This window comes from Artemia franciscana, chromosome 3 (assembly GCF_032884065.1).
Source record: "Artemia franciscana chromosome 3, ASM3288406v1, whole genome shotgun sequence".
Classification (NCBI taxonomy): Eukaryota; Metazoa; Arthropoda; class Branchiopoda; order Anostraca; family Artemiidae; genus Artemia; species Artemia franciscana.
In genome coordinates, this window is record NC_088865.1 from 49444461 (window position 1) to 49580848 (window position 136388).

The 136388-nt window shown below is 34.9% G+C and overlaps 2 protein-coding genes across 7 annotated transcripts in view; both read left to right on the plus strand.

The window, feature by feature from the left end:
* LOC136025364 (E3 ubiquitin-protein ligase SH3RF1-like) overlaps positions 1–18146 on the plus strand; it is a 126598-nt gene extending 108452 nt beyond the window's left edge. For 4 of the 6 annotated variants that reach the window (XM_065701313.1, XM_065701315.1, XM_065701316.1 and 1 more), the window contains 3 exons: positions 5817–5921; positions 10904–11035; positions 14872–18146. In XM_065701313.1, the coding sequence (XP_065557385.1) occupies positions 5817–5921; positions 10904–11035; positions 14872–15040 (406 nt within the window). In that variant the 3' untranslated portion in view covers positions 15041–18146. The remainder of the gene's footprint in view (positions 1–5816; positions 5922–10903; positions 11036–14871) is intronic. The other 2 variants (XM_065701319.1, XM_065701318.1) reach the window with 1 other exon arrangement.
* Positions 18147–28968: 10822 nt separating this feature from the next.
* On the plus strand, positions 28969–121368 carry LOC136025365 (anoctamin-5-like). Its single transcript, XM_065701320.1, has 16 exons — positions 28969–29157; positions 33890–34054; positions 42430–42528; positions 47074–47198; positions 59935–60040; positions 65677–65805; positions 67862–67945; positions 72775–72896; positions 86749–86909; positions 93559–93782; positions 96622–96786; positions 105617–105760; positions 109975–110144; positions 115575–115720; positions 118653–118858; positions 121245–121368. The coding sequence occupies exons 1-16, from the start codon at positions 29002–29004 to the stop codon at positions 121350–121352; spliced, it is 2310 nt and encodes a 769-aa protein (XP_065557392.1). The 5' UTR covers positions 28969–29001; the 3' UTR covers positions 121353–121368.
* The last annotated feature ends 15020 nt before the right edge of the window (positions 121369–136388 follow it).

Consider the following 136388-nt stretch of genomic DNA (forward strand, 5'->3'; position numbering starts at 1 on the left):
TTTTTTCACAGTTTAAAATTTGGAAGAATAGGGGATAATCCTGCGAACCAAGTTTACAATATTGAAGTTACAGTGGTGACAGCGGTCAAGCATGGCTCTGAAAAGTGGGTGCTTTGGAAGAGGGAGGAGAATTATTAGATCTTTTTAGAGGAATTTTCTACGAATTGTTTTGTGTACCTACTTGGCTGACCATATTTCAAAAAGCAAGCCTTTACGAAAATTTCTTTTTATATCTTGCTTTCTAGCTCTATAATAAGAGGAAGTTTGAGTATGGCTAGGACACGTTTTGCGGATGAAAGATGACATATTGCCAGAGATTGACCATTTTGATCATACATTTAGCGCCAAACGAAAAGCAGTACGTCACCAAATAGGGTACTTGATTAGAGTACTACCCGAATAGGGTAGATGAGGCTGCAAGAAAAGATTGAAAGAATTTTGGAACTTCTTGGGAAAGTGTAGGGAGGGAAACTTTAAATAGATTAGAATGGAAGAGGCGAAAGCGTGGCTTTATGGCTTGGTGCTGCAGTTAGATGTTAGCATGAGAAGTAGTTGAAAAAGGCATGAAGGAGAAAAAAGAATTAAGTCGACTGAAACGTTTAAAAGACAAAATGACTGAAAGGCAAATACGGTCAGAACTTATATTGACTGATTTCTGTAATAATAATAAAGAAATTATTTGGAAAGCTTTTAAAAAGTCATATATAGAAAATGATCAAATGGGTCAAAATTTAAAATGAAAAAATAAATGTAGACTGAAAGTAAAACACGGCCAGAAAACATAAAATAGATGGCAGTATGGCTCAAGCTTTTTATAAACATGACATTCTTGTCACCAGAATGGGTTTTCGAATCTCAACCAAAATAGGTCGACAGTAAGCCACTGATTGTTACGGTTGTCTCCCCCTTATGGGGCCCGTTCCAGGTCGATTTTTATTTTTTAGGGGGAGGGGGGTACTACAGTCTTGGAAACGATGGATTAGTTTCCCACTTGTACTTTTTTAAGGTTCATTACCAATCCTGCCTCTCTGGGTAGAAGAGTGGGGGATAACAAATTTATTTAAATTGGGCCGCCTATCAGAAGTGATTGGGTTCCATTTTATATATCCCCAGTACTATAGAAATACACAAACTTCATTTTCCGTGTAGACTACAGAACTACCGCATCTAATGGGCTTTCATTTGAAAGCCTGAAGTTTACACCCCTAAAAGTGCCTCCTGTATAGCATACGCACCCCAACAAATCATATAATGATCTTTTCCGGTAAGACCAGCTGACATTAAACTACGCTAAATGTTTGGTCTTTGCATCGTTTGCGAAATAAGGATTTTTGCGGAACCCCGTAGTTCTACATAATGTTCTTTGTTAAAAATAAAAAGTTTCAATTTTTGATCCTTTTTCCTCTACCATGAGCAAGTGCTCCTCATTTCCTGTCCTCCATGGCAAATTATACCTTGCTTACCCGCCATGAACCCGTAAGTCATCGAGGTGACGCTGAAACCATAATGTTTTGTATTTTACTGGTCAACCTAATTTAAAGCAATTTTGTTCATTTTGCTATACATGGCAACTTGGATCATTAAAAAAAAAAAAAAAAAAAAAAAAAAAAAAAAAAAAAAAAAAAAAAAATCATTAAGAGAACCGATCCCTCAATCGTTTATTTCAATCCTGGTCCATTGACAATTAGGTCTAAGCGAGACAATCAAAGGGGAGGGCAAAGAGGCAGCTTCCACGTAAGAGCCGTAAGAACCGTCGCAGGGGGGGGGGGGAGCAAAAAGAAATGATTTGATATTGAGCAGTTACTCTCCGCTGCCAGACTAACCTCAAAATTTGTTTAACATAACAGGTTTTGTTACAGATAGAAATTCCTGGTAATAAGTTTTGTCAAAACTTATAGACCAAGTAAATAAATGAACTAGTCTTCGGTATTGGTCTGTTTACTCCCAGACAGTAACGATTTTCTTTATGGTTTGTGCTCCGTGTGAGATATCCGATAATGCGACAAGCATACAGCTTGAACTCGCACTGAAAGGACAAGAAATTTGTATAATTAAATGTATTAGTTTCAAATCGATTCATCGACCCAAGATTATAATATTATATTCATACTTATTTCAGAGGACGATCTATGTATGTTTAAAGAATAATACATATTTCTTATTTTTTTATGTTTTCCGCAAATTGTCATCGCAATTTTCAATCTAAAAAAATGTACTGCAAATTAAGGGTATTCTGTCGTCGTGTGGTATTCATGGCGCGGTGTTTTTGCTTATGTTGTAAGCAATCTTGCTTAGTTCTCTTTTTTCTTAGAAGAGATTCTTTTTTTCCAAAATTGTATTGCTTATTCTAAATAGGATACACGGCAAATGGACATAAAAAAGGTCTATATTGATAACTGGAGCAATGAGGTTTCCAGATTGAAGGAACACCCCATAGATTGAGGGAACACCGTCAAGGTGAAGGGAGGAAATAGTCAAATCTACTTACGGTCCAGCGTGAGCGACATCAGGGGTGGTGGATATGCAGTTCACCTTTTCCGACTCCTCTGCCATGGATAAATAGTCACCATAGTATAGATATATAGTATATAGTCGACCTTTTTATCATAGATATATAGTCCAGTAAAAATGCGGTTTTGATCTGTAATTGAGTAATAGAAATGTTTTTAGTACTAAAATGTTCAGAAAAAATTGTTCCTCATTCTGATGTCATTTTCGGTCTCCCTGGACTTGAATTAATAGCAAAGACCTTTTAATCCAGAAAATTTTGTAGAAATTTAAATTTGAGACTTTTTACTCTTTTCCCTGAAAAAAGGGCATTTTTGCTCAGCCGAATTTTGATATGTTATTAAGTGAATTTTTCTGAACATTTTGGTGCTCAAATACCGAGGCTTGGCCTTTTTTCGTATTTTTACTGGGCTAATAGTGAAAGTAGGCCTTAAGAAGGTGAAAGCATTCGTAATCTTAAATTTATTAGTCGAAGAAAAGTCAATTCGGGTGCCCGAATTTAATCGACGCTAATTAGTAGCGAAACCCGCGGATTGACGTAGGCATAACTACTTATATATATATATATATATATATATATATATATATATATATATATATATATATATATATATATATATATATATATATATATATATATATATATATATATATATATATATAAGAAAATCACGGTAAATGCATGGGCCGTCACAATAGGATTATAGACCTGTTGATCTCCAATCAGAGAGAGATCTTGACCTTAATCCGCCCGAATAAATATACTTAAAGAAGTGCAGACTGTTCCTGCTCAAGCTCTAACAGTAAAATAGGAAGTTCCAATATTTTAGTGGTTTGTTGAGTAAAATCAATTTCGGTGATAACAGGTCGAAATGGCCGATAGTAGGCCGTATGATTTAAAAATAAATATATTGTAAACTGTATTTATTGTTCAATTCTATATCTTAGCGTAGGCTATTATACGGCAAACATGCTTTTTGGGTGTATGTTAGTAAGCCAGCTTTGGTTATTTCCTAACCAGTTTAGGCTAAGGAAAGGGAGTTTTAGGTGAGTTCTTAGTGCATGTTGAGGTGTCGCGCCAGTATTAACTAATCTTAGTTGATACCCCTCCTTACACCCATTTACTAATTTTCGTTGTTACCCCTCCCCATAGCCCTCAAAACCTGCCTTTTTGGTATATCGCAGTAAATGCGTTAACGTAAAAGTAAATAGTGGTCTTTTCGTTCCGTTTCCTTGTGAGTGGTGCAGATTAGGTAATTTACATATGAATACAAGAGTTATAGCTACTTTTTTGGTTGAATTTTAATTCTTATTTGAATGTATTTTCTTGGAATTGTCCATGGGAACTTGTTTTGGAGTAACATTTCTTACTAATAAGTATCCCTCTTGAACCAAAATATCGAAACCGTGGTCAATTGTAATTGATATAGATCACTATCTATATTATCAGTATACATAACAGATAAAATAATATACTATACAAGTAAAATAATATCGATAGTTATCTATTTAGATAATTATGTGTATTGTGATGTGTTTTGAGAGAATATGGGCAAGACACAACGAATTAATTTAAATCGGTTTAGCAGGGTGATTCTTTGTTTTGTGTTTTTTGGTGGGTTTGACTGTTCTTGTTAGGGCGGTTAGAAGTTTTTTTTTATCGCTTTTGCTTTAATAATCAACCATTCATTTTATTCATACGAGAAAACTGTTTTACAAGCACTGGTAAAGGTTGCTTGCACTCAATGCTTAGGGGCCTAACAACACAATGATAACGTATCAAATATAAAACAGACACTATACCTAAAGAAAAGTGGATGGTAAAAAAGCGGAACAGTAAAAAAAAAGTAGATAGGATAATATACTCTAGAATTCACTGAAATACAGAAAATTATAAATGAAGAAACAGCAACAAAGAAGAAATGACAAATAAAAAATAACGAACACAGGAACATAAATAACGACCGATATAATAAACAAATAACAAAGGAAAAAAAAACATAGAAGACTGCTCAATATCATACCAGGGGGAAAAAAAAAATGCTTGAGCATACAACAGGAGAGAAAGATATCAATTGAGGCTGAATTACAAGACCTAATTGACTGAAAACGAAGGATTTATGAGTGGCCGTAGATGAACGACTTCCGATTTTTGCCTTACGAGTCTTTTTCTTTATTTCTTCTTTTTTTTATTGCTATTATTTATAATATTCCAGTGAGGATAGCGTTGCAGAGTGTATTCCTGGAATGGTTGCTATTCTTTTTCTCTATGCTGATCGAAAACTTTCTATGCTGATCTTTCTGATCTTTTTTTGCTGATCTCTTCTTTTCTGTGCTGATCGAAAACTTTTTTTTCGTCTGGCTTTATCGTTCTTATTCTGACCCGAAGTTTAAATTGGCTGAAGAACGCAAAATTTGTGTTTTGATGCCCTTTTAATCCCCAAAACACGGGCTTGATTACTCTCCGTTTCCAAATATGTGTAAGTGGAAGCGTAATGATGATGATGAACCCCACCTAGAGCGGGGCCAAGAAAGTGGGGTCAAGTTCTTTCAAAAGGTGCCAAAAAAGGCAGATTCGCTACTTAAGTTTTAATAAACATAAAAAGATTAAGTCTCGCTCGGTTTCGTTACCTTTGTTTTATAAAACGCCCCTGGGTTACAATTACAGGCAAACCTACATAGGAGAAAAACACGGAGTATCTGTCATTCACCTCAATAAAAATTTCAGTGAGAACATACTAAAATATGTGCCGAGGAAGTTTTTTCTATTATGTTTTTACTTTTCAAATATTTTTCCCTGTACGCTTTTAAGGAAGTATTTGTAGGTAGCTCGGAATATTTTTCTTATATATTTAATTGGTTGTGCGGGGTTTGTCCTCATTGGCGCCCTCTCAATTCTGCCTAAATATTTCCTTCTCAAATTTTATTACAGGAAGGTGACAAGTTCTTCAACTCCCCTGCCCCCTTTTCCCCCAAAGTAAAAGCAAATTATGCGGAAGATATTAAAATATATTAAATCATAAAGATTTAGACGTTTCGGGGGTGAAATGGGCAGAATTAGAGGAATTTGATGGCAAACATATTAAAGTGGGCTTGAGGCGCAATATACCCATTTCAGCTTGCCTTAGTTTTTTTGAAAGAAAAAGTGAATGCAGCAAATTTTCAATTTTGCTCTTTTTTTGTCTGTTTGTTATGTATATTTTTCCTGTTTTGCTTGTTTTTCAATGTTGCATGTTTGTGAAATTGTTTGATGGTTCAATTTTGTCATATAAGTATATTGTATGTTTGTGAAACTGTTTGTTCGTTAGATCTGGCTCCTGTCCTACACAGCTTATAAATGCCACTGTGTTTGAAGTCCCTCCACCAAGATCACGGGAGCTGCCTGCCCTACTGCCACAATCTATGTTTGAGAGGTGCGGAATTAGCTGAAACCCGATTTATTTTTTGCTTTCATAGTATCAGCATATAATTAGCATTGTTGATTTAGGCTTAGCTTTTTTATTCTCAGATTTTAATACGAGGATTTTAATAATGGTAAGTTGCATCATTTGGACTTGGAAAGATTTTTTTGTCTCGATTAATTCTTTTTTATAAAATTTTCCAAAGTTGCTCCTAGCTGAAGCACTTCATCCGCTAGCTCAAAGAATACCCAGAAAAGTATTGTTTTCCTATATCCCTGGAGTTCTAATTTTTAAGAGGGGCGAATTTGTTTGAGAGGTGCGGAATTAGCTAAATCCGATTTATTTTTTGCTTTCGTAGTATCAGCATCTAATAGGCATTGTTGATTTAGGCTTAGCCTTTTATTCTCAGATTTTAATACGAAAATTTTTAATAACGGTAAGCTGTATCATTTGGACTTAGAAAGATTGTTTTGTCTCGATTAATTCTTTTTTATAAAATTTTCTAAAGTTGCTCCTAGCTGAAGCACTTCATCGACTAGCTCAAAGAGTACAAAGAAGGGTAGTGTTCTCCGATTTCCCTAGAGTTCTAATTTTTGATAGGTGCGAATTTGTTTCAGAGGTGCGGATTTAGCTGAAACCGATTTATTTTTTGCTTTCATAGTATCAGCATATAATTAGCATTGTTAATTTAGGCTTAGTTTTTTTATTCTCAGATTTTAATATGAGCATTTCTAATGATGGTAAATTGTATCATTTTAACTTAAAAGATTGTTTTGTCTCAAGTTGTTCCTAGCTGAAGCACTTCATCGACTAGCTCAAAGACTAGAAAAAAAGTAATGTTTTCCCATTTCCGTGAGTACTGCTTCTGTACAACATTGAATGACTTTCTTAATTAAGGAGATATTTTGTTGCATCGCTTTTTGGTGGAGGCTTGTTTAGTAGCAAAATTTATATTATAAGCCACATCTTTTATTTCTTCGAATTTTGTAGTTGATTTTTGTTGTCGTTTATTTTGCTTAAAAAAAAGTCGAAAAAAGCATAAAGTTTACTTACGCTCTCTCTCTCTCTCTCTCTCTCTCTCTCTCTCTCTCTCTCTCTCTCTCTCTCTCTCTCTCTCTCTCTCTCTCTCTCTCTCTCTCTCTCTCTCTCTCTCTCTCTCTCTCTCTCTCTCTCTCTCTCTCTCCTCTCTCTTTCACTTTCTCTCGCTTTTTAACTTTTCATTAAAACTTGATTTATTACCTTTTCAAACAGTTCGTGGTAACGAATATGCATCGGCACTGTTTCTGTTTTCTGTTTCTGTTTTTTCTTGCCTGTTTCTGCCTGTTTCTGTTTCTGTTTTTACAAAAAACAGAACAGAAAACAGAAACAGGCTACCTGTTTTTGTTTTACCTGTTTCTGTTTCTGTTCTGTTTTTTTTTCATCTGTTTTTTTCCGTTTCTGTTTTTTTTTTTTATCTATTTTCTGTTTTTTTTTCTGTTTTTTTTTTTTTCAAATGCCGCGCTATCTAGCGGGCATGATACCGAAACGCATGATACCTACCCGTACCTACCGTACCGAAACGCACATCTAGCGGGCATGATACCATGATACCGTTGATTTTTGAATTTAAACAAAAAGGGAATAGTTGTAGGAAAAGTCAAAGTCATGGCCAGTTGTAGAAAAAAGCTAAGACCGATTGTCCAATTAAGTGGGCAACCCAGTCAAGGTTAATTTTACCCCTTTGATTGCCGTTGTGACTGTCTCCCATTTATGCTACACCTCTCCGTGCATGCATGTCCCTTGACAATGCCGAAATAGTCAACCCGTTGACTACGGGTTGACTACTTGAAAATTTTCCTCTCATGCATGTCACTCCACAATGCTCAACTAGAGTCAACCTCTCATGCTAATTCACGGCGGGGTAAATCTGAGCGAAAGAGAGAGATAGAGAAAGAGAGAGAAGCTTGAACGCTATACAGTGGACATGGGCTAGATGGGAACCCCATATGACAATGTCTCTACTGTTGGTATATGTGTAGCGGATGGCTATTACCGCTTGAGCAACGGTCTAACCATTGACGGCTTTAAGGATTCGTGCTTTAAGCGGCAAACATGGGCTCAATGAAACCCCATATAAAAGAGGAATATAGCGTTGGTATTTACTTAGAGCAATGGGTTACCGCTAGAACAGCGGTCCAACAAGCCACGGCTTGAAGGCATCCGTACTTTAAGCGGTGAACCTAGACACCTTTGTATGTGTGTAGCGGAGGGTTATTACCACTTGAGCAATGGTCTAACCATTGAGCGTTATAGAGCGTTGGTATTTGCTTAGAGCAATGGGTTACCGCTATAGCGACGGTTTAAATAGCCTCTAACTTAAGCGGTGGACATAAGCTAGATGGGATGACTCTGTGTCTGTCTGGTATATATTAGCAAGCAGCGGTCTAAGTAGCCTCGGCTTGAAAGCATCCGTGCTTTAAGCGGTGAATATAGTGTTGGTATATGCTTTGAGCAATGGTTTACCGCTAAAGCAACGGTCTAAGAGCAACTAGGGTAAATTGTCAATTATAAATGACATTTAAGCTTGAAAGGAATATAGCATTGGTATCACCCGATTGGACACATTTTATGACAAATTTCGCCCCCCCCCCCTAAAAATACGCTAGTGTGTTGAATTACACGAAGTTGCTCATCTTTTGTATGTGACTACAAGGATTTTCTTTCCTATTAGAAATAGAAGAAGTAAGGAAAAAACAGGAAAAACAGCTGTTAAAACAGCTGTTTTTTTTTAAAAAACAGCTGTTTTCTGTTTTTTCAAAAAACAGAATAGATTACAGAAACAGGTCACCTGTTTTTGTTTGACCTGTTTCTGTTTATGTTCTGTTTTTTTTCTAACTGTTTTTTTTCTGTTTCTGTTTTTCTCAAAAACAGAAACAGTGCCGATGCTTAGTAACGAACTGTAGTAAGGAGCGACCCGGCTCAATACTAAACGAAACTCTAAATAACGGAATTTTGATACTAAAAGATACATCAAACGAATTGGATTTTTATGTTGAATTTAAATATATAAGTTTAATCAAATTTAGTCGTACCCATCAAAAGTTACGAGACTGATAAAATTTGCCTTATTTTGAAAAATAGGGGGAGACACCCCCGAAAAATTTTAGGATCTTAATGGAAATTGCACCACCGCATTCAGCCTATTAGAGAATCCTACTGTAGAAGTTTCAAGCTCCTATTTACAAAAATTTGGAATTTCGTATTTTTTGCCAGAAGACCGATCACGGGTGCGTGTTTTTATTTATTTTATTTTTTTTTATAGGGGTGATCATATCGACCCAGTGGTGATAGAATGTTGCGAGAGGGCTCAACCTAACGGAAATTAAAAGTTCTAGTTCCCTTTTTAGGTGACCGAAAAAATTGGAGGGAACCTAGGCCCCCTCACACGCTCTTTTTTTCCCAAAGTCAACGGATCAAAATTTTGAGATAGCCCTTTTTTCAGCATAGTCAAAAAATTTAATAACAATATTTTTGGGGACGACTTACTCCCTCACTGTCCAAGGGGGAGGGGCTGCAAGTTACAAAATTTAATCAGTATTTGGGTATAGTAATAGTTATTGGGAAGTGTACAGACGGTTTCAGGGGGATTTTTTTGGTTGGGGTTGGGGGAAGGGGGTTACGTGGAAGGATCTTTCCATGTAGGAATTTATCATGGGGGAAGTGAATTTGCACGAAGGGGGCGCAGGATTTTCTAGCATATTTTAAACAAAAAAATAAGAAAATAAATATAGAAGTTTTTTCAACTGGAAGTATGGAGCAGCATTAAAACTTAAAACGAACAGAAATTACTCAATGTCTGCTCAATATTCAATGTCTGCTCAATACTCAATGTCTGCTCCGAAGGAAAAATCATGGTGGATCAAATAATATTCTGAATTAAAAAATCTATATAATCTAAATAAATAGAAAAAATTCAAGAGACCTTTTTTGGCGGTTTTTGCAGATATAATTCGATAGTGCTAGTGCCATATAACCAGAATTTCGAAATTAATGAATTCTACTGGAATAAGCCACATACGGACTTACAACTAAATTGCTCCTAAAATAGTCAAAAGTGGTATGTATATATACATGGTAAAATGAACGACTCTCAGGTCCTCTATCATCCTACCACGGCTGATGCTAACCAGATACTCTGCATATAAAGTCAGTATTACTGCTTTACTAAAATTAAACTTGATATTTTTGGGGCAGAAAAGAGCTGTCGAACGAAATAAAGTATTGCTTTCGATCCACAGTTTTTGGGTAGATAAAATTCATTAGAATTTGACTGGATACTTTTGGACCAAAAACCCCGTTTCCTGGACTTGGAACAGTTCTATATCTATAGATGGCACTATGTACAAAAATTTTGTTCGAATAAAATGTCGGATGTTGAAAACTTAGTTTTTCGAGAAACTAGCGAAGCTTCCTAAGTCCATTATATATTGCTCCATAATCATATAAAGTCCTTAATCTATCACTACAGTTATCAGCCATCCTATGTTTTCGCACGCCTCACCTGTTTGTCTACTCCATATTTCTCCATGTACCCACTTAGAGCTGGGCTTACAGAGTCACGGCACTTACCTTCGTTCTAAACCAATTAACCAGCGTTACCTTACACTACCGTTACCAGCAAAACCAAATAAACTTGCATTACTCCTTTGTCTTATTCAAAATAAACCTAATTCCATATTTACAAGTTCCACAGACAAGCAAAAAAAAAGATGTAAATTCAACTGCAATTCAACGTTTTCTAAGTTTATCATATTCAAAAGCTAATCACGATGACTGAAATTAGCAAAATTAGCTGGTTTGGGGTCAATTTTCCTTCCCTTGGAATTATGCCAAATGGACTGTTGTCCATTTGGCATAATGCTGTTCTCCTAATTACACATCTTGTTATTATTCTTATATTCCGCTTCCATGACGTTGTACCTAGGAAATATAATTGTGTATTCTCCTTCTTCTAGATTACGTGGGAGTGATGGAACCCCTGGTTCAACCAAGCAATGCCGGGAAGAAAATCCCACCTCAATTGGAAGTGGACATTTCGTACCGGGTAGTAAAAGATCAAAACAACCAATGCCGCCTGCGAGAGAACGGTTTGTTTTTTTGTTGTTATTTTTTAGAGAGAGATATTTTATCTAAGCCCTCTTTTGTTGAGCTCTCTTATTTTTAAGAACATCAGTTTCGGGATGGTTTAAAGATTCTCCTATTCAAAGATTGTACAAACCCATGGAACCGTTGCTTCTAATTTTGCTGAATTTTTCTGGGTTTCCACAAATTTTACCAAAAGAGGGTTCTGAAAGTTTGTCTTTCGAGTTGATGTTCGTGTATTTCCCAACGTTTATTTTACGTAAGATCTTGAAGAACCCAAATTCCGTTCGGAGAAATCCGAGTAAATCCCTGAAAAATCATGGAAGTGGAGGCACTGAAAGAAAAGCCCCCTATTTTCGTAAAAGAAAAAAAAATTGCATCTAAAAAGTGACCAATTTCATTCTTAACTCTTGAAACACTTCTTCTGGATATGACGGTGTACAATTACAAATGTGTCAATTATAATAGAGATAGCTTTTTTTCCGGAATGTAAATTTTCAAAGTTGATAATCTTCACTTTCTAACTGATATGTGGTCGGAACCTAACATAAATAAACCTTCAATTGTTTCTTTTTTTGGAAGGGGGGGGAGGTCAAGTTCGATTATAAAAAGGAATACGCCGGGGCATGCACACAAGCATTTTTATTAGGGGGAGGGGACAATAATAAAAAAAAATAATCATAGTTTGAATAAGAAGTAAGAAGTACCCAGGAATTTGGGCGGAAGTTGGAATTTTGGGGAGATGAAAACTTTTTAAAATTAGTTTGAATTCGGCTTTAGGTTTTAAAAATATACACAATAAACCTCACATATCGGTCTTTGTCTAACTTCGGTGAAGAAATTAAAAGAATCCATATTTGTTTTTTTTTTTTTAATGCAGCGTTAATTATTGGCTCATACCTCTCTTAAACTTTTTTTTTTTAATCTGCAATTTTCTCACATAAAGAGTCCAAGAAATAAATTACTCTTGGTATTTTCGAAGAATAAGATATTGTCTTGTCTGAAATATGTAGATTTTGGAAAACTGAAGGGCATAGAAAGAATTTGAAATGTGTAGTTTATATACTTTACGAGAACTTGTGTTATTTTTATCTGCTGGATGCAATTTTTCTGCTGGGGAAGGGGAGCAGTACCTACAACCCCCCTCCCTACCCCATATCCCCGAAATGACTACTCCCAAATTGGGTGTCACGTTAAAAGCAGTGACCAAGTCATGACCTCCTTTACGGGTTGGGAGAGGTAAAAACCCTAATTGTGAAAACTTCTTATTATTATACTAACTCTACTATGATGTCCCACTGCCCCGCTAGCGCTGAAGAAAAAGGCACACTAGGGTTTTTTGAAATTACGGAAAATGGGCTTTAGTATTTTACCTTCATTGCTAGGATAGAAATTAAAAAAAAGATATTTATGCTTTTTCCTGAATAAGTTCTGAATTCAAGCGAAATACTGTTTTCAATATGTAGTGTTTTTCTCAAAACTTTTTTTCCTTTTCACTTACTAATAGGACGCTGAGGAGGAGCCTTCAACAGGATGGTTCTAAGCATAGGCTAAAGATTGTTGGCAATGAGATTTCATTCAGCCTTTCCACTCGAGAAATGGCACCGAAAAGTCCCAATTTTACTATTATACGGCACTTTATGATTGTGTTACCATGCCGAACTTGTAAAAAAAAACATGTAGGTTTAAAAATTAGCTTTCAAATGAGCCCTCAAAGAGCTCTCTATGATATCGCAGTGCCCAACTAGCTGCGAAAAAAGAAAAAAGGTGACGCATCAGCGTTTCATATGCAAAAAAAGTGATTTTCCTTGTTACAGCTTGGGGACTGTAATTCTCCTATATTGTGTTTTCAACTATGGTAATTTCAACGGAACATTTCATTTCGATGCTACGCGATTTGTGAGGGTTTTCTGGCTTTTTCCGAAACTACCGGGAATTTTTTTTGTAATAAATTTTTCCTATTAAAATTAAAATAGCGACGAAGACCACACTGCCTTTCCATAACAAACAAATACAAAGTAGATACAATAGAGAAAATCTTTTTAAAACAGTGGAAATTAGTTCTGTGGATATTTTGGCCCTATGTCCAAGGGCCGTCTTCAGCACAATACAAGAATAAGAGAGAAACTATATATATATATATATATATATATATATATATATATATATATATATATATATATATATATATATATATATATATATATATATATAATTAACTTACACCAAATTGTGAGAATTAAAACTAAATAATTAAAAACACTTTTTTAAAAACTTTTAAAAAACAAGTATTTTTTAAAAACACTTTTTTAAAAACTGGGGTCTTATCTTTACCCGAATTTAAGAAATTGATGATTTTAAAATTATTAGTAAAAGCTACGTACAGATTATTTTTTGTGCAAATACTTTTTTAATTTTGTTGTGATCTTTGGGATATACGAAAGGAATTTCTTAAATTCGTGTAAAGATAGGACCCTAGTTGCTCGCCAAAGAGGGGTCTATCAAATACCTTGTGATTGTGGAAATTACTATGTCGGCAGGGCCCATCAGAATCTAGACAAAGGGTTACAACAGCATAAAAATGACATAGACAAGGCCTTAATTTCAAATAGTTCCAACAACTCCTTTGATTCTGCTTTAGGTTGGCATATATTTAATAATCCGTCCCACATGATATTTTTGAAACTCTTCACTCATCAGTAATGATTTGGGAATGAAGCAGGTGGTTCGAGAATCAATCGAAATTAATCTCAAAATAAATAATAATATTTCTTTGAACAGGGACTTGGGGGAATGCTCACTAAATTATTTATACTCAAATTTAATTAAAAATGATCTAACAAAATATTTTACTAAACCGATTTATAATAGTACTGAACCAACTACGAAAAGGCCTTTGAGACAGGCTGCTAAAGAAGCAAGATTAGCTTTTAGAAATTGCATCTAATCATTTTGTTCTCTTTAGTTTGAAAGACCTTATATTCTCATTTAATTCTTTTCGCCAGTCCTGGTTGAACATCGTTGAAGTAAGGATGCTAGGGCTATTTTAAAAAAAAAGTTTTTAAAAAAGTGTTTTTAATTATTTAGTTTTAATTCTCACAATTTGATGTAAGTTTATTTATATATATATATATATATATATATATATATATATATATATAAATATATATATATATATATATATATATATATATATATATATATATATATATATATATATATATATATATATATATATAGTTTCTCTCTTATTCTTGTATTGTGCTGAAGACGGCCCTTGGACATAGGGCCGAAATAGGGCAGAACTAATTTCCACTGTCTTGAAAATATTTTCCCTATTGTCTCTACTTTGTATTTGTTTACTATTAAAATTAATCGAAATAATAATTACCATTCTTGAATCAGCTCTAATTGCAATTTTTCCTCGTTAGGAAGTTTTCATCAAAATGTTTTTTAAATGTCGGGGTACTGTAGGCCACGATTTGCTCTTTATTTCACTGCAACTTTCATTTTGATTGTTGGTATAAAATAAAGATATTTGTTTCTCCGATGCTAGTAAATGAAATCTTGTTTATTTCTATATATTTTTATTACTTAAGAATTAACGACGCTTCTTGACTACTAAGTCCCTGCGTCGGCCCTGCAGTGCATTCCTGCTGCGTGATTCGATCTCTGGGTCCCGTATTACCAAGCTAAGGTCAAATCCACTGCGCCACCACAGGACTTTATTTTTATATATTTTCTTCTACTTCGGTCATAAGATCCAAACGTAGTGCACTCTTCACAACGTTTAATTTTTGCCCTATCCATCCTTTTTTTTTTTAATTTCATCTTATTTCAGATACCGCTGTGTCACTGCCTATCCACCCAATTCAGATCATGAGCTGGAACTCTATGTTGGTGATATTGTCTATGTTCATAAAAAACGAGACGATGGTTGGCTTAAAGGAACGTCGCAACGTACTGGACGTTCTGGTCTCTTTCCTAGTATTTTTGTTGAGCCAATATAACCAAATTGTATAATACTCCTGTAAGTAAGAGTCCTGTTTGTGCAAAATTTATAATGGTAAGGTATTTCTGGGTTCTGCTTCAGTCAGCAGTGTAAAGGTTGTAGTTCCTGCCAACAAAACTTGTGAGTTTTCTTTTCAAAATTCTAAATGTTTAAATAAGTGAATAACTAAAATAATTTGAGTGGGACAAAGCAAGTCTTAGGTTTTAACCTTATCAAGGCTCATGAAAATAGTTTTAGACCCAATTTTCATAGCGAAATTTGCGAAATCATATGTTTACCGTCTGACGTAACCATTTCAGGTCTAAGTCTGACATTTTCAAAATTCTGTTTTTATTACCAAGAGCTGCTTGCTAGGGTCAGGAAGTCAATGTATATTCGATCACACTTCGATCGTCTTGATCTACATTGCCCTATTGAACAGAGCAGCTTAGCAGCCAGTTTTGGCAATTAATTTACACTTTTAAAGGTTAATTTTGAAGGTCAGATACAGCTCAAGAATCTTAAGTTGATTTTTCCAGCTTGTGATGAGGGGGACATTCAAGTGAACAAAAGGCAATTTGTGCATACTACTACTACTACTAATACTACAAATCTTCTTTTTTTGTGAAAAGTCAAAAGTTTTAAAAGTCAGATATGACTTCTAATTGCGAGAGTGACGAAATGGCTTTAATTAAGTACTAAAGAAAGTATGGTTTAAAAAGTGACCGTCTACCCAAGTTTTAGCACAACTGTAAGGATACCTATTATGCCCATTAGGAGACATTTCGCCAATTGGGGAAATCATGGCAGTATCGAAGAGGGGCGGGGTACTGGGTTACCCCCTCCCCCTAAAAAAATAACTTTCGTCTGACTTGTAAAAAGGTAACAAAAATGTATATAAACAAATTTTTGATGCGTTTTGTAAAGGTCTTTTTGTATTCCCCCCCCCCATCTGAAAAAAAGTCCGGGATATGCCTTCGGGTCCAATATAAATTAAAGGTAAACGAGGAGCAAAAGGTAAACAACTAGAAACATATTTAGGCATTCTAAAGTAACTATTACTTTACTTGGTTGCTGTAGATGGCGTTGGTTTTTTTTAGAAACAAAATTAAGGACTGAACTTTGTAAGAGGTAGAAGAGACCGGCCAAGGTAAGGTAAAAATAAGAATGGATTACAACGTCTAGTCAGATGAATAAATATTTATTTCATTTACCGAAATAAAGCCACATTATTCAGCTATGCAACTTCAGTTTCTCTAGATTTTGATACAAAATTTCTGAAAAGGTTTTTCGCAAGGAAACTCGAAAACTATATTTTTTCCTCTCTTCTAAAATTGTAAGAATTTTAAATATGCTCATTTATTTCGGAGATAATCTCATATAGATAAAAAGAAAAAAAAATGTACTTGCAGTATTCTTTTAAAGCGTTAGGTTATATGTTAATTCTTTCTGTGTGCTATGAAATGCTACAGTTTCAAGGTTGTTGACTTTAATCACTAGTGTTTAATCAGGATTGTCGACGGTTTAATTAGTCAGTGTTTATATCTCATTTTTGAATATAAAAATTTATTTAATTACAACATTATATATCTTGAAATATTTCTGTATTTTAACCTATTGTAATTTTGTAAGGTGTGGAAATAAAATCGGTTAATACACAGTTTTAAAACTAAATTAACACCTGAAGTGCTCAGCAATGTATTAAGTAACTTGAATGGTTTACAACCTCACAGAATTAGTTGCGTAATCGTGTTAAATACATAAAAGAGAAAACAGAATGAGGAAATACTTAAAAAAAATTAACATCGAAACAGAATAAAAAATCCTAGAAAAAAGGAAATAAAATATTTTTTCATAATCACCAGAGTATGTGTAACACCTATTTTTCTGTCTTTTAGACTAATTGTTGAAGCCTGTAATTTTTTTTCTCTTTTCAGTTGTTCCTTTTTTTTAACTCAATTATTTTTTGTTCTTGACATGTTTTAAGACCATATTAAGGTATAAAAAATAAAAAGGAAAAAATGAAGAACTAAAAAACAAAACACCAGTTAGGATGATCTTCAGTCAGCAAATAATGAATTCAGAGTTGATATTTCAGCAAACACCCCCCCCCCCCGTTTGGTGCCAAAAATGAGATAATATTGAAGAAAAAATCAAACTTGAACTGGAAAAAAAACTACTTTATGGTAATGAAAGTGAGAAGGTACCTCTTTTTGCTGAGAACTGAACGCTCCATTTTTGGAATTGAAGACGCCTTAGTAGAGGTCTCTGCCAAAACACCTGACAACACAAAAATTAGACTAATTTTCAGCCAGATACCTCAGCAAACACCTCCGTTAATCAATCTTCAGTATTAAAAAAATGGAGTGCTCGGTGAAAACAGTCACCTTTTTACTTTCCTTACCATGAAATGACTCCTTTTTTCTGTTCAGGTTAATTTTTATACCAGAGGAGCTCCAGAGGTTAGATGTTCTGTTATATCATCTATATATATGTTTTTGATATATGTTTTGTATCTGTTATTCATTGGCTGAAAATTTTCCTCTTTGTTGTTTTTTCGCTTTTTTACGTACGTATTTTTTCGGCTTACGCTGCAACACTAAAATTTGTCGTTATCCTATTGAACTATTGTCTGTCGCTCATCTACTTTTTTAGCCCTCTTTCACCAAGCTCATTAATTCAAACGAATTAATTTTCCAAGAAAAGAAACAAAAAACTGTAAGTCTATATTGTACTTCTTTATCTCATTCGGCTGTATTAAAAGAGTATTTTATGACCGTTATATCGTTCTGATGTGAAGGAACAAAAATAATTTAATTAACGTACAAAATTATTAATTAGTCCTGGCTAGTGATAATTTTTTTGGTATTAAATGTTTTTTTTGCAAGATTGTTGTTTTCTTCTTCAGCTTCTGTACTGAAAATGAGTTTTAGAAACTGTATTAGTCACTAGTAGTTTACTATCGAATGCCATTGTTAGAATGTTATTATAACTGTATTATGATTAGAATATTGTTATTATATTCTTGTGCAATTTATTAAGCGCAATATAGTGTGTGTGTTTTTATTGTCAAATAGCGTTGTTGGTTTTTCTTTCTTTTTTTTCTAATAAATATTTTCACTGCATATTTTGTTTTGTGAAGAGCCTATTATTGCATTCTTGATCATGTCGTTCTGTTACAGATGTTAAATTTGAAGATTCAATCAACTAAAAGTTACGAAGAAAATGTAATAAAGAGAAATCATTACATTTTGAAAAATGATTCTAGATATCGGTTGCAAAATTTTCCGACTTTGGCCTTTTATTTGTTCCGGAACTCCGACTCCTTGTTTGGTTGTCGAATTCTAATTATTGAAAAAAAATGGTTGATTTACATTTCAAAACTTGCACTGCCTTATCCACTTATTTATTGAATTTAGATTTTTATTTTTCAGAAAGCGAAGGCTACATAAAAAAAGAAGATATTTAATCAATGTTAGCAATCCCACGTATATCGAAAATTGGATACTGACTATGTCATTAAAAATTAATTTCGAAGAGTTTTTTTTTTCAGAACCTTATCAATATTTAAAAACTCAACACTATTTTAAAGCTTCATGTGGTAAGAGCCAAAACATGTAGATCACAGTTTCTCAACGTCACTTAAAACGTGTTTCTTGTCTTTTTTATTTCAAAAGTTCCCTTTGAAATCAGAAGATTTCCTTTTGAAAATTACGGTTACTTCGTGTCACATTTGAAGTTTCTTGTCAGTTTTATTTATTTACGGTCATTTTGGTTTACCGAATTTCATTTATTTTAATGTAAATTATTTTTTCGTTTCATGATTTTACTTATGGATATTAACAACATCTAAAAATTTATCTCTATCTTAAAGCTTCAAGAAGTAAAACCAAGATCATGATTACAGTTTTTCAAACACCACCTAAAGCATGTCTTCCCTTTCAAAAGGTCCCCCTCTATTTGAGGGGGGCTGCCCCCTTCTCGATACCTCGCTCTTTACGCTAGAGTTTTTTTTAACTTTGATAATGCCAAAAGAAAGCGTGCAGAGGAATCACAAGAACAACGTGAAAACAGGCTTGAGACTCAAAGAGATAATGCCAAAAGAAAGCGTGCCGAGGAATCACAAGAGCAACCTGAAAATTATCGCCTGGCATTCAGGTACAGCCCAGTCGATGATTATAGCCTGAGTAGATGTGTTCGAACCGGGACTATGTCTAAAATTTGTCCCTGTTGCAAGGCCTTGAAATTTAATGGTGAAACAATGGGAATGTGTTGCGCCTCAGGAAAAGTTAAACTTCCTCAACTGACTGCATTACCAGAGCCATTGAAGACTTTATGACGTTACAGACCGGGACACAAGGAATATAAATGACGACCGGGACACTCAAAGAGAAATTACAGACCGGGACACAAATGACGACCGGGACACAGGGAGTATAAATGACGACCGGGACACTCAAAGAGAAATTACAGACCTAGACATCGGGACACAAATGACGACCGGGACACTCAAAGAGAAATCACAGACCGAGACACCGGGACACAACTACAACTGGGCCACCGGAAGGGCACAGGAGAGATATATAAATGACGACAGGGAATATTCGATTAGCAATCATCATTAACAAAGCTCAAGGGCAATCATTAAAAAAATGCGGTATAGATCTGAATACGGATTGTTTTCCCATGGACAATTATATATTGCATGTTCAAGAGTCGGTAAACCTGACAATCTATTTATATGCACAGACAATGGGACAGCGAAGAATGTTGTATATTTGCAAGTTTTACGTAGCATATATATATATATAATATATATATATATATATATATATTCACAGGTGGGACACAACTACAATGGCGCGTAACGACTTACGTGCGCGGGGGGGGGGGGGCATGAAGCGCCCCCACCAACTAGGTGTTTGTGTGGCGCGAAGCTAGTATATGTATATATATACAGCTAGTATATATATATATATATATATATATATATATATATATATATATATATATATATATATATATATATATATATATATTCACAGGTGGGACACAACTACAATGGCGCGTAACGACTTACGTGCGCGGGGGGGGGGCATGAAGCATATGTATATATATACAGCTAGTATATATATATATATATATATATATATATATATTATATATATATATATATATATATATATATATATATATATATATATATATATATATATATATATATATATATATATATATATATATATACTGTTCGTTCTAAGTTTTGATGTAGCTCCTTACTTTCAGATGAAAAAACTTTTTTATTTAATACCCTTAGGTGTTGCTGGAATACTGCTAATAGCCCTTTTTTCACCCACATGTAATGCGTCTTAGCCTTCTGACTGCAACCTCCCTGGTCTTCTCAGAATGGCACAAAACAGAGAGCAGTATAGGCGACATATACATTCGCTCGTGAAGAGAGAGGCTCCTAGACGACCAAAAAGGCCAGATGACACTTGAAGTCAAGTAGTGCGTTTAAAATTAGTTCACCATCCCCCTGGTAATGCCCTGAAAGCTTCACCTAAATACCCTATGGTGTTCCTTAGGTATTTTTTATATGTCCTTTCGACTGCTGCATGCATGTTGTGTGTTTTGATTTAGTTCAACATCGCCCTTACATTCCCTGAAAGTCTTACCTAATACCCTTAGCAATAGCAATAGTAGTCGCTGTAGTAGCAGAAATAACAGTAGGAGCTTTGGGAGTAGTAGTAGCGATAGCATTAGTAGTACTAGTGGTGGTAGCAGTAATAGTGTTCACACAGTGCCTTTTAGGTCTGCTTCAAATTAATTCAAAAACTTTCAGAAATTAAATAAAAAAACAAGTTTTTTTAAATGAAAGTAAGGAGCGACATTAAAACTTAAAACGAACAGAAATTACTCCGTATATGAAAGGGGCTTTTCCTCCTCGACACCCCGCTCCTTGCGCTAAAGTTTGATTCTTTCTCGCAACTCTACTTTTTAAAACAATAAAAAACTTTAGCGTAAGGAGCGGGGTGTCGAGGAGGAAAAGCCCCTTTCATAAACGGAGTAATTTCTGTTCGTTTTAAGTTTTAATGTCGCTCCTTACTTTCATTTAAAAAAACTTGTTTTTTTTTATTTAATTTCTGAAAGTTTTTGAATTAATGCATGTCTGATTTTGGCTCTCCGTACATAAATTACTAAAATGAAATTTGCATATTAATTCTTTTTTTGGCTAAATGGCTTTCTCTTAGTTTTGATCAGACGATTTTGAGAAATAAGGGGTGGGGAAGGAGGTCTAGTTGCCTTCCAATTTTTCGGTTACTCAAAAAGGCAACTAGATCTTTTAATTTTTAACGAACGTTTTTATTAGTAAAAAAAACGTAACTTAAGAATTAACTTGCGTAACAAACGTACATAACTTACGTTACGTTTTATCCCAATTCTTTAAGAATGGCCCCTGAATCAGAAAGGCCGTAGAATAAATAGTTGAAATTATTTATAAAATTTTTAGCATAAAGAGCGAAGTATTTATCTCCTCCTAAATACCTCGCTCTTTATGCTAGAGTAGTTTTAGAACCCTTCATATGCGTAATAATCTCTGTTCGTTTTAAGTTTTAATACTTCTCCTTACTTTCAATTGAAAAAACTTTTTCATGTTTATATTTTCATTGTTTTTTTTATAGTAATGCTAGAAAGTCCTGCGCCCTTTTCATTGAATTTCTCTTCCCCCATGAAATACTCCTCCAAGGAAAGATCCTCCCATATAGCCCCCTCCCCTGAACCCCACACCCAAACCAAAAAAATCCCCCTGATAACATCGGTACACTTCCCAGTAACCATTACTGTATGTAAACATTGGTCAAAGTTTGTAACTTGCAGCCCCTCCCCCAGGGACTGTGGGGGGGTAAGTCATCCCCAAAGACATAGTTATTATGGTTTTCGACTATGCGGAACAAAATGGCTATCTCAAAATTTTGATCCGTTGACCTTGGGAAAAAAATGAGCGTGGGAGGGGGCCTAGGTGCCCTCCAATTTTTTTGGTCACTTAAAAAGGGCACTAGAACTTTTCATTTCCGTTAGAATGAGCCCTCTTGCAACACTCTAGGACCACTTGGTCGATACGATGACCTCTGGGGGAAAAAAAACAAAGAAAAACAAATAAACACGCACCCGTGATTTGTCTTCTGGCAAAAAATACGAAATTCCACATTTTTGTAGATTGGACCTTGGAATTTTGTGTAAAGGGTTCTCTGATACGCTGAATGCGATGGTGTAATTTTCGTTAAGATCCTATGACTTTTAGGGGGTGTTACCCCCTATTTTCCAAAATAGGCAAATTTTCTCAGGCTCGTAACTTTTGATGACAAAGACTAAATTTGATGAAACTTATATATTTAAAATCAGCATAAAAATCCGATTCTTTTGATATATCTTTTAGTATCGAAATTCCGTTTTTTAGAGTTTCGTTTACTATTGAGCCGGGTCGCTCCTTACTACAGTTCGTTACCACGAACTGTTTGATATCTCCTCCTCATGCCCTGATAATTTCAGCTCAGTACTTTAAGCTGTTTCTGAGGTATTGCTGATACGCGTTTTTTGATAATCTTCATGCACATAGTGTGTTTGGTTTTGCCCAAAATCCCCCTCAACAATCCCTGAAAGTTTCTACTTAATGCCATTAGCCTTACTATTAGTAGTACTGGTAGTAGTAGTAGCACTACTACTACTACCACCAGTGGTATTAGTATGCACATAGTGCCTTTTAGTTGAACATACTCCTCAATATGCCCTGAAAGTTTAAACCGTTTAAAAGTTTAAACCTAATACTTTAAACCGTTCCTGAGATGTTGTTGATACGCCCTTTTGATAGCCTATATACACATAACGTGTTTCAATCTATTTAAGTATCCCTCTCACATTTCTTGAAAATTTCTCCTTACTACTCTTAGCAGTAGTATTAGTAGTACTAATAAAAGTAGTAGCATGCATTTTGTGCCTTTCCGTCGGCTCAACATGCACCAAAAGCTTTAACCTGTTACTCTAAGCTATTCCTCGGATATAACTGATCACCCCCTTTTGATAGTTGGAGTATGCGTAGCCGTAGTAGTAGTAGTAGTAGTAGCCATGGCAGCCGTAGTAGTATGCACATATTGCTTTTTGTTCGGTTGGACATCCCCCTCGTCATACCCTGAAAATGAAAAGATGAAAAAAACCTACAAAAAGCTTTCGTATAATCTAATACGAAAGCTAAAAACACACTAGTGCAAACACGAATAAGAACGAGTTGAAGTGTTTGAACGAAAAAGGAAAGATTACACCTCAACTATATTATAAGTGCTTGATGTGCAGTTCCTCGTGTTCTGTATTATATGGACTTCCAAAGATCAATAAGCCGAATTTGTCATTACGACCAATTGTTTCTAGTAAAAGGTCACCGACAAGTATTCTGAGTAAGTGGTTATTGTCGTTCTGTAAACCACTTTGTCGACGTAAATTTCTTATATTAAAATTCTTCCAAATTATTTCAAAAACTAAAAGAAGTGGAAATTTCTTCAAGTTCTTTGATACCAAGGTTCAGCATCGTATCAATGCACACAAATATGCGGAGGCAGCTGAAATTCTACTTGATAGAAAGTTTTTAAGAGATTTGGACTTGATTAGTGGCAAAACAGAATTGAAAGTCTGCGTAATTATGAATTTTGTAAGGTAGGGCAATAAGTTCTCTTATTATTTTTTTTTTTTTTTTTTTTTTTTTTTTTTTTTTTTTTTTTTTTTTTTAAAATAAAATGGCTTACCTTTGAGGGCCCCTTTAAGTCCATTATTAGCAAACATTTTTGTGGAATTGAAACAATTGCGTTAGATATGTATTTCTTAAAACGTAGCTTCTGGGGTTTTTATATGGATGACAGAATTTCAGAATGGAATAATGTGGAGGAGGAATTAAAAGATTTCTGGAACATCTTATTTATTTCGCGTCCGCATATCCGTTTGTAGGTAATGCGAGTAGACATCGCCTGTCTTTTCATTAAAAATATTTTTTGAGAGATGGATGCTTTCACAATGTCTACCCCTCCCGCCTCCCGAATCTATTTTCAAAGAAGTGCCCGAATCTTGCTAACAGAGGACTGTGCTATCTCTACTGGATCCTTGATATTACTATCACTTGTAAAAGAATTGAAAGGGTCTCCAAACTCAGCTCTAAGAACATTAATATTGCGCGAAGTGGTATCGGACAGATAAAAATCGAGTAAAACAGGGTGTGAGTCGGCCCTTTTTTGTCTTGGTTCCCCCATATGACTCTCACTGCGAGGGGCGGGTACTTGATCTCTTATTCGCCTCTCGACCTCGCCAGATGGCGCATGATTTAATGGATTGTCTAAGAATTCTGCGTCGAGGCAAAGATCCCTGACTACAGGGTCTAGATCAAAGTTGGGAGAAAGTATACTAATGCGGCTCACTATTGCGCTATAACCCCCCTCACGTTCACTCTCCACTGGGGTTGTACACGATTTTTCAGGAAATTCTGAAGGGTACGATATATTCTCCATGTACGCTTCTTATGTACCTGGTAATGCCGCTATGTGAACCTAAAAAATAATAAGAGCTTATTAGCCCATTTAAACACTTTTGATATTGTCCTGTGAAAGAATTTATATTAGACTAAAAACAGGATATATCATACTTAAGAGTAAGCTTTCAGAGCTAGTAGGACCACACTCCTACCTAATGCTTTATTGACCAAAAATGTTTCCATAAATGAACCCCCAAAAGTGACCCTTCAGATATATTGAAACCACACTACTAGTTTAGAATTTAATGACCATACATGTACTCCCAAAGCTACTTTTTGGAACCATAGCTCCCAACACTACCAGTTAAGAATTTAGTACCGGAAATTACCACATAAATGTTGAGTGGAGTGCGCCCTCTTTACGTTCTGAGTATTATAGTGTTCTAAAGACTCTTAGAAACTCACTGATGCGGAGGTTGTGTCCATTGTTGGAGCTCCAAAGATATCAGCGAGCAGATAGTTAATCGATGCTGGGACATTATCATGAATTTAAGCTGTGAAAATAGTATGTTATTAATCTAAGGGCCAGTGGCTCCTCAGACCCTTTAAAGCTAACGAGCCAGGGGGTCCTTTATTAAACTAAAGAGGACTGTGTTATCTTAGCTATTTCTTTTAGGACTGGCAAGAGCATATCTATTTTCTCTCTATTAACCCCGAAAAGAATAGATTATTTTAGGATGGGGATAATATTACTAAATCCTCTCAGAGGTGGGGGACAAGACCCCCTAAATCCTAGTTATATCTCCATTTGTTAGTCTGAACAGAAATTTACATTAGCCAGAAAAAGCGGTACGTTTTTACAGCTTCAATAAATAAGCTTTATGAAAAAATATATAAAAAATTTACATGGGAGTAGAAGGCTCCACATCATGGGTCTACAAGGAGAGCGTAGGTCCCTATGGGCTAGCAGATTTACTGTCATTTGGCACATGTCTTGAAGCTCCGGCGATTATCTTCGTTGCAGAGGGGAGAAGCACCGGTATACATAATGACTTCAGTCTGAAAGCCTCATAGAATCTTGAGGGGCCGTGTTTTCATCGCTTTGCCAGGTTGGATCAGCTCCTACTCTCGGTTTCTTAGGGAGAGGAAGCTCGGAATTTTCCTTAAAAAGAAATAAAATCTTAGATTTTCATGTAGTGAAGAAATACATCTTATGGATATTAGTTTTTTTTTTAAATAAATTTGGCTATTATTCAGCTGCCCCTTGGATTTTATTGCAGGTAAACCACCTCAATTCATAATTAATTTCATTAAAGAGCGATAAAATAAGGCTGGTACATGCCTTAAAATAGCTTCCAAGGACAAGTCCGTAGACCCGTCTCATTTTCCAAACCTAATCCCCTTTTTTAAGATAGCAAAAGTAGAATTTTCGGAGAATTAGGTAGTAAAGGTTCAAATAATTTTACATTATTCAGCTGCCCCTTGGATTTTCGTGGATCTTCTACTCATCCCAGGGGAGCGGGCTCCCCTGGGATGAGTAAGCGATTACTTCATCCCAGGGGAGCGGGCTCTCAAATAATTCTATATAATTGTCAAAAAAAGGACGTTTGTTTGTCATTTTTGATTACTATAAAGAATTAATATTATCTGCGCCCACATTTAATGCCTAAATAATAGATATTTGTGTAAGCGTTTTGCACAGAGAATCCATTTTGTTTAGGCTGATATTTTCCAGACGAAAGCAGTTGTTATAATAGCGTCCCTTTTTCAGTAATTATTTAATGGTTTGTTTGATATGTGTCTTGCAGTAATTATGGTCTGACCCCAATAGAAGGCAGGTGATTACCCAATTGGGAGCTGTCAGGATATGTAACCGTTTAAAGGATATGTCCGTTTAAAACTGAAGGGAGCTGTCATCCTCAAAGACATAATTTCCAGACTTTTCATCTACATCAAACAAAATGGTTATCTCAAAATTTTGTTTGGATGTGTTTGTGGAAATGATGGGCGAGGGAGGGGTTATTCGTCCTCCAATCACTTTCTACTATTTAAAAGGACACTAGCCTTTTCAATTTCCGATCGAATGAGCCCTTTTTGAAGTTTCCACGACAACTCCTTCGATATGAAATGTCCTAGTCTAAAACAATCCAAAAAATAAATAAATAGTACATTGTGCCTATACCGTTCTTTACTTAGGAAGCGCTATTGCGCTGCCTATGATGATCTTCTCCTTTAAGTATTGTCGGGAAGTTTTAATTTAATACCCAAATCAATTCTGGAGATTGGACACTATTTTGATCATTTGGATGCACAGTTCAAATTTCCGCTTAATACTGTAAGCGGAGTAGTGTAGTAGTAGTAGTGGGAGTAGTTGTATTGGTAGCATACAAATATTGCCTTTTTGATCATATTTCATGAATTCTACAAATTAATATACTCAGTTATTATTGTGTTTCACCCTTTTGATGATCCGTATGCGCATAACGTGTTTTGATTTATTTCAACACTCCCCTCATCATTCTATGAAAGGCTCACCTGAATACCCTTGCTTTTCTTGGGAAATAAAGTTCGAACATACATAGCATTCTCAATAACATATACTATGTGTAAATAATGAACGAATTGCCTAACTTAGCCTACAGCATTTGTCCTGAAGACTCTGGGGAGGTTGACATTCCCAAATACAAAATTACGTGGCCTTTCAACAATGCTGAACAAAATAGCTCTCTTAAAATTTCGATCGAGTATGTTTTGGGGAACGATAGGCTTGGGGGAGGGGACTGATTGCCCTCCATTCAATTTTGTGTCTTAAAAAGGGCACTAAAGCTTCCGGCTTCCAATCAAATGAGCTCCATCCGATCCCAAGTTTAAATGACTACTGGTTTCATAAAAACCTTATATGCCCCGGGCATAACTTATAACCCTTGCCCATGGGCTCTCGGTGATTGTGTTCACACTAAATACACTGTTATGTGATTTTTGGACTATTGGAAACAAATGTCTATCTCACAAAGTCAATTGAATGCGTTTTGGGAAAAGAGGACGTCAGGGAGGGGGTCTTGTTGCTCTCCATCATGTTTGACTCTTAAAAGGGAACTATAACTATACAATTCCAATCAAATGAGCCTCTTTTAAAGTTCGCAAGACCACCTCTTCCATAAAAACCTTATATTCCCCTGATACATAGCTTGCAACCCTTTTCCCCAGAATCTGGAGGATTCTGTCCACCCCAAATGCCTTATTATATGACTTTTTGGCTATTTTTGAACAAATAGCAATCTCAAAATTTTTATCGGATGATTTTGTGGAAAATAAGACTTAGGAGGGTGGGTGGTTGTCCTCGATCACTTTGACTCTTAAGAAGGGAAGTAAAACATCTGATTTCCAATCCAGTGAGCCCCCTCTCGAGTTTATATACCACCCTTTCCGTGGAAACCTTATATGGTCTTGGGGCATAACTTTCAACCCTTGCACTGAGGGCTGTGGGGGGGGGTGGTTATCCTCAAAATTTTCAGACCCTTCAACTACGCTGAACAAATGGCAATCTCAATATTTTGATTAGATGTGTTTTCGGAATTGACGGGCGTGGAAGGGGGGCTCGTTGCCCTCCAATCACTTTTGACGATTAAAAAAGTTCGCTTCAATATCCAATCAAATGAGCTTTTTTGAAGTTTCTAAGACAACAAATGGTCATCTAAAAATTTCTATCAGATGAATTTCGAGAAAATACGAGTTGGAGGGGTTATCCTCCCTCCCTCACTTTGAATCTTAAAAGTGTACTAGAACTTCAGATTTCCAATCTTATGAGCCCCTTCCGAAGTTTATACAGCCACCCTTTCAAAAAAACCTTATATGCCCCCAAGGCATAACTTACAACCCTTGCCCTGGGGGCTATGGGGAGAGGGTTATAATCCTGAAAGACATAATTTTCGGGCATTTTAACTACGCTGAACAAAATGGCTAACTCAGAATTTTGATTGAATGTGTTTGGTTAAATGGTTGGCGAAATGGTTAGCTTTGATACGAAGTGCCTTGGTTAAAAAAAAATAATAAATAGATAAATAAATAATACATTGTGGCCACATTGCTCTTTTCTTAGGCAGTGCTATTGTGCTGCCCATGATGTTCCTTACTATGAACTGTTTGAAATGGGGATCTCCGATCTTTCCTAACTTTTAAAAGATTTGTCGTTGTATAAATTTCCACTTAATTAACTCACATATAAGAACGAATTAATCAGATTTCATTTTCGCTGTCCTTGGTACATTAAATAGAGCCATCATAACTGCTGCAACAGCTCAAGGATAATTATAAAGCATTATGTTATTTGCTTATGAATACAAATGACAAAAATTTTCTGTTTAGCTCTGTTGATATGGTGACGACGAACATTTTTCGTAGATAAAGCCAATCAGGTGATAAGACTAAACTCAAAGATCTATATTAAAAATGGCAAAAATTTTCCTACCATGGGCAGTGACTTTCAAGTTGATGAGTGGTTGGAAGAAACCCTGAAAATGTTGGAGGATAGTGATTCAATACCAGGAATAATTGTGGATAAAGGAGTTTTTAATACGCTGGAAGATGTTATGACGAGAAGTAGTCGAAATAGCTCGATAAATCAAGTAAGTTTTGTTGGTGTAATTTCTTAGATCACACCACCGTTACTGTCAATTTATAAACAAAATTAAAGGTACTTGTGTGTTTTCCCGACCACACTCAAGAAGTGGAGTTAGGTTAATCATAATGAAGTATACCATAATATGATGAAAATACAATACTTTTGTAACAAGAATATGGAAACTACAAGAGAGGACTATGAAAAACAGGCCGGCCAAGACGCATCAGAGGCAACGCTATAACGTTGTCTATAGTAAAGGCCATACTGCTCGAATATTTTATTATTATTTATTATTTTTTCCAGAGGCTCTTCACATGGAAGGGATGGTCATATAAACTTTGGAGGGGGCTCATTCGATTGGAAATCGGAAGTTCTGGTGCCTTTTTAAGAGTCAAAAGTGATCGGAGGGCAGCTAACCCACCACGCCCTTTTCCCCCCCAAATACAATAGATACAAATTTGGAGATAGCCATTTTGTTAAAAATAATTCAAAGGACAGATAACAAAACTCCGGTACCAACACAGCCCCCCAGGGCCTGAACGTAGGCTTGTAAGTTATGCCCTGGGGGGTATATATGGTTCTTATGGAAGGGATGATGGTATAAACTTCAGAGAGGGGCTCATTTGAGTGGAAAACATAAGTTCTAGTTCACTTTTTAAAAGTGAACGGAGGGCATCTACCCACCCTCCCTCACAACGCACAATCTCTTTCCCCCAAATGCATCCTATGAACATTTCGGGATTGCCCGTTTGTTTGAAGTAGTCCAACGATCAGATAACAAAAACTTCGTTGTCAACATACCCTCCCCGAAGCCCGGAGAAGGGTTGTAACTTATGCCACGGGGCCATATAAGGTTTTTATGGAAGAGGTGGTCGTGTAAACTTTGAAGGGGACTCAAATGATTGGAAACTGCAAATTTTAATTCCCCTTTTAAGAGTCAAAAGCGATCCGATGGTGACTAGCTCCCCCTTCCAACCTTGTTTTTTATCAAATGCGTCCAATCTAATTTTTTATATAGCCATTTTGTTCAAAATAGACCAAAGACAATATAAAAAAGCTCCAGGGATAAAACAGCTCCCCAGAATCTGGAGCAAGTGTTGTACAATGGTCCCTCAGGACATATAAGCTTTTTGTGGGAAAGATTGTCGAATAAACTTCGACGGAGGCTCATTCGATTGTAAATCCGAATTTCTTGACCCCTTTTACGAGTCAAAAGTGATCGTAGGGCAACCAGCTGCATCTAATCAAAATATTGACATAGCTGTTTTGTTCAAATAGTTTGAAGATCGAATAATAAAACTCTGGGGTCGACAAAACCCCCCAATCCCGGGGGCAAGTTTTATAGGCTATGCTTTGGGTGCATATAAGGCTTTACGTAAGGGAGGGGGATGGCTCATTTGATTTAAAATTGAAATTTCTAGTTACCTTTTTAAGAGTCATCAAAAGTGATTAAAGAGCATATACATCCCCGTCATGCTTTTTCCCCAAATCCATCCGATAAAAATTTTTAAATAGCTATTTTGTTCAAACAGTTCAAATTACTATAACTTAAGGGTTGAGAGATCCTCCATAGAACCCAGGAGAAGAATTGTTACTTATGTAAGTTATAAGTTTTTAAAATCGAAAGTGATCAAAAATTAACAAGCCCCCCCCCCCTTCCCCTTGTCCCTTTTTTCCACAAATGTGTCTTATGAACATTTTGAAATAGCGATTTTGTTCAAAATAGTCCTAAATTCAAATTACTGTAACTTAGGGGCTAAGAAAATTCTCCCTAGCCCCCAGGGCAAGGATTTTGACTTATGTAAGTTGCCATTAGAATATAAGGTTTTTGCAGAAGGGGTGGTCGAATTAACTTTGATGGGGGCTCATTCGATCGGAAATTGAAACTTTTAGCTCTTTTTAAGAGTCAAAAGTGATCAATGAGCAATTAGCCCACGCCCCACTTTTACAAAGGGAATCTGGTCAGAATTTTAAGAAGGCCATTTTGTTTAAAATAGTTTAAAGGCCAAATAGCTATGCTTCCAGGGTTACCCCCCCCCCAACCCCAACCCCGGGGAAAATGACGTGGTAACTTCGATTGACGGTACAAGGGCTGTTAGTTATGCAAGTTGCTTATTGTTACTTTGATACCTTGTTTACTTTTATGCTTATTGTTACTTTGATACTTTGTTTACTTTTATGTTTTTTTTACTTTGATTCTTTGGTACTTTGATATTGTTACTTTGACATTAGTTTTGATACTTTGATGAAAGTTTGATGTTGAAAAAAAAAATCCTATTTTGAAATAAGAAATCATTATAAAACTTGAAATTTTCTTGTAATCAAAAAACTAACAAAACCAACACGAAAAAACTTTCCGAAAAAGAAGTTTTCTAAAGAAAAGTAAGAAAAAAATGAACAAAGATATTCTGCTACTGAAGCTTAATGAAAACCAAAGCGACATAAATTAAATAAACAATCATAGCAAACAAGCATACAATAGGTACCTATATAAATGAGTAAATAAATCTTAAAATGAGTGAAACTTAAGTTGAATATGCAAATCAAGCTTGGAAAAACAAAAAATCTCTACTAACAGGAGCTTGGGTTTTGCCTCCTTCTCTCACTATAGAAGTCTAAAACTACTGTGTCATAGGCGCTTTACTGAAAACTATGTGTGTCTTGAACAGTCTTGAAAAGTACAAATAATATGAAACTGAATATGTAATATACAATCCTATTCATTGTTGAAAGATCATCAGTTCAATATTTTACTTCACTGTAATTTTATTTTCATTTTCAATGCTGCAATAACTGGAAAATGAAATGTTTGTAATATAGCTCGTTTTCAGTGAAGCACCAATTATGTAGTAGGATTTAGACTTTTAAAGTTAAGTAAGGGGGCAGTATTCTAACTCTTGTTTATAGTGAAGCTATATTTGTCTTGAATAGTCTTGGAAAGAACTACGTTAATAGAGCTCTTTACGCTAAAGTTTTTTTTTATTGTTTTAAAAGGTAGAATTGTGACAAAAAGTCAAACTTTAGCGTAAAGAGCGAGGCGTTTCTCTTTTGTTTTTTTATTTAATTACAGTAAGGCAAGCCAGTATTATGTAGCAACTGACTGCAGAGAAGGCAACTGAGATATGCCCTTTGGAATCTAGCGGGCAAAACCTTACACCCTTTTCTGTGTATTTGTTTCCATTTTAGACTTGCTCAATGGTTCTCTATCGCTCATAAGTCCTCCTAGAAGCTAAAAATCTGCATAAAAAGTGTATTTTTTTTTATAACGTATAATGTGTATACAATATGTGTATATTGTGTATAACGTACACATAGATATGTGTGACGATTTAAAGATTCATCCAAAGTATTCTGAAAATTTGTAAAGAGTTACAGGCAGGGGCGTAATTTGCTATGGGTCAGAGGAGCACCCCTCCCCCCAACCTGAATTTGGCCCCCCGTCTGAAGTATTGTTTCTTCAAAAACTTTGTCAAAACTAATATAAGCCTCATAATACAAGAATCAACAGAAACTGATCAGTATTCTTTAGTATATATTTACTTTTATAGCAGTATAAAGTTTCTTTATAGTACTATAAAGTTTCTTTATAATACTTTTATAGTACTATATAGTACTTCCATGTTACCAAATAGCTCATTTTTCAGTTTTTACTGTCATATTCACTTGTTTTGGGAAAATTGGTTCCAAATTTGCCCCCTCCCCCCAAGATTTTGAAAAAATTACGCTACTGGTTTCAGGAGTTGATTTGTAAACGTTTAGTTTACATAGCTCATCTACTTTCTTTGAAACATTAAAGAAAGCTGGTCTAGAAAGCAGTAATTGAAGTATGGAATATCTAGATGTAATAAATTGATCCCAAACTTTAGGAGTCCTAGTATAGACATTTCCTTTCTGAACCACTTCTCTTTAATATTTCATAGAAAATAGTTGAGTAGTAGGTTAATGGTTGCGTAGTGGGTCAATGTTGAAAGTTATAGGTCAAAGGCAGAAGCGTTTTGTATGAGTCTTGAAGATCAATAGTTGAGCCGAGGAAAATGAATACCACTTTTGTTTGAGGGTTAAAGGCTTGAAGCAAGCAAGCTCCAATTTTCTAGGGCTAAAGGGCCGAATTCCATCTGAGTAAAACAATAACCATTTTCTGTGGCAGAGCTTCCAAGCGAAGTGAGGCTTTCAAGAAAAAAACAGCTGTGCTTAAAAAATACCTTGAAATGGGATTTTGCTCTCTGTTGTTTTTCAACCCTTTAATATTGTGCCTTTATCTACTAGAAGATAGTCCTCGAATGTACAGTCAGTACTTGCACTATCTTCGAATTCTTAAGAGGTCCCCTTAATCCCCCCCCCAAAAAATGGGTTTTCCAATATTTCCCCAAAACAAACGTCCTTAGGTACATGAACGTCAACAAAAAACTTAACTGTCAACTTGAACTTTCTCGGAAGTTTTGGAGAAGTCATTTTTCTCCACGCTATTTTATCGGACAAAATAGCCCCGTTTTTTTTTCCAGGATTAGCCAACTGAATTTTAAAAGTGGCAAAAAAAAGAAAAAAAAATCGTTCTCGACTCCTTCCAATCTGTGCACGAATATTTTTTTTTTTTAACCTAGTGGATCGACAATTAATTGTCAGGGAAGCATGTAAAGCTTATTATTTGCCTTTCATTGAAAGTTTGTAAATAGTTAACACGTTGAATTAAAAAGAAAACATTCAATTATTCCATTTATCACTTTGAATATTTTCAGTGCCATATTGATGGCTGTTGCTTCCGTGATGGAAAACGTCGCATTGACATGGTCCTAGCGTACACGGACAAAAGTGTTACAGACGAAATGCATCTCCAAAGAAGATCTGTTTTCGAATCAGAACTGCAAAAACAAGGTCTAGAGCTGGAGCTGGAAGATTGTGTCGTAAGAATACTGAGCCATACATCGTTAGAATAACAGTTCTTTCACACTATGCTGCAGAGCCTCTCGCACCATTATAACTTAAGACCTTGAGTTACATTAGTTCCCATGCAACCGAGCCCCGTTTAACTCAACCTTATTCTACTCAAATCCATGAATCGCAAATTAATTCAACTTAGCTCCCGTTCAATTCAACACCCATTGAACTTAACTCCATTTAACTCAACCCCATGCAGCCCAGCCTCACATCAACCCGACCACTATTCAGTTGAATAGTAAAAAATAGTAGAAAAAAGAAAAAAAAACAGCGAATTGTGGATGGAACTGGTGATTTTGTTTTTCCGATACCAGTGCCAGTTTCCACTCTCGGTAGTTCCCTGTGCTCTTTGACCTGGCCCTGTAAAAATAACTGATAATTTGAAAGGTTGAAAGTAACATGTTGATAGTCTACGCACTATCAATTGTTGTTGAAGATCTTTAAGTTCTTTTTTTTTTTACTTCAAGATTTTGAGCTAATGGCCATTACACTGGATTATTTGTAATTCCCTCTCCTTGCACTGATTTCCTTTCTCATTTTATAACTCTCTCGCATCATCATAACTTAAGACCTTGAGTTACATTGGTTCCCATGCAACCGAATCCAGTTTAACTCAGCCTTATTCTACTCAATTCCATGAATCTCAAATTAATCCAACTTAGCTCCCGTGCAGTTCAACACCCATTGAACTTAACTCCATTTAACAGTTGAATTTAGTTGTTGTTTTTTTCAGTTTAACCCTGTGCAACCCATTCCCCTTTGACACAAAAACCATCTAACTCAACCCTCATTCAATTCAATCCTGTGCAACTCAACCCGCTTTGGGGGTGTAACTGGTTACACGTTAGTTTAGGTCGTTTTGAATATTGGCTGAGTTGAATAAGGGTTGAATCGAATGGAGTTACATTATGTGGAGTCGATTTTCAGGGCGATCCGGTTAAATGGGGTCAAGTTAAATGATGACTGAGTTTCACTGGGGTTGAGCTGAATTGCAAGGGGATTGAGTTAAACGGGGGTTGAATTACATGGGGCAGGGATGCACGATGTTTGAGTTGAATAGACTGGGTATTATGGGAGCTAATTTGCAAGGGAGCTGAGCTACATGAGCGTTAATTGGAAGTTGGATTAAACGAGAGTAAAGTTGAATGGGGGGTTGAGTTGAACAAGGGCTGAGTTAAAGGGGTAGAGTCAAATGGGGTTGATTTAGGTAGGGATTGAGTTACACACGCACCGTTACATTGCATTCTCTTTTGGAGCAAATTTTGTCCAGTAGCGAAATGGAGTGCCAAGTAGACCTGAGGTCTACTTAGAGTTTACGTTATTTAAGATTTATGTTATGGAAAAGTCAATGTATTAGCAAAAAGCCTAGTTTCTGAAAAAAATAATAAATTTTGAAAATATATTCCTGAAACTTTCCTATAAAGCTTTTCTTGCTGAATCATAGCTTAAATGTCTATCTCCAACCCACACTCGAATTTTTGAATGGCTCACTTACGATGGTTTTGACGATTTAAAATGATTATTAAAGGTTATATTTATGCGTTGCCCTAGCGTGAAAACTTTAAGTGGAAAGTCTGTACTTAGCATAGCGTAACTTAGCCATTTAGCATAAAAAAAAGTTACACACACAGTATGAAAGCCATTTAATGATGTTTTCGACTTCTTGCAAAATGCAGAAAAACATTAAAATATTTACGACATTCGAATATCGTAATTCGAATTTCGAATATCGAATATCATGCAGGATCAGTTCCTCATTGCGTTAGAATTTAGATCAAAGAGTAAGGGAATTTGAAAAGAAAAAACGAAAAGGAAAGAAAGAAGAAACAAGCAAAGGGGAAAAGGAAACAAAGCTTGTCTCGGACAAGAAAGAGTTAGCACTATTAAGTGTTTAACTACAAATTAATGCATTTATCTATAAAAATTATATGTAATTTTTTTGCTTTTAAGATACAACTTCTATCAAAGGGTACAATAAATATATTTTTTCAACTAACCTTAACCCAACTATTTGATATTGAAGAACAAAAGCTAAAAAATGAGAAAGTCTTCTTTTAAAAATCTTAAGGTTAGACCAGTGGTTTACAACTGATTTTAGGCCATGCCCCACCTAGGCATTTTTGAAACCCTTCGTAATATTGAAATATTGTTAATAAAATTATTACGCGTATTCACCTGAAGGAAGCTTAAAAGGCAATCTTTTTTTGGGTCGTCTTCAAGCCACATTTTATACTAATGAAAAATATAGCCTGAATACAATACCCTATATACAATGTATAACGTCATTACAATACTATCACGCTAGCACTATCGATACTATCAGTCCTAGTACAAATGTTTATGCTCTTTTATTAGCCCTAACCTAAGCACATAAATAACTTTTTTCTAGAAAGCTTCAGGACTTCGGAAGCTTTTCTGTTGATAAAGACAATGACGGTTCAGTACCCCCGGTCAAAACGAAAAAAAAAAGAAATCCCATTCAAACTGGTTTGGAATTGTGGAGATTTTAGCACTTAACGAAATCTTCAATTATTTATCAAATCATTACTTTTTAAAGTTTCTAGTCTTTTGGCATATGTTTTGTCCTTTCTTATTAGTCCTAGTTTAAGCAATTAAAAGCTTCATAAAATAATGAGTGCTGCCAGGGAATTTCCTAGGGGATGGGGTAGATAAGTGCAACCCAGAGCTTTGTTTTTTCTTTTTCTTTTGGTTCTTTTTAAATGCATTTAAATGTGACTTCATTCACATGACATATTTTTTCTTTTTTCAAAATTAAGGCTCTAGAGTATAGTCAGCCGAAGGGTGCACGTCCTGTTCATGACCCACAAAAAAAATGTTATGGACAACCGGTGGGGCCTACAAACTACATTGGGAATTTCGGGGTTAGACCCAATAAAGTTAGAACTTTCAGTAAAGGGTAAATTTTTTCAGATTTAACTTGATTTTGACTTTTTTTTATTATTATTATTCTGTTCAGTAATACTACATCGATAGTGGTGCTATATATGTTCGATTTTATTGCCTTTACTAAAAAAGGGTAAATAAAGACCTTTGGAGTAGATGTAGCCGTTCTGAATCTACTGTGGCAAAACATGTTTTACGTTCATATTGTTCATTTTGTACAGTTTGAGGCAACAACTTTATTGTGAAAGTTTTTCACTATTTCTAGTGAAAAGGGTCTTACGCAATGGGTTAGGGAAACCTTAAAAATGAAAAAAAAAACTTTTTCGCGTATTTGGAATAAACAGACATACTGTCACTCTAAATATTGATCCGTTTTTATGATATTATATAAAAAATAAACTATTCTAAAAAATTAAGATTTGTCACGCAAAATCACAAAGAGATTAATTTAGCCTAAATAAAAACACAAAAGAAAATCTGTACTGAATGCCAACAAGTGCCCCTTCCAAACTCTGGTCTCCCCCGACTTCAAGTTCCCCCCCCAGCTGAAATTAAGTTTCTCTAAGAATCTGGTCAGAACTGAGATAAGCCTGCAGAGTTCAAGCGTCTACATAAACGGGGCAGTTTTCTTTAGGATGTCTTTACTTTTATGGTACTGTATGGCTCATTTTTCAGTTTTGATTGTCATTCTCACTTGATTAGAAAAAATGGCTCCAACTTAGCCCCCCTCCCAGGATTTCAACGAAATTACGCCACTGCCTACTGCCACGTGGTGAAATATTCGTTTTTCTGCTCTTCTTTTTCTTCTTCCAACTTGCCTTCCACCCAATATTGCTTCTTTGATTTTAAGCCAAGTCCCCCAACACAGTAGCCCTTGAATATTTTTTCTTAATTCTATGGTTAATTCAATCCAGCCATAAGTATTGTCAGTCATTGCTGCCACCTAACCGGGCTGTGGTAAATGCAAAAAAAAAGATTTAATATTTTCCTTAAAAACTAAGGCAAGAAAACGCTAGCTACCTCGTGAACCGAGAGTGATATTACTTTTGCAGTTTGTGGATTGGTAGAAAAAAGTAACCAAAGACATTGCCTTTTCTGCAAGACTGCTGAAAATGAAACAATGGAGACTGTTGACATCTAGAAAGCACATATTTGGAGATTTGGTGAAAATACTAAATTTAAATTGACATTTATAATTTTTCAGACTCCAAGCAGATCTTTACGACACTCAGTATAACTGACAGGTGCCATAATTTACAGTTTTATCGCTTTTCTTTGTATGTTTATAGTCTTGTGACTGTTATGTCAACACATTAATGGAGCTATTCGAGGAAAAAGAAAAGTGGCCGTCGGTGTTTGTAAAGGAACAAATAAAGTAATCGAATCCCATCTTTAAATAAACATATGGACGTAACAAAGCAGAGCAACAAAAAATGGTTTTTCTACTGTGAAATTAATATAAATTATAAGGCACCGACAGAAAATTCATCTTCGAAACTGTCAAAACTGTCAAAACTTGAAAAAAAGACAAAAATCGTAAGAAAACAGGAAAATATCAGAGCCTAATCGATAAAACAATGAAAAACTTGTTTTAAGGGGGGGGGTAACACAGCATTAAGGCTTTTCTTGTCTACTTGCCTGATTATCTTTAAGCTAACATCTAACAGCCACTGAGCTATAATTCCACTTAAAATTAAACTGTGGAAAAAGATCCAGGGACAAGCACAGCAAAATTTGGTTTCAACTTAGGTGAGGGGGGGGGGGTGAAGCTTGAAAAACATTTTGAGGCGTGAAATTTGTTAAAGTGTCATTTTTTGTTGTTGTTGTTCTTTCAAATTCGGAAAATGTTCATTCTACTACCCCTCCATCTCTCATAAGTCTTCAAGTTTTATAATTCCAGTAAATATTCATAAAATACAAGCAATAACGGTTAATGTTTTGGACGATTGCACTTGTGAGAACCAAACCTTTTTTCTTTCCTTCTATTATTTAGAGCTTGAAAGCGAAGTATTTTTTCAGGTTATTTTACATAAAGATAAATTTTCTGTTCCATATATAGTGGTTTGTAGGCATATATTTACATATATATATATATATATATATATATATATATATATATATATATATATATGTGTGTGTGTGTGTGTTTGGTTAGATGCGGTTAGGTTGGGTTACGTTAGTTTAGGTTTTAAACCCATTTCTGATATTTAGAACCAAACTTTACCTAATGTCACTTAATCTAACTTACCCTAAATTAATGTAATCTAACCTAACCTATCTTTAAATTTTGCCATCAGAGCATGGATGAGACTGAAAAAGCTGACTAACAAAACTAATTGAATCCAAGCAGAAAAAAAGAATTCCGATGCCACCCTATTTGAAGCCTAAAGACTTCATGAGCCTACACTTTCAAATTTGCTGTCCATTCTCGATAATTATTTTATTATCATATTTTTATGCGGTGTGCTCAAAAATATATATTTGGAAACGAAATTATGGAATGGAGTGTGTATTCCTTTTCCAGCAGATTTGTGACCAGTTTTTATGGCACTTGGTATTAACCAGGTGACATATAGCAATCGCCAATTCTGTCGGTCTGTCTGTCTGTCGGTCTGTCGGTCCCGGTTTTGCTACTTTAGGCACTTCCAGGTAAGCTAGGACGATGAAATTTGGCAAGCGTATCAGGGACCGGACCACACTAAATTAGAAATAGTCATTTTTCCGATTTGACCATCTGGGGGGGGGAGTGGGGGGCCGGTTAATTCGCAAAAATATAAAAAAATGAAGTATTTTTTACTTATAAGTGGGTAATTAGATCTTAATGAAATTTGATGTTTGGAATGATATTGTGTCTCAGAGCTCTTATTTTAAATCCCGACCTGATCTGATGACATTAGGGGGAGTTGGAGGGGGGAAACCTAAAGTCCCGGTTTTGCTACTTTAGGCACTTCCAGGTAAGCTAGGACGATGAAATTTGGCAAGCATATCAGGGACCGGACGACATTAAATTAGAAATAGACGTTTTCCCGATTTGAAAATCTGGGGGGAGGAGTGGGGGGCCGGTTAATTCGGAAAAAATAGAAAAAATGAAGTATTTTTAACTTACGAGCGGGTGATTGGATCTTAAAGAAATTTGATGTTTGGAATGATATTGTGTCTCAGAGCTCATATTTTAAATCCCGACCAGATCTGATGACATTGGGGGAGTTGGAGGGGGGAAACCTAAAATCTTGGAAAACACTTAGAGTGGAGGGATCGGGATGAAACTTGATGGGAAAAATAAGCGCAAGTCCCAGATACATAATTGACATAATCAGAACTGATTCGCTCTCTTTTGGGTAGTTGGGGGGGGGGGTAATTCTTAAAAATTAGAAAAAATGAGGTATTTTTAACTTACGAACGGGCTCTCTGGGGTAGTTGGGGGAGGGATTAGTTCTGAAAAATTAGAAAAAATGAGGTATTTTTAACTTACGAACGGGTGATCGGATCTCAATGAAATTTGACATTTAGAAGGATATCGTGTCTCATAGCTCTTATTTTAAATCCTGACCGGATCTGTTGACATTGGGGGAAGTTTGGGGTGGGGGAACCTAAAATCATGGAAAACGCTTAGATTGGAAGGATCGGGATGAAATTTGGTGGGAAAAATAGGCAGAAGTCTTCCATGCGTGATTTAAATAATTGGAACGGATCCGCTCTATTGGGGGGGGGGGGTTAATCCTGAAAAATAAGAAAAAAATACGTATTTTTAATTTGCGAAGGAGTGATCGGATCTTCATGAAACTTCATATTTAGAAGGACCTCGTAACTCAGATCTCTTATTATAAATCTCAACCGGATCAAGCGTAATTGGGGGGGGGGGCAGTTGGGGAGACCGGAAATCTTAGAAAATACTTAAAGTGGTGAGATCTGGATGAAACTGGATGGGAAGAATAGAAACCTGTCTAAGATACTTGACTGACATAACCGGACCGGATCTGCTCTCTTTGGTGGAATTGGGGGGAAGGGTAATTTTGAAAATTGAGGTATTTGTAACTTATGAGAGGGTGACCAGATCTGAATTAAATTTGATATTTAGAAGGATCTTGTGCTTTAAAGTTCTAATTTAAATTCCGACCAGATCCTGTGTCATTGGAGGGAGTTGGAGGGGGAAACCAGAATTCTTGGAAAATGTGAAAATTGGGGTATTTTTATCTTACGAATAGATGATCGGATCTTAATGAAATGTCTCAGAGCTCTTATTTCAAATCCCGACCAGATCTTTTGACATTGGGGGGGGGGGGGGTTGGAGGGGAATATCTTGGAAAAACACTTGGAGTGGAGGAATCGGGATGTAGCTTGGTGGATAGAATAAACAAATGTCCTTGATACGTGATTGGCAGAATCGTAGTGGATTCGCTCTCTTTGGTGGAGTTGGGTGGAGGGGTTCAGTGATTTGCCGAGTTTGGTGCTTCTGGACGTGCTAGGACGATGAAAATTGGTAGGCGTGTCAGGGAGGTGCACAATTTGACTTGATAAAGTCGTTTCCCAGATTCGACCATCTAAGGGGCTAAAGGGAGAGGAAAAATTAGAAAAAATGAGGCATTTATAACTTACGAGTGGATGATCGGATCTTAATGAATTTTGATAGTTAGAAGGAAATTGTGAGTCACAGCTCTTATTTTAAATCCTGACCGGCATTAAGCCTCTTATTTTCCTTTTTAAATCAATCTATTGATTCATAGAATTTTGTTAGAGCTCATACCATATGACCTCTTGGCTCTTAGCTCTTCTCGCCTCGTCACAAGTGCCATATGAGCTCTTAGCTCTTGTTGGAGATATAAGAGCTTATTTTGAAAAGAGATTAAGGAGCTCTAAAGTATACCCCTTTGTAAATCACACTCCACAATATCTAATACAGATGATGATTATGTCCATAAACGAAAGCCTAGACTTCCTTCGGTGACAAGGAATATTTTTTTTTCTTTACTTTATTGTTATTTCAAAATCATATTTGTTCAAAATTATCCTTCGTCAATTGTAATTTTAAACGTAGATTAAAAATGTGGAATCAACTTCCTTTTCTAAACACTTTTTTGTATTGGTTTTGAACCAGAAAAGAATAAAACTTTTTAATGAAAATAAAAAGCTGTAAATTCCTAATTCGTACTAAAACTTGTGTTAGATTTGATGCCATGTTAAGGACGTTTTCTATTAAAGAAGTTGTTTTTAAAAGCACAAAAAAAAATTCATTAAATTAAAATTAGCACTGCATTTTTCTAAAATTGAATCAAAAGCATTTTAAAGTATTAAAACGAAATTAAAACCAACATTTAAATTTAAAGCTCTGAAAACAATTTAATTTAAATTTCTTCTGAAATTTTGATGCTTGGAAATAGGGTTTTCTATGTCACTGGTGTAGCATTGAAATTCGTTAGTTATACTGCTATATTTTTAGGATTCTTTCGATGGTAAGACCTATTACCTGAAAATTCATGCTCCTTGGAATTTCCTACTCACCCAGGCTGAGGCTGTCGAACTGAAAATGCCATTAAAGGTAAGTTTTATGAATTTTTAGATGCATATGCAGGGAATCCCTTTATAGAGGGTGGTGAGCCAAATTCACGCTTCTAGGGGGGAGCTATAGAAAAAGCCTTGATATGCTCTTCATATTTTCTTTTCACTAAGTCTCAAATTTTGTGGTAGATGGTGCATGCCCTAAGGACCCCCTCCTCTTACTCCGCAGGTGGCTCAGAAGTGTGTTATTTGGGAAGCCTGCACTCGACTTGGGTTTTCCTCAAAAATTCATATTCATTACAGAAAAGAACACAAGGGAGGCTTCGGGGCCTTGGGCCCCCGAAATCCTAAATTATTTTGATTTCCTGGGTATTTTTTATTCAAATTATCACATAAAATTTGTATTTTGATTATTCCGTCCCCCTGAAAAAAAAAACCACCTATGTGCCTAATTCATTAAGAATATTTTAATCTCTGATGATTTTCTTCTTTTTTTTACTTCACATCAAGAACTATGGAGAAATGTTTGCCCTGTATTTCTTTTTTAGACCCTCCCAGCCCAGCACGAGTAGTTTTATTCCAGAAAGATACTTGTACTTTTGATCCACGGGAAAGGGGTCAGTGATTTTGGGCAACTAGAGTATGAAAAGGGTCACTTTTTAAGCCGCTAAATAAGTGAAAAATATATAAAAACTGTCATGCATTGGTGGGAGGGGGGTTAAAACCTAATCATTTTCGTAGTTCGGGTCTTGAACATTCATAAATATTAAAAGAACAATACGGTGTAAACTCTGTCTATAATGCGACGAACTGACATCACAAAATAGTGCCCAAGGCCAAAAGGCTGAAATTCCAGATTAGCTCGCTGTAAATAAGCTTGTAAATAAAAGTATTTACTTGCTTCCAAAAATACGTTTAATTAAGCTTTAATTCCTTGGAAATAGGTGTAGCATTAGGAAGTTATGTTAGAGGGAAAAAATTTTGGATGGGCAGCATTTTTGAGATTTAGGAAATGAAAACATAAATAGAGGAAAGTGCATGAATATTACACGAAGTTGCATCAATACATCATAGAAATTCCTACCCACAAGGTAGGGGCTGTCTTCACAGACTCAAGTCTCCCCTACCAACATGTTTGCTGGTAAAATAACATGGTTATTCTGTCGAGCTTTTTTTTTCTCTATTACATTTTCAAATATTAAAAAGATATATGAAAAAAGAGCAGTGGTGGATAAAATTATCTCTCAGAGTTATGTCAACCAAAACCATCAATAATGAATTATGTTCTTACATGTTCTATCGGTAATTTTTGTTATATTTTTGTTTTAATTTTATGTTCTTACATGTTCTATCTGGTAATTTTTGTTCTATTTTTGTTTTAATTTTATGTTCTTACATGTTCTATCTGGTAATTTTTGTTTTAATTTTATGTTCTTACATGTTCTATCTGGTAATTTTTGTTCTATTTTTGTTTTAATTTTATGTTCTTACATGTTCTATTTGGTAATTTTTGTTCTATTTTTGTTTTAATTTTATGTTCTTACATGTTCTATCTGGTAATTTTTGTTCTATTTTTGTTTTAATTTTATGTTCTTACATGTTCTATCTGGTAATTTTTGTTTTAATTTTATGTTCTTACATGTTCTATCTGGTAATTTTTGTTCTATTTTTGTTTTAATTTTATGTTCTTACATGTTCTATTTGGTAATTTTTGTTCTATTTTTGTTTTAATTTTATGTTCTTACATGTTTTATCTGGTAATTTTTGTTCTATTTTTGTTTTAATTTTATGTTCTTACATGTTCTATCTGGTAATTTTTGTTCTATTTTTGTTCTAATTTTGTTTAATAGAACAGTCCATTGAGAAGCTTTATAACAAAAAGACATCATTTATCTTTTTTCTTAAATCTACATTAAACAAATAAGAATTTTTAACTTGCCATTTTTGATTGTTTTTAATCTTGAACCAATATTCTTTGGGAAGTTCTGATTAAAATGTGATGCAAATAAAACGTTAGTATCCGATATGATCTTTTATATGGTAAATCAATACTGATAGAACTGCAAATATTTAATTTGACTTTTGAATGTCAAAGATTAATTGCCAAAAAGGTTCTACATATGTTAGCCATATTGAATAAAGATTAGAGCTATAAAGCTTATTCCAAGAGATTTTCTAATTTGAAATTATGGGGTAAAATTTTAAATTTTATATTTTATATTTATATTTTTTTATATTTTCAAACAGTTCGTGGTAACGAACTGTAGTAAGGAGCGACCCGGCTCAATAGTAAACTAAACTCTAAAAAACGGAATTTTGATGCTAAAATATACATCAAAAGAATCAGATTTTCATGCTGATTTTAAATATATAAGTTTCATCAAATTTAGTCTTTGTCATCAAAAGTTACGAGCCTGAAAAAATTTGCCTTATTTTAGAAAATAGGATAAAACACCCCCTAAAAGTCACAGAATCTTAACGAAAATCATACCATCGCATTTGGCGTATCAGAGAACCCTGTTTTTTTTCCCCAGGGGTCATCGTATCGACCAAGTGGTCCTAGAATGTCGCAAGAGGGCTCATTCTAACGGAAATGAAAAGGTCTAGTGCCCTTTTTAAGTGACCAAAAAATTGGAGGGCGCCTAGGCCCCCTCCCACGCTCATTTTTCTCCAAAGTCAACAGATCAACATTTTGAGATAGTCATTTTGTTCCGAATAGTCAAAAGCCATAATAAATATGTCTTTGGGAATGACTTACTCCCCCACAGTCCCTGGGGGGAGGGGCTGGAAGTTACAAACTTCGACCAGTGTTTACATTTAATAATGGTTATTGGGAAGTGTACAGTCGTTTTCATGGGATGTTTTTTTTGGTTTTGGGGGTGGGGTTGAGGGGATTGGGCTATGTGGGAGGATCTTTCCTTGTAGAAATATGTCATGGGTGAACAGAAATTCAATGAAAAGGGCGCAGGATTTTCTAAAATTACTATAAAAAAAAACAATGAAAAAATAAACATGGAAAAGTTTTTTCAATTGAAAGTAAAGAGTAACATTGAAACTTAAGACGAACAGAAATTATTACGCATATGAGGAGTTCTAAAAGTACTTTAGCATAAAGAGCGAGGTATCTAGGAGGAGATAAATACCTCGCTCTTTATGCTATAGTATTTTTAGTAATTTCAACTATTTACTCCACGGCCTTTCTGATTCAGGGGGTCATTCTTAAAGAATTGGGACAAAACTTACGATTTAGTGTAAAGAACGAGGTATTAACGAGGGTACAAACCCCCTCATATACATAATAAAAATTAAAGAATATAAAAGTTTGTTACGTAAGTTAATTCTTAAGTTACGTATATTTTTACTAATAAAAAAATTCGTTAAAAATTAAAATTTAGAGTTGCCTTTTTATGTAACCGAAAAATTGCATGGCAACTAGGCCTCCTTCCCCATCCCTTATTTCTCAAAATCGTCTGATCAAAACTAAGAGACAGCCATTTAGCCAAAAAAGGAATTAATATGCAAATTTCATTTTAATAATTTATGTGTGGAGAGCCAAAATCAAACATGCATTAATTCAAAAACGTTCAGAAATTACATAAAAAAACTAGTTTTTTAACTGAAAGTAAGGAGCGACATTAAAGCTTAAAACGAACAGAAATTACTCCATATATGAAATGGGGTGTCCCCTCCGCAATCCCTCGCTCTTTACGCTAAAGTTTGACTCTTTGCCACAATTCTGCTTTTTAAAACAATTAAAAGCAATTAAATGCCTTTCGGTATTATATGACCCATTTTTATTTTTCGCCTTCATTTTCGCTTGATTTGACAAAATTGGCTCCAACTTTTTCCCCCTCCCAGAATTTTGACGAAATTATGCCACTGCTCTGCCCTTCTTTTTCCCTTTGCAGGCACCATAAAATGAGTTCAAAACTGTTTTTTGGGGGATTGTTTGTTCTAGGAGAGCGTTTCATGTGACAATGACCTTTTAGATCTAAGTCTTTAAAGTACCAATGAGTGAGAATGAAATTTTATTGTTTGAACTAGCTAGGTCAAAACTTACACAGCATTATATATCTTTAAAAATTAATATAAAAAAAATCAGAATCAAATTTTAATATAAAAAAATAAATCCTTATACTGTCTTAGATCTTTTGGTAGTAGCAGGGGACAAAGTTAAAATAAAGAAACGTGAAAATGAGCGAATAATAATATTGTACCCAACAGTTGAAGAAGGTTAGTTTTCTTTTTAAGGTATTTTTGTCTTTGAAAATTAATTGTTGCAACATTGACAAAAATATGGCCCTAAGAACTTTATAATTTTGAAACAGTTAAAAGAAAAATACTAAAAAATCTGGATTTTTAGGCATAAACAGACATAAGATGGGTTCAGGGGGAAATTTTTTTTTTATGTTCTTGGCCCCTTTATAAAAACCGCCGTCACAGAAATCTCCTTGGCATTCGATTATGTTTTATTTATAATATGTTTATTTATAATAAATATGTATCAATAAATATGTAATAATAAATATGTATTATAATAATATGTAATAAATATGTTTATTTATAATTTATATTTTTTTTCCAGCAAAAAGAAGACAGGCCGAAGACAGCTGGCAAGAGCAAAACAACCTCAACAAACATTCTGAAAAACAAAGCACCACAGAAGAAAAATCCTTACACGGCTATTTTTTCTCTTTCGAAGCTTGAACAGTAATCTTTGATTCAGTCATCTATTGCTTGTTGCAGTTTATAAAACTGCCTGCAGGCCGAAACACCTTATATTATATATCATAAATTGCGGCTTAAATTTCGTCGTAATCGACAAGAATAATAAGATCATGATAGAATATGGACGTAGCTAAGACTTTTTTTTTGTAAGGGAAGGCAAGTTGGCCAGCTTTAGCCGCGTAGCTTTCGGGGCAAAGAGAGACGGCTGTTCCCAGGTGCAGCTTCAGAAGAGACCCCAAACTAGGGTTTTTGGTCAATACTATCATCTACTTAGTTTTAGTAGTGATAGGGGTGGGTGGGGGCTGGAGAGCAAAATCTTCCTTGGGAGTTCAAAACCCTGCCCAGCTTTCGAGTTTTTCAAAGTTCAATCTACAGAAAAACAGAGGCCTTTCTTGTCGAAAACCTTATGAATCAAGTCTTGGCGTTCTTTTTACTTGCTTAAAATTTCATACACGGTGCTTTAAAATCAATCGTGCATAGGCAGGACTATATATCTCTATAAGAATAAGGAATAGCGTAAAAAACTTACTAAACTACGGCATAGACGTACACCAATCAAATTAACTCTCACTTTTTACGACTATATTTCAGCAAAGCAATCGATCTTTTTTGTTTTGCTTAAACAGTTATCTACGCTTCTGTCATTTGTCCTTTATTGCTATTAAATTATAAAAAAATTGCTTCAGATGAAATTAAGGAGCTTCATTAAAACTTAAAACGAATCCCATCCTCAATTGCGCTAAAGTCTTATAGTAAATTAGTCTTGCACTTCACGCTAAAATCTTATAGCAATTGAAAAAGCTTCTTAATCTAATTAAGCAGCCCTTTTCATGAATCTTTCTTAAACAACTGGGATAAGAAGTCAAAATATAGCTTAAAGAGCAAGGTCGTCAGAAGGGTCCAGTCCCCATCACATAGTTTCTGTTCGTTTTAAGTTTTAATGTTGCTCCCTATTTTCAGTTGAATCAAAGTGTTCTTCTATTTAATTTCTTATCGTTTTTCAGACAATGCCAAAAAATTCGCCTCCCACCTCCATGGAAAATCTGAAAAATTTCTCCATGTAAAGTTCTTACCAATTAAAATAACACCATCACACCCACCAAAAATTCCTCCTAGACAATTCCATACTCACTAAAAATTTCCCCGGAAAAAATTCCTGTGGACAAATAGGCCTGGAAAATTCTTCTCAGCCAACTTTTAGTTAAATAAAATTATTAAATTTCTTATTTTTTTTTCAAAACATTCAAGAGATCTTCCTCCTCTGAGAAAATTTTTCCGGAAATCCCCCATAATGGAAAAATTCTTTCGTGGAAACTGCTAGCAAATTCCTCTCATATAAAATTCCTTCTGAAAATTTACCCCCGGAAATTCCTCTACCCAAAGAAAATTCTCTCCATGAGAATGCCCCTCCCCACAGAAAATCACCCCAAAAAATGTCTCTTTGCTTCCCAATAGCAAATGGTATAAGTAAACAAAGTCATGCCATCACTACAGGAACAGTTATTATACTCTTCAACTATGTTGAACAAAATAGCTACTACAAAATTTTGATTGGATGACTTCAGAAAAAGAGGGCGTGGGAAGGGGCTAGCTGCCCTCCAATCCCATTGGTCGCTTAAAAAGGGCTCTAGAATCTATCTTTGGATTTCCATTTGAACGAACCCTCTCTTGATCTTTCAGGACCATTGTTTCTATATATCCCGCCAGGGAAAATAGCAAAAACAATGAAAGAAGAAAAAAAATTATATAAACACGTATCTATGATCTTTCTTCCCGCAAAAAAAAAAAAAAAATCCAAAATTCCACATGTTTCCAGATGGGAGCATGAAACCTCTACAATAAGGTTCTCTGATACGCAGAATCTAACCGTGCGATTTTCATTAAGATTACTTGACTTTATGAGGGTGTTTCCACCCTTTTGAAAATCAGTCTAATTTTTTCTGGCTTGATGGGTAACAATAAACTTAATGACTTTTATTTACTTCAAATCAGCATAAAAAGTCAATTCTTTTGATGTATCCGTTGTTGTCAAAATACCAAAAATGTCACGAACAATTGGATCATATAGATGAAAATTGACTGCGGTAACTCAAAGGGAGATATTTCCCATAACCGAAATTTTAAAGAGAATAGAAAACTAGAGTATGGACTATGGTCATTTTTAGGGTTGCAACTTAGCAATATCAATTGGGAGGAAGATATGTGGCCCCTGAATTTTAAAAAATATCTTTTTTGGTATTTTTTTTTCAAAAATATCTCTTTTTGGTATTTTCATTTAAAATTTTTTTAAAAATGACGAATTTCACCCTCCCTTTAAATTTTGATAAACACATCCCCCCCCCTTAGTTTTCGTCAACTGGCAACTCTATCACAAGCATCAGTTGTTTAGCTGAAATAGTCCATATTGATACAGGCATCCAGGACACAGAAGAAATAATTTTAATGTCAAAAGTTCCTTTCCCAACTTTTGTTGTGAGTGAGAAAAGAGGATACATAGCATTTTGGAGAAAAATTTATGTTTTTTTTTGGAAAAAACAATAAGATTAGTGAAGATCAGTTTCTGGTTGAATCTTTTCCGATCAGTTAATACAACTTTAAAGCGGTCAATCGATTTCAACCGATTCTTGTTTAGTTAGATGAATTGGCTGTAGAGTACAGTTTACAAAACAAGTACACATAGTGTACTTGTATCTAAGTGCAGTTGTATCTAAGTATCTAAAATGCAGTTGAACCCGTTTTCAAGCTTAATTTGATTCACTCCGTTAATATTTCCAAGACTTAAGGATTAAAAAATAATAAGCCTCCAGGTGCTGATAGTGTGATAAATGAGTTTCTTAAATATGGTGGCCCTGAGGTGAGAAATAAGCTACTGAAGACTATGAACATGATTTTTGAAAAAAAAAAATTGAAAAAGGGGAAGTACCCAGTGATTTTAGGAAAACCTTAATTAAACCACTGTAAAAGAAAGGTGACAAGAGTGAATGTCTTAGTCGAATTATCGAGGCATTAGTCTGGTCTCTGTAGGTAGCAAATTAATTAGCAGTTTGATACTTTTTAGACTGAGAGATGCTGTAGACAAAGTTTTAAGGGAAGAACAGTGCGGTTTTAGAAAAGGTAGAGGATGTGTCGACTAAATTTCCACTCTTATGTTAATAATTAAGAAGTCCCTTCGTTGTCAAACACCTTTGGTCCTCAGTTTAATCGATTATGAGCAAACTTTCGATTCTGTTGATAGAAGAGCGTTAGTAAAGGTCTTATCTTTATATGGTATACCAGAAAAATACATTAAAGTGATTTGTGATTTGTGATATATACGAGAATAATACTGCTGCGGTTAGGGTAAGAAATGAGGTTAGCAACTGGTTTTGTATTAAATCAGGAGTTAAGCAGGGTTGTGTTCTATCCCCCTTTATTTGGATCATTTTGATGGACATCGTCTTAAGGAGCACAGGAAAGGCAATTGGAAACCACGGAATCAAATGGGGAGGAAACACGCTCCTGGACTTAGATTATGCTGATGATTTAAGCCTATTAGATGAAAGTGTGAGCAAAATGAATGAATTTTTAGAGGTTTTGCGAGTTAAGGGTGCTAGAATAGGCTTGAAAATTAATGTTAAGAAGACTAAGTCACTAAGGCTAGGAAAGGTAACGTTGGGTAATGAAAAGATTGATCAGATTGGCAGCCTCACTTGCCTTGGTAGTATTATTAGTAAAGATGGTGGGAGCAGTGAAAATGTTAAAAGTAGAATAGCTAAGACTCAGAGCGTTTTTTCACAGTCAAAAAAAGTTTGGAAGAATAGAAAGATAAGTCTACAAACCAAGATTAGAATATTGGAATCTACAGTGATGACAGTGGTCAAATATGGCTCTGAAGCATGGCGCTCCGAAAAGCAGACGAAATTTTACTAGATGTTTTCCAGAGAAATTGCCTACGGATTGTTCTGGGTACCCGACTAACTGACCGTATTTCAAACAGTAGGTTGTACGAAAAATACGGTTAAATCCGGGTTTCCAGGGCTATAATGAAAGAAAGTTTGAGATGGTTAGGCCACGTTCTGCGGATGAAGGATGACAGATTGCCGAAGATTGTCCTTTTTGGCAAACCGTCTGGGGCTACAAGGAAAGCAGGTCGTCCTCGTCTGGGTTGGGAGGATGTCATAAATAAAGATTTAAAGGAAATGGGAACTTCCTGGGAGGGTGTAAAGAGGGAGGCATTGAATAGATGAGATTGGATGAGGATTGTGCGTAGTTGTGTTGGCCTCAGGCGGCTTGGTGCTGCAGTGAGTTAGTAGCAGTAGTAGTAGTAGTAGTAGTAGTAGTAGTAATATTAATGCACGTGATTGATTTTTAAGAGCAAGCTTCTTTAAGGATTTTGTTTTGGCAGCCACTGTCGCTTGGTTCTGAAAATGTTTGTTTTTCTGGTTTGTTTCTCTAGTCGATAAAGCTCTGTTTGACATAAATAAAACCTCATAATTTATGCGCTGATAAAAATGTGATATTAGTAGGCCTATCTATTTAGAACCCCTAGACAATTCCAACTCCTTTGAAAATTTCCCTCAAGAAACTCCCCTGAAACATCTCCACATGCAAAGCTAATTGAACTTAAGATCAGTCAATCGGCTTCAACCGATTGTTGCTTGATTAGAGGGGATTGACTGTAGAAGAGAGCTTATAAAACACCCTCTATTACTAAGCACAGAAAAGCAAACTACTAAGCAAAGATTGGTTGAAACCAATTGACCAATCTTAAGTTGAATTAATTTTGCATAAAGAGATTTACGGGGGAGTTGTCCAAGGGATATTTTCAGAAGGTTTGGAATTGTCTGCGGGATATGTCTCTTTCCCTTTTTTCTTAGAAAGACTTGAAAGAAGTTTCCAATCGGTCATAATAGGTGGAATTCATATAGGGATGTCACTTGAAAAAAATTGACATCGGTTATTCTTGCCAGAAAGTTTACCTTTACTTTTTAAGAATTAGTTTTGACGGTGAATTTTTATATACAAGAACTTAGCTTCAATGTTTCAGATCTTACTGTAGCTAAAATATAATAAAACTCAGGAAAAAAATTTACATACATATTGCTTTGTTTTTCTGAAAAAATTGCTGGTTGGGGATGCAGGCAGCTATACACACTAGACATACAAGCAGCCACTCGGACTGTAGAGCCGGAACTTCCGATTATAGAGACTGGAGGTTGACTTCCAGGTATTCAAGGGCGCACACCTGGTGTTAGGAAGCTGAAAACCATTGGCATATATCAAGTAAAACAAACTCAAGGAGAGGGAAGGGTATCTTTTTAAAGAAATGTAGTACTGTATGATACTGATCAAATATAAAAAAGTACTTGTGTTTTGAACAAAAAATGTTTATTAGGAAAAAAAAAATGCGAAGGTTTTGACCCATGAACTTGACCCGTGTTTCCAATAGTTGTTATCATTTTATTCCAAATTCCTTATCTAGAAAATAAAATACTGGGAATTAAATTACCTGGAGCCATTCCAGAGATAGAGCTGCTAAATTGTGATTGATTTGCTGCTTAATTTCCGTGTTATCTATTAGTATGGTATTGAAATCATAGCTCTTGTTTGTATATTCTGTTATGATAACGTCCCACTGTTTCTAGTGAATGAGTAAAGTTTTAACCTTTCGTTCGCTTGGAAAAATATTTAAATAATTTGAGCCTTCGGGAAAAAATGAAAGAGCTTTCTCAAATTTTTTAGCTAAATTTCCTTTTTTATTCTTCGTTTCATAGATCGCAAATATGAAGAATTTTATGTGGCTTCTAATTTAAATGTAAATTTCAAAGCGTTTAATGATCAAGGAGCTATTGAGTTTTGCTTGTTTAAGAGTTTTTACCTATCTAGTTTTGCGGATATCATATTTTTTTTTTTTTTTTTTTTTTTGTCAAATTTCAACACTGTAAGGTTTGGGCGCTTAGACCTTTTACAGGGGCAATTTCACTCCATTTTTTTTGGCAAAATAATCCGTTTTTTTAATAAGATTAATATACAAAACTTATCATTAAAAGTTTTTACATTACTTCTAGTGACACCATCAGATGTTCTCTAGAAGTAATTTAATTCTCTTTTGTTCTATAGCAGACGAACATCAGCAGATTTTCGTCTTGTACTTCCCTTTTTAAATATTGACGCATTCAATAATTAAACAACCCTGTATTGTTTAAACAACCTGTGTGCTGTTTTGTTTAAATAAATAATTGTTGGTCATTAAATGGCTAAAGGAGGCCTAAAGGAGTTCTCCCTACCTCCATTCCGTTTTCATCCCATAAAAAATGACGTTTGAAAATAAAAAGAAGGCTAATCAGAATGTGATTCGCTCTTGTGCAGGTCCGTGTAGGTCATTATATTTGCTGATGGCAAAACTGCAAAGGAATAATTTGTGTATCGATACATCTATCTACTTGTGTATCGACTTGTTATGGACTCTTTTAGGTCAGAATTTATGTAAGAGACAGTTTTTATCGCCACAAGCTAATATTAAGTTGGTGAAACATTCCCCCCCCCCTCTAGCTTACAGTTACTAATTTGCTTGTTTTGACAAGAGTTGAACCCCCAAATAGCATTTTAGCTTCTATTGTCATTCATAGCCGATTCGAGACTATTTCGGTTAATTTAATAGTAAAATTTTGTTTGGAAAACAAATTTACGGGAATTTTGAAAAAGAGCCTGAAACATCTTGAAGATATCGGGAGTTGAGACGAAAATTGCGCCACTGAAATTGCCACTGTCGAAAACCCTATAAAGGCTACTCATGGCCCCCCTCCACAACCTTGAACAACGAAGAAATTACTATTTTGCGTGGGTAGCACTAGTCTTTCCTGTATTTGTTCGCTTTTTCATTTTCTTTTTCCTTTGCCAATAATGGGGTGCCGGAACGTTATAGAGAGCTGTTTAAGGGCGCATTTAAAAGCTAATTTCTATGTCTAATTGCTTGTTTATTGGACTCAGTAGTGCCATTATAAAGTGCTATGGCACCGAAAAACTGCATTTCGGTTGCCCAGTTCGGAATGGAAAGGCTGGGCGGGGTCCTGAAACATCATAGAGAGCTGCATAAGGGCTAGTTTGAAAGATAACCTTTATATCTAATCGCCATTAATAAATTTGACTTGATATCATCATCATAAAGTGCTATATTGCACCCAAAAAGTGCGCTTTGGGAAGTTTTTCCTGTTTTTTCATTGAAAATGCCAAAAAGGGTCTTTTCCAATGAACAAATAAAAAGACTACAAATATAGCATTATTCAAAATCTATACAGGGGCAAGCAACTAAGGCGATAAGAGTAATCCTCCCCCTCAATTGCTGTAAATAGAAATAGCTCATAGAGATCTTTAAAGGCGAAATTCAAAGCTATTGATCAATTCAGCCAGTTTTTTTGTGGATCTATAGCGGAAAAGAAAATTAAAAGCCGCATCGAGCGACGAGCTATGATGAAACTTTGAGGTCTAGGCTACGTGATTGTCTTCAGTTTCTAGAATGTAATAAACGGGCGATTTGGAACAAAGAAAAGTATAAAGTGGACTCTTATGAACAAGCCGCTATAATTTAATTGTAACAGCTCTGATTTACGGCTGTGGTAACACAGGTTGAAATCCTGGACAAAATATCTTTTTTGAAAAGCATTCTCTTTCAAGCACCGATCCATTTCTAATAATCAGATCAAAGAAGCAAAAAAATAATCAGATCAAAGAAGCGTCAAAGAAGCAAAAATGATGAAAAAACAAATTTCTACGAAGTATATTAACAACATATCTTGAATTCTTTCGATAGTTCAGTAGATAATTGAGTTTTTTTTTATTTACAGCTCCTAAAAGATACTAAGGTTAAATGCTCATGGACTCTTCTTGTGATTACATAAAAAAAAAACTAGTTTTTCTAACTGAAAGCAAGGAGCGACATTAAAACTTAAAACGAACAGAAATTACTCCGTATATGAAATAGATTGTTCCCTCCGCAATCCCTCGCTCTTTACGCTAAAGCTTTTAATTGTTTTAAAAAGCAGAATTGTGGCAAAGAGTCAAACTTTAGCGTAAAGAGCGAGGGATTGCGGAGCGAACAATCTATTTCATATACGGAGTAATTTCTGTTCGTTTTAAGTTTTAATGTCGCTCCTTACTTTCAGTTAAAAAAACTAGTTTTTTTTTATATAATTTCTGAACGTTTTTGAATTAATGCATGTTTGATTTTGACTCTCCACGCGTAAACTATTCAAATGAAATTTGCATATTAATTCCTTTTTTGGCTAAATGGCTATCTCTTAGTTTTGATCATACGATTTTGAGAAATATGGGATGGGGAAGGAGGCCTAGTTGCCATGCAATTTTTCCGTTACATAAAAAGGCAACTATTAATTTTAATTTTAACGAATTTTTTTATTAGCAAAAAATATACGTAACTTTAGAATTAACTTACGTAACAAACTTTTATATTCTTTAATTATTATTATGTATATGAGGGGGTTTGTACCCTCGTTAATACCTCGTTCTTTACACTAAATCGTAAGTTTTGTCCCAATTCTTTAAGAATGACCCCTGAATCAGAAAGGCCGTAGAATAAATAGTTGAAATTACTAAAAATACTTTAGCATAAAGAGCGAGGTATTTATCTCCTCCTAAATACCTCGCTCTTTATGCTAAAGTATTTTTAGAACCCCTCATATGCGTAATAATCTCTGTTCGTTTTAAGTTTCAATGCTGCTTCTTCCTTTCATTTGAAAAAACGTTTTCATGTTTATTTTTCATTGTTTTCTTATAGTAATGCTAGAGAATCCTGCGCCCTTTTCATTGAATTTTTCTTCCCCCATGACAGATTCCTCCAAGGAAAGATCCTCCAACATAGCCCCCTCTCCTCAGCCCCAACCCCAAACAAAATAAAATCCCCCTGAAAACGTCTGTACACTTCCCAATAACCATTACTATATGTAAACACTGGTCAAAGTTTGTAACTTGCAGCCCCTCCCCCAGGGATTGTTGGGGAGTAAGTCATCCCAAAGACATAGTTATTATGGTTTTCAACTATGCTGAACAAAATGGCTATCTCAAAATTTTGATCCGTTGACTTTGGGAAAAAAATGAGCGTGGGAGGGGGCCTAGATGCCCTCCAATTTTTTTGGTCACTTAAAAAGGGCACTAGAACTTTTCATTTCCGTTAGAATGAGCCCTCTTGCGACATTCTAGGACCACTTGGTCGATACGATGACCCCTGAGGAAAAGAAAAAAAAAAAAAAAAAAATACAAACAAACAAATAAACACGCACCCGTGATTTGTCTTCTGGCAAAAAATAAAAAATTCCACATTTTTGTAGATAGGAGCTTGAAACTTCTACAGTAGGGTTCTCTGATACGCTGAATCTGATGGTGTCATTTTTGCTAAGATCCTACGACTTTTAGGGGGTGTTTCCCCCTATTTTCCTAAATAGGGCAAATTTTCTCAGGCTCGTAACTTTTGATGGGTAAGACTAAACTTGATGAAACTTATATATTTAAAATTAGCATTAAAATGCGATTCTTTTGATGTAGCTATTGATATCAAAATTCAATTTTTTAGAGTTTTGGTTACTATTGAGCCGGGTCGCTCCTTACTACAGTTCGTTACCACGAACTGTTTGATTACTTCGTATATGAAAGAGGCTGCTTCCTCATCAACGCCCCGCTCTTTACGCTAAAGTTTGACTCTTTCTCTCAATTCTTCTTTCTAAAACAGTAAAAAACTTTAGCGTAAAGAGCGGGGCGTTGATGAGGAAGCAGCCTCTTTCATATACGAAGTAATTTCTGTGCGTTTTAAGTTTTGATGTCACTCCTTACTTTCAGTTGAAAAAACTTGTTTTTTTTTATTTAATTTCTGAACGTTTTTGAATCAATGCATGTTTTGATTTTGGCTCTCCGCAGAGAAATAATCAAAACGAAATTTGCATATTTATTTTTTTTGGCTCAATGGCTTTCTCATAATTTTGATCGAATGATTTTGAGAAAAAAAGAGCGGGGGACGAAGCCTAGTTGCCCCCCGGTTTTTTGGTTAATTAAAAAGGCAACTAGAACTTTTAATTTTTTACGAATCTTTTTATTGGTAAAAGATTTACGTAACTTATAAATTAGCTTACCTAAAGAACTTTTGTATTCTCATGTTTTTATTACATATATGAGGGGATTCGCCCCATCGTCAGTACCTCGCTCTTTACACTTAAGCTTAAATTTTATCCCAATTCATTAAGAATGACCCCCTGAATCACAAAAGCCGTAGAATAAGTAGTTGAAATTACCGAAAATACTTTAGCGTAAAGAGCGAGGTATTAGAAGGAGGTGAGCCCCTCATATGGGTAATAATTTCTGTTTGTTTTAAGTTTTATTGCTGTTCCTTACTTCCAGCTGAAAAAGCTTTTTCACTTTTATTTTTTAATTGTTTTTTTTTTTTAAATAATGCTAGTAAATCCTGCTCTCCCTTCATGGAAATTTTCTTCTCCCATTACAAATTCTCGAAGGAAAGTTCCCCCCAGCATATCCCCCTCTTCTCAACCCCTCCCCAAACCAAAAAAATCCTCCTGAAAACGCCTGTATACTTCCCAATAACCATTACTATATGTAAGCACAGGTCAAAGTTTGTAACTTGTTGCCCCTCCCACGGGGACTGTGGGGGAGTAAGTCGTCCCCAAAGACATAGTTATAAGGTTTTTCGACTACGCTGAATAAAATGGCTGTCTCAGAATTTTGATCCGTTGACTTTGGGAAAATAATTAGCGTGGGAGGGGGCCTAGGTGCCCTCCAATTTTTTTGGTCACTTAAAAAGGGCACTAGAAGTTTTCATTTCCGTTAGAATGAGCCCTCTTGCAACATTCTAGGACAACTGGGTCGATATGATCACCCCTGGGAAAAAAAAACAAAAAAAAAACAAAAAAACAAATAAACACGCATCCGTGATCTGCCTTCTGGCAAAAAATGCAAAATTCCACTTTTTTGTAGATAGGAGCTCGAAACTTCTACAGTAGGGTTCTCTGATATGCTGAATCTGATGCTGTGATTTTCGTTAAGATTCTATGACTTTTAGGGGGCGTTTCCCCCTATTTTCTAAAATAATGCAAATTTTCTCAGGCTCGTAACTTTTGATGGGTAAGACTAAACTTGATGAAACTTATATATTTAAAACCAGCATTAAAATGCGATTCTTTTGATGTAGCTATTGGTATCAAAATTCCATTTTTTAGAGTTTTGGTTACTATTGAGCCGGGTCGCTCCTTACTACAGTTCGTTACCACGAACTGTTTGACAAATCCTGTACTTTTTTTAAAATTAAAGTTTAAGAGAGATGCGAAGTTTAACCTGTATTTAAAGCCCCTACTTTAGCAAAAATTTATGTTAGCTTATTTGTTTTCTATCCCCAAGATGAAAACAGATCAGTTTTTAAGAAATATTGCCAATATTCTTAAAACCTAAAAATCGTACAAAAATTAATTTTTTATATCAATTTTTTTGATAACAGTAAAAAGAGAAGTTGGAACTTAAATTGAACCCAAATTTATGCTGCCTGGCTAGTATGGCTAGTACGACATATTTCCGAAAAATATTTTTCGAATAAACTGGCTCGTGACATCTCCCTATATTCTTAAAGAAAACTGATTAAGGAAAATCTTTATATTCTGGAAAACTGACACTTTACTGAAAACTAAGGTTTCGTCAGGTTTTTAGAGAGCTGAAATCATGTCGTAAAAATTTCTTGATTTTATGGCCAGTTAAAGACGATTGAGAGCTTTATAGATTTTTATTTTATTTCCTGCCGACCACTTAAGAATTTTTCTGTTTCTATTCCTGTTTTGTTGTTCGTGTCTTGTGCCACAAAAATGAAGATCATTGAGCGTCAGTGTGTTTGATTCTGCCGTATTGAGCTGAAACTTGACATGCAATGCAGCTGTCGAGCATCGTCTCGATACTCTTCAATCTAAGTGGCCTTGGGCAATTGAGGGAATTTTTTGAGGGAATCGGGCAATTGAGGCAATTTTTGGACAATTGAGGGCAGACTTTGTCAGCATTAACCGCCTACGAAGTTTGACGTCCCAGTCGCACTTGTCACACCAGGTTGCCCAACGGACACTTCGCAGGTTCGCACATATTTTGTGACTACTTGTCGACACTCCAGCTTCGATTCTTCATGACTTTGAACTAATTGGAAGGCCCAAGTTCTGGTGGAATGACAATCTCGGGATATTCCTGGATAAGACTGGAATTTTGCGGTCTCATGCAGAGGCCCTTGCTGCTGACCGCCTTTCGTGGAGAAGGCTGACGATGCTCTCAACACCACCTCGGATGAGGATTAAGTAAAGTAAGTAAGTAAGTATTCCTTTTTCATTGCGTCGGTTTTGTGTTTTCAGTGAAGTATTTGTTTTCAGACGAATAGGGAAATATCCAGAGCCAGTTTGCTTGAAATAATTTTTTTAAAATGTGTCACATAAGCCGCTAGGCATTAATTATTGTTCGTTCTGACTTTCAACTTCACATTTTAATTTCATTAGAAAAACGTTTTAAATTAATTTCCTAGGATAAAGAATTAATTTGCTTGTAATCTGAAATTCGGAGTTACATGCCCAAACTCTACTCAATGCTGAAAGATATTTCAGCTGGAAGGGCATGGATATGAACAAAAGAACGTGTATTTAGTTTATTATTCGTGATCGGAAATAATATATAACGCCTTACTAATACTATATTATAGGTTTGATATCAGAGATGAAGATTCCTTTTTCTCCCAAACTCAACGTCACTTTTTGGTTTGGCACGTTTTGTCCAAAGCCCTCTACGATGAAAATGTTAGTCACAGGGTAAGAGGCATTTGTTTTCTTTATTTTTTCTCTATTTCTTCACTGTTTATCTGGACTTAATAATAGTCACTCCCAAATGGAAATTTAAGGTTATATGGGAAATTGCTAATTCCGATCTTTTATGGTACGTGAATGATGATATTCTTAATAAAATATGGGCTCCTTATCACCTGTTACAGCTGAACCTTAATATTAGTGAATATGAGATTCGTATACAACTAAATATGTTCTGTTCTGAGATTCTACATGCTTGTAAGTGCGCATAGAAAGCAGCAGTTCCTGTCAAAAAGTATAAAATGAAAACAGAGAAATTCCATGGGTCTCGTAATCCCGATTTGCAGATGGTGTGTGCAGATTCAGAATTTTTGCTTCGAGTTTGTGTGGGTCACCTAGATCACGCTTTGTAAGCACATTACCTCTATATACAAAACGTAAGTTTAATCGAGCCTTCTGGTAGTATTTGGTGGAAAGTTAGCTCGATAGTGCTGAAGGGATAGCAAAAAATCCAGTTCTGTTGTAGATAAACATGTCGCAGTATATCTTCAATGGCGGGTTCTGTCGATGAAATACCTATTACTGGGTGGCAAGTCTATTTTTCGGTGCAGTTTAAATGTCTTAATCCTAAAGTGGCAACACAGTTTGATCGGCGTATTGACTCGGCGCTCAAGATGACACCTACATGTGTGTATTTTGGTGTCACTATTGTCTATTAAAATGTAATTAGGAAACTAGAGAAAATGTTTTTGTCCGGAATAGATAGGATCTACGTTCAGCATTTAGAGTACGGTAATGAATTTTTGTATGTCCATCTTTCTCTGTTGTATCAGATGATCAGGGTAGCAAAAATTGTACTTCTTACAGTCCGATCACAGTTTCTAGCATACCATCGGAAGCATTTGAGTTATTGATTGTTGATGCTATTGATAAAATTTGTAAAATTTCGTCTTTCACATTCGCATTTCACCGAGGATAGGGTTGTTTCCAGGCACTTAAATCGTTGTTTGTGATTTTGAAAGATTAAGGAAAAGCCAATGGGTTTTTGGCATTTGGTGCTTTTGATGTGAGTGAGACTTTTGAGGTCATTTGTTCATTCTCACGCGATATTGGAGCTACTTAATCGAGTGTTTACCCAATATAATTGTAGCATTGTTTTATAAATATTTAAACCTTAAAGTCCGGTTAAAGACTAGTAATTCAGGAGTCCTCGTGAAATCATTATTAACCTAGGAATTAAGAAAGGAGCTGTCACTTCTCCGAACACATGTAATAATACGGCACTTAAATCTGTAATCCCGATTTTGTACATTGAACCGGTTCTGACGTTTCCATTTTGTGTTATACGAATGACATGAAAATAGTTGTCCTGTTATAAATGATTGTTATTAGTGCATTGGTTTGTATTTTAATGCCATGAATTTGAAAGTTTTGATTTTTAATTGTCGGCCGGATTTCGCACTTGATATGATACACCTTGGTCATACATTTATAAAATATACCGAAGAATTGATATAGGTACAAATATTTACCTTGGCATTTCACTTGGTCCTTCGGTAGCTCCAACTCACAGACTAACTATTGTCCGCCCAATTAGAAATTACGTGAGGCATACGCATTGCTTGATCTGTCACAGCTAAGCATTAAAAAATGCTCTTGGCTAAATTCTATAACGCCATGGCTTTGCCTCATGTACTCTTCCTAGCACCATTTCTGGCGCTTCTGACAGCCACGGATGAGAAAGAGATTTGAAAACTATTTTTTCAAATTTGCTAAAAATTTCCTCTTCAACTCTCCAGCCGATCTCAAAATCGCTTCCTTATGAAAAAGTATAAGATTGTCGAACCTATTATTGGTGTTGATGACCTGCCTCTAACCTGTGTAGTAAAAAGATGGACAACCCCTAGACGGGTTTTCTTTTTTGAATTGTTTGTTCTGTAGTCGGTTTCCTGTAGTTTCATGTATAATATTATTTTCTTGTTTTTCTTTCTTTTTCCATTCCATCGTTTTCACTTTGTGTGTTGATGGGTAGTAAACATTTCATTCATTCATTCGTAGCGTTGATTTCGTGAAGAGCGATGTCTCTCATACATATTTTTCTTTAAATTTTGAAGGTATTGTTGCAAAACCTTGAAGAAGAGCCCATTTTATTGCAAAAAAAACTAGTGCCTCTTTAGGGGCAAAATCCGACTGGAGGTAGCTCAAAACCCCTTTAGTATCCTCTGGACCAATAACTACCCCACAGCTCAAAATGCGAATGAATGAAAATCTCAAGATAATGTTGTCAATAAAAATGGTTCAAAGGTTCAAAAATGTCCTTCTGGGTATGGTATTATCCGTGAAGTCCTAAAGACAAATATCCAAAGCCATGAAAAAATCCTGACTTAAATAGAGTTTTCATGGATACTTTTTAGGACAAAGGTGGAAGAGCCACATATTGTTGAACTCAGAGTCATAAAAACATGTCTTTGTGCTCTGTATCTGGTCTCCTTTTGGTTAGTGGTGGGTAGAATCTGCTTCCGGTAGCCATTGAGTATTAGTGCTAAGGCTGTCGTCTCTCCCCCTCTCAATTGGTAGACATTAAACCTCCTTAACGAGCCCTCTCTGGTCAACACTGAGTGTGCTCCGTGTACGTCTGAATGTGCCCCCTTTGGTTGGTAACATACGGTATGTCTCTATCCTCTTTTAAAGTGTTCATGCACAATAAACCACCTTCTTTGACCAACCAGTGGATGAACCCTGTCTCTGATTCCGCTTACTGTTCTGGTCCCACTTTTTCAACAGTGCTTTCTCTCAGCCCTTAATCGCTTTTGGTCAACATGTTATGCAACATACGAATGTTTACGTGTTCCCGAATTATCTCTACCTTGTTTTTTGCAATAACATATATGTATGTCTGTTGTTAATTTTTAGATTTCTTTCATAGACTTTCATTTTAGGTATTTGATTTAATAGTGGACTTGGAACACTGATTTAATAGTGATTTGATACTGATTTAACAGTGATTTAATAGTGACATTGGACGTAAATAGCCGTATAACCGTGACATTGATCAGTGACCGTGACCGTGATCAGTATTCATTGATTTAATAGTGAATACTGATAAAAGTGACATTGGACGTAAATAGCCATATAACCGTATAAACCATATAACCGTATATTACCGTAGACACATAACGGTAAATACCCTGCATTGTATCTTGCTGAAACTTTACAATATACCTTGTAAAATATGTAGTTTTGGCATGAACAAGAAAAAACATACCAAATACTTAAGTCAAACTAACTTATAGTGTTTTGTTTTAATATTCCTAAGTTTTCGTGCTGCTTTCCTTATAGCACTTTTGTGCTATAGTACTTTTGTCTAGTAGTGTACGGTCCTTTCTTTAATTAAATAAAAAAAAACAAGATTTTTCAACTGAAACTAAGGAGCAGCATTAAAACTTAAGGCAGACAGAAATTATTCCCTATTTGAGGGAGGTTGCCCCTTCTTCAGCCCTCGCTCTTTGCGCTAAAGTTGGATTTTTCTTCATAGTTCTCTAAGAAAGACTGCTCAAACACATGGTCCGTTGGATTTAAGGGGAAATATTTATAAAGAACTTTAAAAATTTAGAGTAAAGAGTGAGGGTTGAAGAAGAGTGAGCCCCTCTCCTCATATATGAATAATTTCTGTTCGTCTTAAGTATTAATGGCGTCCCTTACTTTTAGTTGAAAAAACTTTCTTGTTTTAATTCCTGATTGTTTTACAAACATCAAAAACAAGAAGAACAATAGGGAATTTCCCAAGACAGTGGGAAACAAATTATAATGAATATTTCGGCCCTATGTCCAAGGGCCGTCCTCAGCAAGTCTTCGTCGCTATGATTGTTTTACAAATTATGCCAGGAAATCATCCCCCCCCCCTGTAACATTTCTCCTCAAAAATTTCCCCCATAAACTTTCGTCCCCACGGTTAATTGTCCTCCCCCTCTCCACAGAAAATTACCCAGAAAAATATCCTTGTATTTCCCAATAACAAATGCTATAAATCACGTGAACAATATGAGAAAAGTATGTAACTTACAGCCCTTTTCCCAGGGACTATGGAGGGCGTAGTTATCACCACAAGTAAAGTTATAGGGTATTGTAATGGGAAGCAGCTGGAACCACTTATTGTAGTGTAATGGTGCTAGCAACACTTGGAACCAACGCTGGCACCACTTACTGGAGTGGAAAACCTCGCGGCCACCTCTACTGTAACGTAAATATAGGGTATGGTAATACCCTGTTACGGTATACCCTGTTCCAGGGTATGGTAACGCGATAGAACGATCAAAAAGGCAAAACTCTAGGCCAGGGGTGCCACCACCTGGATCATCCCTAATATCTCTAGCTATCTCTTTGGAGGGTAAACGGACTCCCCTGACGATATACTAATGACGGTATTTCTCGCAAACTCTGAAGACAGACTAAAAACAAAAAACCACTTGTATACCAAACACTTTCTGTAGGGTTGGACCTTAGATCGGCCCTTGCCAATCCGCTAATTTAAATTCAAATCCCTGGCTTCTTTTGAATAATATTGTCTTTTAATGGCCCAGATCAGGAAAACAAAAATAGTATTTAGCTTGAAAGCTTACTTATTGCAAAATTTCTAGCTTAACGACGAGACTTTAACTTATCATTGAAAATTATACTATAGGCAAATCTAAGCAAATGTTTTTACGGAAACGAAAACGGGTCATTTATCTAGAAAAGAATGGAAAAAGGGTGGAACCCCGAAATAGGACCTTTCGACTCTGCTGAATCAGATGACATTCTTAAAATTGTTATTGGATGTTTTGGGTAAACAATGGACGTGAGAGGGGGGATAGTTGCCCTCCAATCTTTCTGGTCACTTAAAAAGGCACTCAAACTTATGATTTTGGTTCAAATGAGTTTTCTCTCGATCTTCTAGGACCATTGGCTCGAGACAATTATCCCTGGAAAAAAATAAAATAAACATACCCGTGATCTTTCTTCTGAAAAAAACATAAATTCCACATTTTGCATATGGGAACTTGAAATCACTACTGTATGGTTCTCTAATATGCTGAATTTTACGGTGTGATTTTCATTAGGATCGCTTGAATTTTGGGGGGGGGGTGTTTGTCTTCTTTTTCGAATATGGGGCAAATTTTCTCAGGCTCGTAGCTTTGAATGGGTAAAATTAAAATTAATGAACATTGTATATTTTGAATCAGCATAAAAAAAGTTCATTTGATGTGTCTATTTTTCTTATCAAATGTGTTTTTTTAGAGTTTCAGTTGCTAGTAGGCCAAGTCACTGCATACTTAGAGTTCATTATGGAGAACTGTTTCAAAAAATATCTTTTTTCTGATTTTGTATATTTATAAATAGAATAGCTTATTGGTAGACCCGTCGTTTTTCTTATATTTTTTTTTTCGCTCATACATAACACAAAGCTTCTTTTTAAAGGTAGAAAATTAGAAAAATCCTGAAATTCTTAAGTTTTTTTGTCCATTAGATTTTTCCAGTAGTTTATGTGACTGATAATGTAAATCTAATTAGTAGTTTACACATAAAACTTCACAGAGTCTACAAATAAGTATATTTAGGAAGCTAGAAAAAAACTAATCTATTTAAGGACACCTCTTTTCTAGGCCGGTATCCGACTGCTCCTCGCCAAAGAGACATACATTGCTGCTTTTCCACTCCACGATGGACCCTACGAAATTGATTCTGACAGTGATGAAAGTGAAGCATCTTGTAGTGGCCTAAATGAGAGACAGGTGATTGAAATATTAATGAAATTTATCTATGTATATATGCGCCTGCAAACATTTCTCCACAGGGTAAGCCTGTGAAATGAAATAACACATTCCTTTACTTGTGATAATTCAAAAGGTGTTATTTGTCATTTTGTAAAATATGTATAGACACTACACGCCACAAACTAAGAAGGTTTTATCGATTGGTTCAGTCGCTTATCCCCCATTTTGTTCGCTCTCAAGACATCTCTATAATATGTTGCATCTTATTGTCTTATTCAAAGAAATAGTTGTAGAAATAGAGCTATTAATGCTAAACTTTGTTTTGATGAATCTTGGATGCGTTAAAAGTATTTCTTGTAATTTCAACTGGTCTTTAAGACAAAAAAAAACTCGAAATCAAATTTTCGGACTTTCTACCCCCTTGTAAAACCTGTGTTGTTAACATTAGGGTTGCAATTTTCTATGGGGCAAGGGGGAGCAACTGCCCCTCCAAACCCCAGTTCACCCCCATACCCCAGTTTGCCCCCCATCAGAAATTTAATTTCTGCAAGAAATCTTGTCAAAACTAAGATAAGCCTGCATAATTCAAGTATCCAGAGAAACGGGTCAGTTTTTTTAGAATATCTTTACCTTTATGGCAATATTTGGATCATTTTTCAGTTTTCACTTTCATTTTCACTTGGTTTAGAAAAATTGGCTCCAACTTTGCCCCCCTTCAATATTTAATGAAATTATGCCACTGGTTAACATCCCTTTTGAGTTAAATACGTTCTGAAACCACACTGGTCGTAAGTAATACACGATAAAACAACAGAAAATCGAAAAGAATAATAATTAGCAAAAAGCATAACAAGGGTTAACAAGGGTTAAAACAAGGGTTAACAAGGGTTAACAAGGGTTAAAAGTTAAACAAGGGTGATTTTCATCAAGTTTTTACAAAGTTTTTTTGCCAAGTATTTTGGCAAAGACTTACGCCAGGCCGTCCTAAGTACAAAAGAAAATAAATCCTTCAAACTAACCTTTTAATGTTAACCAGACAGAAATGACTGACCGTCATTTTTTCTTTCTGTCACGTCAACTTCAAAAGACTATTTTTTTTTTTTTCTTTTATTGTTAGGACGATTTGACGGAAGTCTTTGCCGAAATATTTCCTTAAAGTTTTCACTGTTTTCACTGGCTGAAAATCAAAATTAGTTTTTGTTTTTTCTAAATTGTTTTTCTTCCTTTCTTCTTTGTTTTATCGTATGTTTCTTTTCAGTTGCAGCCAGAGCCTTCTAGAAAGAGGGGTGAGAAAATCCTAATCGATAGGTCTCAAAAGACTCAGTGTGTAATTTTTTTTTCCTGATGTGAGAATTTACGTGAGAATTTTGTTTTCAAATACGCGTCTAAAATGGGATCTTTTGAATTTGTTTTGTCTTCGGGGAGGGGGGCTAGATTTCCTTAAAATATCATTTATCTCTGTTACTGGTCAGCTACCAGTCAAGGTACTTTGGCTGTTGTTTTACATGCACTCACGCATAAATATCAATAAACGTAAAACCGAATCACTAAAAAACCGAAGCAGAAATACAAAGAAGCATGTCAACCTACATACACCTTGCGAAGATAAAAAAAAGCAGACCCGTATAAGCAATTTATGCATTCCTGATTTATTTACTGAACAATAATACTTTCCAAGATGGTACATAGGCACTCTCTCCAGGTCAAAATTACACTAGACTCCAGAACTATACCCTCCAGAATCTGGATAGGACAAGTTTGAAAATTCCTGACGGGTTTTTCCACCATTCCAGGTTTCGTGAGCAACCCGTCTTAAACATGTGTCTTGGAAATTTTCAGGAGAAAACTACAACCAATTTATTTGCTATTATTACAATCTAAAAGAGATATTTCTCTGTATGAGGTAGTGGGATTAAAAATAATATTCTAAATGGAACAGAGTCGAAAAAAATTTTCTTCCAGGTAGTCCCATCATCTTCCTGTATATTTATAAACAGCAGGAAGGTAAAAAATGTTTTTAATGCTTCTCCTAACAGCAGACTTTATAACTAAATATAAATGTACTCTATTTTAGATCCTTCAAGAAGAATGGTCGAGACCTGGTGCCTTCTTTAAAACTCAACCGTATGAAAATATCAGACGGTACTTTGGAGATGAGGTTAGTATTCTAGAGCAAATTCCTAATTCCAGAGACTCTAGATTCTAGCTGATATTCTAGAGCCAGTAGCTGAGACCTGGTGCCTTCTTTAAAACTTAACCGTATGAAAATATCAGACAGTACTTTGTAGATAACGCTAGTAGTTTAGGGTGGAAGCGCTTAACTTAGTTCTGTAGATACGTTTTTAAGTGTTTAATTTCATTATTCTTTACAAAATTCTTTCTTACATTCACGTTCTTTATGGCAATTATTGGCTAATCTGGGTTTAAAGATTTAAGATGTTCCGCGAAAATATTATCAAGTTCACACAAAAGTATTCTTGCAGCAGTTTCAGGCTACTGCACAAATATCACCTTCCTAAAATAAGAGTTTGGTTTTGGTCTATTTAACCTAACTAGATATTCAGATTGAGGGGTATGAGTTATACAGAAATGAATCTTCTGATAAGTGAATTTTGAAAACGAAAAGACTTGTTTGAGGTACTTTTTGTTCCATACCTGGTAGCTGACATGTCAATCTACCTCTATTTTACCTTTCAGACCCGCTTCCTTTGATACTTTAATATCAATCTTTCAAGCCTATGGGTACATTCCAGATTCAACAAAAAGTTACTAGAAGTTATTCAAAACTAAACTATTCGCTCCGCCTGACATTGTCATAATTACTGAATCGACAAAATTTTTAATTTGCCTTTATAGAAACATACATAGTTGAGAAGAATCTTTAGCGAAGTAAATATGCTTCGCTGTCGTCAATGGTATTGCTGTCAGATTAAAACATACTGAAAATATTAGTGGAGTGAAATAGAGTTACACGCAATTGAAAATTATTAAGGCATTGCCCTTAAAAAGTTAATAAGCCCTTTGCTACATAACAACAATTCGCGGTACATTTCAACTTTTAGTCACTTTTGCAGTTAATGTAAAGTCACTACGGCTTACAACCCAGAATATACCCTATTCATCTGTTTCCAAGCTGTTTTTGATTCTTTGAATAAATCGTCTGTAATTTTGTGACAGTCTCAAACAATTTTCTCATGTTCATCATTATCACATAGTCCTCTATAGTTTTCTTTCCAGTTCCAATCAGCAATTTATTTTGAAGGTACAGTTACTCGACTTTGTTGTCTTTTTGAAACATGGTCCACACTAACTGAAGGATTTTGTAAAACTGTGACAATTGTAAAAATGAACGTGAATCGTTGTTTCCTGCTTGAAATCATGGATATGTCAACGTGGTGTTAGTGGTATATCAAACAGTTCGTGGTAACGAACTGTAGTAAGGAGTGACCCGGCTCAATAGTAAACGAAACTCTAAAAAACGGAATTTTGATGCTAAAAGATACATCAAAAGAATCGGATTTTCATGCTGATTTTAAATATATAAGTTTCATCAAAATTAGTCTTTGTCATCAAAAGTTAGGAGCCTGAGAAAATTTGTATCATTTTGGAAAATAGGGGGAAACACCCCCTAAAAGTCATAGAATCTTAACGAAAATCACACCATTGCATTCAGCGTATCAGAAAACCCTATAGCGAAAATTTCAAGCTCCTATCTACAAAAATGTGGAATTTCATATTTTTTGCCAGAAGACAGATCACGGGTGCGTGTTTATTTGTTTTTTTGTTGTTTTTTTTTCCCAGGGGTCATCGTATGGACCAAGTGGTCCTAGGATGTCGCAAGAGGGCTCATTCTAACGAAAATGAAAAGTTCTATTGCCCTTTTTAAGTGACCAAAAAATTGGAGGGCACCTAGGCCCCCTCCCACGCTCATTTTTGTCCCAAATCAACGGATCAAAATTTTGAGATAGCCATTTTGTTCCACATAGGCAAAAAACATAATAACTATGTCTTTGGGGATGACTTACCCCCCACAGTCCCTGGGGGAGAGGCTGCAAGTTGCAAACTTTGACCAGTCTTTACCTACAGTAATGGTTATTGGGAAGCGTACAGACGTTTTCAGGGGGATTTTTTTGGTTTGCGGGTGGGGTTGAGGGGAGGGGGCTTTGTGGGAGGATCTTTCTTTGGAGTAATATGTCATGGGGGAAGAGAAATTCAATGAAAAGGGAGCGAGATTTTCTAGTATTACTATAAAAAAAAAAACAATGAAAAAATAAACATGAAAAAGTTTTTTTAATTGAAAGGAAGGAGTAGCATTGAAACTTGCAACGAACAGAGATTACTACGCATATGAGGGGTTCTAAAAATACTTTAGCATAAAGAGCGAGATATTTAGGAGAAGATAAATACCTCGCTCTTTATGCTAAAGTATTTTTAGTAATTTAAACTATTTATTCTACGGCCTTTCTGATTCAGGGGTTATTATTAAAGAATTGAGACAACATTTAAGATTTAGTTTAAAGAGCGAGATATTAACGAGGGGACAAACCCCCTCATATACATAATAAAAATATAAGAATATAAAAGTTTGCTACGTAAGTTAATTCTTAAGTTACGTATAATTTTTACTAATAAAAACTTTCGTTAAAAATTAAAAGTTCTAGCTGCCTTTTTAAGTAACCGAAAAATTGGAGCGCAACTAGGCCTTCTTCCCCACCCCTTGTTTCTCAAAATCGTCTGATCAAAACTAAGAGAAAGCCATTTAGCCAAAAAAAGAATTAATATGGAAATTGAATTTTAATGATTTATGTGTGGAGAGCCAAAATCAAACATGCATTAATTCAAAAACATTCAGAAATTAAATAAAAAAAACTAGTTTTTTTAACTGAAAGTAAGGAGCGACATTAAAACTCAAAATGAACAGAAATTACTCTTTATATGAAATGGGTTGTCCCCTCCGCAATCCCTCGCTCTTTACGCTAAAGTTTGACTCTTTGCCACAATTCTACTTTTTAAAACAATTAAAAACTTTAGCGTAAAGAGCGAGGGATTGCGGAGGGTACAACCCATTTCATATACGGAGTAATTTCTGTTCGTTTTAAGTTTTAATGTCGCTCCTTACTTTCAGTTAAAAAAACTAGTTTTTTTTTATTTAATTCACGTGGAATACAACATAAGTTTGACAAAAGGGGATAGAAAAACCCCTTCGTTGGGAGTCGAACCCATGAGCCATCTGGTACAACTACACCAGGGGAACTTTAAAGGCATTAGATGTAAACTAATGTAGCTCTAAATTTTTCTTCACCCACTAAAAATAGGCCTATGTGACAAGTATTATACATTTTTTTTAAGATTTTTAACCTGACTGACCACTCCCATGCTCTTCCATTTTATAATTATATGACCTTTCAGCGTGTCTTACACGATGCAAAATTCATCCATCATTATTTAGATATGTTCAATATTCTTTCTCATTTTTTTTCTTATCTTCTTTAAGCTGCTGTTGTGGTTTTTGGAATTATATTTGCTAACCTTTAATCTGACAATCTTTAAGCTGACAACCTTTAATCTGAAGAAACTTTTTTTTTTCATAATAAGGGGATAAATACCGCTCTTCAAAAGTTTTATTTGTATCCATTTCAGTGTCTTTACAAGTATCTTAATAGTACTCATCTTTGCTTCTCATAAGCCCCCGGCCGTGGTTTGCTCCAAATGAGTTCCATTAGACCATAGTAAAGATTCCTTTCTTTGGCTTTCTGGTGCTTAGTTATCTTAATTAACCACCGAAGGCCATTTGGGCGAGAATTATGCTAGGGCAGAATCGAAGAAAAGAAAAAATCTTTTCTTTAAGCAAAGATTTGAACGATTACTTTCTTTCTTGATTCTGATGTCAATTTTATACTATAAAAGCGGAAATGGTGAAAACTTGATTTGAAAAGAAAATGTTAGCCCAAATTTACAGCCAATGGAAGATTGATCAATGTTAGAGCAAAATGTATACATCCTTTAGTTTAAAGTTTGAGTTTCTTGCCGTTGGCCAACTTTCTAATGTAACTTCAAAGAAAGGCTAACAGGAAAAAACCTTCAATTTCTTTAGCATTTTAGAACTATTAAAGCTTAGGAGGTGCGTTTGATACTTTTCCCCTATTTCCATTTAAATATAAATAATAACCTCAAATATTCATTTGGAACTATAAACAGAAATGGCATTTAAATGTGGATGGCAGCCCAAGGGGCCCGTGAGAATAAGCTCTTTTTGGTAAACTTTCTAGTGATAGAGGAGGAAGCGTCACATATTTTAAGCACTTCTAGATTTTTATTCTAATTTGGCAGAATAACTTCAGACTCTTGTACATACTATAAATCTCTTTTTCAGCTCTCACACTGTTGGCTCTGACTCAAGGATAATTAAAAATCTTTCTTTTCACCCCAGGCATGGGATGCACGCAGCTTTTTAAAATTTAATTGCATATTCATCAATACGGCAAAAACACTGAGGAGATTAAGGTCCTATAGCCTTCCAGTAAAAAAAAGAAAAACTCTTTATTGTGTCAATGCTTTTGCGCTGTCTATGATTATTTAGGGTTTCATTTGACTGAGTTTATTCATTTGAGGTTTTGTGCACGTGCTTGTAGCCTTAGAACCTGCTGCTAGGGGGGAGGAATGTCAGTGGAAGGTCGGGAAGGTAAGTCTCTGTAGAGGAAGAAGAAAGGGGCCTAATAAAGACAATGACATAGAAAGATAATGGGGTATAAAGTACTGGCAATTATAAAAATACTTCGTTTTCTATTTTCTAACAAGTGTTCAGCAAAGAGTCCGTTTAGAGCGGGTAGGAGGTAGAGCGGGTAGCTGCCTCCCATACATTTACTATAATTTCTACTAATTTTGATTTTTAACGTCACTCTTTCAATGCATTAAAGTATCTTCTTTTACTTTCTAAATAAATATTCCAATTAAAATTTTGCTGATATCATTCTTATTTAATTTTAGACTGGCTTGTACTTCTCTTGGCTTGGCTTTTACACTATGATGCTGGTCCCTGCATCTGTAGCTGGATTAATTGCTTTTCTCTATGGTGCTTTCACTTTGGACTCTGATTCAAACGTGACGAGGTATTTAGAATATTAGATTCTAAAAATGTATTAGAATATAAGAGACAATTCATAATAAATTTCACTAACATCAAGTTTAAAGACGATAATGAATGAGTTTGTTGTCGTGTTAATACATCTGTTTAAATCTACGAGTAGCTCAGTTGTACAGAGTTTCCATCCATAGGGATTTATCACTATTTCTAGTGATTTTTTTTTTATCGACTAGTGATTTTTAGTAATTTTGCTTCTAAAGTTAGTAATTTATTTCTAAACCTAACGATTTATCTATCCTTGAAGCATAAATTTAAGCGAATAAATCATCAAGTAAGCTAATTATCGAAAGCAAAAGGGATGCTCTAGCAAGAATTAGCTGACAGTCCATAAAATCCGAAACTATTCTCTTTGTTCTGTCTCAGAAACCATAACTGGTCAAAATTTAAGAGATACTGGGTTGATAAAATTGGTAAGCACCGAATTGCATAATTAGGCATTAAACAACTGATTTACAGAAGGAGATTAAAATTAAGTAATTGCTTTGTTGTCATTTTATTTTATTAGTAAAAACTTAATGATAATTCAGCTACAGCTTTGACATTTAGTGGTTAACACATAATAAATTTAGACCGGACCCATTGTAAAGTAAGTTTGTGTCTTTTGCTTAGATCAATCTAATAATACATCAATCTGTTAATACGGTAACGCCATTCTATATTAAATTGAATCCAAAATCTACCAATGAAATATATAAAAAACTTTTAACATAAAAATAACAATAAAACTCCAAATATTGTGGCTTCACATCTGGAAGCCTTAATGAACGGGAAAAAATTAAAAAAAAAAACAACAAAGTCTAAATTAAACAAAACATGGAAAAACAAAGAAAACACACACACACTCTACAGAAAAACAAAAGCAAAAGGAATGCTATAAGGATATTCACATTTAAACAATTTCCAATTACAAAACAATGCACAAGCAGGAATGGATCGAAGCAACTAGGCCAGGGGAGATGAGATCTTATTTATACGACTCCTAAAGCATATTATACGGCTCACGAAAAAACTTTATACATTAATCCTTTATCATTTAAACATATATACGGAGAAAACGACAAACTAAAACGGAAAAATTCATGCTTAAATATGTAACTAAGAACAGCTAATTTGTCTTCACATCTTCTTCAAAATGGACCACTGCTGGACAATATTGTTTAAGTCAATGGCATCGGTGCCGTTTTTCTCATCCCCCAACAACATAATGGAACATAGTCAAGAATCAACCATGACAGGTCTCAAAAAATTATTAACAAACTTGAGCTTGCTAAATCTTCTTTTGGAAGCAGCAACTGCAACATTTGTTGTCATGGTCAATTTACTAGGACGATTAGCTTGCTTAAACCGATGTTGCCAGTGATTTCCTTCACCTACAACTTCTTTGAAGCAAGTGGGGCTGTGGCAAAACTGAAAATGAACTTCAAGCTCTACTTAAAGAGCAGTAGAATCTAGAGCTTATTTTTGGTTTTGGAAACAACATTGTTGCTAGCTCAATATCTACAACCTAAACTCTTTTCTTAAAGTAGGCTGAAGTAAGGAGCAAAATGGCTTAATGTTGACAAGGTAAGTTCCTAGGTTATCTCCCATCATTGCAGTTAACCTATCAAGGAGGATTCTGAAATTTTGTCTATAGAAATAATAGAAATAGAATTGAGATCTCGACTTGACTCTGAGCTTGGATGCCATTAAATAAAAAAAAACTAGTTTTTTTAACTGAAAGTAAGGAGCGACATTAAAACTTAAAACGAACAGAAATTACTCCGTATATGAAATGGGTTGTCCCCTCCGCGTCCCACGCTCTTTACGCTAAAGTTTGACTCTTTGCAACAATTCTACTTTTTAAAACAATTAAAAACTTTAGCGTAAAGAGCGTGGGATGCAGAGGGGACAACCCATTTCATATACGGAGTAATTTCTGTTCGTTTTAAGTTTTAATGTCGCTCCTTACTTTCAGTTAAAAAAACTAGTTTTTTTTATTTAATTTCTGAACGTTTTTGAATTAATGCATGTTTGATTTTGGCTCTCCGCACATAAATTATTGAAATGAAATTAGTATATTAATTTTTTTTTTTTTGGCTAAATGGCTTTCTCTTAGTTTTGATCAGACGATTTTGAGAAATAAGGGGTGGGGAAGGAGGCCTAGCTGCCCTCCAATTTTTTGGTTACTTAAAAAGGCTACTAGAACTTTTAATATTCAACGAACGTTTTTATTAGTAAAAAATATACGTAACTTAAGAATTAACTTACGTAACCAACTTTTATATTCTAATATTTTTATTATGTGTACGAGGGGGTTTGTACCCTCGTTAATACCTCGCTCTTTACACTAAATCGTAAGTTTTGTCCCAACTCTTTAAGAATGACCCCTGAATCAAAAAGGCCGTAGAATAAATAGTTGAAATCACTAAAAATATTTTAGCAGAAAGAGCGAGGTATTTATCTCCTCCTAAATACCTCGCTCTTTATGCTAAAGTATTTTTAGAACCCCTCATATGCGTAATAATCTCTGTTCGTTTTAAATTTCAATGCTATTCCTTACTTTCATTTGAAAAAACGTTTTCATGTTTATTTTTTCATTGTTTTTTTATAGTAATGCTAGAAAATCATGCTCCCTTTTCATTGAATTTTTCTTCCCCCATGATATATTCCTCAAAGGAAAGATCCTCCCACAAAGCCCTCTCCCATCAACCCCACCCCCCAAACCAAAAAATCCCCATGAAAACGTCTGTACACTTCCCGATAACCATTACTATATGTAAACATTGGTCAAAGTTTGTAACTTACAGCCCCTCCCTCAGGGATTGTGGGGGAGTAAGTCATTCCCAAAGACATAGTTATTATGGTTTTCGACTATGCTGAACAAATTGGCTATCTTAAAATTTTAATCTGTTGACTTTTGGAAAAAAAATGAGCATGGGAGGGGGCCTATTTGCCCTCCAAGTTTTTTGGTCACTTAAAAAGGACACTAGAACTTTTCATTTCCGTCAGAATGAGCCCTCTCGCGACATTCTAGGACCACTTGGTCGATAAGATGACCCCTGGGAAAAAAACACAAAAAAAAAAAACAAATAAACACGCACCCGTGATTTGTCTTCTGGCAAGAAATACAAAATTCCACAATTTTTAGATAGGAGCTTGAAATTTTTGCAATAGAGTTCTCTGATATACCGAATGCGATAGTGTGATTTTCGTTAAGATTCTATGACTTTTAGGGGATGTTTCCCCCTTTTTTCCAAAATAGGACAAATTTTCTCAGGCTCGTAACTTTTGATGACAAAGACTAAATTAATTGAAACTTATATATTTAGAATCAGCGTAAAAATTCGATTCTTTTGATGTATCTTTTAGCATCAAAATTCCGTTTTTTAGAATTTCGTTTACTATTGAGCCGGGTCGCCCCTTACTACAGTTCCTTACCACGAACTGTTTGAAAAGAAAATAATTCGGTATTTCGGGGCTTCTGACATTATTACTCCTTTGCGGAAGTTAGGCTCAAAATTGAAAAAGGATTATATTTTTTCTCTGGGCCCCTTCCACCTCTTAGTTCGTTTATTTTCCCGTTAGTTTTCACCTGTTTTCGCTTGATAGTTGTGTTATCTCTTAGCAGTTCTTTCGTTAGTTGAGTTATGGTTGTGGTATATATGTTTTATCGCTCGTATAGTTGTGTTATTTTCAAATTATACTCCATAATAGAGAGGCTCCGAACACCCAGCATTGTATGTTAAGCTCTTAATTTGACGTTTTTTTCTAACGTGACCACATTCGTCCTGCGCCCTTTTCATTGAATTTTTTCCCCCATGGCATATTTCTCCAAGGAAAGATCCTCCCATATAGCCCCCTCCCTCAACCCTACCCCCAAAACCAAAAAAATCCCCCTGAAAACGTCTGTACACTTCCCAATAACCATTATTATATGTAAACACTGGTTGAAGTTTGTAACTTGCAACCCCTCCCCCAGGGACTATGGGGGAGTAAGTCATCCCCAAAAACATAGTTATTATGATTTTCGACTATGCTAAACAAAATGGCTATCTCAAAATTTTGATCCGTTGACTTTGGGAAAAAAATGAGCGTGGGAGGGGGCCTAGATGCCCTCCAATTTTTTTGGTCACTTAAAAAGGGCACTAGAACTTTTCCTTTCCGTTAGAATGAGCCCTCTTGCGACATTCTAGGAACACTTGGTCGATACGATGACCCCTGGGGAAAAAAAACAAAAAAACAAAAAAAAAACAAAAAAAAAAACAAACAAATAAACACGCACCCGTGATTTGTCTTCTGGCAAAAAATGCAAAATTCCACATTTTTGCAGATAGGAGCTTGAAACTTCTACAGTAGGGTTCTCTGATACTCTGAATCTGATGGTGTCATTTTCGTTAAGATCCTACGACGTTTAGGGGGTGTTTCCCCCTATTTTCCTAAATAAGGCAAATTTTCTCAGGCTCGTAACTTTTGATGGCTAAGACTAAACTTGATGAAACTTATATATTTAAAATCAGCATTAAAATGCGATTCTTTTGATGTAGCTATTGATATCAAAATTCAATTTTTTAGAGTTTTGGTTCCTATTGAGCCGGATCGCTCCTTACTACAGTTCGTTACCACGAACTGTTTGAAAACAAGATGGTCCAAAACAACCAGGACTCCTTGAGTCCTGATTGAATTAAATAAAAAAAAACAAGTTTTTGTAACGGAAAGACATTAAAACTTGAAACGAAGAGAAATTATTCCGTAAATTAAAGGGGCTTTTCCTCCTCAACGCCTCGCTCTTTACGCTAAGGTTTGACCCTTTCTCTTAACTCCACTTTTTAAAACAGTAAGAAAGTCTAGCGTAAAGAGCGGGCGTTGAGGAGGAAAAGCCCCTTTCATATACGGAGTAATTTCTGTTCGTTTTAAGTTTTAATGTCGCTCCTTACTTTCCGTTACAAAAACATTTTTTTTTTATTTAATTTCTGGACGTTTTTGAATTAATGCATGTTTTGATCTTGGCTCACCGTACATAAATAATTAAAACAAAATTTGCATATTAATTAATTGCAATTAATCGGAAGATTTTGGGAAAAAAGAAGCGAAGGAGGATGCCTAGTTGCCCTCCAAGTTTTTGATTACTTAAAAAAGAAACTAGAACTTTTAATTTTCTACAAATATTTTCATTGGTAAAAAATATTCGTAACTTACGAATTAACTTACGTAACAAACTTCTATATTCGTATGTTTTTATTGCGTATGTGAGGGGGTTCAACCCTCGTCGATACCTCGCTCTTTACACTAAAGCTTAGATTGTGTCCCAATTCCTTAAGAATACCTCTGAATCACAAAGGCCGTAGAATTAATAGTTGAAATTACTAAAAATATTTTAGCGTAAAGAGTGAGGTATAAGGAGGAGGTAAACCCCTCATATGCGTAATAATTCTTGTTCGTTTTAAGTTTTAATGCTGCTCCTTACTTTCAGTAGAAAATACTTTTCATATTTATTTTTTCATTGTTTTTTCAAATAAAGCTAGAAAATCCTGCGTCCCCTTCATTGAAATTCTCTTCCCCCAAGAGAAGTCTCTCCATGGAAATATCCTCCCATGTAACCCCCTCCCCCTCAACTCTCCCCCTAAACCAAAAAAATCCCCCTGAAAACGTCTGTATACTTCCCAGTAACCATTACTATATGTAAACACAGGTCAAAGTTTTCAACTGGCAGCCCCTCCCACGAGGACTTCAGGGGAATAAGTCGTCCCTAAAGACATAGTTATTAGGTGTTTCGACTATGGTGAATAAAATGGCTATCTCAGAATTTTGATCTGGTGACTTTGGGGAAAATATGAGCGTGGGAGGGGGCCTAGGTGCCCTCCAATTTTTCGGTAACTTAAAAAGGGCACTAGAACTTTTAATTTACGTTAGAATGAGCCCTCTCGCAGTATTCTAGGACCACTCATTCGATACGATCACCCCTGGGGAAAAAAAATAAAATAAAATAAAATAAACAAATAAACACGTATCCGTGATCTGTCTTCTGGCAAAAAATGCGAAATTCCACATTTTTGTAGATAGGAGCTTGAAACTTCTACATAAGGGTTCTTTGATACGCTGAATCTGATGGTGTGATTTTCGTTAAGATTGTATGGCTTCTAGGGGGTGTTTCCTCCTATTTTCTAAAATGAGGCAAAATATCTCAGGCTCGTGACTATTGATAAGTATAACTGATCTGGGTGAAACTTGTATATTTAAAATCAGCATTAAAATGCGATTCTTTTGATGTAACTATTGGTATCAAAATTCCATTTTTTAGAGTTTCGGTTACTATTGAGCCGGGTTGCTCCTTACTACAGTCGTTACCACGAACTGTTTGACTTCGCCGAGGTAAGGATGCCGGGGCTGTTTTGAAAAACTGTTCATTTTAGTTTTATTGATTTTATCCTCTTGTAAGTTGTTTTTTTCTTATTTGTATTGCTGAGGACAGCCCTTGGACATAAGGTCGAAATATCCATTCTAATTTGTTTCCCACTGTCTTAAAAAATTCCCTATTGTTTTTCTTGTTTTTGGTGTTTGTGATGGAAAGGTAGTGTGGTCTTTGTTGTAAACTGATATAATTTAAATGACTCTGCTTAAAAAAAATTATGAAAATTACATTTAAACGATAAAACGGATCTGTTTGATTTACATTTGAATTCGGTTTTCGATATCTGCTGCTGAAGTTCTGTATTTCTTTACCGGGAAGTTCGAACATGCAAAAGTCGTTCCAGGAAAAGGAAAACACAACTTGGATTGTCTCTGAATTGAGCATCTGGAACCTCAATGAGGTCAAAATAAACGCCTTATGCGAATTTAAAAAAAAATCAAGGGGATGAATCATCCCCTCCCCTTTGAGCCATGTCTGTACATAAGGCACATGCCAGGATGTCTGCTATATACAAGCGTAAATTAATTTTCTGATACGGGACTTTTATTAAAACGAAATAATATTTTTGTTTAAAAATCTTAAGTATGCCCTAGATTAAATTAATTAAGAACAAATTAAAGATCAAGAAACTTTTGTGTTTGATAAATTTAATAAATTTTCTGCGTTGCTGAATAAGCCTATTGATTTTTTTTAAGATTATTACATCTTACATTTTAAAGTCAAACTTGTGTAAGGCTGAATCCGCAAAATTCCTTGGTCTTCTTTACTAGTAAAAGTAAATATAGTTTCAGCCTTTTTTTCATTAAACTATGATAAACTAAATTAAATCAATATTCACCTTTGTCTGTATTTATTTTAATTTTCTTATACGAAATTTGTTTCTATACAATTTTCATAATTTCAATAAGACTTTGTAATAGCCCAAGACAATTATTATTTAAACTTGCTCCATCCATTATTATATTACAGTACGGAAGATCATACAGACTTCTTTTGGAGTTTATTTTCTAAATCTTGTTGAGGTCTTCCGCCATAATATTTTCGACAAGAACTATATACGCCACTCTGTGTATTCTATATATGGTATTCTATATATAGTATTATGTATATAGAATACTATATATAGAACTTATATAGAATATATATGTCTATATATAGAATATATTCTATATATTCGGTATTCTATATACGCCACTCTATGAGTTTTTTGGAATTGCATCTTTGCTTGAATTTACTAAAGGTCTTGTAGATATTTTGGTTTAAAAGCAGCTTTAATATTCTCTTTTTAATTCCTTTGTTAAATCTTGTGATATAACTGAGACAAAAAAGAAAAAAGTATATAATAATTTTTTTTTTTTAATTTCATTCATGTTTTTCGAAATCCTAGCTGGTGTCCCAGTAATTATATTAGCTCAACTTCAACTAGAACAAAAAGGATATAGTTTGTAAATAACCAGGTAAAAAATTGGGTTTTATATGGACAATGAAAAAATTCTAAAAACAAATCTTAAACATTTTGGTTATATCGCCATTAGCCAATCAAACATCCACAGATCGTGGAGATTAGCAAGTGGTACCAATCCAGGAAAATATGGGTGGGGGGGATGATGATTTTTGTTTCGACTCTTTTTATAAGGATATTACAAAAAACTTATTTTCCAACACTAAGGAGGGAATTTCCCTAAGAAAAATATGAAACACCAAAATAAAGACATTTTTTTTTAATCTAGGGGAATAATTACACCACCTCCCCATTGGTGTTCTCTTACAAATACAGAAGAGAGAATAATGAGGACTTTTTTCCAAGACAGTAGTGTCTTCCGTCGAAAATAATGAAGAAACAAATTAATAATATTAACGAAACATCGTTAATAGCATATAAAGCTACTAAAACCGGCAATTTCAAATGTTAAAGTATGTTGTCTGTTGAAACAGCTATTTATAATTCGGTGATTTTGTTGCTGATTTAGTGATTTCCTTTCAAAAATCAAGTGATTTGTTTTTTCACCTAATGGTAACCCTTCATTTAGATCTTGAAGCCTTAGTCCATAGAGCCATATCATCATAACTTGATTCTAGCATCGGTGGGTGCGACTTGTATTAGTAGTGACAAGCTACTGCTCAAAATAAATACGTGCTATTTGTGCACTAATAATGAACTAAGTGCTATTAAAGTGGTATTACGTGCTATTTTAGCGCTAATACTGCACTTTGATATACTAAATAGATACACGTTCTATTAGGAATTAGCATAAAGTGCATTAATTTTAGTAGTCACAGATAGAAATGAATAGACCATTTATGTTCATTTTAGGCTTAATGCGTTCAAATGACACAACGAGGGTAAACGTTAATATTGACAGACTATTCAGCTAAGTAAGAAATAAACTTACTTCTATGGTCAAAATTGCATCCTGAATACAATTTTACCAATTCTGGATATATTTGTACATTAGGGGAGAGGATAAAGTTTATTTCCAACGCAAATTAATGTTAAGTTTGAATTCAAGATGCAATTTTGACCATAGAGGTAAGTTTGTTTCTTAGCTATTTGAATAATCTTTTAATATAAACGTTTACTCAAAAGAGATCTATGTCAATTGCAGCCATATTCTTGTTTTTTCTTAAGTTTTTAAACAGTTTATGAAATAATTTCCTTGCCTATCCTTGGCACTAGACACACGTGTAGGGTGCGATTGATAACAGTGTGCCCGTGACCTCGTTTCTCAAAGCCTTGAGATTTTATACATATGTTCCATAAATTTCCTCAGTTTTTCACGTTTGTTCAAAAGTCACGAACTCCACTCAAGGTAAAAATTAGCCCCTACCCAAGAATACAGTCTCACGTCTGTATCTGACCGCTACGGGCTGAATTGCGTAGAAAAAAAAACAATCCATGTCCATTAAAATCCTGTAAGCCTAAGTATGTATATGATAAAACGTTGAAATGGGTCATATGTTGTCAAGACCTTCACAGGATTTCCAGGCCGTTATGTTAGGTAACAAGAAAATTGGCCAAGAAGATGGCGTGATTTATCTGAGCAGCATTATTAGTAAGGATGCAAGGGAAAAATCAAAGAAGAAATTACTGAGACACAAAACGTTTAAGGCCTAGAAGAAGAAGAACAATCAAAATAATATTTCCCCTTAAGTCGTCCTTGCGTTGACATATCAAGAATCTAAACTTTAAAAAGTAAGAAATACAAGATAAAAATTAAAATAAAAAGAAAAAAAATCAAACCAATACATAAAATAGCTACTGCAAAAAAACATGAAATAAGGATATATTTTTCCTTTGAATAGTATAGTATATCCAACACAGAAGTAACTGAAGTTGCTTTTGTGTTATACACAGGTGAAATATTCGTTTGCTTGTTCTTCATTTTCTTCCTGCTGGCAATAGAGGCGTTATTGTGTTGCGGAGCAACACTACTGCTTTCGTAGTTTTTTTTTTTTTTTTTTTTTCACCGTGATCAGCGACCTGTAGCTCCGAAGTGGTAAGAGTTAAAAATTTGAGATTTTTCAGAGGAAAGGGAAACGTGAAACAGAGTAAAAAAGTTCCAGAGAAGTTCCTAAAATTTCTAACAGTTTTCCATAAAAAAAAATAAACCGTGTCCCGTAGGGCACAGTTGCACGTGTTGCTCCGCAACTGTGCCCTAAGGAACAGGGCACAGTTGCTGCAACACTTCCCGTTGCACAGGCAACGGAGGTCTAGTTTTTCACAGTATTTTGTTGATTTTGATTTTTGTCAAGTATTTTGTTGACTTTGATTTTGTCACAGTAGGCTAGTTCAGCTTTATATCTTTTAGAAGCAGTACTACTACTGCCACTACTAACAACTCACCGCAGCACCAAGCCGCTTGAGGTCAACACAGCAACGCACTATCCTCCTTGATATCAATCTCTTCAAAGCTCCCCTCTTTACACCTTTCCAGAAAGTTCCTATTTCCTGTAAATCTTTCTCTATGACGTCCTCCTAGCCCCAACCACGGACGACCCGCTTTCCGTTTAGCCCTAGACGGTTAGCTGAAAAGGACAATCTTTGGCAACCTGTCATCCTTCATCCGCAGACCGTACCCTAGCCACCTCAACCTTTCTCTCATTATCAAACACTTCGTGGTAACAAACTGTAATTGAAGCGACCCGGATCAATAGTAACCGAAACGGAACTCTAAAAACGGAATTTTTATACCAATAGTTGCTCAAAAGAATCGCATTTTAATGCTGATTTTAAATGTATAAGTTTCACCAAGTTTAGTCGTACCCATCAAAAGTTACGAGCCTGAGAAACTTCGCCTTATTTTGTAAAATATTGAGAAACACCCCCTAAAAGTAAAAGAATCTTAACGCAAATCACGACATCAGATTCAGCGTATCAGAGAACCCTACTGTAAAACTTTCAAGCTCCTATCTACAAAACTGTGGAATTTTGTATTGTTTGCCAGAAGCCAGGTCACAAATGCGTGTTTTTTTTTTTTTTTTTTTTTTTTTTTTTTTTTCCCTGGGATGATTGTATCGATCCAGTGGTCTTAGAATGTCACAGGAGGGCTCATTCTAAGGAAATTAAAAATTCTAGTGCCTTTTTTAAGTGACAAAAAATTGGAGGGCACCTAGGCCCCCTCCCACGCTCATTTGTCCCTTCCTTGACGCCTCGCTCTTTACGCTAAAGTTTTTTATTGTTTTAAGAAGTAGAGTTGTGAGAAAGAGTCAAATTTTAGCGTAAAAAGTGAGACATCGAAGAGGAAACTACCCCTTTCATATACGGGATCATTTCTGTTCGTTTTAAGTTTTGATGTCACTCCTTACTTTCAGTTGAAAAAACTTGTTTCTTCTTATTTAATACCCCTAGAAAGCGGGATTTCGTACAACCTACTGTTTGAAATACAGTCAGTCAGCCATAAAGATGTAAAATTGAAATAGTTAAGGCGCATGGTTATTTTCCAGTTGGAAAAAGTTTGGAAGATCAGGAAGAAAACATTGCGAAATAGGATTAGAATGATGAAAGCTACAGTAATGGCAGTAGTCGTGTATGGCTTTGAAATATTGGGGCTTCAAAAGGCTGATAAAGATTTGCTAGATGTTTTCCAGAAGAATCGGGTAAGGATAGTCTTAGGTACCCGTTTGACTGACCATATATCGAACAGTAAGCGAAACAAAAAATACGGTTCGATCCCATTTTCTAGGGATACAACAAAAGAAAGGACAAGAAGACTGAACCATATATTGCAGATTGAGGATGAAAGATGTTCAAAGACGTTGCTCTTTTCGCCATCTGTCTGGGCCAAATAAAAATGAGGTCATCCACGAATGGGATAGGAAGTGATCATAAGAGAAGATTTAAGTGATATTGGAACTACATGAGGGGAGGGGTGAAGAGTGAAGCTTTAAAATGGTTTGAGTGAAGGGGTACGCACTGTTTAGTTGGCTAGAACTGGAGCTTAAAATGCATATTATCATTTTTGAAAAGTAAAAAAATTGACAAAAACATGGCTCAAAAAAAATGTCATTATTAAATTATGAATCTTGGCTAATATATGTGATATTAAATTTGTAATGTATATATGTCTATTTGAAAAAAATTAGTTGGTCTTTTGTAATAGCCAAGATCAATCTTTTTGTTGAGGTTTTTGTTCAATAAAGTATTCTCTAAAACTTTTTAAATTTTCAACCCTTGTTTTGAATTTTAAAGCAATTTCATCATTCTCTGTTTCTTCATAAGGATTGCCTTAGGTTTCAGTTACAAATTAGAATTTGTGGAATGGTTTTTACACAGCCTAACATAAGTCAAATAAAAAGGCATTTCCTAAGTATTTATCTCTTTATCAGTGGATCCAGGATTACTCCCAGCCTTCCATCATTTAGAGCAATAATTTTGGATCATTTATAGCATATAGATGCTCAGGGGGCAACAGCTCTTCTCTTACTTTTTGGCTTTAAATAAAATATTCATACGCTTACTTGTACGGGGAGAAGAGTCCCCCACAAAAAAATTGTCTGATATGACCCTTTTCTTGAAAATTTAATAATTGTCATCAGAAAAAATATTCCTGACATTTCCGAATTATTCGCTTTTTTTTCAGGGTTAATTAGTATTTTGTTGTATTTTATGATAAAGTTAAAGTTTGGTGCAAAAGTTGAGGGCCGTGGGCAAATTGCAGCTCCTTCATACTAAGAATAGCCCTGAATATTATACTTAAAATTCATAGAAATAGAAATTTAAAACCATTTTTTTCTAATGAAAGTCAACAACAATTTTTTAATTTAAAATGAACGAAAGTTTCTCGATATACGAAGTGAACTCCCACCCGGCTAAGCTTCATTTTTCACCCCAAATTTTTAGTGTATTATAGATACTAATGATATTCTCAAAACAAAATTCAAAATTAACTCCAGCATAAAGGGCACTAGTGGATTGGTAGCCCATCTCATATGTGCGGTAATTTACACTGTCAAAAAAATTAATAAGCAGAGTGCCCCCACGGTCAATGCCTAAGGTGTTACAATTGCCCAAAGTTGCGCGCTACACAGTGATTTTCGGTGCTTTAGTCAAAAAATTGACTGTAATAGTGCTAAAATAATGCCAAAATAGTATTTTCGTGCTATTTTGGCACTATTTTAGTAACCCTGGGTACCTGCAACAGTGCTAAACCTAATGAAATAATGCTAAAATAGTACTTTAGTGTTACAGATGACAACTATGTTAAAAAGTGTCTGAATAGACATATATCTATAGCATCTGCGTCTATTTACTGTTAAAAGCGTCTCTCTTTATTACCACTTGAAAAAATATTGCATTTTTAATTTAACAATGAAAAGGAGGAGGGACATGATGTTAATCCTTTACCAAGTCTGGATGGATTAATGTTGATGAAAATCTGTTTCTATTATTTGTTAGATATAAAAAACAAAGACGGTTTTGGTTTAATTTTTTTGGGAGGTTTTTGCAATTTTGTGAACTTATCTTTTATATGTTTCGGTCTTGAGGGAAATTAACAAACATATGAATAAGCTATTTATTTCTAGTCGTCGTAGCTGAGTGGATTGGTGCGCTGGATTTAGGATCCTTTGACCGAGAGGGCGAGGGTTCGAATTCTTGTGTACTCAATTATATAGTTGGGGATCGGATCATTGGCGTGACTCTGTAAGCTCAGCAAGAGTCAACCCAGCTTTATATGGGTACCTAGAGAAATCTGGGGAGGGTAAACAGGAAGGGTTTGCAAAAGCACGGGATTGTTGGCCCCCATCCCCTACACTTCCTGGCTGAAGGGCCAACAAACGGAGAATAGCACCACTGGTACGGACTGTAAGGTCCAGTGCCGTATTCTTTACCTTTAATACGTTTCTCATATTTTTGTACTGTAAAAGGATCCGTCCTGTAAAGTTATATTGTATATACTGAAAGGGTAATGCTTCTTTTTCTTTACTTTAGCAAGGAAATTTGTGGAAATGAAAAGGACTTGACAATGTGCCCACTTTGTGATCAAGTTTGTCCCTACTGGAAGCTTGGAGATTCATGCTTGTTTTCCAAAATTTCATACACTTTTGACAATCCAGCCACAGTTGTCTTTGCTGTCTTCATGTCCTTCTGGGGTAAGATACATTTTCATTTTCCAATAATTTACTCTATTTTGAATATGAAAACTATAGAAAATCAGCTTTTTCAAAAATCCACAGTGTCTCTGAAAGTTTCAGCTTCCTTTTATGTTTAGAGTATCCCTAGCTCCAAAGAATACCTGGAGAAATCTGGGTGAAAAGCAAGGGAAGTGTCGGATGATACGCCCCCAACCACACATTGCACTCCCATCCCAAGGCAGAAAATCAGGAGATTGGCACTTATGCATGGTCTGCATGCAAGAAAGTTTGTTTTTTGAGTAGTCATGGATTGAAAATTTACAAAAACCCAAACAAACTATAACTATATTCATTCCTGTTCTTTTCATGCATCTGCGTGATCAGTTCAAATGTTATCAAAATTATTTCTTTCTATATACTATGCAAATACAGATTATAGTCATGAGATGAAGGATATCAGAGAGTTGTTTTAGGGGAAGGAGTTGCAAACCAAAAACGGAAACATTTTGGGGGCCGCGAGTTCTGATTTTTAGCAATCTATTTGGATTTGGTCTAGATTGAATATATTTACTCTTAGTCCCCTCTTATCTACGGTTACCCCTTAGTCAGTAACATTAATAAATTTGATAATAATTAGATCTCCTGAAACCGTTTGACCTTATTCAATTAGGAACACTTTTAATTTAAGCTTAAATAAGACGGTGGCCCTCCCCCAGAGAATTTTTTGGTACTCGGTAAAATTTTCGCCGAAGACGAAAATATCGGCTGAAATTCTGCACAATTCCTGATTCTGCTGAAAATTTGGCTTAGATGAGGTAGCGATTCGGTAAACCCTACGAAGTTCACCCCCCCCCAAAAAAAATGAAAATAGGCTCGGGTCACCCTTGATCATAGGTATACTATACTTTAAGTCTCTGAAGTTCATATTCTGATTTGTTCATCGTTTGTTGGTCAGCATCGGCTCTGACCTCACACAATTTATTTCATTTGAAAATTTGTGAGAGAAATGCGAAAACAGAAAACAGATATTTTTGGAGAATTTACGCTGCTGAGCAAAGTGGTTATTACCTACGGCAATTTAAGACACCTAGTCGAGGGAGTGGTATTTATCATATAATTTTATTTTTGGGGTGAGACTAACAAAAACAAAAGGATGCCATTGGTTTACTTTGGTTTTTGAAATTTGCAGCTGTAAGCTGCCCCGGGCGCCCTGTCAAATGAGAGTGCGGCGGTCAGGATTTTTAAAGGCAATCGCAATAGGCACTTCCTATTCATACATTTTTTCGAAGGGTGAGGTTAAAGTTTTCCTTTGTACAAAGAACCTAGGGACTGGTCATGAGGAAAGTTTTCTTAGGCGTTCAATTTAGATGCAGTAAAAACACTAATATTAAAAGTTTCATTTGCTACTTTTTCTCTGAGTGAGAAAAGAGGATAGAATGTATCTTGACAACTAAAATGTAATGGGAGAAAACGGAATTGACCACCCGACTGATGCTTGTAGCCTGAGTTTGCGGGTTGTAAACCAAATTTCTAAAATAAAAAAAATGTTACATAAAGCCTTCTGAATTGCTATTGCTTCAGAAAAACCCATTAAATAATTGATTAACTCACGGTTAAGAAGGAAGAGCAAACAGGGATAAAGGCCTTGGACAGCTTATGAAAATCTTTGCATTTGTATTCTTTGCAAAAAAAAAACAATGCCCGAAAAATTTGCATTGCTTTCATTCCAGAATTAGGTTTCCGTATAAAATCTTTTTTTTATCATTTATCTTTGTTTTAAAACAGTTTCACAACTGCCAGTACGATCTTGACGCAACTTTAAACGCAACTACTGCACGATCTTGACGCAACTTTAAACGCAACTACTGCAAAAAACAAATTGCTAAGAAACGCTTGCATGTGTGATATCAATCCTAAAGACGTTAGATAATTGGTTTTCTCCCTAGATTTAATCAACCTAATTTATCATTGAAAATTATAAATCAATAATTTTGATTTAATTAAGTTGATGATGAATATAAAAGAACTATAGCGTCATCACAAAAACATAAAAATAAATACTAAATTAAATAAAGTATAAGAATTATTAAATATTTTGCAGATTTAATATTAAATTCAAAAACACTTGTAAAATAGTCTCTCCATTTATAAGCTAGACGCACCCAATTTATCATGTTTTCAGTAAAGCTTAAGTGACGCTCTAGCCTTTTTCGTAGGGAGAGGTGAGAAAACCAAACTTTTTTTTGTCACCTTTTTTTTATTTTTTAAGTTTGGTATTACTGCTCATTCTAACAGTTTTAGGTTTCGTTTTTCTTTTACATTAATTTCTGCCAATTTTAAGTTTGATATCTTCAAACTTAGACAATTTGTGATCTTTATTTGAGTTTGAATTTGAGTTAGTTGTACTTTGGATCACAGATTTGATTTCTAAGATCCAGGGATGGCTTACATCAGCCCCACCATATCTTTTTTAGCTTGGATTTTTCCTCAAAAAGGAGCTTTTACGGACGTAAAAACCAAACTGAAAAAAAGTCTGCTACAAAGACACAAGTAGCAATCTTCTTTAAGGCTGAGAACTATTTTAAAGGCAACGAGATATTTTTTTTACCAATGTTTTGCACTTTTTACAAGTAAGTGCAAAAATCAAAGGGTAAAAAACAAACCATAAAATCTATTAACAATAAGACGGGCAGTGAAAACAGCAAAAACCCTGCGGAGAAGCAGCAAAACTGGAAAATTTACAGTTGCAATTACCAAAGGCTAAATGCAGTTTCTTAAATGTCAAAGCTGCTCTTGCCTACCTTTTACTAAACCTTTACTACAAAGCTTTTCTAAAGCCTTTACTAAAGCTTTTCATATATCATGAAAAGAGAAATCACCAATGCAACAGCACAAACACATATATATATATTTGGATTGATCCTTAGGGGTCACGAAGTCAATGTTTAGGAACTCATTTCAGTCTTTGAGCTTTGAAGATTCTGTGTGTTAGATAGGTCCTGTGTGTAATTTAGTTTCGCGCTGTTTACTGTTATTCATTAAATAAATAAATAAAAAGGTTTTTTAACTGAAAGTAAGGATCGATATTAAAACGAAAAAAAATTATTCCGCATATGAAATAGGCTGTCAACTCTTCAAAGCCTCGCTCTTTACGCTAAAGTTTGACTCTTTTTTAAAACTCTACTTCTTATAGTAATAAAAAACTTTAGCGTAAGGAGTAGGGCGTTGAGGAGGAGACCTTCCCTTTCTTATACAGAAAATATATGTTCGTTTTCAGTTTTAATATCGCTCCTTACTTTCAGTTTAAAAAAACTAGTTTTTTGTTTAATTTATGAGCTTTTTCCCCCCTTTGTCTCCCTGTACATGACAAATTATAAGGAAATTTGTATATTAATTATTCCTTATATTAAGTGACCCCCCCCTTCTGCATGCCATGCTCTTTACTGCTAAACTTTTTAGCGCTTTAAAAATAAGCTTCCTATTGTAATTAAACGGCTCCTGTTTTTTAGTAGCCTTTCTTTAAAAAGAAATGGGACAAACAGTCAAACTTTAGCGTAAAGAGCAAGTATTGAAGAGGGAAAAAACCTTCATATTCGGAATAATTTCTGTTCATTTTGGGTTTTAATGTTGCTTCTTACTGTCAGTTAAGAAAAACTTGTTTTTTTTTTAATTTTCGGTTCTTTTTTAAATAATACAGGTAAATCTAGCTTAGCCTCCGTGAAATATATCCCCTCCCTCAAGGGAAACTTCTTGGAGAAAATTTCATCCCTTTCTGTCAAGTTCCCTCTAGACAGTTCCATCTTCCCTAAAAGTTCCCCATAAAATTTCTTGTGGACGATTCAGCCTGAAAAATTATACTTACCATACTTTCATTTGAAAGAGACTTTTAATCTTTAATCATTTTCTGGATCATTCCGGAGATGCCCCTTTCCGTAGATTTTTTTTTTGGAAATCAAAATACGCGGAAAATAGCTCCCGGATAATTTCCTGGAACATTTCCACATGTAGAATTGAGTTGGCAAAGATAATGTAAGAAAATTAACAAGGATTACGGATAATTCGCACAGAAGTTCCGTCAAATCCCCCCAGAATAAAATTAACCCTGGACAATTCCCTCCCCCGGGAAATTTTTCTTCCCAAGGAGGACTTTCCCAAGGGAAATCCACCCAAAGCACAAAATCATCTCGATCTTCCAGGAACTTTATTTCAATACGATCACCCCTGTGAAGAAAAAACAACAACAAAATCAAACAGTTCGTGGTAACGAACTGTAATAAGCAGCGACCCGGCTCAATAGTAAACGAATCTCTAAAAAACGGAATTTTTATACTAAAAGATACATTAAAAGGATCGGATTTTTACGCTGATTCTAGATATTTAAGTTTCGTCAAATTTAGTCTTACTCATCAGAAGTTACGAGCCTGAGAAAAATTTTTATTTATTTTTTTTTTGTTTTTTTTATTTCCCAGCTGTCATTGTATCGAGCAAATGGTGCTAAAATGGTCCTCGCAAGAGGGCTCATTCTAACAGAAATGAAAAGTTCTAGTGTCCTTTTTAAGTGGTCCTCACAAGAGGGCTCATTCTAACGGAAATGAATTCTAGTGCCCTTTTTAAGTGACCAAAAATTGGAGGGCACCTAGGCCCCCTCCCAAGCTCATTTTTTTCCCAAAGTTAACGGATCAAAATTTTGAGATAGCCATTTTGTTCAGCATAGTCGAAAAACATGATAACTATGTCTTTAGGGACGACTTACTTCACCACAGTCCCTGGGGGAGGGGCTGTAAGTCACAAGCTTTGGCCAGTGTTTACATACAGTAATGGTTATTGGGAAGTGTACCGACGTTTTCAAGGGGATTTTATGGTTGGGGAGGGGCTAAAGTTTTGTTTACTGTTTAATAAAGTAGAATTGAGAGAAAGAGTCAAACTTTAGCGTAAAGAGCGGGGTGTTGAGGAGGGAACAGCCCCTTTCAAGCACGGAGTAATTTCTGTTCGTTTTTAGTTTTAATGTCGCCCCTTACTCTCAGTTAGAAAAAAACTAGTTTTTTTTTAATAACAAATAAACACTCATCCGCGATCTGTCTTTTCGCAGAAATAGCGAAAATCTACATTTTTGTATATTGGAGCTTGAAACTTCCACAGTAGGGTTCTCGGGTACACTAAATCTGATTGTAATTTTCTTAATTTTAGGGGATGTTATTCCCCTATGTCAAAAATCAGGCAAATTTTCGCAGACTTGTAAGTTTTAATGGATAACACTAAACTTGATGAATCTTAAATATTTGGAATCAAACAGTTCGTGGTATCGAAACTCTAAAAAATTGAATTTTGATACCAATTGATACATCAAAATCATCAGATGTTTATGCTGATTTTAAATATATAAGTTTCATCAAGATTAATCTTGATCATCAAAAGGTATAGGCCTGAAAAAATTTGCCTTATTTTTGGAAAAAGGAGGAAACACCCCTGAAATCTTCATCATCAGAATCTTCATAAAATCACATAGCATCTTCATGCAAATCACATCATCAGATTCAGCGTATCAGAGAACTCTAGTATAGAGGTTTCAAGCTCCTATATGCAAAAATGTGGGATTTTGCCAGAAGAAATATCACAGATGCGTGTTTTTTCCCAGGGGTGATCGTATCAACCCAGTGGTCCTACAATGTCTCGAGAGGGCTCATTCGAACGGAAATCAAAAGTTCTAGTGTAAAGAGCGGGGTGCTGAGGAGGGGACAGCTCGATTTTTACGCTTAAGTTTTTTTTTTATTGCTTTCACAAGAGTTATTTATTCTAATTAAACCCGTTGTGATTCAGGGATTATTCTTAAAGGATTGGAACAAAATTTGAACTTTAGTTTAAAGAGCGAGGTATTGACTAGGAGGCAAACCTCCTTATATACATAATAAAAAGATACGAATATAGAAGCTCGTTATTTCGTAAGTTACGTATATTTATTATTAATTAAAGCATTCGAAAATAAAATTAAAAGTTCTAGTTCACTTTTTAAGTAACCAAAAAATTAGGGGGTAACTAGGCCCTCTCTCCGTCCCTTTTTCGCAAAATCGTACGATAAAAATTTTGAGAAAGCCATTCAGCCAAAAAAAGCAAAATTAATATAAAAATTTCGTTTTAACTATTCATGTACTGTGAACCAAAATCAAAACCTGCATTAATTCAAAAACGTTCAGAAATTAAATAAAAAAGAAGTTTTTTAACTGAGAGTAGGGAGCGACATTAAAACTTAAAACGAGCAGAAATTATGACCTATATGAAAGGGACTGTCTCCTCCTCAACGCCCCGCTCTTTACGCAAAATTTTGACTCTCTCTCACAACTCTACTTTTTAGAACAATAAAAGCTTTAGCGTAAAGAGCGGGGCGTTGAGGAGGAGACAGTTTCTTTCATATAAGTAATAATTTCTGCTCGTTTTAAGTTTTAATGTCGCTCCTTACTTTCATTTAAAAAAAAAGGTTTTTTTTTATTTAATCGACATAATAAGTTGATTCTTTTGATGTATCTGTTGATAGGGAAGTTTCATTTTTTAAAGTTTCGGTTACTATTGAGCCGAGTCACTCCTTACTTACGGTTCGTTACCACGAGCTGTTTGATAACAGCATAATTTTTTCTTATTTATAATTAATTTATATTTGTTTTATGTTTATTAGCAACTATTTTACTTGAACTTTGGAAGCGCAGACAAGCAAAAATCAGGTGGGAATGGGACCTACTTTATCCCCAACAGCTGGAAGATGAAGAAGTGAGACCTGAATATGAAAAATCAGCAAATGGTACTCGAATCAGTCCGATAACAGGCGAAGAAGAACCTTATGTAAAACCATCAAGCAAAAATCTTCGGTACTTTCTCTCCATAACCGGAGTACTGCTAATTGTAAGTAGGCTCTGTAAGTATGTGTGTGCCACGCAAATCTTCAACATCTCCTGGGGAAGAAGCTTACCCTTTTAAAGAATGGGGCACACGGCCCAGAATCTTAAGATGAATCTGAGGGTTCATTATTGAGGAAAGGGGATCAAGGAATGCTAGAAAGTTATTTTTAGATAGCGATTTAAATTTTTAGGAGGTTTTGGGCCGTTCCCAAAGAAAATTTCCCTTTCTTCATCTACCTATCTGGAAGTACGTTTGATTTAAAATCTAAGTATTTTCACAACTTTAATTTAGATAAGTTATTTGTCTATGACAAGCCCCGAAGGACCGAATTTGCATTTCGGAGTCATAAAGTCAAAAAAGATAAAAAATAAAATCATAAAAGTATCAGAACAACTAAAAAAACTGGCTAAACAGTGTCAAAAACATCAAAATCAGAAAGGCAAAGCCAATCATTAGCCAAAAAACATTCAAGTGGCAAAACGTCGAAGTTAAAAAGGTAATAACTAAAACAAAACTAAAAAGAGTGAGATAAAATTAACGTTAAAAAGGTTTGACGAAAATAGTGACAAAGACCACACTGCCTTTCCATAACAAACAAATACAAAGTAGAAACAATAGGGAAAATCTTTTCAAGAGAGTGGAAATCAATTCGGTGAATATTTCGCTCCTATGTCCAAGGGCCGTCTTCAGCACAGTACGAGAACGAGAGAGAAAATATGTATATATAAATAAACTTACATGAAATTGTGAGAATCAAAACTATTAATGTTATTTAAAAACTCTTTTAAAAAACAGCCCTAGCATCCTTACTTCAACGAAGTTCAACCTGGACTGACAAAAAGAATGAAGTGAGAATATAAATTCATTCAAACTAAAGAGAACAAAGTGATTAAATGCAATTTCTCAGAGCCAACCTTGCATTTTTTGCAGCCTGTCTCAAAGGCCTTTTCGTAGCTGGTTCAATACTATTATAAATTGGTTTAGTAAAATATTTTGTTAGATCATTTTTAATTAAATTTGAGTATAAAGAATTTAGTGAGTATTCCCCTAAGTCCCTGTTTAAAGAAATATTATTATATATTTTGACTAATTTCGATTGATTCTCTAACCACCTGTTTTATCCCCAAATCATTACTGATAAGTGAAGATTTTTCAAAAAGTATCGTGTGGGACGGATTATTAAATATATGTCAGCCTAAAGCAGACCCCAGTTACTCGCCAAAGAGGGGTCTATCAAATACCCTTTGATTGTGGAAATTACTATGTCGGCAGGACCCATCAGAATCTAGAAAAGCGGTTACAACAGCATAAAAAAGACATAGGCAAGGCATTAATTTCAAATAGTTCCAACAACTCCTTTGATTCTGCTTTAGGCAAGTTCAAACTTTTTTAGCTCTACTTACAAAGTCCTACATAAGAATGTCTGTTTCGCCGTCTTCCAACAGCTTGTTGGAACGCACCAACAGCAACGCACCAACAAAGGGCAATATTGTTTAGACTACCTTGATTCATCGTCGAACTATGTTTGTACCTTCAAAATATATTTCTTCTAAACATTTTCTAAATATCCTGTTTTGAACTGGATAGCTGAGGTATAAAATTCATATTTTAATCTTTTTTGAAGAATTGATACTTTACCACAAAACTTCTGATATATTATTTAAACCATTTACTATTCTTAACCATGTCACTCTTCTGTTTTGCACTTTATTTCTACATCTCCTTACATTTTTGCTGAAATTTAAATACTATTTTTCTATTTCAACCATGCGTATTTTGTTCCAATCGACTATCTAGAAATATTTATTTGCTGTCTTTGAGTCTGTGATATTTAGGGATGCAAAAGGATTTAAAATCGAGGTTAGTGTGTTCAAATTAATTTTGTAATTCCAGCAGCATATCTCATAATTTTTGATTAAACATTAAATCGATTAAAACCATGGAATGTCCATATTATAAGACCAGCAAAAATACATGTAAAATGCATTGTTATTTACGAAGAACACGCGAACGCGTAGACTCAAAAGTATAAAAGAATTTAAAAAAGCTGAAATTGTTGCTACGATAGAAAAGAAAAAATCACAGAACCCATCTAACGTTAGGTGACATTGTTTGAGCACAAGTTGCCTTATAGTTGTCTTTTCGGGTACTTTAAAGTGCACAGGGTCCGTTGGTAATCCAGAATAGCCTGTTAAGATTTCCACAAGATTTGTGTGGATTGAAATCGATTTGAAACAATTCTTGAAAATTAAGAATGCTCATATCTATCACCAACAGAAATTCGAGGTTTAATCCTTTGATACTGCAGATTAATTATATCATTTACCTAATTTTTTTGTGAAGCTTCTACTTTTTAATGAATTTGCCAGACACTAGATCTCTTCACTTTTTTAATATCTCTAATCACTCTTTTTAATCACTTTTTCATTTTTTGGGGAAATAATCACCTATTTATATTTTTTTTTAATCCCCATGTTGTGACAAAAAATTACTTTTTTTTAATCTTTTTTAAACCCCATGTTAAATCGTCGAATATCCAAATCTTTTAAAACTCCCGTTTGACATGGCGCCCTTGACGTAGCTTCTCTGTGGCGTAGAAGCCCCACTCTCTTTGATATTCTTCCTTTGGTTTTATTTAAGAATTAACGACGCTTCTTGACTACTAAGGTCCCTGCGTCGCCCCTGCAGTGCATTCCTGCAGCGTGATTCGATCTCTGGGTCCCGTATTACCAAGCTAAGGTCAAATCCACTGCGGCACCACAGGACGTTCTTCCTTTGATGTAAATACTACTAAATGCATTTAAATATTTATTAATGATTTATTTCTGTTCTTTCTTTCTAGGGAGCTGCATTAGTTATGGCAATGCTAGGAGTCATCATATACAGGATAACCATCGTTATCGTTTTTTTCAAGACCGAGGAGGGTTTTGTTAAGCAATACGCCAAATTACTTACTTCAATTACTGCCTCACTTATTAGCTTAGTTGTTATTCAATTATTGAATTGGGTACGTATAAACATTTACAAAAGAATTACTTAGATTGATGTCACTATGCTAATTACTTGGAAATGATTTATTAACAAATCATCATAACGTATCAAAAAATTTCCCCAATAGAGAGTATATAAATCTTAAGGATAAACTCCTGAAGATACCAATAACGCTACTCATAGGCAGCGCAATAGCACTGCTTAAGTGAAGAACGATGTTGGCACAATGTGTCTTTCTTTTCGGTTTGTATATTTGTCTTACACCAGGGCACTTCGTACAGAAGGAGTTGTTGTAGAAACTTAAAAAAGAGCTCTTTCGATTGGAAATTGAACGACTAGTTTTCTTTATAATTGTCGAAAATTTTTGATGGGTAAACAGCTTCTCCCAACGCCCAACATTTCCTCCAACACATCCAATCAAAACTTTGAGATATCAATTTTGTTCAGCCTAGTTGAAGGGTCTGCAAAGGGTCTGGGTCTTTAAGGATGACAAAAAACCCAATGCCCTTAAGGCAAGGTTAGTAAGTTATGCCCTTGGGGCATATTATGCGTATTATGCGTAAATGGGTTTTCGAAAAAGGTTTAACTTAGGAATGATAAGGGAGATGATCAATTGACCAAAAAGGCAATATTTGCGCTACTACTGCTACAACCACCGCTGCTTCTACTGCTACTACAGCTACTACTACCATTACTATCACTAAAACTACTACTTGTATAGCGGGTACTACTAAGTGAGGAAACGTTGATAAGGAACGTTGAACTAAATCAAAGCACATTATGCGCACACAGAATGCTGGTACGGGCGTGTCAGCAATATTTTTAGAACGGATTATCGTATCAAGAGGAAGCTTCAGGGGTAATATGAGTATCAGTTGACCAAAAGACAAAATGTACCCACTACTACTGCTATTAATGCTGCTGCTATTACTGTTACTGCTCCTAATAATAATTCACTGTTACTGCTACTACTGTTCCTACTGCTACCACTACTACTATGATATTAGTGCAATTAAGGCTAGGCGTATGAAGTTGAAAATTTGACTGAATATTGAGGGGGAGTTTGAACTAAATCAGAACTAACTTTTTGCATGAGGATTGTCAAAAGGGCGTACCTCAAGAATGGATTTGGGTATTAAGTTGGAACTTTCAGAGAATACTTAAAGGAGAAGATCAATTGGCGAAAAGTAATATATGCATGTCACTACTAACACTACTACCACTGCTACTTTTACTAGTACTATTACTGCTACTAAACTACTCCAACTACTACTTCAATGGCAACGACTTGTAAGGCTTAGACTTATCAAGATGAAAAGGCGTCAAAATGGGTCAAAAACGCAAATCAACAACATTTTTGGATGATGACAATATTAACATGACTAGGGCTCACAACCTCTACGGCTTCTCAAGGCCGGAACATTGTTTGTGATTTACTGAAATACTACAAATGAATGCATGCTCATATTTATTCTTTAAATCTCAACAATTTTTAATTTGTTAAAGTTATGAAAATGAAAACATTTCAATTTTTTCAGTAAAGTGAAAATTATTTCGTTGCCTTGAGAAGGCATAGGGGTCATGAGCCCTAATTATGATAATTTCTGCTTGTTTTGAATTTGACTGGTTTATCTATTGTAATTTTTGTTCGTTCCGGGTTTCATTTATTTATTGATGCTCATTGGTGGTAATTTTAAACTTGCTAGATTATTTGATCCTATTTTTGCTTATTTTTGGTTCAATAGACTTCTTTAATTTTTCTTAAAAAGCTTATTTTGTGTAAAAAGTCTTTTAATTAATATTAAAAAAGAACCCAAAGCTGCGAAACTTCCATTGTAGAACATGGCCTTGAAGTAAGGTAAGGAAGTAAGACTTTTGTGCTCATGTACGGTATTTGATTGAAACTCTTCCCTTAATAAAAGCAAAAACTAGTTCAGTAACTAGAAGAATGTTACTTTTTAGCTTAGTAAAGAAAAAAAGAAGAGAATCAAGCTTATCCAAAAATTTTAATGTAGTCCATTTTCAACTATTACCTATTCATTCGATTCATGAGCACTTTTTTTTTGTATATAAGCTACTTTAAGGTACTATAAGCTACTTTAAAATGACGTAGAAAAATGAGACGTATAGTTGCAGACAATAAATATTGACTATCAGGATTCTTCATCGATTCTTCGATTCTTTGTTCCAGAGGCATAATGAAACATCATGTGCGAAATACGTCCTTGACGTGTTTTAGTTAGAGTAAACGTCTGTCCGTTCAAAATGGATCTTACAATAATCCCTAAATAATCATGAGTTGAAAGAAGTATAGTATATCTACAGCTTTAAAGTTTGGGCCTGCAATTAGAAGGTAAACAAAGGTAAAGAATACGGTACTGGAGTCCCCACCAGCGATGCTTATTTCCGTTTCTTGGCCCTTCAGCCAGGAATTGCAATGGGAGATTGGGGGCCAACCATCCTGTGTTTTTGTAGACTCGCTCCTGCTTGCCTTCCCCAGATAACTCCGGGTACCTATTTAGAGGTGGGTCGACCCTAGCTGAACTTACAGAGTCACGCCACTGATCGCCGTCCCAAACCAAATAATTTGGTACATTAGGATTTGAACCCTCGACCTCTCAGACAAGGGATCCTAAATTCTGGCCCACAAATATATTGTCCAAAACTTGGGGTTGATCCCGATTTCATCAGTGTGTAAAATGTCCTTAAGGCCGTGATTAAGTGAACTGATGGAACTCGAAAATCCCATGTTAAATTAAAAATTTATATTCAAAAAGTACTCAAGTATTCATTGGCGGATGATGCCACTTTTAATATCAGGCCATAGCTTCTTGAAGATGCTACAAAATGTTTGAAAGGATTTTGCTCTATTTCCTCTAATTGCTTAGAAATCTTAGAAAATGTCTAGGTCTTTTTCACAAGTGTACTCGATAAAGGATATTGTTTTTAGAACAAAATCGGTACTACCATGAGCAGGAGACAATAACCTGTAAGATGATTGGAACCATTTTTCGATTTATTTTCCTGTTTTCTAACAGTCCCCTAGAATATTTTCAGCTACCTGAAATTTTTACAAGTCGGTTGCCAGAAAGAATCTTTTCAGATCGCCGATAATACCCCCCAGAGACCAAAATGACAAGCTGGTATAATCAGCTGCTTGTTAATAGAGTGTGAAATTTTCATAAATTATTTCAATGCAATGAAGAAACCTAGAAATGAGAAATAGTCAGGAACCTTCAGTAAAGTTGTGCACACAAAGCCGAAATCATGGGGAAAATTAAATCAAAGCGAGGTATACATCTTAAAAGTGTTACCACACATAGACAGCGCCTTTGTAAAAAGTATTTGGAGCTTGGTAGATGTAAATATCCAAAATACCTAATAATGCGGGACGGTGAAGAACTAGACAAGTCAAGAGATTTAGGTCAAGCGACAAACCTTGAGGCGGAGCAGAACCCCGTTGCCCTATCGGGTAGTGACTGGTGGTAGAAACTTGGATTGCGACGAATTGAAGGATTGCCGGCTAGAGACTTAATTTTGGAAGCACAGGGCACAGGTGAGGAGGAAACAACCCGTAGAAATCATAGAACCTTAACAAAATTTACACCATCAGATTCAGCGTATCAGAGAATCCTACTGTAGTTTCAAGCTCCTATCTACAATTAAACAAAAAAAAAAGTTTTTTAAAGTGAAAGTAAGGAGTGACATTAAAACTTAAAACGATCAGAAATTACTCCGTGTATGAAAGGGGCTTTTTCTCCTCAACGCCCCGCTCTTTACGCTAAGGTTTTTACTGTTTTAAAATGTAGAGTTAAGAGAAAGAGTCAAACTTTAGCGTAAAGAGCGGGGCGTTGAGGAGAAAAAGCCCCTTTCATATACGGAGTAATTTCTGTTCGTTTTAAGTTTTAATGTCGCTCCTTACTTTCATTTAAAAAAACTCGTTTTTTTGTTTAATTTCTGGACGTCTTTGAATTAATGCATGGTTTGATCTTGGCTCTCTACACATAAATAATCAAAACGAAATTTGCATATTAATTTTTTGGGGCTAAATGGCTTTTTCACAGTTTTAGTCGGAAGATTTTGAGAAAAAAGGAGCGAGGGAGGAGACCTAGTTGCCCTCCTATTTTTTGATTACTTAAAAAGGCAACTATAACTTTTAACTTTTTACGAACGTTTTCATAAATAAAAAATATACGTAACTTACGAATTAAATTACGTAGCGAACTTCAATATTCGTATGTTTTTATTGCGTATATGAGGGGGCTCACCCATCGTCGATACCTCGCTTTTGATATTAAAGCTTAAATTTTGTCCCAATTCCTTAAGGATGACCCCTGAATCACAAAGGCCGTAGAATAAATAGTTGAAATTACTAGAAATGCTTTAGCGTAAAGAGCGAGGTATTACGAGAAGGTAGAACCTCAGATGCGTAATAATTTCTGTTCGTTTTAAGTTTTAATGCTGCTTCTTACTTTCAGTAGAAAAAAAACTTTTCATGGTTATTTTTTCATTGTTTTTTTTAAAACAATGCTAGAAAATACTGCGCCCCCTCCATTGAAAGTCTCTTCCCCCATGAGAAGTTCGTCCAAGGAAAAATCCTCCCCGGTAACCCTCCCCCTCAAATATCCCCCCACCCCCAAACCAAAAAAATCCCCCTGAAAACGTCTGTACACTTCTTAGTAACCATTACTACATGTACACACAGGTCAAAGATTGTAACTTGCAGCCCCTCCCACGGGGACTGCGGGGGAATAAGTCGTCCCCAAAGACATAGTTATTGGGTTTTTCGACTGTGGTGAATAAAATGGCTATCTCAGAATTTTGATCCGGTGAATTTGGGGAAAATGACCGTGGGAGGGGGCCTAGGTGCCCTCCAATTTTTTGGTCACTTAAACAGGGTATTAGAAATTATCATTTCCGTTAGAATGAGCCCTTTCGCGGCATTATGGGACCACTGAGTCGATACGATCACCCCTGGGAAAAAAAAACAAATAAACACGCATCCGTGATTTGTCTTCTGGCAAAAAATGCAAAATTCCACGTTTTTATAGATTGGGGCTTGAAACTTCCACAACAAGGTTCTCTGATACGCTGAATCTGATGTGTGATTTTTGTTAAGATCGTATGACTTTTAGGGGGTGTTTCCCCCTATTTTCTAAAATGAGGCAAATTTTTTCAGGCTCGTAACTTTTGATGGGTAAGACTAATCTTGATGAAACTTATATATTTAAAATCAGCATTAAAATGCCATTCTTTTGATATAACTATTGGTATCAAAATTCCATTTTTTAGAGTTTTGGTTACTATTGAGCCTGGTCGCTCCTTACTACAGCTCGTTACCACGAACTGTTTAAAAATGTGGAATTTTGTGTTTTTTGTCAGAAGGCAGATCACGGATGCGTGTTTATTTGTTTGTTTTTTTTTTTGTTTTTTTTTTCAGGGGTAATCGTATCGACCCAGTGGTCCTAGAATATTGCGAGAGGGTTCATTCTAACGGGAATGAAAAGTTCTAGTGCCCTTTTTAATTGACCAAAAAATCGGAGGGCACCTAGGCCCCCGTCGCACGCTAATTATCTTCCCAAAGTCACCGGATCAAAATTCTGAGATAGCCATTTTATTCAGCGTAGTTGAAAATCCTTACAGCTATGCCTTTTGGGATGACCTACTCCCCCACAGTCCCCGTGGGAGGGGCTACAAGTTACTAGCACTGACCAGTGCTTACATATAGTAATGGTTATTGGGAAGTGTACAGATGTTTTCTGGGGCGTTTTCATTTGGTTGGGGGGCAAGGGTTGAGAAGAGGGGGATATGTCGGGGGAACTTTTCATGGATGAATTTGTCATGGGGGAAGAAAATTTCCATGAAGGGAGCGCAGGATTTTCTAGCATTATTTAAAAAAACAATGAAAAAATAAATATGACAAAGTTTTTCAACTGAAAGGAACAGAATATTCCTGTTATTATTTTCCTGTAAATATTAATTCCTATAAATATTCCAGGATAATTTCTGTTAAAAGGAACAGAAATTATTACGCATATGAGGGGCTCTCTTCCTCCTAATACCTCGCTCTTTACGCAAAAGTATTTTTAGAAATTTCAACTATTTATTCTACGGCTTTTGTTATTCAGGGGTCATTCTTAAGAAACTGGGACAAAATTAAAGCTTTAGCGTGAAGACTGAGGTACTGACGAGGGGATGAACCCCCTCATATATGTAATAAAAATATGAGAATACAGAAGTTTCTTTACGTAAGCTAATTTTTAAGTTGCGTATATCTTTAACTAATAAAATTTATTTTTACTAATAATTTTACTAATAAAAACATTCAGAAAAAAAATAAAAGTTCTAGTTGCCTTTTTAAGTAACCAAAAAATCGGAGGGCAACTAGACCTCCATCTGCACTTCTTCTTTTTCCTCAAGGTCATTCGATCAAAATTATGAGAAAACCATTTAGCCCAAAAAAAAATAAATACGCAAATTTCGTTTTAATTATTCATCTGCGGAGAGCATAAATCAAAACATGCATTGATTCAAAAACGTTCAGAAGTTAAATTAAATAAAAACAAGTGTTTTTTAACTTAAAGTAAGGACTGACATTAAAACATAAAACGAACAGAAATTACTTCAAAATGAAAGGGGCTGCTTCCTCATCAGCGCCCCGCTCTTCACGCTAAAGTCCGACTCTTTCTCTTAACTCTATTTTTACAACAGTAAAAAACTTTAGCGTGAAGAGCGGGGCGTTCACGAGGAAGCAGTCCCTTTCATATACGAAGTAATTTCTGTTCGTTTTAAGTTTTAATGTCACTCCTTACTTTCAGTTATTTTTTTTCAATTCAATTCGTAAGAAAACTTTGGTTTTCTGAGAATCCTCGAAGAAAGCTTTCAACTAAGTTTGGTGTTTAGTTTCGAATTAATCAACTGAGGTATTTTAATTAGCCTATTCCTAGGAAAAAACAATAAATTTTCAAATGCACTCTGTGCATGCCGTCCCAGTTTTATATACATGGGCATTTTGTATTTGAGAATGATAGTGCTCTTTTGCTCATTTTCTAATCTCCCTTGGTCGGTAACCAAGCTTTGCAAGACCCAGCCAAATATATTACTATCTCACCAAAGGAAGCTGTCTATCAAAACCTCTCACAAGACTTGATAATTGGTACTATTTGAAGTTTTGACATTCGACGGTCTCTAGAGAATTAAAAGACAGAAGACTAACCTAACTTCAATTTTGAAGCTCGATGTTTTCAAGTTCACTTAATCACAGCCTTTGAAAGTCATATACCATCTTCGAAAACTACTTACCAAGTTTTGATTTGAGGTACTCATTTAATCACTAATACACCATCCTAAGAAATTCATAAATAGTTATGAGTGAAAAGAGGTGCAATACGTTTACACTTATGAAGCGTGGGAGGAGGGAACCTGGGTCCCAGAACCCTACAAAGTTTTCGTACAATCAGCAGGATTTCAAAAAGGTACAACATATACTTTACTATTAAATCTACCTACGAAGCCTCTGTTTTAAGTGTATTCGTATAATGCGGGTATTTTGCCCCTGGAGCTGCGCTGTCATAGGAAGGATATTTTTGGCTTCTAATCAAAAATATTTTCATGAAAATTTTATCCAATATATTTTCTTGGATGCATGTGTATGAAGCAGGGAAGTAATTTTGTTAAAATCCTTGTGGGGGGACAAAGTATGAGCCGATTTTCCCAAATTAAGAGAAAATTATTAAGTGAAAAACGACCATTAAATGAAAATGATCAAGTGAAAAATTAGTACCATAAAGGCAAATGCATGCTAAAGAAAACTGACTTGTATCTGTGGATGCTTGAATTATGTAGGTCTATCTTAGTTTTCATAAGACTTATGAAGACACTGAATTTCAGCGGGGGTGGCAAACTGGAGTCAGGGGTAGTTGTTCCCCGAAACTATACAAATCAAGATACTGGTATAAAGATTGTTGAATTAGCGATTGTTTGTCCTCTGATTGATGTGTCCCCCTAAATAGGACACCAAAACTCAGGATAAAAGCCAAACGCACCCATCTCCAAGTTTCCATGTCTTCCTGTTGTTGGAAATGAGGAATGGGGGGAAAATATATGGAAGAACCCCTACGCATTACTAAGCCAACGCTACTATGTTCACTACAATCAGAATGATTGCTTTACAAGTACTGGTACCCGTTTATGAGGTTCAAACATGTAATAGACTGTCTTACGTAGTTTTCATCGTGTGTTCTGTTGTAAACTATGTTGTAACTCCGCATTGCCCTTGGTTTGAGTCTAACGCGTAACACTAGTTTGAAAATAGTTACCATCAGGTAAGTCAACATCACGTTCTGTAGCCTCCAATAACCCTCTTCTTGTCTTATGTATAATGATCTACTCCTCTCTATCTTTGACCCATCCTTCTCCTTCCAGATGTTTACTTAGCCCCACACAGGCTTCCTTTGGGGGGGGGGGGATATGTCTGAGTGACTTTTTTCCTTTTGATTCCTAGTTCCTTTAAATTGCCCTACTTGCTGTCATCTTTATTATGTTGTAGGTTGTGTTATTGTTTTTATTGCTATTTGTCGTTTTGTAGATTTTTCTTTATTCATAGGAAAAGGGTCTTTTGTCCTTTAAACAAATCAAATTAATGACAAGCCCGAATTTTATAAGCTTTTACGGGTATATAAAAACCACCCTTTACAAAACTTTACTTACTACTTACTACCAGCCATCCTTGCCACGAAAAAATTGTACAATATATTATATCTACTATATCTTTTACAGCTGAAAGCTTTTTTTCTTCTTTTTTTGCTAAGGGTCTCTTAAGGACATAAACTTCATTTTTATTTCAGATTGGGAAAATGCTTGCGAAGTATCTTACTGATCTAGAAGCTCATCGAACCCAAGCTGAGTATGACGAAAAATACACAATCAAAATTTGGTTTTTTGAATTTATTAACGACTATAGTCTCCTTATTTACATCGCTTTATTCAAGGTAAATGTGAATCAGACACTTAGCTTTTGCCTTCTTTTTTTTGCCCCCCCCCCTTTTTTTACATTTTATGTTGGAAATTCTAATATTTTTGTCATATTGTTGCATCATGTGCATGATGCACAAAGTTGCATGATGCACATGTTGCATCATGCACAAAGAAATATCTTGGGGAGCGCAATTTTTGAAACAGAAAGGAAACATGAATTATGAATAACAGAAATGATATATAAAAAAGAGAAATATGTTGCTCTACCCCCCCCCCTCTTCTGAGATATATGCCTGCTCATAATTAAAGTCAAGTGATCTTTTTAACTTGTTATCAAATTATGATTATGACTTTGGCATGGAATCAAAATTGTTCAATGTTACATATTAGGAGTTTGCATCAGAAGTAGACCGAAAGTAAAAATAAACTTGAAATTATAAACATTTTCAGTTTTTGTTTAACTTGATTTGGTTTAAATTCCTGGAAACATCTGAAGGAAAAAATGGTAAAACTTTTGCATTTGGTGCTTTTCCAGTGCTTTTATTTTATTCCTTTCGCTATTCTTTTTTTATGGCAATAAAATCCCCACATCCTTTTATTTCTTTAAAATTTTATTTGGGTTGTAAACTTGACAATAATTTAATTTTCCGAGGAGAATAAAATTGTACCGTCCCCAGAACATCATTTCTATCAAATATAACCTTAGAATTGCACTCTGGAGCAAGCCATAGCACATTTCAGATTGTTTTTCTTTTTTTAAGCGAACAGTCTACTGTTTAAATTCATAAAACTAACCGATTAATTTTAAGATCAATTTCGCACTGACAATAACAAACAATTACAAATAATTTGACTCCATAAAAAATTCATTGTTTATCACTTGCCAAAATATTTATACCTATTCCAAAAAGCTGCCCTATTGCCAAAAATTACACCAATTCAAAAAAAAATATGCAAGGCCTGGATGAATTTTTCAAGAACCATAAAAACAAAATCATAAGCTCAATACTATCATTGCTGTTTACTGCCATTTTGTAACACCAAGCTATGATTTGCCCGATGAAAGACCAAGTTGTCATTGACTGCAAATACTGAGAGAGCCAATCAACTAAAAAGTACCAAAAACTATATATTCTGCTTCCTACTTGCAGAGGAAATAGTGCCGCACTGTGACACGTACGTTCCTGAAAAGTCACGTAATCCGTACAAGATAAACAACTAATATGGCCATTTATATTAATGCTTGATTCAGCTGCGTTGATTAACTTGATTTCTTATGACATATATTAGGCGGTTATCAGAAAGAGGGACAGTGGATCAGTTTATAGGCAGGGAAAGGATGCCAGACTCCAAAAAGAGCCTAGTTCTTTACCCTAATTGTCTAACTCTTCTTGAGCCATCAGATAGAAAAGGGGAGGGGAGGGAGTGCATTAATTTCTGACCTGCCTTCATTTAGACTAAGCTTAAATAAGGGCTCTGCAGGGTGATACCTCTCTTCGTATACCTCTTTTCGTATTGCAGGAAAACCTTACTGACTTTTACTCTAAAGCTTCGTTTATAAATTGAAAGCTTCTAAAGCTTCATTTATAGATTGATATCTAATACCTCATAATTCCTGGGAATATACTTGATTTACGCCTTTATTATTGGTGCAGGTGGGTAATAGTGCCCCTCCCATTGATACAATCTTTTTCTATGTCGCAAAAAATATTATATTCACGTGCCTACCGGCACAGAGGTGAAACGAATTCATTTAACAAAGCTAATGATCATTGTAAATTTGAATAAACATATATTTTTGTTCAAAATTTAAATCACAATCCAGTGTTTTAAGTCTTAAGCATGTAAACTGAAAAGCGAAACGCTATCATTCAATTTATCATTTTGGATAAATAAAACTTAACAGCAAGAAATTATTGGTTTATGGGACCGGTAGGCCACATAATATCTTGGTTAGGCATGGGCATGATTTAAAAGTGAAACAAAAGTTTTTCAATTGAAAGTAAAGAGCTACATTAAAACTTGAAATGAACCCAAATTATTCTCTATTTGAGGAGGGTTGAACAAGAGCCCTGAGAAAGGCCTCTTTCTCAACCTTTGACTCTTTACGTTTATGTTTGACTTTTGGCCCAATTTTATTGCTTAACTCTTTACTGCTGAAGCATAAGTGTCGTTGGAAAGGAACAACAACATTTCAGAAAGTACTAAGAAACTTTACCTTAACGAGTTCACAAAATGGGGTATCCCGCCTCATATGCGGAATGATTTCTGGTCATTTTAAGCTTTGATGCTGCTTGTTACTTTCAGTTAACTTTTTTGTTTATTTAATCCTAAAACTAAAGCGAGTATTATTTCAAGTAAACATTACACTAAGTTGTATGAAATAGGAATGCAAAATTAAAAGGTCTTAATTTTGATTCTTCTGCTGATTTTATACTTACCCTGATGATAATGCTTCTATAAATATGATTTCTGTGAAACGCTAACCGCTACTTAATAAAATCAAATAAAAAAACTAGTTTTTTAAATGAAAGTAAGGAGCGACATTAAAACTTAAAACGAACAGAAATTACTCCGTATATGAAAGGGGCTTTTCCTTCTCAACGACCCGCTCTTTACGCTTAAAGTTTGACTCTTTCTCTTAACTCTACATTTTAAAACAGTAAAAAACTTTAGCGTAAAGAGCGGGGCGTTGAGAAGGAAAAGCCCCTTTCATATACGGAGTAATTTCTGTTCGTTTTAAGTTTTAATGTCGCTCCTTACTTTCATTTAAAAAATTTGTTTTTTTTTTATTTAATTTCTGAACGTTTTTGAATCAATGCATGTTTTGATTTTGGCTCTCCGCAGAGGAATAATTAAAACGAAATTTGTATATTTTTTTTTTTTTTTTTTTTTTTTTTTTTGGCTAAATGGCTTTCTCATAATTTTGATCGAATGGTTTAGAGAAAAAAAGAGTGGGGGAGGAAGCCTAGCTGCCCTCCGATTTTCGGTTAATTAAAAAGGCAACTAGAATTTTTAATTTTTTACGAATCTTTTTATAAGTAAAAGATATACGTAACTTATAAATTAGCTTACGTAAAGAACTTTTGTTTTCTTATGTTTTTATTACATATATGAGGGGGTTCGCCCCCTCGTCAGTACCTCGCTCTTTACACTAAAGCTTAAATTTTGTCCCAATTCATTAAGAATGACCCCTGAATCACAAAAGCCGTAGAATAAATAGTTGAAATTACTAAAAATACTTTGGCGTAAAGAGCGAGGTATTAGGAGGAGGTGAGCCCCTCATATGGGTAATAATTTCTCTTCGTTTTAAGTTTTAATGCTGCTGCTTACTTCCAGCTGAAAAAAACTTTTCCATTTTTTTTTTTTTTTAAGTAATGCTAGTAAATCCTGCGCTCCCTTCATGGAAATTTTCTTCCCCCATGACAAATTCCTCGATGGAAAGTTCCCCCAGCATATTCCCTCTTCTCAACCCCTGCCTCCAGCCAAAAAATCCTCCTGAAAACGCCTGTACACTTCCCAATAACCATTACTATATGTAAGCACCGATCAAAGTTTTGAACTTGTAACCCCTCCCACGGGGACTGTGGGGGAGTAATTCGTCCCCAAAGACATAGTTATAAGGGTTTTCGACTACGCTGAATAAAATGGCTATCTCAGAATTTTGATCCGTTGACTTTGGGAAAATAATTAGCATGGGAGGGGGCCCTCCAATTTTTTTGGTCACTTAAAAAGGGCACTTGAACTTTTCATTTCCGTTGGAATGAGCCCTCTCGCAACATTCTAGGACAACTGGGTCGATACGATCACCCCTGGGAAAAAAAAACAAAAACAAATAAACACGCATCCGTGATCTGCCTTCTGGCAAAAAATATAAAATTCCACATTTTTGTAGATAGGAGCTTTAAACTTCTACTTTAGGGTTCTCTGATACGCTGAATCTGATGGTGGGATTATAGTTAAGATTTTATGACTTTTAGGGGGTGTTCCCCCCTATTTTCTAAAATAATGCAAATTTTCTCAGGCTCGTAACTTTTGATGGGTAAGACTAAACTTGATGAAACTTATATATTTAAAATCAGCATTAACATGCAATTCTTTTGATGTAGCTATTGGTACCAAAATTCCATTTTTTAGACTTTTGGTTACTATTGAGCCGGGTCGCTCCTTACTACAGTTCGTTACCACGAACTGTTTGATAGTACTAACACGGATTTAATTTTTTTAGGGACGATTTTACACTTATCCTGGTGATCCTGCTACCAAAGCGGACATAGTTTCAAGATTAAGAACAGATCAATGTGATCCCGCTGGTTGTCTTTCTGAAATATTCATTCAATTGGCGATAATAATGGTTGGAAAACAACTATTAAATAATTTCCTTGAAATTCTTTTGCCGTAAGCTTAACCGACTCTAATTATTTTGGCTGTAGATTGATTTCTGGATTTATAGACTTATAAACTTATAGGCTGTAGGCGAGATGTATAGGCTAGAAATAGACTTACGGAAAGATCTATATACGGCTTTCCTATTTATTGCAAAGAAAACCGTTTCTAATTATTTTGGCTGTAGATTGGTGGCTGGATTTATAGACTTAAAATTATAGGTTATAAGCCGGATTTATAGGCTAGATATGGAGTTACGGAAAGATTTATTCACGGATTACCTATTTATTACAAAGAAGAGATAAATAAAGCCAATTCGATGAAGACAGGTTGGTATTTAAAGCCGTGGGAAAAGTGTCCGAAAATACGGTCAGCAAAATATCTTACTAAAAAAAGAAAGAAGAATGAAAAGGAATTGATAAAGAAAAATTGTTTATCAAATAAAAAAAGATTAATCCTGCAAACAAGACCGTTTTTAACTATGCGTGTGCCCAAGACTGGTTTTTCTTTCAGGAAGCCCCTTCATTTTTTTGTTGAAACGTTTCAGTATCGAATGTAGTTATCCAATGAGCACTAAAACCAATCCAACCCCTTCAAAAGGATCCACCGTATTATGTTATTTCTGAAACGCTATTACATCCCCGGGGTGAGGTTCGAAATAATTTTCCTATACTTGAAGACTATCGAAAAAACTGAGTGTTTATCCTTTTTTGCCAGAATGTTCCTAAAAGGGGATCTGCCCCAATTTGAGACACTACTTAATGGCAATAAAGCTTTGTGAGGAAGAATTAGTGACAGTACTAAAAGGATTAAAAAATATTGAGGCTCCAGGTACTGGTAGTGCGGTGAATGAGTTACTTAAATATAGTGGCTTTGATGTTGTAAATAAGTTACTGAAAATTATGAATATGATTTTTGAAAAAAGGGAAGTACCTAACGATTTTAGGAAAACCATAATTAAACCACTGTATAAGAAAGGTGATAAGGGTGAGTGTCTTAATTATTGAAGCATTAGTCTGGTCTCCTTAGATACCAAATAACTTTCTAATGTTATACTTCTTAGACTGAGAGATGCTGTAGACAATGTTTTAAGAGGAGAACAGTGCGGTTTTAGAAAAGGTTGAGGATGTGTCGACCAAATTTTCACTCCTTAATATTTGAGAAACACTTTAGCTTTCAAGGACGTTTGGTCCTCAGTTTTATAGATTATGAGCAAGCATTTTATTCTGTTGATGGAAAAGCTTTAGCAAAGGTCATATTCTTGTATGGTATTCCAACCAAACACATTAAAGTGATTAGTGCTATGTACGAGAATAACACTGCTGCGGTTAGGGTAGGAAATGAGGCTCGCAGTTGGTTTTGTATTGAATCAGGGGTTAAGCAGAGCTGTTTCTATCCCCCTTTATATGGATTATTGTGTGGAATTATCTTAAGGAGCACAGGAAAGGTAATGGGAGACCACCGAAACAAATGGGGAGGAAAAGCTCTCCTGGACTTAGATTATGCTGATGTTTTAAGTATCCTAGATGAAAGTGGGAGCAAAATGAATAAACACTTAAATGTTATACGATTTCAATGTGCTAGAATAGGTTTGAAAATTAATGTTAAGAAGATTAAGTCACTAAGGCTAGGAATAAGTGAAGATGAAACGTGACGTTGGGTAACGAAAAGATTGATCAGGTGAACAGCTTCACTTATCTTGGTAGTACTATTAGCAAAGATGGTGGGAGCAGTGAAGATGTTAAAAGTAGAACAGCCAAGGCTCAGGGTGTTTTCCACAGTTAAAAAAAGTTTGGAAGAATAGGAAGATAAGTCTGCAAACCAAGATTAGAATATTGAAGGTACAGTGATGATAGTGGTTAATTACTGCTTTGAAGCATGGCGCTCCGAAAAGCGGATGGAGATTTACGAGATATTTTCGAGAGAAATTGCCTACGGATTTTTCTGGGTACCCGGCTGACTGACCGTATTTCAAACAATAGGCTGTACGAAAAATGTGGTTCAATCCCGTTTTCTAGGGCTATAATGAAAGAAAGGTTGACATGGCTAGGAAACGTTCTACGGATGAAGGATGACAGATTGCCGAAGATTGTTCTTTTTGGCCAACCGTCTAGGGCTAAACAGAGAGCTGGTCGTCCTCATCTAGGCTGGAGGGGTGTCATAAAGAAAGATTTAAAGGAAATGAGAACTTCCTGGGAGGTTGTAAAACGGGAGTCTTTAAATAGATTGGGATCGAGAAGGAGCGTACGTAGCTGTGTTGGCCTCTGGCGGCCTGGTGTGCTGCAGTGAGTTGTTAGTAGTAGTAGTAGTACTATAAAGCTTTGTAAGGACATAACCATTATATGCACGCTTACAACGAACCAGAATACGGGATAAGTAATTTACGTGTTTACATAACGTAGGACGCAATTGATGGACTGGGATGTGGCAGTTATTTGGCCACATCCCAGTTATTTGGCCAGTGAGATGTGGTAGTTATGGCAGATGTGGCTACTTATTTGGCAGTAGAATACTTATTTTTAGATTTTTCTTCTTCCAAATTTTAAATCTACTTATTTACCTACTTTCTACTTATTTTTGGAGGCATCTACTTACTTTCTACTTATTTTTGGATTTTTCTTCTTTCAAATATTAAATCTACTTGTCTACTTACTTTCTACTTATTTTGAAGGCATCTACTTACTTTCTATTTATTTTTGGAGGTTCAAGTTTTTCGGTCTGATCACTTTGGCTTAGCTAGCCATTTTTTTTATCAGATACTATCCCTCTCTATTTTTGTGCCGGTTTTACAATTAAAATCATTTATCTGAAATATGCCTTATGTGAGTCTCAGAAAGTCCAATTTCTCATCCAAATTCTTCAAATAATCTATGCATAACTACTTATTTTCTACTTTTTCTAAACCGTATCTACTTCTAATCTACTTATTTTTGGGCTTGCATACTTCTTTCTGGACCCTGCCGAAAGGAAACACTGGTTGGAAGTCTCCAAACAACCAGCATACACCAACCTTTACAAACTTTCTCAGAAACATGTGCGAAAACTTATTTTCTCCTAGACTTAATATCAGACATAATTGATGGGCTAAGATTTGAAAGTTGTTCAGCAGAAGCGGCTTCTATGTCACCAAAACGAGTAGTAAAGGTAAACGGGCAAACGAGCAATAAAAAAAATAGACGCAAATTTAATGCGAATCGGGCCGAAGTGTACTATGTACAATCCTTTATGCTGTGGGATTATTCTGCTAAATAAAATGTTGATCAACCCTGGTCAATCAAAGGCGAGGGGAATCAGCCTCCTCAATTTAAGAAAAAGCTGCTGAATTTTTTAATTTCAAATTTTAAACAGTCCAAACTGCAATTTTAATTGCTTATTAGATTCTCTTTAATATCAATCCTTACGTTTAATGGAATTTTACAGTTAGTTCCAGAGTGTTGGAAATGCCTTAGCTTATGTTAGGTATTCAGAATATTAAAAAAAATCTAATTGACTCAAATCAGCGGTAGTTAAGTCTTGGTATTAGTTAAGTTTCATTGTGAACGAGGCTCAACCGTCAAACCATAAATTTGACGGGTAAGTTGACATAAACTTGTAACTAATTTTCCAATGGTTTGCAAGCTTGCAACTAACCATCAAACCATAAATTTACAAACTTTCCCAAAAACTACGAGCAAGATTATATTGTTTAAATATAATATTTTTAGTTTTTAAATTTAAACTTTATTTCAACAATATTAAAGTTAGTATAACATTTAAGTTATAGTATTTAAGTTATTTTATTTTAACAATATTTTGTATAATACAATTTTATAGTTATAATGTATGCCAAAAAAAATACAAGTTTAGTTAAGACTGATTAAAAGGCTAATGAAACATGCTACTAGGCTTCTGAAGTTATCCATTGGATCAAAATTCTGGCTAGCTGAAATTTCTCTTCATCTTCATTGATTGTTTATTTGAATAGTTAATTATTTTCGCCATATTTTTCAAAATCCCATTCTTGCACCCTGAGCAATGCCTTTTAGTTATTTTGAGCTGAAGCTAGTTAAATGGCTCATAAAATTTCATCCACTTTCTAATTCAGTATCATTTTTTATGATCTGTCACTGAAATAAGAAATAAAAAAAGAATTGAAAGAAAGAGATCCTTATAAAAAAAAGTCAAATTCAAGTTCGTTTATTACCAGTTTATCGAATAAATGTGTTTATTGCCCCAAAACACCACAAAGGTTTAATATGGAGTAGATGAGAAGACAAAAAAAAAAAAAGAACAACATACCCACAAAAAAAATCTATACTACAAAGAATAAATTCAATATTTCTATTAACACATAGCAGGATGGAGGCTATTTGTTCTATCAAGCTTAGAAAAACAGCAACCACGACGCTTTTCAGCCAAGGTTTGAGGCTCATCTAACCCGTAGGCTGACACTAGTCTTCTGTTTCTATCCCATAGGGGTATAAAGCAAAACAAACAATGACAAACAAAAAACAAACAAAGCAAGGCAAAACAAACAATGATGCCATGTTCCCTATTTAAGTGGTTAACTATAAATATATATTGTTGCGGTAGTAACGTATGAAGAGAGTTAAGACAAGGGTAGTAATGTATATAAGTAATGAGATTAGACCCTAAAACAGACTTCGTCAGATCTCCAAGGACAACTTGGTTATTACTTGTAGTATTTTCTTTACTATCGATTTTTATGTCACCTGGTTTACTTTGATAAAGTTCTGTCATTCTCAAAAAATTTAGTACTTCAATCCCCAGATGTTTGAAGGTGCTAAAGGAATGACCGCCCTGTGTCGCAGCTTTACTGTGTGCTTTGATTTCCTTAGTTAGCATGTGTAGGATGCTTTCTTAAGCTAGTCATTTTATTCTGTTAGCTTATGCCAGAAGGGGAGGTCATTAAACTTACTTCTTTTGCATGATTTGTGCCTCTGTGAAATTTTAAACCAATAAACAGAATAAAAAGTTAAATTTTACTTCACTTATGAAACTTGAAGCAAAATTTGAGTCTCTTCGAAAACGTAAGCGCGTAAAAAGAACGAAAACTTTTTTATTCGCAAGATGGATTACCTGAAGTAAACTTTCCATACTTATTTATTTGTAACTTAAGTCACTTAGTCGAACTATCGTTACACCCACAATAAGGGATTTTAGGTGTTTTGTGTTTAATCTAGTCAAATGGTTATTATAATTATATTCATAGTCCATTTTAATTTTATTAATTTCACGTATTACTTTTAAGGTATATTCTTAAAAGATATAAGAATCCGAGTCAAGCAAGCGTTTCAATTCTAGAATCTAAACAGTTTATGAAAATCATATCGAGTCAATATTGTTAAAATGACTTGTGTGACTCTTTTTCATTAAGTAAAGTATTAATAGTATAATTTCCAAGACATAAAATAGAATTTTAAAACAAACCATTGATTACAGGTTTATACAGAACTCATGGAAATTGAAACGAGCGAAGAATAGTGAAATGCAAAAAGAAAATGCAAAAGGGCTTCCACAATGGGAAAAAGATTTACTATTGAAACCAGCATCCCGTGATATGCTACAAAGTGAATACTTAGAATTGGGTAAGACCCTCTTTTTAATATCTTTGCTCCCCTTAAACCATGTCCTCACTCTGTCCCAGCTAATATTTCAGAGTTTGACTAATGCGTAACTTTGTTTAATTAAAATATATGAAGGAAGCTATTCTACCTTTTATCATCAATGTGTTAAAAACTTCTGCGGCCATTAATTAATTGTTTATGTATTGGTGTTTCCTTTTGATTCATTTTCCCTTACTGTTTCTCTTTTTGGTTCTCTTTTCCTAGCCTTCGTTTTTTTATCTTAGGCCAAACTTTTCTTATATTATTAAGGTTCTCACTAATTCATAGCTTTCATACCCGGGTCGGTGCTCCTTGCCATTTAAACTCGGTTAAGTAGCGTGTTAATTTCGAGACTAATGCTAGTTTTTGCTAATTTCGGGACTAATACTATTTTTTGTTAATGTGGTGGGTCCAATGAAACTATGGCTGGTCCTAAGCTTCATTTCTTTTGTTTTATTTTAGGTCAAATTTTTCTTATATTAATAAGGTTCTTACTAAGTCCGAGCTTTCGTACTCCGGGTCGGTGCTCCTTACAATTTAAACTCGGTTTAGCAGCTTGTTAATTTCGGGAACCAGAGCCATCTAAAGTCAAGGCTCTGGAAGATCTAAGATACCTAGCTCTGGAATATATATAGTGGATTAAACTAAGTGAATTAGTTTTAATTTTACTGGACATTCAAACTTCAACGGAACTTTGAGGAAAGTTAAGAAAGTCCTGGAGAGCATGGTCCATAGCATGGACGGTGCTGATGGAGCAACACTATGGTACTAGTATAGAAGCATTCATCAACAGGAATTTAACATCCTAATGCTAGTGGCTTGGCCTTGGGGTTAATGGGTTGAACCACAAGAAATCTTATCAAAATATATATATTTACTAATTGTATATTTGCTATAAGGCAATATTTTCCATAATTAAAAATTTTTCTTCATAGAAAGATAGACCTCCTCAAACCCTGCCACTGTCCTACCCCACTTATTTCAGTTTCATTATATGAGTATTGATAACCATCCGTAAAATTGATATGTTCAAAGTTCTGAAACCCATAGAGAAGTGTTACATATAAGAAAAAGGATATACACACCCCAATTGTATCAGACCCATCTGTGAAAACTTGAAGTCCTAAAACTGGTTTTCAAAGTACCACGATTTTTGTTTTCAGTTTTACCAATATTTTTATATTTTCCCTAATTTTACTGCGAGTTTACAGATGTATACCAAATAATATCGGCTGCGGTTGCTAAAAAAATTAGGAAGATGACCAGTTCGTCGGTACAAAAAAGCCACAACGGATGGAGGCTTGCTTCCTAAAGAAAGATCCCCTACAAATTGCTGAAAAAATATTCCAAAAAGACATATTATTTGATTCTGTGGAATAGGCAATCGTGAAAAAAAGTCTACTTACTGCAAATATATTTACTGCAAGGGTTTTAACCCCGTATTATTTACCTTATTTTATTGTTTATTATTTTACTTTATTTTATTATTTACTTTATTATTTGCTTAAAAATATTTTAAGCACGTATTATTTACTGCACGAATAAAGCTAAAGGAATCACTTTTTAACTTTTGCTACTGATTAATTTGTCAAAATCTTTGTTATATGTATTTTCTACTATACATGTTTTTCTTTTCCGGTTTCGTTTTTCCTCTCTTTTTGGGTGGAGTTACATTCTAATATCCAACCTCTTCCCAGAATCATACTATTTCCTCGTGATAGAACCATATTAAAAATATAATTTCCTACAGCGTGTATTCTATAGGAATATGAACTGTGAATCATGTACAATACTCTATTGCTGGATATATAATTTCTTTCGATTTGATAGGATATTGAGTTGATAAAATGGTATTAAATCATGAGTATTAGCATTACTATTCTTTTATTTTAATGAAAGATTGAATTTTTTTTTTTGAATTGATTGATATTATTGATTGAATTGAGTTAAGGAATGAGTTGAGTGTTAAGCTAAGGGTATCAGGGTAAAAGATGTTGTAATCATGTTTTTTGAAATATATGTTTTTTGTTTTTTTTTAAACCCCTTTTGAGGTAAGAGTAACTTTTTTGTGGATGTTTTTATTATTCCCCCTCCATGTCATGCTCTGGCATTTGGAGGGGATGTAGTTGGGTTGAGTTTTTTGGACATAATTGATATTAATAAATATAAATTAAATTATAAAATTTAAACGGCATAGTAAATTAAACAGTCTTTGAAACATATTTACTGTCGCTTTACTTTTTACTGTTGAACATCTTTACTGTCACTTTATTGTTTACTGTTGAACATCTTTACTGTCGCTTTACTATTTACTGTTGAACATCTTTACTGTTGATATGTCGCACATTCGTCTGTTTTAATGCCAATTTTGGACAGCAGTAGTCTCATCAAAGGTCTTAATAATTGCTCAGCATGTTTTTATGTTACTTGGTATCTCATCTAAGCAATTACAGGCACATATGCAAGTGAAGAGGGCTTGAGCCTGCTCCTCCAATTACCTCTTGATTCTTGTTGCTCCTCCTTATTCTCTTAATTTCTTAAGACGATTCACCTGCTCTTTTTTATTCTTTATTTTCTAGACTACCATACACATAAAACAATGCCCCCCCCCTTTTTTGCACTAGATTCTGACGCACGTGCTCAGCTGCATAGTTGCTAAGGTAATCGGTAACCAAATATAAAATAATGAAAAAACAACTGAGGGAATTGCGCTACAGGAGGTTTTTGGGTCCCGGCCCCCTTCCCCAAATCCTATATTCCGAATTTCATATTCCGAATTCTATATTCCGAAGAAAATTAACGGATTAACTATATTCGGGTGAACGAAATTGCCAAACAAAATTTGTTTTCTTTTATCATTCAGTCTCCTCGAAAAGACTGAAACCAAATTACAGTTTTTCTTTGTTTTTTTCAGCTGCTCAGTATGGGTTCGTTACACTTTTTGTTGCCGCATTTCCCTTGGCACCACTGTTTGCTTTGATCAATTGCATTATAGAGATCCGAGTGGATGCATTCAAACTAGTGGCACAATTTCGACGACCTGTACCCATACGTATAGCGGACATGGGCATCTGGCAAGAGGTTATTAAGAGCTTAACCTACCTCGCTGTCATTGTAAACGTAAGACGTCTTTTTGAATTTGCTAGTATGTAAATCAGCATCTATTAAATTGAGTTTAACGGTTTCTAGCAGAAAAATCTGTCACAGAATACCAGTTGAGCTACACTAGGCTACCCATCTACAACTAAGTTGATCTACTGTGGCGTTAATTAAAACAAATTTAGGAGGGGACAAAATATTTTTCAATGTCTAAGGGGACAATTTTGTCATTTTTCCAATTTTTCAGACGAAACTGCCCCAAAAAAGATAATTTTCACCCACTTGACGTCACTGTTGGATTAGCTTTTAACAATCGTGCTGGTCAAACTGTATTTTTCTAATGATACTATTAAAAAATAGTCAAATCGGATGATTAATTTAAAAAAAAGAAAATAACAAAAATGAGGTCTGATAAATTAGCCAAACTAGCCCAAAACTACTTTGGATCTATTGATATATAGCATTTAGTCAAATATAGTATAGTATAGTATAGTCAAAGTATAGTATAGTCATAGTATAGTCATAGTCAAAGTCATAGTATAATCAAAGAGAATCAGATAGACGCAGGGTTTGCATCCGGTGAGAAAAAAAATCACTAGATTCTAGTAATTTTTTGATTGATTTAGTAATATTCTTCAATAGTCTAGTAATTTATGTGCTGATTTAGTGATTGTTTGTTTAGTCAACATAAAAAATCCATAGAAATAGTGATAAATCGCTATAGTTGGTTCCAATCCTCATTAAATACTTCCTTAGGACCTCTTTTCCCCCCATTCCAAGACGCCCTCTTTCCTTGGCCGTAGATGGACGGACTAAAAGTGATGCGTAAAGGTGAACAAATAATAAATTGTAGCGCAGTTAGGTATAGTAATGGATTTGGTGAAAAACAACACTGCCGAACATAGACATCTGGCAAGGAATCATTCAGACTTCAGTGTATCTAGCTGTTTTATAAACTATAAGATATTTTTATTCGCTTGCATTTGCTTGCATGGACTCTATCAAAGCGAACCATGCCTATAAAAGTAACTTCAATTTCGAGAAAATAGAAAAATAAGCTCTCCGATATCTAAATTATACAAAATCTTACGAAGCAAAACGAAAAAATAAATGGACATATTAGATTTTGAAATCAGCAACTATTTGGAACTACAGCGCAAAATGAACAGATCATTCATAAAAAGAAAGCTTTTAATTTTGCAAATTTTACAATGGGATTTTTTATTGTTGGAATACTAAAAGGATTACTGTAAAAGGGATTTTCGTTGGATTACTAAACCGGTTACAAGCTCCAAGAAACTAGGGTGGCATAACTTAAGTTATCCAAATACGTCAGTTTAGACGAAAACAATAAAAAGGAAAAAAATTGTGGCAGAACAAACTTTCAGAAGGAAAAGAAACATGTGTGTCACTTAAGCAGGGTTACTAAATTGATGTCTAGTGGTAATCCAAAGTGCCAGGTCCCTGAGTTTGTTGTGCTGTTTGTCACTACTTCCTTCCAACGGTCCGAGGTCAGCAGAATTAGTCACAAATAAGTAATTTCTTAGACCACACTGCTTTCCCATTTACTGAATCTAAAGGAGATAAAACGGATATGATTTAAAAAAAACAGTGGAGAAAAAAAAAAGCTTTAAATAACGGATATTTTGACTCGACATCGGGGAGTCCTTATCAACAAAAAAAAAGTCAAAGTTATATTAAATTAAATGTAACATATATAGAAAAAACGAGGGAAAAAAATACATAAGAAATAAGAACAAAACAAACACATAAATATAACTCGCGTCTTAATAACCTCGCAAGTTATTAACCTCCTTGGAGTTTATTAATATGTGAGTTTTATTTATGCCCTTTTTTTGTTTTTATTTTTTATGTATTTTTTTGTACACCCAAAACGTGCTTCAAAAAGAGAAAATATTTATACATATATTTTTCAATGTTTTGGGAGCTTTTTATGGAGTGAAAATTTTAATTGAAAACTGTTTTAATTTTTAAAAACTCTCTTTGCAAAATAATTCTCGCTGTTTTGTTTAATGATGCTAAACTTCTTTTTATACCTCGTTTTTTAATATAAAACTTTTCAACTTTGTGCTTAATTTCTGTTAGAGTAACATATTGCCAGATTCCCTCATATTACTGACTTTCAAAGAAATTGTTGAAATTTCAAATATTGTCACATAAAAAAGACGAACATTGGATGCTCGTATTTATTTCGATCTCAATAAGAATGCCTGATTTGGCCTAATTTTCAACTTCGCCTTAATTTTCATGTGTAAATGTTGGTTTATTTAGAACCTGTCATCTAACCATTTTTAAAACATATTTTGGTAAGCCGTTTCCTTCAATTTAGTTTTTTCTGTCTTAATGTTTCTTGTTGCTCTTCCTATAATTAACTGTTTTGTTACAGGCATTTGTCATCGCTTACACGAGTGAATTCATACCTAGAATTGTGTATTACTACACAAATGATTTTGATAATGACGGATACATCAGAAGTACATTATCGTGTAAGTAATATTATTAGACCGTAATAACTTTTTTTTGTCTTAGTGTTTTTTTTTATTTTATTTTTTACCACTCGAAAGGACTGAAGGAGTATGCCTTTCTACGCTAGGCCTAATCCGTAGTAGTCTCTTTTACATGCCTTTTGCAGTTGCAAATAAAAAAATTAATAGCGAATCAACATGAACTAGGTTGCATGAGAAACGTCTTATTGGTGGATTCCATTCCCTCTAGTTCTCATTGGTTCAAACATCTATTGTATAAATGGAAAAACAGGTTTTTCAGGCTAAGGTTTGTGGCATATGGCCTATAATACCGTTGTTTTTTTTATTTTTTGTTAAGGTCTTGTTTTACAAAATTTACGGATTTGACAGTCGGCTCAATTGGGAGACACACTCGGGAAATTAATTTGAATGGGTCCTTGTGCTTCTGCAAGGGCGTAATTTTCCGTGGGGCAGGGATCAACTGTCCCTCTCAGACTTCAGTCCCCCCGACCCCAGTTCTCCCCCCCCCCAGCTGAAATTTGGTTTCTTCCAAAATCGTGTTAAAACTAAGATAAATCTGCATAATTCAAGCATCAGCAGAAAAAGATCATGGGGTTGAGCTGAAAACAGGTAGAATTAAATTGAGTTCATTTGTATAGGGGTTGAGTTACATAGGTTTGAGTTAAATAAGGGTTGAATTGCACAGTAGTTGAGTTCAATGAGGGATGAATTAGGTGGAGGTTGAGTTGAAAGGAGGGTTAAGTTAATAGGGGGGTTGGGTTCAGTTGCATGGGAACCGATAAATTGCAATCAAATCGAAAACAGTCGTGTTTCGGTTTTTTATTTTTTTTTTTGGGGGGGGGGTCAAAAAGAGACGTTGATGGCTGGTAATTAATCCATTTATTGCTTAACGTTTATGTTTTTTTATGATCTATATTCTGATGGCTAAATAAGAGACTCTGACAGATAAAAGTAATTTCATCACATAATTTGAAGATACTAAGAAAATCACTAGTAGCCCAGTTAGAAATTCGAAAATACAGGATGCACTTTACTTATAGATCTATGTTCGGCATAGAGTGAGTAGTGAAGGGTAACTTCAGCGGACCGAATTATCCAAAAAAGGGGATTCCTGCAAAAATATGTGTTTACTACTTAAATGATTTGTTTTTGAGACATATCGAGTTAGAAAAGCTGTACAATTCTAAAGATTTTTTTTGGTTACCTAATCAGATAGAGTTTTTCACACTTTTTTTTATTTTATGAGGAGAGGGCTAGTTGCTCATATATCTGCCTATAGTCCTATCACCTGTTTACAGCATCAAAATTTATTGTCTCCAAAAACCATTAATTTTTTATATATTATAAACAAAGTTTAGGTGCATATTTTTTAGGGGGGAGGGGTACCAGTGGCTTTCGGACTCCCTTATTGGTATTTGTTGGCTGTTTGTCCTTTAAAATGTTGACCTTCTGAAGTCGTACGTATCCCTGAGCCCCTCTGGATCATCAAAACATTGATTTAGGAAATATAAATTATTGTCCTTTAACTAAAACCCTGAAAAAAGTGGCAAATTAACGGGTCTCATGATCACTTTCTTTTTGTTTGGTCACATTAATGAGACGTAAACTAACTAAATCACTTTTTGACTTTATTCGCGAATTAATGAATGCCAAATTCATGAAATCAATTTTTGGTTTTATTCAGGAATTAATGGGTTATAAATTCACCCAATCACTTTTTGAGTTTATTCGCGAATTTATGGTTCAAAAATTCACCAAATCACTTTTAGGTCTTATTCGCGAATTCATGGGTCATAAAATCACTTTTTGGTTATGATCACAATTCACCAAATCAATTTTTGGTTTTAATCGTCAATTAAGAGGTCACAAATTCATAAAACCACATATCGCAATCTAAGCAATTTTTATTGGCTGTGAACAGGATTGTTTTTGGTTAAATTTGTAACTACCAAATAACTATAATTATAGTCCTTTTTAAATAGTTTAGTCCCTCCCTATGACTGTTAAGTTTCAAATTTAAATTGTAAAATTGTCACCGAGATACGAAGGCAAACAATAATGAGCTATGTCGCCAAAAGACAGTATATTTTTGTTCAGGGGGGGAGGGGTTGCCGAAAGAAAACTGTACAAAACGCAACGAAATTTTTTCTAATTTTGTACTTGTCGGACAATTTTTTTTCTTTTAAAAATGCACTAAATATATTTCACTTCTGCAATTATATTTCAATTTTTGGAAACTACTTCTTTGCTGTGTTTTTGAAAGAATTCAATTGGATAATTTTAGGCCTAGGCCAGTAATTTTTCCTCCCAATATCTATATTGTCCGGTACTTAAGTAATAGCTCTGATTCTATTGTGCCTAAGTGTAGGTTCTTCGAACACACGGTTCCACATTTTGAGAAAGTTCATCGCAATGCAAAACACATATTGTCTGAGAATTCATGTTTTGGGGTAGTTCATCGGAACAGTGAAACATTGTGTGTTATGGTCCATATTTTGGAGAAACCCATTGGAACCGCAAACACGGTGTGCTTGCTCTAAGACTATATGAAATTATAAAAGAAAATCATATGTACGTGGATAATGTGCTCTTTAATTCTTCAGCCAACTGGAAAAAGAATCCATAAAGTAAGGCCGAATAAAAAATTTTCAACTTTAAATAAAAAATAAAAAACTGTCAATATAGATATATATCCCAAATTATATAAGCCCTCTCATCATTATTATTTAGTCTACAACCTTTAAATAAGTTTGAATAAAAAAAAATATTTTGGCAAAAAAAAATGTATAACTCATAATTTTTATTTTAAATACTGGTTAAAAACAGATCTTAGATAATGTCATACTGCTTAAATTTTAATATATTCGTAAAGGGAAATTCTTTCTTGACTATTCTTGTTCTAGATTTATTTTCTTAAGTTTTTTTTTACCATAATTACACATTTTCCATGATTGAACTTCCTGCTACTATATCTTCACTTGATTTTGACCTGTTTTCAATAAGTTTGAATAAAAAAAATATTTTGGCAAAAAAAATGTATAACTCATAATTTTTATCTTAAATACTCGTTAAAAACAGATATTAGATAACGTCATACTGCTTAAATTTTCATATATTCGTAAGGGGAAATTCTTCCTTGACTATTCTTGTTCTAGATTTATTTTCTTCAGTTTTTTTTTACCACAATTACACATGTTCCTTGATTGAATTTCCTGCTACCATATCTTCACTTTAATAACTGTTTTTAACGAGTATTTAAAAAAATTGTGAGTTATACATTTTTTTTTGCCAAAATATATTTTTTTATTCAAGCTTATTGAAAACAGGTCACAGGACTATTCTTGTTCTAAATTTATTTTCTTAAGTTTTTTACCATAATTACATATTTGCCTTTATTTAACTTCCTGCTACTATATCTTCATTTGATTGTGTTGCGGAGCAATTGTGTTGCGGAGCAACACTACTGCTTTCGTAGTTTTTTTTTTTTTTTTTTCACCGTGATCAGCGACCTGTAGCTCCGAAGTGATAAGAGCTAAAAACTTGAGATTTTTCAGAGGGAAGGGAAACGTAAAACAGAGTAAAAAAGTTCCAGAGAAGTTCCTAAAATTTCTAACAGTTTTCCATAAAAAAAATAAAACGGTTTTTTTCTTAGAAACTGTGCGTTCGATGTTTGGCGTCAAGTTAAGACGACCCTAGCTTCGGAAATAAACTTGTTAGAAATACAGTTATCATTTGTCTCTTCGAGAACCGGAGCACAAAATTCCGTAGCTCTTACAGATTTCCCGGAAATAATTCCGGAAAAGTCCATCTCGTTCCGATTTTTTTTGGAATTTTCTCAAATTTTCGATTTTGATGTTTCTTATATTTTTATCGAGTAGTGCTATGAAAAGTATGCAAGAAGAAGTGAAGTGTTCTATATACCAAGTTGCTTCGTTCTCTAAGAAATAATTTCCGAAGTTTCGACGTTCTAGAGGTAACTTCTGTTCTGGACCAGCTAGAATTTTTTTTTCCAACGCGGTTCGACAGGTCTCGATCTCCTAACAACTGGAGCTTACAATAGTTTCTCCGAAATAAAATTCCTTCTTTGGGTTTTTCTATTTGGAAGTTTTGTCATGCCCTCGGGGCAATTTAAATTTTTTGGTGAACTTGGTTTGTTTTATATTTTCCTAGTTTAGACCATCAAAAGTTAAGCAGAAAACTATAAGACGTTATTTCCGTATCTCTTTCAGATTTCCCGGAAATAATTCCCAAAATGTGCGTCTCGAAACATAATACTTCGAATTGGCGTCAAGTTAAGACGGCCCTAGTTTCGGAAGTAAACGTTTTAGAGATAAAATAATTATGAACTCATATAGAACTTTTATCGATTTTTTCGAGAACTGAAGCATGAAATTCCGTAGTTCTTACAGATTTCCCGGAAATAATTCCGGAAAAGTCAATCTCGTTCCGATTTTTTGAAATTTTCTTAAATTTTCGATTTTGATGTCTATTTTATTTTTATCGAGTAGTGCTATGAAAGTTATGCAAGAAGAAGTGAAGTGTTCTTTATACCAAGTTGCTTCGTTCTCTTAGAAATAATTTCCGAAGTTTCGACGTTCTAGAGGTAACTTCGGTTCTGGGCCAGCTAGAATTTTTTTTTTTCTCGTTTATTTCTGGACCAGCTAAATATTTTACCAAACTCAGTTTAGTAGGAGCTCGAAATAAAACCATATCAAAGATGCTTCAAGATAACAATCGAAGCCGCATTGGAAAAATGTCCTCTGAAGGACATAATGGAGAATGTTGCTCCGCAACTGTGTCCCGTAGGGCACAGTTGCACGTGTTGCTCCGCAACTGTGCCCTAAGGAACAGGGCACAGTTGCTGCAACACTTCCCGTTGCACAGGCAACGGAGGTCTAGTTTTTACCTGTTTTCAACGTGCATTTTCAACACTTGTACATGCGTGTCAATATTTACTAGGTCTGGATATCGCTATTTTCCACCATTCTATATTTCGTAATGTTTGCTTTGGATGAATTCGTAGCTCTTCTCAAAATTATTTAAAGCACTCAAATTTTATATGATGAGGAAAAGAGCTACTGTTGGCTGATCTATTGGGACGAAAATGTCTTTATTAACTAAAGGAAAGTTTAGTCAAAACTTGTTGAACTTGTGATTTTTCAAGATACAATATGTTTTCTTTTGGCAAAATTTACCAAAGCCAAAGGTGATAGCCTAACTCGTTCCCTGTGGGATAAGAAAATTCGGTACTTATGTGTTATAGCGACCCCAGTCAAGAAGAAAAGTTAGGTTAATCCTAATGAAATATACCTAAAGAAAATAAAAACATAATACTTTAGTAACAAAATTATGCAAACTACAACAAAGAAGGTGGAAAGCAGGTCGCCCAGAACGCAATATATTAAACTGCTAACCTAACCTAGCCTAAATATCAACTCTATATATTGAATATTTAATCAAAATATACCTACGTAGTACTTTATCTCACTGTGCCTAAGCTAATTGTCTCCGAATGCAGACAGACAAACTGGCTTGTACACAGACAGATCAGATCAAACTTCGTGACTGGGGTCGCTTTAATATATAAGTACTGAGAATTCCGATGATGGACTTAAAAACGCTTTATCTGAAAATAAATATAGCAGTTCTTTTAACATGTGATTTGATTCATGATGCCTTATTTCTTAATTTTTTTCTTTAACTAAGACTTGTGTTTCCATATTATTTATTTTTCTCAATTTTCTTGTTTTTTGCACGCCCCAGTTTTAAATATTATGCTAGTTTGCTATGAAATGTGCTAATCCTAGAATGCTGACCAGCTCAACAGCAGCGTCATCTATGAATTCTTTAAATGAGTCAATTACAAATTGCTTTCTTGGACAAAATTGGTCTAACCTTTAGAGTGAAGAGAATGCAATCGTAACTCGCTCTCTTTGAGATAAACAAATTCCAATGGGGGAATTTAAAAATGTCTTTTCTAAATACATGTTTACTAAATGTTTTATACCAGGGAGCTTATGTTTGAAAACAAGAACACAAGTGAATCTGAAACATTAGATTATGTAATAGTATCAATTGAAAGATGTATATTTACTATGACCATTTCATTTAGGATTTTTCTTTCTTTTCTTATGCATACTAGTTTAAAAATTTCTCTAGTTTGTTTTTAAACGTACTAACCCTAGAGTACTAGCAAGTTTAACTACACTGTCATTTCTAAATTCTATGAGTGGGTCAAATTACAAACTGTTTTCTTGTAACGAAATTAGCCTAAACTCATATATGTATTTTTTTGCATATTAATTCGTCCATACCAAAGCTTAAAATATTTGGAGATAGGAAAATTTCAATCGGAGAATTTAAAGCTACTAATTCTATTAATGGAAACGGCGATCCTTGTGATATGTAATGCGCCTCGGTTAAGAAGCATCCCTGTCTAAGAATTTACGCTTTGGGGCGGACATTTATTTACTATCCATTTAAGGTGGAGATAAAATTTAAAGAAGTATAGCTGTGTTGTGATGTATTTTCCCACCGTATTATTAGCATTATAAAGAGTGGCTTAATTTGGTCAAAACCGTGGGGGGGGGGTTAATTTGGAGCCAATTTTCCCAAACCAAGTGAAAACGACAGTGAAATAAACCATATATTACCATATATAATGAGCCATATATTTCCATAAAGGCAAAAATATGCTAAAGAAAACTGACCTGTTTCTGCGGATGCTTAAATTGTGCAGGCTTATCTTAGTTTTGACAAGATTTTTGAAGAAGCTAAATTCCAGATGGGGGGAGGATTGGGGTCTGTGTGGTAATTTCCCCTCCCCCTGTTCCATAGTAAATTAAGCCTCTGATTATACGCCGCTTTCCTTATCAGCGTCTTTCTATGGTGCGCTGTCCAAGTTAATACGGTACTTCTTAATTAAACAAAACACGCCCAAGAAGTGAAGTTAGGTTAATCCTAATGAAATATGACCTTCACATAAACTTTAGTTTATATAATGATATAATTTGGGCTATATATCTGAACATAAGGGGGGGGGGGCATAAAGCATTTGGAATGTCTCCCAAATTTAACCTTACCCCACCCCCCTAATGTGCAAATATATAGCCCAAATTAGACTAGTCCAACGCATTGTATCACCTGTAACTTGTCTTTGCGGCTATGGAATCGGTTTTCTGAGATCTAACCTAAGCGCAATTCTTGACAGTGTTTCGTTTGATTAACAAGTACCCAAAAAAGTGAAGTATAATGCATTAATACGTTGATATTCATTTTCAGACAAACATTATTCGGTTGTGTAGATAATTTGCGTGTTCCTTTAGGAAGTTTTGAGAGGGACGACTGCTACTGGCAGATCCAGGAGGAGCAGAGGGACCCCAGCCTTCACCCCAAGATTTTTCTGGTGCCCTCTCATGCTGTTTTTTTCTTCTTAACTCACTTTTTATAACAAATTTGTGAATTTGACCAATTATTGGCACCTTTATCACATTGGGTCCCGCCAAGATTTTGCTCTAGATCCGCCCCTGCCACTGTCCAGCTCTTACTAGTGATAATTTTTATTAGTGGGAAGTTGGACTTAATTGTTCGGTTGTAATTTCTCTTCATTTTCCGTTACTTTTATTCAATTCAGTTTGTTAAGAAAAAAAAGAAAAAAAAGAACGAGGAATTCCCGCATAAAATGAATAGTAAATAAAAATAATGTGAGCGAACGCATATCGACTATCAAGTTTGTGGTAACGAACTTTAACTGAGGAGTAGCTCTGCCCAGTAGTAACAGAAACTTTAAAGAACGGTATTTTAATAACAATAGATACGTAAAAAATTGGCTTTTTATTCTGATTCCAGATATATAAAATTCTTTAAGTTAATGTTATCAATCAGAAGCTACAATTTTGAGAAAATGTCAAGTAACAAGTACAGTTAATACTAATCATTGTTAACAATGAAATTTTGTAGAGTGCAAACAAAAATGTTGACTAACAAAAAAGTGTATTAACAATTTGCAGAAATGTGTGATTTACAGCAAAATTTAAAAACCAAAGCCTCTAATGCAAACAATTAAGTAAAAAAAAATTTTTTTTAACTGAAAGTAAGGAGCGACATTAAGAACATAAATTATTCCGTATATGAAAGGGGCTGTCCCATACTCAACGCCCCGTTCTTTAGGCTCTTTAGTTTTTATTGTTTTAAAAAGTATAGTTGTGAGAAAGAGTCAAACTTTAGCGTAAAGAGTGAGGCACTGAGAAGGGGACAGCCTCTTTTATAAACGGAATAATCTCTCTTCGTTTTAAATTTTAATGTCGCTCCTTACTTTCAGTTAAAAAAAAACTTTTTTTTTATTTAATTTCTGAACTTTTTTGAATTAAAGCAGGTTTTGATTTTGGCTCTCCATACATAAATAATTAAAACCAAATGTGCATGTTAATTTTATTTTTTTGGCTAAATGAATTTCTTAAAGTTTTCATCGGACGATTTTTAGAAAAAAGTGCGAGGGAGGGGGCCTAGTTGCCTTTTAATTTTACTTAAAAAGGCCACTAGAACTTTTAATTTTATTTACAAATGTTTCTATTAGTAATAAATATACATAACTTACGAATTAACTTACGTAACGAACTTCTATTTTCATATATTTTTATTACGTATATGAGAGGTGTCGCCCCCTTGTCAATACCTCACTCTTTACTCTAAAGTTCAAATTTTGTTCCATTTTCTTAAGAATGATCCCTGAATCACAGGGGCCGTTTAATTAGAATAAATAGCTCTTTTGAAATTACTAAAAATACTTTAGCGTAAAGAGCGTTTTATTGAGGAGAGGACAACCCCCCTCCCCTATATATGTAATAATTTCTGTTTGTTTTAAGTTTTAATGTTGCTACTTACTTTCAGTTGAAAAAAAAATGTTTTTTATTTAATTTCTGAACGTTTTTGAATTAATACAGGTTTTGATTTTGGCTCACCGTACATTAATAATTAAAATGAATTTTGCGTATTAATTTTATTTTTGGCTTAATGGCTTTCTCAGAGTTTTGATCAGACAATTTGGAGAAAAAGTGTGGGGGAGGGGGCCTAGTTGCCCTCCAATCTTTGGTTACTTAAACAGGCCACTATAAATTTTAATTTTATGTATGAACGTCTTTATTAGTAATTAAATAAAAAAAACTAATTTTTTTAGCTGAAAGTAAGGAGCGACATTAAAACTTAAAACGAACAGAAATTACTCCGTATATGAAATGGGTTGTCCCCTCCGCAATCCCTCGCTCTTTACGCTAAAGCTTTTAATTGTTTTAAAAAGTAGAATTGTGGCAAAAAGTCAAACTTTAGCGTAAAGAGCGAGGGATTGCGGAGGGGACAACCCATTTCATATACGGAGTAATTTCTGTTCGTTTTAAGTTTTAATGTCGCTCCTTACTTTCAGCTAAAAAAATTAGTTTTTTTTATTTAATTTCTGAACGTTTTTGAATTAATGCATGTTTGGTTTTGGCTCTCCGCACATAAATTATTAAAATGAAATTTGTATATTAATTCTTTTTTTGGCTAAATGGCTTTCTCTTAGTTTTGATCAGACGATTTTGAGAAATAAGGGGTGGAGAAGGAGGCCTAGTTGCCCTCCATTTTTTCGGTTACTTAAAAAGGCAACTAGAACTTTTAATTTTTAACGAACGTTTTTATTAGTAAAAAATATACGTAACTTAAGAATTAACTTACGTAACAAACTTTCATAACCTTATATTTTTATTATGTATACGAGGGGGTTTGTACCCTCGTTAATACCCCGCTCTTTACACTAAATCGTAATTTTTGTGCCAATTCTTTAAGAATGACCCCTGAATCAGAAAGGCCGTAGAATAAATAGTTGAAATTACTAAAAATACTTTAGCATAAAGAGCAAGGTATTTATCTCCTCCTAAATACCTCGCTCTTTATACTAAAGTATTTTTAGAACCCCTCATATGCGTAATAATCTCTGTTCGTTTTAAGTTTCAATGCTACTTCTTTCTTTCATTTGAAAAAACGTTTTCATGTTTATTTTTCATTGTTTTCTTATAGTAATGTTAGAGAATCCTGCGCCCTTTTCATTGAATTTTTCTTCCCTCATGACAGATTCCTCCAAGGAAAGATCCTCAAACACAACCCCCTCTCCTCAGCCCCACCCCCAAACAAAATAAATTCCCCCTGAAAACGTCTGTACACTTCCCAATAACCATTACTATATGTAAACACTGGTTAAAGTTTGTAACTTGCAGCCCCTCCCCCAGGGATTGTGGGGGAGTAAGTCATCCCCAAAGACATAGTTATTATGGTTTTCGACTATGCTGAACAAAATAGCTATCTCAAAATTTTGATCCGTTGACTTAGGGAAAAAATGAGCGTGGGAGGGGGCCTAGATGCCCTCCAATGTTTTTGGTCACTTAAAAAGGGCACTAGAACTTTTCATTTCCGTTAGAATTAGCCCTCTTGCGAAATTCTAGGACCAGTTGGTCGATACGATGACCCCTGGGAAAAAAACAAAAAAAAAACAAACAAATAAACACGCACCCGTGATTTGTCTTCTGGCAAAAAATACAAAATTCCACATTTTTGTAGATAGGAGCTTGAAACTTCTACAGTAGGGTTCTCTGATACGCTGAATCTAATGGTATCATTTTCGTTAAGATCCTACGACTTTTAGGGGGTGTTCCCCCCTATTTTCCTAAATAAGGTAAATTTTCTCAGGCTCGTAACTTTTAATGGGTAAGACTAAACTTGATGAAACTTATATATTTAAAATCAGCATTAAAATGCTATTCTTTTGATGTAGCTATCGATATCAAAATTCAATTTTTTAGAGTTTTGGCTACTATTGAGCCGGGTCGCTCCTTACTACAGTTCGTTACCACGAACTGTTTGATAAGTATACGTAACTTACAAATTAACTTACGTAACGAATTTCTATATTCGTATATTTTTATTACGTATATGATGGGGGTTTGCCCCTTCGTCAATACCTTGCTCTTTACACTAAAGTTCAAGTTTTGTTCCAATTCTTAAAGAATGACCCCTGAATCACAAAGGCCGTTTAATTAGAATAAATAGCTTCTTTGAAATTACTAAAAATATTTTAGCGTGAAGAGTGAGGTATTGACGAGGAGCGAACCCCTTTGTATACCTAATAATTTCTGTTTGTTTTAAGTTTTAATTTTGCTCCTTATTTTCAGTTGAAAAACTTGTTTTTTTTATTTAATTTTTCATTGTATTTAAATAACGCTGGAAAATCCAGCACCCCCCTAATGATAATTCTCTTCCCCCATGATAAATTTATTAAAGGAAAGATCCTCTCACGTAAACACCTCCCCCCGACCCTCCTACCACCAGAAAAAATCCTACTTACCAGAAAAAATCTCCCCTGAAAACGTCAGTATACTTCCCAATAAATCAATACTATGTGTAAACAATGGGCGAAGTTCATAACTTGTAGCCCTTCCCCGGGCACTGTGGGGGATTAATTCATCCCCAAAGACATAGTTATTAGATTTTTCGACTATGCTGAACAAAATGGCTATCTCAATATTTTGGTCAGGTGACTTTGGGAAAAAATTAGCGTGGGAGGGAGCCTAGTTGCCCTTCAGTTTTTTGTCACTTATAAATGGTACTAAAACTTTTAATTTCTGTTAAAATCAACCCTCTTGCGACATTTTAGGGCCACTGGGTCGATACGATCACCCCTGGAATAAAAACAATTAAAATAAATAAAAAAAAATTAACACGCATCCGTGATCTTTCTTCTGGCAAAAAATACAAAATTCCACATTTTTGCAGATAGGAGCTTGGTTATCTGATACACTGAATCTGATGGTGTGATTTTCATTAAGATTCAATGACTTATAGGGGGTGTTTCCCTCTTTTTTCGAAAATAAGGCAACTTTTCTCAGGCTTGTAACTTTTGATTTGTAACACTAAACTTGATGAAACTTGTATATTTAAAATCAGTATAAAAATCTGATTCTGTTGATGTATATATTGGTTACAAAATTTCGTTTTTTAGAGTTTCGGTTACTAATGAGCACTGTCGCTCCTTACTACAGTTCGTTACCACGAACTGTTTGAACAGTGTACTAAAACAGCATTTAAAACATCAAAAAACGGTAAAAAAGAAGTTCAAAAATGTGTAACACAAAGCAGTCCATGATTATTTCCATAATAAATAATTTACGTCCATACATTTACAATTAATATTTTATGCTTCAAATTTTTTGTATTTCCTTCTAAATATTCATCGATTTTCTTTTAAATATGTAGTTTTACTAACTAATCCTACGAACATCCGCTAGAGTCCCTTTTATATTAGCTTTTTGTAGGTATAAATAAAAAAACTAGTTTTTTTTAACTGAAAGTAAGGAGCGACATTAAAACTTAAAACGAAAAGAAATTACTCCGTATATGAAATGGGGTGTCCCCTCTGCAATCCCTCGCTCTTTACGCTAAAGCTTTTAATTGTTTTAAAAAGTAGAATTGTGGCAAAGAGTCAATCTTTAGCGTAAAGAGCGAGGGATTGCGGAGGGGACAACCCATTTCATATGCGGAGTAATTTCTGTTCGTTTTGAGTTTTAATGTCGCTACTTACTTTCAGTTAAAAAAACTAGTTTTTTTATTTAATTTCTGAATGTTTTTGAATTAATGCAAGTTTGATTTTGGCTCTCCGCACATAAATTATTAAAATGAAATTTTTATATTAATTCTTTTTGTGGCTAAATGGCTTTCTCTTAGTTTTGATCAGACGATTTTGAGAAATAAGGGGTGGGGAAGGAAGCCTAGTTGCCCTCCAATTTTTCGGTTACTTAAAAGGGCAACTAGAACTTTTAATTTTTAACGAACATTTTTATTAGTAAGAAATATACGTAACTTAAGGATTAACTTACCTAACAAACTTTTGTATGTTATATTTTTATTATGTATACGAGGGGGTTTCTACCCTCGTTAATACGTCGCTCTTTACACTAAATCGTAAGTTTTGTCCCAATTCTTTAAGAATGACCTCTGAATCAGAAAGGACGTAGAATAAATAGTTGAAATTACTAAAAATACTTTAGCATAAAGAGCGAGGTATTTATCTCCTCCTAAATACCTCGCTCTTTATGCTAAAGTATTTTTAGAACCCCTCATACGTGTAATAATCTCTGTTCGTTTTAAGTTTCAATGCTACTCCTTACTTGCAATTGAAAAAACGTTTTCATGTTTATTTTTTCATTGTTATTTTATAGTAATGCTAAAAAATCCTGCGCCCTTTTCATTGAATTTTTCTTCCCCCCATGACATATTCCTCCAAGGAAAGATCGTCCCACATACCCCCCTCCCCTCAACCCCCCCCCCCAAACCAAAAATCCCCCTGAAAACGTCTGTGCACTTTTCAATAACCATTACTATATGTAAACACTGGTCAAAGTTTGTAACTTGCAGCCCCTCTCCCAGGGATTTTGGTGGAATAAGTCATTCCCGAAGACACAGTTATTATGGTTTTCGACTATGCGGAATAAAATGGCTATCTCAAATTTTGATCCGTTGATTTTGGGAAAAAATGAGCGTGGGAGGGGGCCTAGGTACCCTCCAATTTTTTCGGTCACTTAGAAAGGGCACTAGAGCTTTTCTTTTGCGTTAGAAGAGTCCTTTTGCGACATTCTAGGACTGCTTGGTCGATACGATGACCCCTGGGGAAAAGAAAAAAAAAAACAACAAATACGCTGAATGCGATGGTGTGATTTTCGTTAAGATTCTATGACTTTTAAGGGGTGTTTCCCCCTATTTTCCAAAATAAGGGAAATTTTTCTCAGGCTCTTAACTTTTGATGACAAAGACTAAATTTGATGAAACTTATATATTTAGAATCAGCATGAAAATTCGATTCTTTTGGTGTATCTTTTAGCATCAGAATTCCGTTTTTTAGAGTTTCTTTTACAATTGAGCCGGGTTGCTCCTTACTACAGTTCGTTACCACGAACTGTTTGATATATTGCTTATCGGAAAGTTTTTAATAGTCTTGTGTCATAAAAAATATTTGTAATATTTTTTCAGCTGTATTTATATAACAAACGTTGTTTTCTTTGAGATGACATATTGCTGGAAAATTACAAGATTACGGGAGTCCAATTTGAGAGATCAATTCTGTTGTAAGAAAAGCCTAGCTATAAGTGGAAGAATTTCATGATCCTGTGACAGTAACTTACACAGCTATGGGCCCAACCCTAAATTTTTTCGTATTTTTGGGCATTTCTTAACCAAATTATTGAGTTCAATTTCGGCTCATATATGACAAGAAAAAATTACTTAATTGGATGAAGTTCAAAATTTCTCGTTTGTCTTTCAATGGCCCTCTTTCCGTGTACTTCTAAACATTCAAAAATAACTTATCCTCGTAGGGAAAACCTATGCACGAGTTCAATGTCGGCTCATATATGACAAGAAAAAATTACTTAATTGGATGAAGTTCAAAATTTCTCGTTTGTCTTTCAATGGCCCTCTTTCCGTGTACTTCTAAACATTCAAAAATAACTTATCCTCGTAGGGAAAACCTATGCACGTGGAGGGAGAGATACTTGGGTAGTACATTTAGGTAAAAAGAGGATTTGATACACTTTGACTATTTGCAGGAACACTATCTCGAAGTGATCCCTCAATGCTTGCATTCATGCTTGTTTAGGCCCACTTTTGTCACTTTTTTTACCCACAAGGTCCAAATAGTTTTTTTTTCATTTGTTTATAGGGGAAGGGTACTCCCGTACAGTCCAGAACACACTCGAGAAGTTGGCTTAATGTAAGATCTAAGGTAACCGGTTTCATTGCCACGAAGACAAATGACAGATGACACAATGCATTGGACTTGTATAATGTGGGCTATATATTTGCACGTAAGGGGGGTATTAGGTTAAGTTGCTTCACCCCTCCTCCTAATGTGCAAATATAAAGCCCAAATTATATTATTGTATAGACTAAGTATTATATTTTCACCATATTTTGGTATGTATTATTATGATCAACCTAACTTCCCCTCCCGAGTGTGTTCTGGCTTG

Coding starts and splice junctions, on each gene's coding strand:
- LOC136025365 (XM_065701320.1), top strand. CDS start 29,002: ATGGGCAGTGACTTTCAAGTTGATGAGTGGTTGGAAGAAACCCTGAAA. Junction 60,041..65,676: donor ATGAAAATGTTAGTCACAGG/GTAAGAGGCATT, acceptor CCTCTTTTCTAG/GCCGGTATCCGACTGCTCCT. Junction 115,721..118,652: donor AAGTGAATACTTAGAATTGG/GTAAGACCCTCT, acceptor TGTTTTTTTCAG/CTGCTCAGTATGGGTTCGTT.